This window comes from Heptranchias perlo, chromosome 8 (assembly GCF_035084215.1).
Source record: "Heptranchias perlo isolate sHepPer1 chromosome 8, sHepPer1.hap1, whole genome shotgun sequence".
Lineage (NCBI taxonomy): Eukaryota > Metazoa > Chordata > Chondrichthyes > Hexanchiformes > Hexanchidae > Heptranchias > Heptranchias perlo.
In genome coordinates, this window is record NC_090332.1 from 58560798 (window position 1) to 58704976 (window position 144179).

A 144179-nucleotide genomic window follows, 5' to 3' on the forward strand; every position below is an offset into this window, starting at 1 on the left:
CTGACCATTGACCCCCTGCAAGTGCATGGGCATCTGTGGGGATTATTGCTTCTGATTGTAGGTGTAACAACATTGTAAAGAAAGTGGATAGCAGCCAGTTGGGTATGATACAGGAGGATGGTCATGGAGCAGTGATCCCAGAAAATGGCAGCACTTTCAGGAGCAGGGGCGCACAGCAGAAAACAATCTGCCCTTATTACTCCCAGGTCCTTTTCTCTAAGTCTCCCTGTGTGAATTCTATTGTTCATTACATTTACACCATAGGGTGAGTCGTGATACAGGTGTGAGGTGGGAACAAGTGGCATTGGTTGCTAAAGGCCAGGCAGCTGTGGGCCAGGGGTCTAGCATAGTTCCTGCCTCTGATGCAGTGTCCAGGGATTCAGACCTCACAAGGCCTGCTGGCAAATGCAGATTGCTGTCTCAGAAGGATCATCTATTTCTGTCTGTGCAAAATGCACTGCAAGTTCTAGGAAGTATGGAGGAGTCTGGGCAGTCATCGATGAGTGGTTGTTTCTATTTCTGTCTGCCATGGAGTTTGCAGCAATTCCAGTGGTGCAGATCACAGGCACTGTAGGTACATCTCTGACAAATACTCTTAAGACTGCTACAGATGCTTTGGGCTCCAATCTTAAAGTGGACACCACATCAGGGGCATGAAGAACATCTGCGCAAGTGACAGTAGAAATGCCAGAAAGCTGGCCAAGCCAGAGAGCCATGAGAGCCTCAGACATGGCTGCCTCAATGCAGGGCACACTACAAGGAGGTCTAGGGCCACAAGATTCCAAGCTGGCTGGCAGTGAAGTCCTGTAGGGACTCATTTAGTCATTTGAGTGTTACACACCATCCACAACCCCCAAGCAAACAGGGTCATTGCAAAATACACTGATAACAGTCACATACCACACAGTCAATTGAATAAATCCACTGCATGTGGCTTCACCACTGCGCTGTGTTATTCAACTGAAAAAACTTTGGAATACAGGAAAACATGGCACTCGAGGAACTGTCCAATAAACTTTGTGGGAGCCAGTGGTCTGGGAAAGATAAGTTTGCAGATGTGGATTGTCTTTGTAAAAATTGGGGTAATTATGGCACTCATTGAATGAGAGCCTGGGGGTGCTGCCTGATTTATTGAGACATCTAAAGTGCTATGTTCGGGTTCCTCCTGGTTGTGGCATAAGCTGCTCCTGTCTATGGTTGGCATTGCTGCTGAGGATAACCTTGTTCTCCCATGAGCCAGGTTCAACTCTTCCTTTCCCTTCAAATAAAGCCGTGACAGACGATTGACTTCGAATGAGTTCCTGGGAAGAAGGTATTCACCACCATTTCTCTCTGCTGGTGGTCACATACCAGCTGGACATTGAGAGATTAAAACCTTTACGGTTCAGCCCGCACCACCAAATAAACGTCTCCTCCAACTACTGACAGTCAGCATTTGCAACTGAAGTGCCTTGTTTATTTAGAGGCAATTTTCCACAGCCTGGCAGGAAGGCTCACCAAGTAAGACCCATTGCAGCATGTGTTGTGCATGATTTTCTGACCATTACTTTAAACAGTCAGAAAATCGGGTGCAGCTAGATCTTCCGATAATTGCTTTCAGGGGCGATGCCCCTACCGAGAGCACAAAGTTAGAAAAGTGCCCCTTTTAAATTACCCTTTGCAATGTCTGTAGAATCAATTTGAATATAGAAGATTCAGGGGTGGCCTAATTGAGGTGTTTAAGATGATTAAAGGATTTGATAGGGTAGATAGAGAGAAACTATTTCCTCTGGTGGGAGAGTCCAAACAAGGGGGCATAACCTTAAAATTAGAGCTAGGCCGTTGAGGGTGAAGTCAAGAAGCACTTCTTCACACAAAGGATAATGTAAATCTGGAACTCTCTCCCCCAAAAAGCTGTTGAGGCTAGATTAATTGAAAATTTCAAAACTGAGATTGATACATTTTTGTTAGGCAAGGGTATTAAGGGTTACGGAACCAAGGCAGGTAGATGGAGTTAAGATACAGATCAGCCATGATCTAATTGAATGGCAGAACAAGCTCGAGGGGCTGAGTGGCCGACACCTCTTTCTATATTCCTATGCTTTACACCAGTCACTAAATAGCAAATACCATCTACAATGAAGACTTGAACAAGCAAGGACTATTACCCATCTTTCAGATGGGTGTAAAAGATACCATATTGAAAGAAGAGCAGGGGAGTTCTCCTGGTGTCCTGGCAATATGTATCCCACAATCATTTATCTTATTGCTGTTTGTGGGACCTTGCTTTGCACAAATTGGCTGCCATGATTCCCTACATTACAACAGTGACTACACTTTAAAAGTACTTCATTGGCTGTGAAGCGCTTTGGGACGTCCGGTGGGCATGAAAGACGCTATATAAATGCAAGTTCATTTGTTCATTTTACTATTTCTAACTATCTCAGTCTGTGAAGGTAACAGATTCGTTCCTGTCTTGAACCATTCCTGCAAGGGTTAATTCAGCAATCCTGTACACGCAGTGGAGAACCACACTGGAGTGTTGTAGCTTTATCTCTGACCTATGCTCCTCACTGAATTCATCTTGCCATTCTAATTTGAAGAGGGGGTGGGGGGGCGGGGAATCACTTTTCCAGATTTTTACATTTGCAACAAATCAGGAAATAGATTTAAACACAATCTGTTGATTTTGAATTGAAGTTTGCGTGTTAGTAGTAGTTCATGTAGTAGAATTTTTTTTCAGCCTTATTAAAATAGATGAAATAGAAACCATTTTAACCATGCTTGCATTCTGCCCTCTGCTGGCAGACTGCTGTACTTTGACATAGGGGGCGCTAAGTTGGGCAGTGTAGCGCCCGTTGTTTCGGCGCTCCACGGCCTCACCAACATCCAAGATGGCATCTTGGATGCGCACGCACGTTTCCTGCGTGAAGTGTGCCAGACACCATCTTGGTATAGGCATTAGGACACTGGAATCATGTAAAGTAGGGAGAAAATGGCTGCAATCAGTGTGCAACACTGATTTAAAGTGATACACACAATTTTCGACCTTAACGCTGAACTCAACACAGAGTCTTATCCCCAACCATCTAAACGTTTCTTACAGTGCCTGAAGGTCCCCCCACCAGCGCTATTTAAAGAGCCATGCAGGTGTTGCAGGTTAGTTGCTGGATTATTGCTTCTGGCTGCTGGAGGAGTAGGAAATGTTTTTTGATGCTCCCTATTCTAATTCAGAGTTGCTACACTACTTTTGAGAGTGCTTTGGCAGGTACTGACGTACAGGTCGGAAAGTTACAACCCTGGTGGAACAACATTCCTGTCAACCTTGGGCAGTCTGCTAGGGCTCCTGTTGGGCATTGAGCATGACTGGGAGCATGCAGAGAGGCCACGCCCAGCGGGTCAAGCTGCGAGGAGATGGAGGACGAGGAGGTGCAGGGCACTGAGCAATGAGTGCCTTCCGGGATCAATTCTCGTACCTCAACATGACCGAGGAGGATTGCATCCGATGCCTGAGGTTCACCAAGGAAGCCGTCACCGAGATCCATCAACTGGTGCGGCCACAACTGCAGCCTCAGAGCAGGGTGAGGACAGCATTGCCTGTGGCTGTGAACGTCACCGTGGCGCTGAATTTCTACGGCTCAGGATCATTTCAGGCCTCTGCTGGCGACATGTGCAACAACTCGCAGAATGCAGTGCACTGCTGCATAAGGGAGGCCACGGACGCACTGTATCACATGAGGAACAGGTTCATCACCTTCCCTTTCAACAGAGACAATCAGAATGAGTGAGCATAGGGGTTTGCCCGCATTGCTGGCTTCCCCATGATGCAGGGTGCCATGGACTGCACACATATTGCCCTGCACGCCCCGCACATCAACTCGGCTGTCTTCGTCAACCGAAAGGGCTTCCACTCCCTCAACATGCAGCTGGTATGCGACCACACGCATCGCATCTTGGAGGTCGATGCCCGCTACTCTGGGAGTAGTCACGACGCCTTCGTCATGCAGCGTCCAACGTGCTAGATATCTTTCATTCAACTCGGCAAGTCAAAGGCCGGCTGCTGGGCGACAAGGGCTATCCCCTCACGACGTGGCTCATGACACCGGTCAGGAATCCACGCACACGTGCACAGCAGGCCTATAATGAGAGCCATGCTGCCACACGCAACATCGTGGAGCACACCATAGGCCTCCTCAAACAACGCTTCCGGTGCCTGGTCTGGAGGAGCCCTGCAGTACTCCACTGAGCAGGTGGGCAGATTTGTGGTGGTCTGCTGCACGCTGCACAACCTCGCCATCATGAGAGACCAGCCTTTGCCACGAATGACTGCAGAAAATTCTGAGCCAGAGGTGGAGGAGGTGGAGGAAGAGGCGGAGGAGCAGGAGGAGGAAGAGGCTGAGGAGAAGCAGGAGGAGGGGTTGAGCCGGAAAAGGAAGTGGAGGAAGACGCAAGGGTGCAGCAGGAACCACACGCCTTGTCTGCAAGGGCTGTGCGTGTTCGTCTGATCCATGCCCGCTATCAATAATTGGAACTACATCCCCCAACTCACCAACAGTCCTACATTCCCCACCTTTCCCCTCCCACAAGACAATCAAATCGCCCTCCATCTGGTTACACATTGGTGTCCCCCTCAGCTCATTGCCTAAATAAAAACCACCACTAAATGCAAAATCAATAGATTAATAAATGAAATTATGCAAACATAACAGAACTATTCACCCTTGTGCATTCTCTTAGTGCCTGTTGTTCGTGTGCCTTTACCTAACCTAGTGCTCCTATGAGGTGCTTCCCCAGTGGCTGGAGCATGGGTGGTGGGAGGCTGCTGGCCTTCAATGGAGGAATGTCCAGATGGCCTTGGAGGACGATCTCGAGTAGCTCTGGGCCTGGGGGGCCCAGCTTCAGACTGCACCATCTCAGCATGGGCTGCAGCAGTCTGGCTTGGCTGGCCGAGAGTCAACAACGGGGGTACTGGAAGAGTAGCAGGGGTGGGAGCAGGAATGCTGTCGTCCTGAGAGAGGACAGCAGGTCTGACTGCCATGGAGCCACTGCCACTCTCCTGGGGCGGCGCCTCAGCAATCCTGGTGATCGGCTGAAGATCGGATTGCTGGAGTGCTGTGACGGCCTGGAAACCCCGTTCCACAGTGGTCCCCAGAGCCACAATAGCAGCAGTCTGAGCATCCAAGGAGCTGCAAATGCAGCAGTCAGACCTTGGATGGCAGATGTTTGTGCTACAATGGATGCTGTGACATCAGTCATCAGACGATAGATCATGGTCGGTTCCACAGGTGCGCTGATGGAGGTGACCACTGGTTCTATGTTGGAAAGGATGGGCTCCAAGCTCTGCGCAAAGCCCTGCATCAAGTTGGAGCTGGACACCTCCAGGCCCTTTCTCATTGTGCGCAGGCTTTCTGGCAGGCTTTCCAGTGCCCCAAGCATTTGTTGGTGTATGCCCATCAGCCGTCTTCTGTAGCCTGGCCCATGGAAGTCCTCATCTGACTCCTCTGCAGCAGAACTAGTGAGTGACCTCGCCCTCTGGTGAGCTGGCACCTGTGGTATCCTTTCCCCCCGCCCCAGCTCCTGCGCACTTGTGCCCAGTGTCTCACCACATGCAGATCCCTCCTCTAACCTGACCTCTAAAGAACGTGCAGTGTCAGTCTCTGAGCTGGTGGAAGCAAGTGTCAGATCGAGTGACGGTGTGGCTTCAGTTTCCTCCTCCTCCTCCTCGGGTGCCGTCACGTGTTCTTGGGTATCGGCAATGACAAAGGGAAACAGGTTGAGTTGTGGAGTGGGGAGAGGAGCAAGTAAGAGGTGTGTGCTGACAGCATGTGCAGCACGTGAGTCAGAAACAATTATGGGAAGAGGGAGATGTGGAAAAGGAGAAGGAGCATTAGATATGCAGAGACCCCCTTCACCGGGACCTCCAGTGTGGCACGTTGTGATGGCTGCAGCGATGGGTCGCCCAATGATCCGCAGCACCGTCTTCTCTAGGGGGGTTAGGACGTGCAGACATGCCCGTCCAACCTCAGGTCCCTCCTGCTGCCGGGCATTATACGCCACCTTCTCCTGCAAGATAGAGGACAGTGTGTCAGTGAGTGTCCTGCAAGGTGTGTGGATGATGTGCCTGTCATGGTCGAATAGCTGCCAGTTTGTGTGACTTGTGAGTGGTGGTTGTGTGGCCTGCAAGTGTGGTACTATGTGTGGGTGAGATGCAGCATTGCGTATGGATGGGCAGTGTTTGTTGGTGGGTGGGTGGGTGACGGGAGATGTCATGCATGGAGTATTGGTGCAGTTGGTAGGATGTGCCACTTGACACTTGCATTCACTCACCTTGACCACTCGTGTCAAATCATTAAACTTCTTCCAGCACTGCACCCACGTCCACAGTGCAATGCTCCTAGCATTCAACTCCTGCACCACAGCCTGCCAATGCCTATGCAGCTGTAGTCTAGAGGGCCTCCAGCCACCCTGCCGTTACATGCGTGCCTTCCTTTGGTCCATGCCTTCCACCAGGGCCTCCAGAGCATCGTCCGAGAATTGTGGAGCCCTCTCTCCTGCTGGTGCAGCTACTCACGATGCCATTCTCCCTTCTCCTACTTGGCTGTGTATCTGCCATTGGCAATGTGCCTGCACCTTTAAGTAGTGCAGGCTGCTGATGACGTGCGCTGTGCACGCCCCATTTCCAACTTCCTCATTCTCCATGCAGCCTCTCAGCAGCGAGGGCTGCGCTTGCTGCATGGAGATTTCATGTTAAGTAGCAGACAGCACGAAGTTCATGTGCTGCCTGCGTAGGGTCCGTTGGGCGTGGGGTCGCCCAGAACGGACCCTTATCTAATTCTTCCCCAGGGATATTTTGGTGAGGATCGCAATCCCAAATAATTCAAGGACTGATTTCAAGAACACTGGATTCATTGCACCACAGATTGGTGAAAGGTGGCTGTGTACATGAGATTTTCCACACAACGAGACGGCTCAATGACTGTGTATATGCAAATAAATTTCTGCACTACACTTGCCTGATATGCTCATATTTCATATTCAAAAAACACCAACAAATCATATCTAAACATGCAGGGAATATAACTATCAGCAAGAAGGAAGCACCAATGAAAACCAGTTTGTGAAGTTCAAAAAAACTATAGGGCCGATTTTAACTCCTGGCGAATTTCCAGCCCAACGAAGCAGAAAACAGTGCTGGATCTAGTTCTGGGAAATGAATGGGGCAAGTGGATCATATTTTAGTGGGAGAGCATCTGGGAAACATTGATCATAATAACATTAGGTTTAGAGTAGTTATGGAAAGGGACAAGGAACAATCAAAGGTGAAGATACTCAACTGGAAAAGGGCTAATTTCAGTGAGTTGAAAAGGGATCTGACCCAGGTGAATTGGAAACAAAGGTTGGCAGGTAAAACAATAAATGAGCAATGGGAGGCCATCAAGGAGGAGATAATTCTGGTACAGGCTCCATGAGGGAGAAAGAAAGGGTATCCAAAGGTAAAGCTCCCAAGATGACTAAAGAAATTGGAGATCAAAATAAAACAGAAAAAGGAGGATCATCATAAATGTTAGGTTCATGATACAGTAGAGAACCAAGCAGAATACAGACAGTGCAAAGGTGGGGCTGATTAGGGACCAAAAAGGAAATCTTCTTGTGGTGCTTTGCTTAGTTACTAAATGAGTTCTTTGTATCTGTCTTCACAAAAGAAGAAGATGATGCCAATGTCCCAGTAAAGGAGGAGGGGGTAGAGAAATTAGGATAAAAATAGATAAAGAGGAGGTACTTAAAAGGTTGGCATCGCTCAAAGCAGAAAAGTTATCCGGTCCGGATGAGATGCATTGTAGGTTGCTGAGAGAAGTAAGGGTGGAAATAGCAGAGGCTCTGGCCACAATCTTTCAATCCTCTGGAGTGGTGCCAGAGGACTGGAGGGTTGCAAATATTACATGCTTGTTCAAAAAAAGCTACAGACGAGTCAGCCTAATGTCGGTAGTGGGGAAACTTCTAGAGCCTAATCTGAGATAAAATTAATTTTCACTTGCAAATATATGGGCTAACGAATGACAGCCAACACAGATTTGTTAAAGGCAAATCGTACCTGACAAACTTGATTGAGCTCTTCGATGGAATAACGGAGAGGGCTGATGAAGGTAGTGCTTTTGATGTTGTGTTATATGGACTTTCAAAAGGTTTTTGATAAAGTGCCATATAATAGACTTGTCAGCAAAATTGAAGCCCATGGGATTAAAGGGGTAGTGGCAGCATGTATACAAAATTGGCTATGCCACAGAAAACAGAGAGTAGTGGTGAACGGTTATTTTTCAGACCGGAGAGAAGTAGACAGTGGTGTCCCCCAGGGGTCAGGATTAGGACCACTGCACTTTTTGATATATATTAATGACCTGGATTTGGGTAACGGGGGCATAATTTCAAAGTTTGCAGGTGACATAAAACTTGGAAATGTAGTAAACAGTGAGTAGGATAGTAGCAGACTTCAGGAGGGCATAGACAGATTGGTAAAACATCCCTAGACGCTTCGCAGGAGTATTATCAAACAAAATTTGACACCAAGCCACATAAGGAGATATTAGGACAGATGAGGTAGATTTTAAGGAGCGTCTTTCAGGAGGAGAGAGAGGTAGAGAGGCGGATAGGTTTAGGGAGAGAATTCCTGAGCTTAGAGCTTAGGTAGCTGAAGGCATGGCCGCCAATGGTGGAGTGATGAAAACCAGGGGCATAATTTCAAAGTTTTCAGATAACACAAAACTTGGAAATGTAGTAAAAGTTGAGGAGGATAGCAGCAAACTTAAGGAGGACATAGACAGACTGGCGAAATGGACAGACACATGGCAGATGAAATTTAATGCAGAGAATTGTGATTGTTGCATTTTTGGAGGAACAATTAGGAGAGGTAATATAAACCAAATGGTACTATTTTAAAGGGGGTGCAGGAACAGGGGGACCTGGGGGTTCACATTCACAAATTTTTGAAGATGGCAGGACAGGTTGATAAAGCTGTGAAAAAAACAAACGGGATCCTTGGTTTTACAAATAGAGGCATAGAGTACAAAAGGAGGTTATGCTAAACCTTTGTAAATCACTGGTTAGGCCTCAGCTGGACTATTGGGCTCAATTTTACCACACGCTATCAGGTGCGTTTCCCGCGGGGGGGCTCCGAAAATCGGAGAATCCCGGCTCGGTGGCGGAGCCCGCCCCGAACCCGCGCACTTCCGGGTTCCCCGCTGACGCGCCGGCGTGCGCGCGCAGCCCCCGCTGGTGGGAATCCCGCAGGCAATTAAAGCCAGTGGGATGCCACTTGACAATATTTATTTAGGTATTTCAGGTCATTAACTGACCTGATTAAGGGACTATGTGGGATTTTAGAACAACATGGGACTGTTTCCCACACTGGGGGAAACACTCCCAGATCGAATGGACGTGTTGCAGCCATCAGCCTGTGGCAGCTGCAAAGGTCCATTTGACAGGTGGGGGGGGGGGGGGGGGAGACCCTCACTCATTGCAGGAGGCCACTCCGTCACTTGGGACAAAGTTTGGCCCCCACCACCCTCTTCCTGACAGTCAAAGTCACCAACCTGCATGCATAACCCGGGGTCCGGAGACATGTACCTACCTTGCGGACCCCCTCAGATGTACATCTTCTGGATGGGGGCCGCCGTAGCTGCAGTCATGACCTCCTCGGAGGGCGAACAGCATCACCAGTCTCACCAGCCTCGCCATCCACGCCGTCCACCTCTGACACGTGGAGCTCCACAACAGAGTGCTGTGACACATCCACCTGTACAGCAGGAGGGAGGGCTACTGCAGAGAGAGATGTGTCGCAGAGGGCACTACCCTCGCCACAGGGTCCACAGACCGAGGCTCAGCCTCCTGGACCTCTCCGAGCAGCAGTGCACACGGAGGCTCAGAGTCACTCGACATGTAGCCGTGGACATCTGCAGCCTCTTTCATGCCGAGCTGCTCCTGGCTGGCCCGAGCACCATCTTCTTACCTGTCGCTGTCAAAGTCACCACTGCCCTCAACAACTTCTCCTCTGCATCCTTCCAGGGTGCAACCGGGGACATCGCCGATGTCTCTCAGTCGTCTGCGCAGAAGAGCCCTGCAAATACACCTACACCCACTCTGCAGTGACACAATGGGTGGCATCCGTGGTGGGTCTTCATAGTGATACCCAGGAGCGGGCATTATTGCACAAACCAGACAGGATTCGCGGACACATGGCAGTAGTGGTGCCAATATAATGTGTGATGTGAGTTGTTCTGAAATTCAATATAAGTAACACCCATGACAAACCCTCAAACACCCTTGTGCATCCCCTTCATGCTCACGACACGTTTGCCTTACGCTGCCTACTGCACATATGTGATGCATGCCCTGTGGCTGCAACACAGGTTGTGACAGGTTGAGTGAGGCTGGCCGTGAGAGAGATGCACGAGAGGGTGAGTATGGGATAGAGCCATGAGATTGTATGAGGATTGGGTTGCGTGGTAGTGGCGGGATGAGTACTGGCGAGGTGAGTAGGTGCAGGTAAGATGAGGATGTGGTTTGAGTGGGTATGTGGGATGATGTGACAGAGTAGTGTTGGCAGTGCCGAAGGAGATGTGGGGTGGGGGCAGTGCTGTGGTAGACGGAGTGTAGGGGAAAGACTACGTGTACTCACTGTGGCTGACCTACTGAGGTCATTGGAGCGCCTCCTGCACTGTGTGCAGGTGGGCGATATGTTGGTGGCGCAGGTGACCCCCTCTGCCACCTCGAGCCAGGCCTTCCTGGTGGCAGAGGCGGGCCGCCTCCTCCCGCCCGCCGGGTGGAAGATCTCTGTCCTCCCCCTCCTCCTCACCCCATGTATTGATACCTGGAGTGAGGCATCATTAAACTGGGAGCAGCCTTCCCCCTGGGCTGCCCCTTTAAATAGAGCGCCTCCAGCTGACAGATCTTACTGCGCATGCGCAGCCCGCCCGACGCGCAGATCAGCAGCGGGGAACCCGGAGGAGCAGGTAAGTGGATCCAATTAGTGGTTTGCCTGCTACGATCGTGCGGGCAACCCACTAATTTCACCGGGCGCTTTACCCACGCGCCCGATAGCCCACCCGCAGCCCTGCTAACATCGGGCTCATTATGTCCAAATCTGGGCAACGCACTTTAGGAAGGATGTCAAGGCCTTGGAGAGAGTGAAGAGGAGATTTACTAGAATGGTATCAGGGATGAAGGACTTCAGTTATGTGGAGAGACTGGAGAAGCTGAGGTTGCTCCCTTAAAGCATAGAAGGTTGAGGAGAGATTTAATAGAGGTGTTTAAAATTATGAGGGGTGTTGATAGAGTAAATAAGGAGAAACTGTTTCCACTGGCAGGAGGGTTGGTAACCAGAGGACACAGATTTAAGATAATTGGCAAAAGAACCAGAGGGAAAATGATTAATTTTTTTTTGCAGCGAGTTGTTATGATCAGGAATGCACTGCCTGATAGGGTGGTGGATGCAGATTCAATAGTAACTTTCAAAAGGGAATTGGATATATACTTGAAAAGGAGAAATTTGTAGGGCTATGGGGAAATAATCGGAGAATGGGACTAATTCGATAGCTCTTTCAAAGAACCGGCACCGACACAATGGGATGAATGGCCTCCTCCTGTGCTGAATGATTCTATGGTGAAGCAAACCTCTAGAAAATGTGGGTCAAGGACATGAATCACGGAGGTCTAAAGGGGTTGGCGCATATAAGGTGCAGCATGTGCCTCCTGCTCACCCAAAATGTACCTGATCGGGAAGAACTGGGCGATGGCCCTATTGGCACATTGCGGGGCTCAGTCTCTACCCCCCTGATTCGCTGCACTGCCCCCTAAACTCCTGTCAGTTATGTGCAAACTCCCTCAGGCAGCCTGCTGTGTAGGCAGGAGCTCACCTTGAAAATAAAGGTCCTGAAATACCACAGAGGATCTCCCAGTCTCCTGCTCTAACTAAAGTGGCGGAATCCCCCAAAAAATGGTGGAAACCCAGCATAACCAGCAAAAGGGGATGAGGTCCTAAAAGCAGAATATAGGGAGTTAGGAGGTAAATTAAAAAATAGGACCTCAAAGGTAGTAATCTCAGGATTGCTGCCAGTGCCACGTGCTAGTCAGAGTAGAAATAGGAGGATATTTCAAATGAATACGTGGCTAGAGGAATGGTGCAAGGGGGAGGGATTCAAATTCCTGGGACACTGGAAACGGTTCTGGGGGAGGTGGGACCAGTACAAACCGGATGGTCTGCACCTGGACAGGGCCGGGACCGCTGTCCTAGGAGGAGTGTTTGCTAGTGCTGTTGGGGAGGGTTTAAACTAAAGTGGCAGGGGGTTGGGAACCTGAGCAGGGAGAGAGAGGAAAGCGTAACAGGAAGGGACAGAAGGTATGGAGTAATAGGTAAAGTGTTAAAAAAGGAAAAAGCAGGAACTAAGCGTCACAAAACAGATTTGAAAGTTCTTTATCTGAATGCACGTAGCATTCGTAATAAAATGGACGAGTTAACGGCACAAATAACTACGTATGGGTATGATCTTGTGGCCATTACAGAAACATGGCTGCAGGGTGACAACGACTGGGAATTAAATATGCCAGGGTATTTAACAATCAGGAAGGACAGGCAGGAAGGAAGGGGAGGTGGGGTGGCTATGTTAATAAAGGAAGGAATCACTGTAATACAGAGAAATGATATTAGGACAAAGCATCAAGATAATGAAACAGTTTGGGTGGAGATAAGGAATAATAAGGGAAAAAAAACATTAGTGGGCGTAGTATATAGGCCTCCTAATAGTTGCAACTCTGCTGGAAGAAGTATTAATCAGGAGATAGTCGGGGCATGTAATAAGGGAACAGCCATAATTATGGGGGATTTTAATTATCATATTAACTGGACAAATCAAATTGGGCAGAGCAGCCTTGAGGACGAGTTCATTGAGTGCATCAGGGATGGATTTCTTGAGCAGTATGTAACTGATCCTACAAGGGGGCAGGCAACCTTGGACCTGGTCCTGTGTAATGAGTCAGGATTAATTAATAATGTCCTAGTTAAGGATCCCCTTGGAACGAGCGACCACAACATGGTTGAATTCCATATCCAATTAGAGGGTGAGAAGGTTGATTCTCAAACAAGCGTACTGAGCTTGAATAAAGGAGACTATGATGGTATGAGAGCGGAATTGATTAAAGTGGACTGGGAAAATAGATTAAAGGGTAAGACGGTACATGAGCAGTGGTGTTCATTTAGGGAGTTATTTTACAACTTTCAAAATAAATATATTCCACTGAGGAAAAAAGGGTGTAAAAGAAATGACAGCCACCCGTGGCTAAGTAAAGAAATCAAGGATAGTATCCGACTAAAAACAAGGACATATAAGGTAGCCAAACTTAGTGGGAGGATAGAAGATTGGGAATTCTTCAAAAGACAGCAAAAAGTAACTAAAGGATTGATTAAGAAAGGGAAGTTAGATTATGAAAAGAAATTAGCAAAAAATATAAAAACAGATAGCAAGAGTTTCTATAGTTATAAAAAAAAAAGAAAAAGGGTGGCTAAGGCAAACATAGGTCCCTTAGAGGATGAGACCGGGAAATTAATGGTGGGAAACATGGAGATGGCAAAAATGCTGAACAAATATTTTGTTTCAGTCTTTACAGTAGAGGACACTAAGAATATCCCAACACTGGACAAACAGGGGACTCTCGGGGGGGAGGAGCTAAATACGATTAAAATCACTCAAGAGATGGTACTCAGTAAAATAATGGGACTCAAGGCGGATAAATCCCCTGGACCTGATGGCTTCCATCCTAGGGTCTTGAGGGAAGTGGCAGTAGGGATTGTGGATGCTTTGGTGATAGTTTTCCAAAATTCCCTGGACTCAGGAGAGGTCCCGGCAGATTGGAAAACTGCTAATGTAACACCGTTATTTAAAAAGGGTAGTAGGCAGAAGGCTGGAAATTATAGGCCAGTTAGCTTAACATCTGTGGTGGGTAAAATTTTGGAGTCTATTATTAAGGAGACGGTAACGGAACATTTAGATAAGCATAATTTAATAGGACAAAGTCAGCATGGCTTTATGAAGGGGAAGTCATGTCTGACAAATTTGCTTGAGTTCTTCGAGGATATAACGTACAGGGTGGATAAAGGGGAACCAGGGACGTAGTGTATTTAGACTTCCAGAAGGCATTCGACAAGGTGCCACATAAAAGATTATTACTTAAGATAAAAAATCACGGGATTGGGGGTAATATTCTGGCATGGGTGGAGGATTGGTTATCAAACAGGAAGCAGAGAGTTGGGATAAATGGTTCATTTTCGGACTGGCAACCAGTAACCAGTGGTGTTCCACAGGGGTCGGTGCTGGGTCCCCAACTCTTTACAATCTATATTAACGATTTGGAGGAGGGGACCGAGTGCAACATATCAAAATTTGCAGATGATACAAAGATGGGAGGGAAAGTAGAGAGTGAGGAGGACATAAAAAACCTGCAAGGGGATATAGACAGGCTGGGTGAGTGGGCGGAGATTTGGCAGATGCAATATAATATTGGAAAATGTGAGGTTATGCACTTTGGCAGGAAAAATCAGAGAGCAAGTTATTTTCTTAATGGCGAGAGACTGGAAAGTACTGCAGTACAAAGGGATCTGGGGGTCCTAGTGCAAGAAAATCAAAAAGTTGGTATGCAGGTGCAGCAGGTGATCAAGAAAGCCAACGGAATGTTGGCTTTTATTGCTAGGGGGATAGAATATAAAAACAAGGAGGTATTGCTGCAGTTATATAAGGTATTGGTGAGACCGCACCTGGAATACTGCATACAGTTTTGGTCTCCATACTTAAGAAAAGACATACTTGCTCTCGAGGCAGTACAAAGAAGGTTCACTCGGTTAATCCCGGGGATGAGGGGGCGGACATATGAGGAGAGGTTGAGTAGATTGGGACTCTACTCATTGGAGTTCAGAAGAATGAGAGGCGATCTTATTGAAACATATAAGATTGTGAAGGGTCTTGATCGGGTGGATGCAGTAAGGATGTTCCCAAAGATGGGTGAAACTAGAACTAGGGGGCATAATCTTAGAATAAGGGGCTGCTCTTTCAAAACTGAGATGAGGAGAAACTTCTTCACTCAGAGGGTGGTAGGTCTGTGGAATTTGCTGCCCCAGGAAGCTGTGGAAGCTACATCATTAGATAAATTTAAAACAGAAATAGACAGTTTCCTAGAAGTAAAGGGAATTAGGGGTTATGGGGAGCGGGCAGGAAATTGGACATGAAGCTGAGTTCGGATCGGTCAATGCCCTGTGGGTGGCGGAGAGGGCCCAGGGGCTATGTGGCCGGGTCCTGCTCCGACTTCTTGTGTTCTTTAGATTTGTGGTTGGGATCAGATCAGCCATGATCTTATTGAATGGCGGAGCAGGCTCGACGGGCCGATTGGCCTACTCCTGCTCAAATTTCTTATGTTCTTATGTCGGAGTTACGACGGAAAACTGGGAGAACCCCCTCAGAATTTAAGGGCCAAAATTTATTTCAATGGAGAATTCCAGGCAGGAATGGCAATGCACGAAATTCAGCGGGATCTCCTGCATCATACCGACCCTGCCAGAACCAGGAAATTCTACCCTATTGATTAAGAAGGTGGAGCTGACACCTATTGCACACTTAAGGTAGTGCAATGAATCTTTCAAACCAAGAAATTACCACGAGCAATGCTATTACACTTCATTGGAACTTCCTGACTAGGCAGAAAGGAAGAAAGAAAGAGAGAAAGAAAGAAAGAGAAAGAAAGAGAGAAAGAAAAAAAGAAAGACAGACAGACTTGCATTTATATAGTGACTTTCATGATCTCAGGATGTCCCAAAGTGTTTTACATGCAGAACTTTCCAGCCCCTTCCTCCATTTTAACAGGGTGAAATTAGCAGACTTATTACAGCAGCTGTCCGATGCTACCTTGGAAACTTCCCTCAAATGCTAAACCTCACCTAATTCACTCAATCTTGGTGCAGGGGAAGCATTCCCTATGTGGTGCAAACCATGGAACTGCTTGAAATACATTGTGCTTTAGCCACGGGAAATGGCGTGATTAGTGGGACAATGCAGACAGCAGGTTGAAAGGTGCACACCTCCACAGTCACCATACTTGTGAGGCAACACACAACTACAAGTAACACCCTTCTCTGATTCTTTTAACCCAAAAGGATTATGTTCACCCATTCTTAGTTCGTACCCTCCGTTCCATCGCAACAAAGGGACAGAGGATGATGAGGAGGAAGAGCAGGAGGGAAGAAAATTCTTCCTCGTGGAGTATGATGATGATGTGGAGAAAGACGATTTTTGGACACTAAGGGAATCAAGGGATATGGGCATAGGGCGGAAAAGTGGAGTTGAGGTAGAAGATCAGCCATGATTTTATTCAATGGTAGAGCAGGCTCAAGGGGCCGTATGGCCTACTCCTGCTCCTATTTCTTGTGTTCTTATGTTCAGGACAAGGTTGCTTAGGAGTCCTAGGAGCAAGGTCCTGCCCCAGGTTCTCACCACCTGCAACACTTGCTTTCTCATTCCCGCACAGCAGCTCAGTTACTTTCACCTGGGGGAAATTAGATAGTGTCAGTGAAGATGTGACGCTGGGTGAGTGCAAGGGAGGAGCTGGAGGAGTGGGTAGAGGGTGAGATCGTGCCCTCTTCACAGTGGAGGCAAAGGAGAAGGTTACCCATGGCTTCAGAGTCATCGAACCCAGAATTTATGGGTACTCGCCCGAAAAGAAAGATGTTCTAGGAACATTGCACCTACATCCAGGCTCTAAGGTCAGTCTCTGAGGATGTCTTGCTACTGACATCTGTGACAATGGAGTCTACAGCCATTATTCGTGGCAAAGCTTTTTCTTTGTTGTAGGAATCAATGCAGTGTCTAGCATTTCACTGGAGTCTGTAGCAGACCGCACCTCAGCAGAGACCAGTTGATGCTTCCACCGCCAGGGAAGTACAGACTGCTGCCCTGCTAGCAGTAAGAGAGAGTATAGACAGTATCCTTCGACCAGCTTCCAGATCCTGGGGGCTGGATGCATGGCACTGTCTCTCAAGACTTTCAGGATCTGATAGTTGCCATTAGACTAACCAGGCCGCTGATTAGTGGAGACACAGATCCAGGGCCCATTGGAACTGTGCAAGTGTTTATGCCTTCAGGTGTTGGGGGGTGGGGGAATGGGATTTTGGGAAAAAAATTAATTTCCTTAAAAAACGTAGCCTGGGAATCAAACCAACCAGGGCTATTACAATCCTACAGAAATGATGTGGAGATACCGGTGATGGACTGGGGTTGACAAATGTAAGGAATCTTACAACACCAGGTTATAGTCCAACAGTTTTATTTGAAAATCACAAGCTTTCGGAGGCTTTCTCCTTCGTCAGGTGAAGTGTGGGATTCCTTGAATGTTACCGCATTTATAGTCAGAGAACAATACCTGGTGATTACAGATAATCTTTCCAACTGCCCGTTGTCAAGGCAATCAAAGTGTTCAGACAGAGAGATGTTACATACAGGACCACCGAATATACAAACGGCCAGAACAAAAGACAGAGAGAGAGAGAGAGAGAAACATCCGAAAGGAAGAGAAAGACAGAGAATGACCCGTTGTATTAAAAACAGATAACTTTTTTTCGCTGGTGGCGTTACGTGTAGCGTGACATGAACCCAAGATCCCGGTTGAGGCCGTCCTCATGGGTGCGGAACTTGGCTATCAATTTCTGCTCGACGATTTTGCGTTGTCGTGTGTCTCGAAGGCTGCCTTGGAAAACGCTTACCCGAAGATCGGTGGCTGAATGTCCTTGACTGCTGAAGTGTTCCCCGACTGGGAGGGAACCCTCCTGTTTGGCGATTGTTGCGCGGTGTCCGTTCATCCGTTGTCGCAGTGTCTGCATGGTCTCGCCAATGTACCATGCTCCAGGGCATCCTTTCCTGCAACGTATGAGGTAGACAACGTTGGCCGAGTCACAGGAGTATGAACCATGTACCTGGTGGGTGGTGTCCTCTCGTGTGATGGTGGTATCTGTGTCGATGATCTGGCATGTTTTGCAGAGGTTGCCGTGGCAGGGTTGTGTGATGTCGTGGACGCTGTTCTCCTGGAAGCTGGGTAATTTGCTGCGAACAATGGTCTGTTTGAGGTTGGGTGGCTGTTTGAAGGCGAGTAGTGGAGGTGTCGGGATGGCCTTAGTGAGGTGTTCGTCGTCATCGATGACATGTTGAAGGCTGCGGAGAACATGGTGTAATTTCTCCGCTCCAGGGAAGTACTGAACGACGAAGGGTACTCTGTTGGTTGTGTCCCGTGTTAGTCTTCTGAGGAGGTCTATGCGATTTTTCGCTGTGGCCCGTCGGAACTGTCGATCGACGAGTCGAGCATCATATCCCGTTCTTACGAGGGCGTCTTTCAGCGTCTGTAGGTGTCCATCGCGTTCCTCCTCGTCTGAGCAGATCCTGTGTCTTCTCAGGGCCTGTCCATAGGGGATGGCCTCTTTGACATGGTTAGGGTGGAAGCTGGAAAAGTGGAGCATCGTGAGGTTGTCCGTGGGCTTGCGGTAGAGTGAGGTGCTGAGGGGCCCGTCTTTGATGGAGATTCGTGTGTCCAAGAAAGAAACCGATTCTGAGGAGTAGTCCATGGTGAGCTTGATGGTGGGATGAAACTTGTTGATGTTATCGTGTAGTCTCTTCAGTGATTCTTCACCGTGGGTCCATAGGAAGAAAATGTCGTCGATGTATCTGGTGTATAGCGTTGGTTGGAGGTCCTGTGCAGTGAAGAAGTCCTGCTCGAACTTGTGCATGAAAATGTTGGCGTATTGGGGTGCGAATTTGGTCCCCATGGCTGTTCCGTGTGTTTTGGGGTAAAGAACTGGTTATCGAAGATGAAGACATTGTGATCCAGGATGAAGCGGATGAGTTGTAGGATGGCATCTGGAGATTGGCTGTTGTTGGTGTTGAGTATTGATGCTGTCGCAGCGATGCCGTCATCGTGGGGGATACTGGTGTAGAGTGCCGAGACGTCCATCGTGGTGAGAAGTGTTCCTGGTTCAACTGGTCCGTGGGTGCTGAGTTTTTGTAGGAAGTCTGTAGTGTCGCGACAGAAGCTGGGGGTTCCCTGTACGATGGGTTTCAGGATGCCCTCGACGTATCCAGAGAGGTTCTCACACAGGGTTCCGTTGCCTGATATGATAGGACGTCCGGGTGTGTTGGCTTTGTGTATTTTTGGGAGGCAGTAGAAGTCTCCCACGCGGGGAGTAATTGGGATGAGATTGCGTAGGATGCTTTGACGGTCTGGATCGAAGGTCTTGATCAGTTTGTTGAGCTGGTGGGTGTGTTCTTTGGTCGGATCTGCGGGTAACCGTCTGTAGTGTTCCTGATTGTCCAGTTGTCGGTATGCTTCTTTGCAATAGTCCGTTCTGTTCTGTATGACGATGGCTCCTCCTTTGTCCGCTGGTTTGATGATGATGTTGCGGTTGGTCTTGAGAGCGTCGATGGAATTGCGTTGTGCTCAGGTGACATTCTGGACTGTCTTTTGAGTGCGGCTGATGAATCTGGCATTGACGCATTTCCTGACAGCTTCAGCATACATGTCAAGCTTAGGGCAGCGACCCTCTGAAGGAGTCCAGTTTGACTCTTTCTTCTTCGGTTGCTGTACCGCGGATCGGGGAACACTTCAGCAGTCAAGGACATTCAGCCACCGATCTCCAAGGCGGCCTTCGAGACACACGACAACACAAAATCGTCGAGCAGAAATTGATAGCCAAGTTCCGCACCCATGAGGACGGCCTCAACCGGGATCTTGGGTTCATGTCACGCTACACGTAACCCCACCAGCGAAAAAAAGTTATCTGTTTTTAATACAACGGGTCATTCTCTGTCTTTCTCTTCCTTTCGGATGTTTCTCTCTCTCTCTCTCTCTCTCTGTCTTTTGTTCTGGCCGTTTGTATATTCAGTGGTCCTGTATGTAACATCTCTCTGTCTGAACACTTTGATTGCCTTGACAACGGGCAGTTGGAAAGATTATCTGTAATCACCAGGTATTGTTCTCTGACTATCAATGCGGTAACATTCAAGGAATCCCACACTTCACCTGACGAAGGAGAAAGCCTCCGAAAGCTTGTGATTTTCAAATAAAACTGTTGGACTATAACCTGGTGTTGTAAAAATCCTACAGACAACAAACTAGCCACTGGTCATTATAATCCTTTAGCGCACAAACCAGTCAGTGGCCATCACAATCCCAGACATAAGCTGCAAAGGGCTGAAGAAAGGTAGAGTATTAAAAATCAGTTAAATTTTTTAAGGTAAAATTATTATGGAGGATCAGGAAAGAATAGTTATGTCAAATGGATTCTTTACATCAGACTTCACACATAAACCCACGGATAAATATCAGGGCCAGTTAATCTGACTCAGGAATGAATTGATAACACATATAGGGGTGAAATTCAGTTGTGCATTAGAGCTAGCACACGTGATAAGTGTGTTAGCATCCAAAACTCTGCTGCCCATATCCTAACTCGCACCAAGTCCCCTTCACCCCTCACCCATGTCCCTCGATTTTAAAGTTCTCATCCTTGTCTTCAAACCTCTCCATGGTCTCACCCCTCCTTATCTCCAGCCCTACAACCCTTTGAGGTCTCTGCACTCCTCCAGTTCTGGCCTTTTACATATCCCCGATTTTAATCAGTCCACTATTGGTGGCCATGCATTCAACTGCCCAGGCCCTAAGCTCTGGAATTCCCTCCCTAAACCTCTCTACCTCACTCTCCTCCTTTGAGACGCTTCTTAAAACCTACCTCTTTGACCAAGCTGATCACCTTTCCTAATATCGGCTTATATGGCTCGGTCTCAAAGTTTGCTCGATAACACTCCTGTGAAGCGCCTTGAGTCGTTTTACTACATTAAAGGTGCTATGTTGTTAATTGTTAAGAAGCAGTAATTTTGTATGTTAATAAATAAAACATTCATAACTGTTTGGCTACACTCTTCATATTGTTTCTGTGAATAAACCGATTTAATGTGTATTAACATACAGACTCAGCATTAATCATGTCTTTTTTTTTGGTTTTTAAGGTCCTGTGAAGCAGTAATTAATGGGAAAAAATTACTCATGCTTATTTTCCATCACGTCCAAGGTTAATGGTTGAGGCAGAAGCTATGTCAATGTTTAAGATTCAATTGGATGGGTGGATGAAGGAAAAAGGGGTGAAGAGATTTGGAAACAGAGGGGTAAATGTGATTAGAACTATTTGCTCATGTGAAAGGTAAACGTTGGTATGGACTGGCTGGGCTGAATGGCCTGTTTCTGTGTTGCAACTTCTATGTATTTTTATGCTGATCACTACACTAAATTCAACACTGGTATGCAGCAATAGGAGAGGCTGACAAGGTTATATAAAAGATATGGTATTCCCTGGGTACAGGATGCCATTGACTGCCTCCATATGGCAATTACGGTACTTGTGCAATGTAAGATTTTGATCTCTGCCTTAACTTATTAATTAATAGGTTTGAGAGTCTAGTTTACTGTTTCTAGTGTACTGCTCCTATGAGTTGTACTATCACTGTTCAAGAGATACATCAAAATGGCTTACAGAATTATTTGTAAAGAGAGAATAAAAGGACAAATGAGCAAAACACATCAAAAGATAACAGGGGATTAAAAAGTTAAAACTGATTTTCAACTGGACGTCACCTCCTGCATAGTGGAGGAAGGTCATCAGCTAAACATTAATGCAGCCAAGTTATTTATTGCCACTTAATATGAATTGCATGAGAAACTGGAAAAAAAAGCTGTGGAAATTCAACCTAGAGACAATGACCTCTTCCCATCTGGCCCGTATCCCTCAATTTGCTTCTTCCTCATGCATAGAGGGAGAAAGAAATAGAGCGATACGGGAGCAGGTTGAGAAGTGGTAGTTAGAGTGGGAAGAGGCTCATGTGGAGAACAAACACTGGAATAGATCACTTGAGCCAAATGACCTATTTCTGTGTTGTAGATTCTATGTAATTTGAAGGAATTTGGACTTTTAAAGAAAACAAAAAGAATAGGCCAGAAACCCTGGATTGCTCAAAGAGCAGAATTTGGTTAAAAGTATTAACAACAAAGGATAGAACTCAGAACTGTTAATGCTTAGAAGGGATGCTGGGAAGGTTGACCAATTCAAAAGGTTATTATTGCTTCAGACTGTTTTGAAGGCTAACTGAGACGATGTACTTTCGCGGAGATAAGGACGACGTTAAAGATAAGACAGCTGCCTAGCTAGGCCTTGAAAGTCCGTAAGAATCTGTCGTAAATATCAGGTCCTATTTCTGTAGGATCGGCCTGTTTGAACCATGGGAACGAGAGAAAGAGCACAGCTCGTTTTTGCATCAGCAAGAAGGGTATAAAGACAGCCATTTTAGTAAGATCGATGAGACAGAACCAGAGCAGTCCATGAGACAGACAGAAGACATTTCACGAGACAGACCAGAAGAACACCAAGAAAGATGTCAGTTGACAATTAACCCCTCAGCCTCCCAAAGCAGAAGACTTCAACCATTCTGAGTTTCGAGTTGTATTTCTACCTAAGGTTGTAAGCATCTTTGTCTGTAAAACTGTTGTGTTTTAATGTTCATAAAACCAATTGTTAAAAAATGTTGATAGCCTTGATTGATCTTACCTCTGATTACCCTGAAGAAAGAAGAAAGAACTTGCATTTATATAGCACCTTTCATGACCTCAGGACATTCCAAAGTGCTTTACAGCCAATAAAGTACTTTTGAAGTGTAGTCACTGTTGGTAATGTAGGAAACTAAAGAGTAAAGAGAGAGTGAAAAAACCTACATATTCTATACAATTTAGGTGTTAATTACAATGTTGAAATTATCATTGGCCTGTGGATGGAATTGACTATACAATAGTTTAGGGCTTACGTCAACATGTTAACATGGGGTCCATCTTGAGCTATGTTAATAAATATTTCCATCATTCTATCTTTTTCGTTAAACTGTAGCTAGGCCAGGGCAATGGGATTCTTAACACAGAAACCATGGCTGCTGTTTCTGATCAATTTTCTTTTCTTCTTTTAGCTTTAGAGCTTATAGGCAGAGCGAATATACAATGACGTCTGGAGGCACAACATTTAAAGGCACAAAAATTCACTGCGGTCTGTGTGACATGTAATGGCATGCTGATCATAACATTTCCTAAAGGGGGGATATTTGATCTGCCCAGATGCAAAATTCAAGTGGGCTTTGACAGAATAAACAACTCATTAGACACCAGATGAGTTGTTTTTTACTTCCTATTCACCCAGTGTTACATTGAGTTACATCAAGTCTACAGCACAGGAACAGTCTGTTCAGCCCAACTGGTCTATGGCAGCTTTTCAGCTCTACACGAGCCTCCTCCATCCCTATTTCATCTAACACTATCAGCATATCCTTCTATTCCTTATCTAACTTCCCTTTAAATGCATCTGTGCTATTTGCCTCAACAACTGTGGTAGCGTGTTCCACATTTTTACCACTCTTTGGGAAAAGAAGTTTCTCCAGAATTCCCGATTGGATTTATTAGTGACTATCTTATATTTATGACCTCTAGTTTTGGACTCCCCCACAAGTGGAAATATTTTCTCTACGTCTACCCCATCAAACCCTTTCATTATTTTTAAAGACCTCTATCAGGTCACCCCTCGACCTTCTCTTTTCAAGAGAAAAGAGCCCCAGCCTGTTCAGCCTTTCCTGATAAATATATCCGCTCAGTTCTGGTATCATTTTTATGAATCTTTTTTGCACGTTCTCTAATGCCTCTGTATCTTTTTTCTGATATGGACACTAGAACTGTGCACAGTACTCCAAGTGTGGTCTAACCAACGTTCTATACAAGTTTAACATAACTTCTCTGCTTTTCAATTCTATCCCTCTAGAAATCCCTCCAGTGTTTGGTTTGCCTTCTTTATGGCCTTATTAACCTGTGTCACTACTTTTAGCGATTTGTGTATCTGTACCCCTAGATCACTTTGCTTCTCTACCCCCTTTAGACTCTTATTATCCAAGGAGTATGTGGCCTGTAAGAATTCTGGGAATTCCACCTTTCCCTGAGCATGTAAAACTTTGGCCATTGACCAAAATCGTAAGATGGAAGGATAGGTGAGAGGTGACCAGACAAATTCAACAACACACACAGTGGAATGTGGGAGAATTACTGCTTCAGACATGTCTCTATTTTAATGCAAAACCTACAGCAGGTGGTCAATGATCAGCACTAATTCGAGAGGCACTAGGCCATTGAGAGAGGCAACTGCTCCAGACATGGCGGAGCCATGCCTCGGTTCTGATGCAAAACCAATCGACACCTAGGACGTGGGATGAAAAGGGAGCCTTATGTGACAAGTGTTCGACGATCGGAATGAATTCGTAGAACAATGGCCCATCGAGAGAAGCAATTGCATCATGATGAGAGACCATCAAAAGCCATCAAGGACTCTTAAGGACTTTGTAAGAACTGTTTGAACAGGCATGGAAGTGACGAAAACTATTGTAAGAGAGGGGTATACAAGTGGAAGCTCGAAACCCCTCTTTCTCTTGTTTTGCTCTCTTGCTCTTGTTTGCTGTCTCTGGTTCTTGCTCTCTTGCTTCTTAGCTCTTATCTCTTTTCCAGCTCTCTCTCTCCCTCTTAGTTCCTGCTCATTTTTTTTCACCCGAGCTCTCAAGGGAGGAGAGCAGCTTCGAGCGAAACCAACGAACCCTACATGAGAGAACCGGTCAGCCAGACCTGCAAGTGCAAAGGATTGGTGAGCCTCGACCATACGTGTGTGTGTGTGTGAGATAGGTGTCTCCAGGGTCCCCACCAAACTCTTAGTTTAGCGGGATAAAGTACTGTAGTGTGTGTGTAACTCAATGTACTGTGTAGGACCGTTTTTATCGTTACTTTCTTCGTGTTGACGGTATAATAAAACCAACATTCCAATTCAATTCAAACACCGAGTTTGTGCTTCTCTGTGCTATTCAGCTACGTTATCCATCACTGGGTGCGTTAGCATAAGTCCCATTTTCCTGAATCCCCGATCCGTGATGTATAAGTGTTCCTTGGCTAGACCGGGGACCAGATATCAGCACCGATCAGTAGGGTCAGAACAACCCCGAAACACCCTACAGAAAATGGCGAGTCAGGCAGGAGAAGCAGGCAGTGTGCCCATTGGATCACTGAGTCATAGCACAGTAGAATTGGAAGGGATTGGAAGGGATGGAAAGGCGGATTAACAGCTATGCCTACACGAAGATTAATGTGGCTAAGCAGTGGGTTCTGGACTTGGTACACTCCAGCTGCCCGCAACAGAGTGCGGCAGTGTGGACGGGGTCCAAAGACCATAAAAGGTCCAAAGAAAAGGCAATTTGGCTCCTGTGTCTGCAGAAACAGATCCAGCTGCTCAGGGAGCAGGTTGGAAAGCCGCAGGCTGAGCTCAAGGAGTCAGAAGAAAAGTCAGACGAAAGGGGGATAGTGTGTAACAGGTTGGTAGAGGAATTGCATGAGGAAAGGCAGGAAAGACGTGCGCAAGAAGAAACCTCCCGTAACACCAGGGAGTACCTGCAGCGCCAGGTCACCGAGGCCAATTTCAATGAGCAGGCTGTAAGGAAAGAAAATGCACATTTAACGGGTGAAGTTGACGGGTTAGAAGTTCAGCTGAATGACATCAAAATAGCCTAGAGGGGGCCAGAAGCAGGGGTTATGAGGATCTAAACCACAGACCCTGCGAGGAAAAGATCCACAGTTTAAAACAGGCCCTGTCCAAAGCCAGAGGGATGGTTAGCTTGGTTACCCCTAGGGAAGCTCAGGTGGATTGGGAAAATGAGGGACTGGAGACTGAGGATTGGGTCCGGGATGGGGGGCCCGACCGGTGTCGGAAGCACCACCAGGACTGATGTGTCCTCTGCGGCAGCAAAAGTAGGGTCCACCCACACCAGACGGTGCGCAGGGCCCACTGCAGAGCGATTACGTGGTCCCATTCACCACCCCACAACTGCAGGCTATGATAGCGAGCAGCCCAAGCTCAAGAAGGAAGGGGACCCCTCCGTTCACTTCATGGAAGTAGAGCAAGTCGGGGGGCTCAATGGGTGTAATGAGGGAGAGGTTCACAAGCTGTTACTATTTTCCCTGGACGGAAAGTTGTACCAGGTCCTATCCGTAGCCACGAGGCTGGGACAGGGAACCACGGAAGGTTTAAGGGAAGAAATCCTGAGAGCCATGGGGCATACCCAGGGTAGTCTGTTCTCGCGAGTGAAGAGAACGCTGCAGCTGGTGGGAAAAGCACTACAGGCATTCGCAGACAGGCTATGGCCTGTATACGAAAAGGCCACGGGTAGGGTGCTGGACAGTCTACAGCTGCAAGGGGAGCCCAGGAATCACTGGCTCAGGACTCTCGAGGCAAACAGTTTGCCAAAAATAAGGGCTAAGGCAGAAGCCTGGTTTGACTCCGAGGACCTCGCGAATACTGAGGCCGGCATGCTCCGTAAGATGAACCTGGCCTTTAAAGCCAGTTCAGAGGAGGAGGTCAAACCAAAGGGGAGGGACCATGAAATGAAAGCCAGTGAGAGTAATAGGAAGGGATTAGTATTGACAAGTCCAGGACATGTTTCGGGTGTGAGAAGACGGGACACTGGAGGCGAGAGTGCCCGACCCAGAAGAAAGGGCCAGGCCGAGGGGAACCTCCAATGCAGAGGCCACAAGCCGTCGAAGCAAAGGGGGCGACCAGGGAACCGTTTGACGCTCTGGTAGCCGCCCTTCGCACAGTTTTCGTGCAGGAAAAAGGGAGGGTAGATGGGAGCTTCAAGCACGGTGATCCATGCAAGCGACCCAATCAGTTCACCATGGTCTAGCAAGGCCCCATTCAGTCTCGTGGGGTTCACGGGGAACAAGCAGGCTGGGGCAATCTCAAAACCCCTGGCCATAGAGTTAGAATCCCTCCACACCAGGTGGAAATGCGTCCTAATAAAATGGGAACAGCCAGGGTCAGGAGTCCTGGGGCTGACTTCATGTTAGCCCACCGGATAATGGTGGATCTCCGGAACCACTGCTTGTGGGGAGCATGGGGTTCCGAGAAGGTGGAGGAAGTGTTAGTTATCCCAGGGGCTAGGGATAGTGAGGGGAGCTGCTGCACCTTGCGGCAGAAGGGGAGCTACGACCTAGGGGATCTGGTCGCAAGCACCCCGGCCCCGTTCCAAGGGATTGTGCAGGCGAACTCGGCAGCGTTCGCCTTGCACAAGCATGATTGTGGCTGAATGACAGGAATGGAGGTCCGGGTTGAGGGGGACCCGATGTCACGGCCACAGAAGCAGTACGGCTTCCCGAAGGAAGCCGAGGCGGACCTGGAGACAGCACTGGGATCCCTTGTAGGGCAGGGGGTGTTGAGAACGACAGCAACCCACGTGAACTCACCATAGTGGCTGGTTAAGAAACCGGACGGGTCGTGGCAAGCCACGGTGGGCAATCGCGTCCTCAACAAAAATATCCCAGCGTGCGCGCCCACGGTCGCAGCCGTAGCCGTAGCCGAGTTGATAGGGGGAATTCCAGCCACCGCTACAGTGTTTACGGTGCTGGACATTTCCAACGGGTTCTGGTCCATACCCCTGAAAAGGGAGGACCAGTACAAGTTCACGTTCACATTCAAGGGACAGCAGTAGACGTGGACGTGCCTACCCCAGGGGTTTCACGATAGCCCCTCCATTTTCCACCAGAACATGGCTGAAACCCTGAAGGCGTTCAGCCAACCCCACCAGTTGGTACAGCATGTAGATAACCTCTTGCTCTTCTCAGAAGGGGAGGAGGAGCATGGGGCCCAATAGATGAGTTACTTGGGTTGCTCAGGGAGGCGGGGTTGAAGGTTAACCCCAAAAAGGCCCAGATTGGTCAGGGGGAGGTCAAGTTCCTGGATCTGACCATACGGGCAGGAGAGAGAGCGATAGATGAGGCAAGGAGGGAGGCGGTACGGGAGTTGCCGGAGCCAAGGGACATTACGGGGGTAAGGTCTTTTCTGAGACTCACCGGGTGCTGCTGAGACTTTATTGAGGGCTACGCCGCCACAGCAGCCCCTCTACTTCGGCTCCTCCACAAGGGAGTCAAATGGGAGTGGGATTCCAACTGCAAGGCAGCGTTTGAGTGCCTCAAAGGGGATCTCCTGACAGCGCCAGCACTATGGGCTGTGAATGGGCGGGAGGACTTCTCACTGGAGATGGCTGCGGGCAACGACAGCTTGGGGGCCGTGCTGCTGCAGGAGCGGCATGGCAAGCTGAGGCCCGTAGCGTACGCCTCCCGAGTCCTCACGGATGTAGAGTGGGGGTACTCTAACTGCGAGCGGCACCACTTCCAGCTCTTCACGGAGTTATCCCAGATAACTCTTTTAACCCATCACACCCCCACTCAGATGCTGCTGGACGGCAGGATCAAGGACGGTACAGTGAGCAGTGCTCGCATTGCGCGCTGGACCTTACTTCTGTCTCAGCTAAATCTGAAAGTGCAGGGACTCACGGAGCCCCGCGTTATGCTGAACCTCCTTTATACGGGAGAGCCCCATAGGTGCTCGATCGAGGGGGTTTGGGACCAGGACATAGGTTTCAAGGCTGGTATTTGTCCCACCGGCCGGGATATCTATGTTGATGGGTCCAGTTCGGTGGTGAAGGGCAAGAGGCTCACAGGTTGCAGGATTTATGACCCTGAGAACCAGGTGGAAAGGGCGATTAAACTCCCAGCAAAGTTCAGCGCCCAACAAGCCGAACTCGCGGCGGTAGCGTACGTGGTCACGCACCCATAGGAACATAGGAACAGGAGTAGGCCATTCAGCCTCTTGTGCCTGCTCCGCCATTTGATAAGATCATGGCTGACCTGTGATCGAACTCCATATACCTGCCTTTGGCCCATATCCCTTAATACCTTTGGTTGCCAAAAAGCTATCTATCTCAGATTTAAATTTAGCAATTGAGCTAGTATCAATTGCCGTTTGCGGAAGAGAGTTCCAAACTTCTACCACCCTTTGTGTGCAGAAATGTTTTCTAATCTCGCTCCTGAAAGGTCTGGCTCTAATTTTTAGACTGTGCCCCCTACTCCTAAAATCCCCAACCAGCGGAAATAGTTTCTCTCTATCCACCCTATCTATTCCCCTTAATATCTTATAAACTTCGATCAGATCACCCCTTAACCTTCGAAACTCCAGAGAATACAACCCCAATTTGTGTAATCTCTCCTCGTAACTTAACCCTTGAAGTCCGGGTATCATTCTAGTAAACCTACACTGCACTCCCTCCAAGGCCAATATGTCCTTCCGAAGGTGCGGTGCCCAGAACTGCTCACAGTACTCCAGGTGCGGTCTAACCAGGGTTTTGTATAGCTGCAGAATAACTTCTGCCCCCTTGTACTCTAGTCCTCTAGATATAAAGGCCAACATTCCATTTGCCTTCTTGTTTATTTTCTGCACCTGTTCATGACACTTCAATGATCTATGTACCTGAACCCCTAAGTCCCTTTGGACATCCACTGTTTTTAACTTTTTACCATTTAGAAAGTACCCTGTTCTATCCTTTTTTGATCCAAAGTGGATGACCTCACATTTGTCTATATTGAATTCCATTTGCCACAGTTTTGTCCATTCACCTAATCTATCAATATCACTTTGTAATTTTATGTTTTCATCTACACTGCTTACAATGCCACCAATCTTTGTGTCATCGGCAAACTTAGATATGAGTCTTTCTATGCCTTCATCTAAGTCGTTAATAAATATTGTGAACAATTGAGGCCCCAAGACAGATCCCTGCAGGACTCCACTAGTCATATCCTGCCAATGTGAGTACCTACCCATTATCCCGACTCTCTGTCGCCTTTCACTCAGCCAACTTCCTAACCAAGTCCGTACTTTTCCCTCGATTCCATGGGCTTCTATCTTAGCTAACAGTCTCTTATGTGGGACCTTATCAAATGCCTTCTGGAAGTCCATATAAATAACATCCATTGACATTCCCCTGTCCACTGCTATAGTCACCTCTTCAAAAAATTCAATCAGGTTTGTCAGGCATGACCTACCTTTCCCAAATTCATGCTGGCTCTCTCTGATTAACTGAAAATTCTCGAGGTGTTCAGTCACCCTATCCTTAATTATAGACTCCAGCATTTTCCCCACAACAGATGTTAGGCTAACTGGTCTATAATTCCTCGGTTTCCCTCTCTCTCCTTTCTGAAATGTGCAATTTTCCAATCTAGAGGGACTGTTCCTGAATCCAGAGAACTTTGAAAGATTATAGTTAGGGCATTCGCAATGTGCTCACCTACTTCCTTTAAAACCCTGGGATGGAAACCATCTGGTCCTGGGGATTTGTCACTCTTTAGTGCTATTATTTTCTTCATTACTGTTGCTTTACTTATGTTAATTTTATCGACTCCCTATCCCCGATTCAATATAAGTTTTCTTGGGATTTCCGGCATGCTATCCTCTTTTGCGACTGTAAATACTGACGCAAAGTAATTGTTCAACATGTCCGCCATTTCCCCATTGTCAATGACAATATCCCCACTTTCAGTTTTTAAGGGGTCAACACTGCTCCTGACCACCCTCTTTTTCCTAATATAACTATAAAAGTTCTTTGTATTGGTTTTGAAATCCCTTGCGAGTTTCTTTTCATACTCTCTTTTTGTCGCCCTTACTATCTGTTTTGTGACCCTTTGTTGATCTTTGTATCTTTCCCATTCGCCAGGATCTGTGCCATTTTTTGCCTTTTTGCATGCCCTTTCCTATGTCTTATACTGTCCCTTACCTCTTCAGTTGTCCATGGCTGTTTTTTTTGGCAAGTAGAGTTCTTGCCCCTCAGGGGTATAAACCGATTCTGTATCATGTTAAATGTTTCTTTAAACATTTCCCACTGATCATCAGTCGTTATACCCATTAACAGATTTGCCCAGTTGACTGTGGACAGTCTCTGTCTCATCCCATTGAAGTCGGCCTTGCCAAAGTCTAGAATCTTAGCAGCTGATTCACTTTTTTCCCTTTCAAACACTACATTGAACTCGATCATGTTATGATCACTATTGGATAGATGTTCACGCACAGTTAAGCCGTTAACTAAATCTGGTTCATTGCTCATTACTAAATCTAGTATGGCTTGCCCCCTTGTTGCCTCTACGACATACTGCTGTAGAAAACTATCCCGGACACACTCAAGAAATTCACTACCTTTCTGACAGTAGCCATGATGTGGAGATGCCGGTGATGGACTGGGGTGTACAAATGTAAGGAATCTTACAACACCAGGTTATAGTCCAACAGTTTTATTTGAAAATCACAAGCTTTCGGAGGCTTTCTCCTTTGTCTCACCTGACGAAGGAGGAAGCCGCCGAAAGCTTGTGACAGTTGCTAGTCTGCTTTTCCCAATCTATGTGAAGGTTAAAGTCCCCCATTAAGACCACTATGCCTTTCTTACACGCTTATCTAATCTCTGCATTTATACAATCTAGCACTTCAGAGCTGCTGCCAGGGCTCCTATATACAACTCCCACCATAGTCTTAGATCCTTTCCTATTTCTCAATTCAACCCATAAGGTCTCTGTTGGCTGCTTACCTCTCGTTATATCCCCCTTTATCATTGAAGTGATTTCATCTCGAATCATTAAGGCTACTCCCCACCTCTTCCATTTTCCCTATCTTTCCTGTAGACCTTATAACCCGGTATAATTAGTTCCCAATCCTGACCATCCTGCAGCCAAGTCTCAGTAATAGCTATCATGTCATACCCTCCAATTTGAATTTGAACATGTAGTTCATTTAATTTATTCCTTATACTCCGTGCATTTGTATATAGAACTCTTAGTTGGGCCACACACCCTAGCCTGACCTTCAGCTTTGATGCTGGGTTAATCGCCTTACGCCTTCTAGTTTTTATTTTATCTGTCGTGCCTAAAGTACACTTTCTTTCCGCTGCTCTACGCTTTTCCCTTTCACTTGTTCTTGAACAACTGTATTGTAGATTTCCCCTGCGTCTTCCCCTCTCTTGCTGCTCTCAACTTTTTTCCCTTCTGACTCCCCGCTCAGGTTCCCATCCCCCTGCCACTCCAGTTTAAACCTTCCCCAACAGCACTAGCAAACACCCCCACGAGGACATTGGTCCCGGTCCTGCTCGGGTGTAACCCGTCCCGCTTGTACAGGTCCCACCTTCCCCAGAACCGGTCCCAATGTCCCAGGAATCTAAATCCCTCTCTCCTACACCATCCCTGCAGCCACGCATTCATCCTGTCTATTCTCCTGTTCCTATACTCACTAGCACGTGGCACTGGTAGTAATCCTGAGATCACTACCTTTGAAGTCCTGCTTTTTAATTTATCTCCTAACTCCTTAAATTCACCTTGCAGGACCTCATCCCTTTTTTTACCTATGTCGTTGGTACCAATATGGACCACGACTACTGGCTGTTCACTCTCCCCCTCCAGAATGCCCTGCAGCCGCTCCATGACATCCTTGACCCTAGCACCAGGGAGGCAACATACCATCCTGGAGTCACGTTTACGGCCGCAGAAACGCCTATCTGTTCCTGTTACAATTGAATCCTCTATCACTATTGCCCTGTCATTCTTCTTCCTCCCCTCCTGTGCAGCAGAGCCACCCATGGTGCCCCGAACTTGGCTCTTGCTACTTTCCCCTGATAAGCCATCTCCCCCAACAGTATCCAAAGCAGAATATCTGTTTGAGAGGGAGATGGCCCCAGGGGACTCCTGCTCTACCTGCCTAGTCCTTTTACTCTGCCTGGCGGTCACTCATTTCCTTTCTGCCTGTGTAATCTTTACCTGTGGTGTGACCACCTCACTGAACGTGCTATCCACGATAGTCTCAGCATCGCAGATGCTCCACAGTGAGTCCACCCGCAGCTCCAGCTCCGAAATACGGTTAGCCAGTAGCTGCAGCTGGACACACTTCCTGCACACATGGTCACCAGGCACATAGTGCAGGAGGAGCATATCACGGGTGCGAGCTGTGCTGCCATGACTTGCCTTAGACTCTCAGACTCTCTTCCCGCTCTAGGTCTCTCCTTTTATACTGTGCTCACCTCTCGGACTCTCCTGCCTCACTTGTGACGTCACACAGTAGGTCTGCAGGTTGTTGCAGGTCTGCTGCTGCTTTTATTCCCCAATCTCAGTCTTCTACGCGCAGGTCCACTGCTGCTCTGGGCAAAGCAGCACCTCCTTCCCCCACTTCACCGAACTCCCACACATACCAAACTCTCAGCAGTTCACACTGTGTTGTCCGCACACCGTGCTGTGGTACTGACAGGCCCTTGTATTTCTACAGTTTGTGACTCAGATGAGTCAGGCCTGCCCCACCTTCAGGTACCAGTTTAATCTCGATAACCAATTAACTTACTACAGCAGCTCTCTCTGCTGAAGCCTGACAGAAACTTAAAAATTTAAACTTTAAAATTGAACTTAAACAGTTGAAAGCAATATGCACTAGATTTTAAAGAGATTAACCCTTAAACTCCCACACGTACCAAACTCTCAGCAGTTCACACTGTGTTGTCCGCACACCACGCTGTTTCCCCCTCCTTACACCATTTGCTCAGACTCGATGTTCACATGTAACTCGTGTACTGAGTATCTGGCGATCTAGAGCTGCCGTGGTTTCAAAGCGGCAGATGAGAAGCCCCTAGTAACAGCACCATTATTAAGGAGAATCCTGAGCGCCGTTGAGGGGAAGGAAGGGTTTTATATCCATAAGGTTAAGGCCCACTCAAAGAATGAGCCCCGATGGAAGGGGAATTCTAGGGCAGATGAGCTGGCCAAGAAGGGAGCCAGAGGGAGAAGTATGGGACCCTTATCCGATAGGCCAGTAGGGGCGATTTGAGACAAAGGAGGGACACAGGGGGTAGTGTTAGCCCCAGACCTGCACTGGGTGCAGGAGCAGAACCCCAAGATCAAGGCGGTCATAGGGGCGTTGAAAGAAGGAAAGAATGTACAAGGGCCTTATGGAGTGGCCGATGTAACGTTGAAGCAAAGAATGCTGTTTGAGGAGGACAAATGGGTGGCACACGGGGGACCAGGAGCAGGGCACCCCGGGCCAGAGACAACGTGGAAGCGGGTAAAAGAGGCCGGATGGTGGCCTCAACTTAGAGGGGACGTACGGGAGTTCTGCACGCACTGTTTTGTGTGCGCAGTGAACAACCCCGATCCCCAGTGAAGGAAGGCAATTTTGGACCACGTTAGAAGGATAGAGGGGCCATGGCAGTCCCTGCAAATCGATTACATCGGGCCGCTGCCAGCCACGAGGTCGGGGCACAGGCATTGTCTAGTGGTGGTAGATGTGTTTTCGAAGTGGGTGGAAGCATTCCCCTGCAGGTCGGCCACAGCATTAGCAAACCCCAAGGTTGCTGGTGAGGGAAGTGTTCTCCCGGTGGGGACTGCCACATGTGGTGGAGTCCGACCAGGGGAGCCACTTTACCGGAAGGGTTATGCAGGCCACGCTTCAGCTTTTGGGGATACAGGGGAAGTGGCATGTGTACCACAATCCCCAGTCGTCGGGAATTGTGGAATGCATGAACCGGACCCTGAAGGAAAGATTAAGGAAGGAGATTGGCGCTTTTCCCAAGCTGTGGGATGAGGCCCTTCCTACGATCCTCATGGGGGTACGGGCCAGCCCGTCCCGGAGCACCGGGTATTCCCCACACCAGTTAATGAGGGGGAGAGAGATGAGGACCCCCACGCATTTGTTAGCGCCAGGCTTGAATGAGACACAGCTCAGGGAAGTGAAGTGAGACCGGTTTGTCAATAACCTTCACGAGACGCTGCAGGTGATTTACCTGCAAGCTGCAGGTAATATAGGGAGGCAGCACAGGCAGAATCAGTTACTGCTGGAGCCACAGCGCTGCCAGGAATGGAAGGTCGGGGACCAGGTGATGGTCCGTAACAACGCCCGCGTAAGGGCGTTCAAGCCACTGTACATGGGGCCATTTAACATCGTAGATAAGGCTAGCCAATTGGAGCCACTTAACGTGGCTTCTGGGTTTGCCGTCCGAAAGCTGCGCAGCGGGCGGACTGCTCACCCGCATCACAGGCTGTAAGCTGGAGGAGCTCTATTTAAAGGGGCAGTCCTCCAATGGCTGCTCCTGGAGAAAACACCCACACAGCACAGGGGAAAGGCTGCTCGTAGATTTAGCAATGCCTCACTCCAGGTGCTACTGGATGGGGTGAGGAGGAGGAGGGATGTCTTCTGGCGGACGGGAGGAAGTGGTCTGCCTCTGCCACCAAGAAGGCCCGGCCTGAGGTGGCAGAGGAGGTCACAAGCAGCAGCAACATCTCTCACACTTGGATCCAATGCAGGAAGCACTTCAATGACTTAACTAGGTCAGCCAAAGTGAGTACACTTACTGATTCTCCTACATTCCGTCTTCCACATCACCGCCCCCACCTCCAACTCATTCTGCACTGCCAACACTTCTCTATCACATCACTCCCCACACCCACTTAAGGCTCATCCTCAACTTACCTGCACTTCCTCACCTCCCCATTACTCACCCCACCACTACCACTCAACCCAATCCTCATACAACGTCATGGCTCTGTCTCAAACTCACCCTCTGATGCATCTCTTTCACGGTCAGCCGCACCCAAACCAATGCATTCGTCGGTTGGCCACGTCACCATCACTCACTCATGCGTCTGTATTTTCTGCCCTTATAGGAGAAGAGAGCCCAGAATGCACGGGAGAGGGCGAGGACCGGAGGGGGGCCGCAACAGATCGTCATCCTCACAGACGCCGAGCAGGAGGCGCTAGAGCTGAGCTGCAACCTCGAGTGCCTGTCCGTCGGGGACGCCGAGACTGGCACCCGACAAACTGGCTTCGCCATCTTCAGCACCTCAGTATGCTCATTGCAACATGACACATCTGTGATCATGTTGCAATATTGCCTTCTGTTCTCTTACAGGGCCTTCAGCAATCCCTGTGAAGGCCGAGGGCGATTCTTCAGAGGACCTTCCAGCCTCTGAGGGTGCACTGTCACATCTGAGTGAGCCATCCACCAGCGCAGATACACCTCGGTGGGTTCCAGTTCGCAGTTAGTTGGGGTCGCACATGGTGAGTTACCACACACGTGAACACGAGCAGATACTGGTGGCAGGGGTAGGTGTGGAGTGTCCGCGTCGGTGGGAGCACTCCTCTCCAGGCTCTGCTCAGCTGGACGCAGATGCTGAACCCTGGGCCCATCCTTTAAAAGGAGAATGATCGAGGGACAGCAGCACATTTGCGAGGTGGTGAAACAAGTGCCAAGCGCAGAGCGCAGAGGATGGAGGAGTCCAACTCCTGCATGAGTGGAATGGTGGCACAGGTACCAGGGAGAGAATCTCTGAGATATTGTCACAGGGACATGAGAGCATCTCTGAGATAGTGTCACGGGTATGTGCGGGAACGTCTGCGATGGAGGGAAGACTAGCCTCCATGGAGCTTGAAGCACGGCTCACAAATGAGTCCATTCAGGCCCTGACAGCGGCCATTCGAACTCAGGGTGAACAACATTCTGCCGCCTTAAACAGGCAGACAGATGCACTAGCACTGGCCTTATAAGGTTTCACACGTGTCCTCCAAACTGTCGTCCAGCAGAGTGGTAGGAGTGGCGTGGGCCTGGCCCAGGGGAGGGATGATGGTGAAAGGGGACATGGAAGTGGGGACACCATTCAAAGTGCCCCCACGTCTCACCCGTTGCCCCCCTCTCAACCAGTACCCGCAATGTTGCCTCCACTCCAGGTGACCGAGTCTGCCCCTGCACAGGTGCAGGTGGAGCAGTCCTTGGAGGGGCCCTCACGGACACCAAAACTCAGAGGGCGTAGGCCCAAAGCAACTAATCGGACAGGGCATGAACAAGAGCAACCTGCCACTACCTCTGCTGCAGCCACAGGGGATGCACCACGTAGAAGTAGTCGGAAGTGAAGGGCGAAGGTTTCGTAAGCACGAAGGGGATCCACAGGGGCAGTTCACAGTTGGTCATGTTTTTTATTTATATTTGCCTTTTGTTAAACTCACATTAAATATTATTATTGTCACCACTACTGCCACGTCTTGGCCATTCTTGACTGGCTTCAAGGCCCTTTCATGAGGTTCACCATGAACGCCGACACTTGATGCCACCCATTGAGTCACTTTACAGTGGGTGTATGTGTAACTGCAGGATTTTTTAAATTCATTCACGGCATGTGGGCGTCGCTGGCGAGTCCAGCATTTATTGCCCATCCCTAATTGCCCTTGAGAAGGTGGTGGTGAGCCGCTTTCTTGAACCGCTGCAGTCGCGTGGTGAAGGTTCTCCCACAGTGCTATTAGGAAGGGAGTTCCAGGATTTTGACCCAGCAACGATGAAGGAACAGCGATATATTTCCAAGTCGGGATGGTGTCTGACTTGGAGGGGAACGTGCAGGTGGTATTGTTCCCATGTGCCTGCTGCTCTTGTCCTTCTAGGTGGTAGAGGTTTGGGGGGTGCTGTCGAAGAAGCCTTGGCGAGTTGCTGCAGTGCATCCTGTGGATGGTACACACTGCAGCCACAGTGCGCCGGTGGTGAAGGGAGTGAATGTTTAGGGTGGTGGATGGAGTGCCAATCAAGCGGGCTGCTTTGTCCTGGATGGTGTCGAGCTTCTTGAGTGTTGTTGGAGCTGCACTCATCCAGGCAAGTGGAGAGTATTCCATCACACTCCTGACTTGTGCCTTGTAAATGGTGGAAAGGCTTTGGGGAGTCAGGAGGTGAGTCACTCGCTGCAGAATACCCAGCCTCTGACCTGCTCTTGCAGCCACAGTATTTATATGGCTGGTCCAGTTAAGTTTCTGGTCAATAGTGACCCCCAGAATGTTTATGGTAGGGGATTCGGCGATGGTAATGCCGTTGAATGTCAAGGGGAGGTGGTTAGACCCTCTCTTGTTGGAGATGGTCATTGCCTGGTACTTGTCTGGCGCGAATGTTACTTGCCACTTATCAGCCCAAGCCTGGATGTTGTCCAGGTCTTGCTGCATGCGGGCTCGGACTGCTTCATTATTTGAGGGGTTGCGAATGGAACTGAACACTATGCAATCATCAGCGAACATCCCCATTACTGATCTTATGATGGAGGGAAGGTCATTGATGAAGCAGCTGAAGATGGTTGGGCCTAGGACACTGCCCTGAGGAACTCCTGCAGCAATGTCCTGGGGCTGAGATGATTGGCCTCCAACAACCACTACCATCTTCCTTTGTGCTAGGTATGACTCCAGCCTCTGGAGAATTTTCCCCCGATTCCCATTGACTTCAATTTTACTCAGGCTCCTTGGTGCCACACTCGGTCAAATGTTGCCTTGATGTCAAGGGCAGTCACTCTCACCTCACCTCTGGAATTCAGCTCTTTTGTCCATGTTTGGACCAAGGCTGTAATGAGGTCTGGAGCCGAGTGGTTCTGGCTGAACCCAAACTGAGCATCGGTAAGCAGGTTATTGGTGAGTAAGTGCCGCTTGATAGCACTGTCGACGACACCTTCCATCACTTTGCTGATGATTGAGAGTAGACTGATGGGACGGTAATTGGCCAGATTGGATTTGTCCTGCTTTTTGTGGACAGGACATACCTGGGCAATTTTCCACATTGTCGGGTAGATGCCAGTGTTGTAGCTGTACTGAAACAGCTTGGCTAGAGGCGCAGCTAGTTCTGGAACACAAGTCTTCAGCACTACAGCCGGGATGTTGTCAGGGCCCATAGCCTTTGCTGTATCCAGTGCACTCAGCCATTTCTTGTTATCACGTGGAGTGAATCGAATTGGCTGAAGACTGGCTTCTGTGATGGTGGGGATATCGGGGGGAGGCCGAAATGGATCATCTACTCGGCAATTCTGGCTGAAGATGGTTGCAAACGCTTCAGTCTTGTCTTTTGCACTCACGTGCTGGACTCCGCCATCATTGAGGATGGGGATGTTGCAGGATTGTTTTGTGCGGGGGGCGGGGGGTGCTGGTGTGGCCGCTGCACTGTCCACGTGGTGAGAACTGGATTCTTCGCACTGTCTGATGTTAGGAGAACCGTTCGCATATCAGTGACTCCCTGGCCTCATGAGCAGCCAGGTGAGCCACTGTTCTGCCCATGGGTTGCACCTGCTCCTCCACCGCTTCCTCCTCCTACTCCATGTGGGTGGCAGGTGTGGATGCGGCTTTCTCAAGCGGCACCCGTCTCTGTTGTCCAGGGCACAACACACGACCATAATGCGTCCCACTCTGTCTGGTGTGTATTGAAGTGCTCCTCCAGAACGATCAAGGCACCTGAAGCGCTTCTTGAGCAGCCCTATAGCATGCTCAATTGTAGACCTGGTAGAGATGTGGCTGTCGTTATATTGATGCTGTTGCTCGGTGATGGGATGCCTCAGAGGTGTCATGAGCCATGTGTGCAGGGGGTATCCCTTGTCCCCGAGGAGCCAGACCTTACGGGTGTTCAGTGTGTGGAAGAGGGGCGGGATGTTGGATTCCCGGAGGATGAAGGAATCGTGGCAGCTGCCAGGGTATCTGGTGCACACGTGAAGGAATCTGTTGCCGTGGTCACAAACGAGCTGAGTGATAGTCCTTCCTGTTAATGAACAGTCCTGGCTTGTGTGGAGGTGCTCGTATTGCTATATGGGTGCAATCGATTACACCCTGCACCCATGGGAAGCCAGCCGCAGTGTGGGATCCCACTGCCCTCTCCGTCTGGCTGAGGTCGTCCATGGGGAAGTTGACTTGGTGCAACGCCCTGCGAAACCTGCCTTATGCACTTGTGTGCAGACGACTGAGAGGCCCCAGCGATGTCCCCGGTGCCACCCTGGAATGATCCGGAGGCGAAGAAGTTGAGGTGACTTTGACAGCGACAGGTAAGGAGATGCTGCTCGGCCCAGCCGGAAGCAGCTCGGCATGGAGGAGGCTGCAGATGTCTGTGTCTACCTAGCGATTGACTCTGAGCCTCTGTATGCGCTGCTCCTCAGAGGGGTCCAGGAAGCTGAGCCTCGGTCTGTGGACCCTGTTGCGAGGGTACTGCCTCCTGCAACATCGCTCTCTGTTGTTGCCCTCCGTGCTCTTGTAGAGGTGCCTGTGGCCCAGCACTGTGTTTTGGAGCTCCACATGGCTGAGATGGACGCCGTGCCTGGCGAGGCTGGTGATGTTGCTTGTCCTCAAATGTAGTGATGAATGCAGCCATGGCCCCCCATCCTGACGGTATGAGTTTGAGGGGGTCTGCAAAGTAGTTAAATATGTTTGAACAGCAGAGTTTAGGGTGGAAAGTGAGAATTTTAAGTGAAAACACAAAGGTCTTGCAGCCAAAACCTTGTCTGAAGTAACAGAGTGCCCTGCTGCAATAAATGACGTTTTCTCCCCACCTATCGAATAAGCATTTGCATCTCCCACTGGCTGCTGGCTGAAACACGTTTTTTGCAATAGGGAGTGTTTCCCACAGCACGGGAAACACACTGAGGATGCTTCAAAATCGCACCCCTGCCAAAATATCGAGTCAATCAAGTAGTTCAAGTACCTCAATTATCTGACAAACTATGCAAATTATCATCCCACCGGCTGTAATTGCCGGTGGGACTTCTGCATTCTGGAGGCGCGCGTGCCACTGGGGAACCCGGAAGCTGGCAGGTTGGAGCCGGGCTCTGAACCCACTCAGCATTTCAGCGATTTTTGGAGCCCCTCCCCCACCCCCAACGCACCTACTCCTTCATATTGGCCCCGTGGTCTAACTAGGACTTTGTATTGCTGTGGCAAAACTTCCCCTTTATATTCTAGCCCTCTAGTTATAAAGGCTAACATTCCATTAGCCATTTTGATTATTTTGTGTACCTACTACATTTTAGTGATCTGTGTACATGGACCCCTAAATCTCTTTGGACCTCCACTGTTCCTGGCTTTTCACTATTTAAAAAATACTTGGATCTATCACTTTTTGGTCCAAAATGGATGTCCTTACACTTACCTGCATTGAAATCCATCTGCCACAGTTTTGCCCATATGATTAGTTTATCAATGTCTCTTTGTAATTTTATGCTCCCATCTATGCCACCAGTCTTTGTGTCATCAGCAAACTTGGATATATGCCTGTCTAATGTGCTATCTAAGTCACTAATAAATATAATGAATAGTTGAGGACCCATCGCAGATGCTTATGGGACCTGTCACTGCCTTCTAATTCGAGTACATACCCAATATTCTTTTTGTCTTCTACTGCCTAACCAATCTCCTAACCAGGTTAATAATTTGCCTTCAATTCCATGAGCTTTCATTTTTGCTAATAGTCTCTTATGTGGAACCTTATTGAATGCCTTCGGAAGTCCATATAAGCTATAGACCACAGACATTCCCCTGTCTACTACTTTAGTTGTAGAATCATAGAATCATAGAAGTTTACAACATGGAAACATGTCCATGTCGCCCAGTTTATACCACTAAGCTAGTCCCAATTGCCTGCACTTGGCCCATATCCCTCTATACCCATCTTACCCATGTAACTGTCCAAATGCTTTTTAAAAGACAAAATTGTACCCACCTCTACTACTGCCTCTGGCAGTTCGTTCCAGACACTCACCACCCTTTGAGTGAAAAAATTGCCCCTCTGGACCCTTTTGTATCTCTCCCCTCTCACCTTAAATCTATGCCCCCTCGTTATAGACTCCCCTACCTTTGGGAAAAGATTTTGACTATCTACCTTATCTATGCCCCTCATTATTTTATAGACTTCTATAAGACCACCCCTTAACCTCCTACTCTCCAGGGAAAAAAGTCTCAGTCTATCCAACCTCTCCCTATAAGTCAAAAAACTCAATTAGGTTCGTTAGACATAATGTACCCTTTACAAATCCATGTTGGCTCTCTCTAATCAGCTCAAATTTCTCTAAGCGCTCAGTCGAACTGTCCTTAATTATAGATTCAAATAACTTCCCCGCAACAGATGTTAGACTAATAGGTCTATAATTTCCTGTTTTCTCTCTCTCACACCTTTCTTAAATAATGGAGTTACAATTACAATTTTCCAATCTAAAGTTTCAATTCCTGAATCGAGAGCGCTTTGGACGATTATGGCTAAAGCATCTGCAATTTCCTCACCTATTTCCTTTAAAACCCTATGGGTGGAATCAGATCTTAGGGATCTGTCAGTCTTTAGTGCCATTATTTTTCCTAAAACTGTAAATTTACAGTTCACTATAAATATGATTATTGTTTAGCCTGAAATAAATTATTTGTCCTTTATTTGCTGCTATTTAGCAGCTTAATTGAAGATACCATCTGCAAGACTGGCAGAATATTGAATTTTATCTTTCTTTTAGTCTTTTAATTCCCCTTTTCAATAATTCTGTAACCAGTGTTGTACAGCCCATTTTAGATGTCTCTGGAATTGTACTTAACAGTTTTCTTCTGCCTACCCTCTCTTACCATCCATTTTAGAGGTAGGAATAACCTTAACATTTGAGTGGCAAAAAGCCAACTGCAAAGAATGATTTTTCAGCCAAATAACAAGGATGTAAAGATCATGTCAATCTTTGATACGTAAGAGAGAAATTCCTAGAGCTGAACTTGTATTCATTGGAGCAAAACAGATTTAGGGAGATACTAATTTAAATCTTCAATTTGCTGTAAGGAATGGATAGGTAAGTTATCTAACTTGGACCATGAGTGCAGGATGAGATGGCATTGATACCAAATTAATGACCCATCAAGCAAAAGTAGAAATTGGATGAATATTTAGTTTGAAGTAAGACTGAATAACTGATAGATAAGTGTAGACAGAAATTGCTAAATATTCATGAAACATGATTCATGTGCTGCAGGGGACCACAGAAATATGGAAAGTGCCTGGCCAGGTTAAATAGTAGAGGCATCAGGGAGACATTTTATGGAACTTTCCCCCACAGAATTGAACAGATGGGCTCGAGCTGAAATGGGTATGGTCAGTGGAAGAATAAGTCAAATGGCCTTTTCCCATTTCATGCTTTTGAAATTTGCACGGCAAAGATTTGGCACTAAAATATTGTCATGCAAGGTATCACTGCTTTCTGTGTAAATTTGTCTATTGGTTGGAGTAACAGTCAGGTAGGTGGAACAAAATGGACACAATCGGCACATACACACACTGTGACATAAAATGGGACATTAGCTAGCAGTTAATGAAGAATGAAATGTTATGGAGAAACACTTCATTTCTCATTAACCACTCGCTAATGGTCTAATTATGCATAACGCAATTAACAACTGATTTCAGGGGTCAGTGGAAACATTAAGCTAACCAGTCATAATCAATCACAGAAAAAAAGGGGCTGCCAACTTTGGTGCTTTATTTCATGTGAAAATTTCACCTTGTTATTTGAAAAACAACAATTCTGACCTTCCCAATGAGATCATTCCACCCTGTCAAATTTTAATCAAGGAAAAAAAAATTAAAACGAATGAAGGCTGGCTACAAGCCAGTGCAGCAAGAATGAAAATGTCCTACAGCCTGTGAGGGGACGAGGGACAGCCAAGATCAGAATAAACAGAGCAACCATTCAACTGCATAAAGGATTGGTGCTTATTAACAATCTTAATGAATGTGTTTTCAATGTCACAAATAATTTACATGGAGAAAATGAGTCTGGCCTATTAAAAGTTAGGAATCAATGGAAGGCAAAAACAACCATTGCCTGTATTGGTGCTGCAAACGGTCATGAATTGAATTGGTGCTGCAAACGGCCACAAACTGTGTTGGTGCTGCAAACGGCCATGAATTGAATTCATGCTACAAATGGCCATTAATTGAATTGGTGCTACAAACGACCATTAATTGAATTGGTGCTTCAAAGTGCCATTAATTGTGTTGGTGCTGCTATTGGCTATTGATTGAATTGGTGCTCAGCCTGCCTTCGGAGAGAGATTCAAAAGGGAACTGGATAAGTACTTGAAAGGAAAAAATTTGCAGGGCTACGGGGATAGAGTGGGGGAGTGGAACTTGCTGGATTGCTCTTGCATAGAGCTGGCACGGGCTCAATGGGCCGAATGGACTCCTTCTGTGCTGTAACCTTTCTATGATTCTATGAAGAATCACAAGACGTGAATATCCAGATCAGATCACAAGGGATTACTACTGTTACACACCTGGATTACATTGTCGTATAGTTAGATACTGGGTAGTACGGGCACCCCCTAAATGTAGGACAGTCAGACCACTTGAGAGGGAATAGCACCACCGTACCTGAGGTAATATCTATGACAACACACTAAACTTGTAAAACCTATGCTTTCCTCTTATAGATGTTGACAGACCTACTGTGAACCTTCAGCATTTCCAAGTTTTATTGCAGTTATACACAGTTATAGAGAGAAATAGAGATACCCGCAAACACAAAAAGGTACATTTTAAAATGTTGGCAAAAAAACTGACACTCTAACATGCTACAAGCGATCCACGCATAGGGGTTGACCTCACAGGATTTCCCGAGGTTGACGTCATTATATTTGGACAACGAACACCTATCTGTGGGAGCTCACTGTTGGTGGGAGAAGGAAATAGCACAAAGCTGCAGCTACTACTTAAAAGGCAGATTTGTTACTGGGCAGATGTGGGGAAATGATTGCAGGAAGGAGCAAATTAGCTCCATTCTCAGATCCATGTTTTCCCTTAGAGGTGCAACAAAAGAGCATTGTCCTCCGTGACATCACAGGGAACCCTCAGGAGAAGTTGGCAGAAGGGGTGTCTGTCAAGGTATATGCAATCTTGAACATTCAGCGGCAGAGGAGGAAAAAGATTAATAGCTTTAGAAAGTCTGCTACAGTAAAGCTATTTTATTTTAAATTCACAAGCTTTCGGAGGCTACCTCCTTCCTCAGGTGAACGATTCACAAGCTTTCGGAGGCTACCTCCTTCCTCAGGTGAACATTTCCACATCGTTCACCTGAGGAAGGAGGTAGCCTCCGAAAGTTTGTGAATTTAAAATAAAATTGCTGGACTATAACTTGGTGTTGTAAAATTGTTTACAATTGTCAACCCCAGTCCATCACCGGCATCTCCACATCACATCACAGTAAAGCTAAGCTTGTGAATTTAAAATAAAATTGCTGGACTATAACTTGGTGTTGTAAAATTGTTTACAATTGTCAACCCCAGTCCATCACCGGCATCTCCACATCACATCACAGTAAAGCTAAGTTATAGTCCAGCAATTTTATTTTAAATTCACAAGCTTTCGGAGGCTTCCTCCTTCCTCAGGTGAATGTTGTGGAAATGAAATCCTCGAAATGAAATCGCATTTATAAATCACAGAACAATGCTTGGTGATTACGGACAGTCTTTTCAACTGCCCGTTGCCAAGGCAATTAGTGTGCAGATAGACAGGTGTTACCTACAAGGTCTCCGAATATACAAATCACCAAAAAAAAACAGAAATAGAGAGGTAGAAACATAGAAAAGACAGCAACTGACCCGTTATATTAAAAACAGATAATATTTGTTCGCTGGTGGGGTAACGTGCAGCGTGACATGAACCCAAGATCCCGGTTGAGGCCATCCTCATGGGTGCGGAACTTGGCTATCAATTTCTGCTCGACGATTTTGCGTTGTCGTGTGTCTCGAAGGCCGCCTTGGAGTACGCTTACCCGAAGGTCGGTGGCTGAATGTCCTTGACTGCTGAAGTGTTCCCCGACTGGGAGGGAACCCTCCTGTTTGGTGATTGTTGCGCGGTGTCCGTTCATCCGTTGTCGCAGCGTCTGCATGGTCTCGCCAATGTACCATGCTCTGGGGCATCCTTTCCTGCAACGTATGAGGTAGACAACGTTGGCCAAGTCACAGGAGTATGAACCATGCACCTGGTGGGTGGTGTCCTCTCATGTGATGGTGGTATCTGTGTCGATGATCTGGCATGTCTTGCAGAAGTTACCATAGCAGGGTTGTGTGGTGTCGTGGACGCTGTTCTCCTGAAAGCTGGGTAACTTGCTGCGAACAATGGTCTGTTTGAGGTTGGGTGGCTGTTTAAAGGCGAGTAGTGGAGGTGTGGGGATGGCCATAGCGAGGTGTTCGTCGTCATTGATGACATGTTGAAGGCTGCGGAGAACATGGCGTAGTTTCTCCGCTCCGGGGAAGTACTGGACGATGAAGGGTATTCTGTTGGTTGCGTCCCGTGTTAGTCTTCTGAGGAGGTCTATGCGATTTTTCGCTGTGGCCCGTCGGAACTGTCGATCGATGAGTCGAGCGTCATATCCCGTTCTTACTAGGGCGTCTTTCAGCGTCTGTAGGTGTCCATCGCGTTCCTCCTCGTCTGAGCAGACCCTGTGTATTCGCAGGGCCTGTCCATAGGGGATGGCCTCTTTGACGTGGTTAGGGTGGAAGCTGGAAAAGTGGAGCATCGTGAGGTTGTCCGTGGGCTTGCAGTAGATTGAGGTGCTGAGGTGCCCGTCTTTGATGGAGATTCGTGTGTCCAAGAAAGAAACTGATTCTGAGGAGTAGTCCATGGTGAGCTTGATGGTGGGATGGAACTTGTTGATGTTATCGTGTAGTCTCTTTAGTGATTCCTCGCCGTGGGTCCATAGAAAGAAAATGTCGTTGATGTATCTGGTGTATAGTTTTGGTTGGAGGTCCTGTGCAGTGAAGAAATCCTGCTCGAACTTGTGCATGAAAATGTTGGCGTATTGGGGTGCGAATTTGGTCCCCATGGCTGTTCCGTGTGTTTGGGTAAAGAACTGGTTATCGAAGGTGAAGACATTGTGATCCAGGATGAAGCGGATGAGTTGTAGGATGGCGTCTGGAGATTGGCTGTTGTTGGTGTTGAGTATTGATGCTGTCGCAGCGATGCCGTCATCGTGGGGGATACTGGTGTATAGTGCCGAGACGTCCATCGTGGTGAGAAGTGTTCCTGGTTCAACTGGTCCGTGGGTACTGAGTTTTTGTAGGAAGTCTGTAGTGTCGCGACAGAAGCTGGGGGTTCCCTGTACGATGGGTTTCAGGATGCCCTCGATGTATCCAGAGAGGTTCTCACACAGGGTTCCGTTGCCTGATACGATAGGACGTCCGGGTGTGTTGGCTTTGTGTATCTTTGGGAGGCAGTAGAAGTCTCCCACGCGAGGAGTACGTGGGATGAGATTGCGTAGGATGCTTTGAAGGTCTGGATCGAAGGTCTTGATCAGTTTGTTGAGCTGGTGGGTGTGTTCTTTGGTCGGATCTGCGGGTAACCGTCTGTAGTGTTCCTGGTTGTCCAGTTGTCGGTATGCTTCTTTGCAATAGTCCGTTCTGTTCTGTATGACGATGGCTCCTCCTTTGTCCGCTGGTTTGATGACGATGTTGCGGTTGGTCTTGAGAGCGTTGATGGCGTTGCGTTGTGCTCGGGTGACATTCTGGACTGTCTTCTGAATGCGGCTGATGAATCTGGCATTGGCACATTTCCTGACAGCTTGAGCATACATGTCCAGCTGAGGGCAGCGACATTCTGGAGGAGTCCAGTGTGACTCTTTCCTCTTCGGTTGCTGTACCACGGATCCCTCTGTCTGCTGTTCCAGATCGTTGATTGTCTCATTGGGTTCGCTACTGAAATCTTTGGGTCTGTGGTAGAATTCCCGGAGCCTCATTCTCCTGATGAATTCCTCTGTGTCCGCCGCCTACATGAAAACCAAGAGCAGGAAGCTTGAGAAACTCGGCATCACCACCAGCATCGACTAAGCTTCCCCTGGTACCACGGTTGCAACCACAGTGAAATCTATTGTCAATTTGTCCGACCACACCCTTCAACCAGACAAAATCGAAGTTCTCAGCCGAGGGCTCAATTTCTGCCCCACTACCAAAATGGACCCCACTAGTCTCACGGCGGACACAGAGACTACACGATAACATCAACAAGTTCCATCCCACCATCAAGCTCACCATGGACTACTCCTCAGAATCAGATTCTTTCTTGGACACACGAATCTCCATCAAAGACGGGCACCTCAGCACCTCACTCTACCGCAAGCCCACGGACAACCTCACGATGCTCCACTTTTCCAGCTTCCACCCTAACCACGTCAAAGAGGCCATCCCCTATGGACAGGCCCTGCGAATACACAGGGTCTGCTCAGACGAGGAGGAACGCGATGGACACCTACAGACGCTGAAAGACGCCCTAGTAAGAACGGGATATGACGCTCGACTCATCGATCGACAGTTCCGATGGGCCACAGCGAAAAATCGCATAGACCTCCTCAGGAGACTAACACGGGACGCAACCAACAGAGTACCCTTTGTCGTCCAGTACTTCCCCGGAGCGGAGAAACTACGCCATGTTCTCCGCAGCCTTCAACATGTCATCAATGACGACGAACACCTCGCTGTGGCCATCCCCACACCTCCACTACTCGCCTTTAAACAGCCACCCAACCTCAAACAGACCATCGTTCGCAGCAAATTACCTAGCTTTCAGGAGAACAGCGTCCACGACACCACACAACCCTGCCACGGTAACCTCTGCAAGACATGCCAGATCATCGACACAGTTACCACCATCACACGAGAGGACACCACCCACCAGGTGCATGGTTCATACTCCTGTGACTCGGCCAACGTTGTCTACCTCATACGTTGCAGGAAAGGGTGCCCCAGAGCATGGACATTGGCGAGACCATGCAGACGCTGCGACAACGGATGAATGGACACCGCGCAACAATCACCAAACAGGAGGGTTCCGTCCCAGTCGGGGAACACTTCAGCAGTCAAGGACATTCAGCCACCGACCTTCGGGTAAGCGTTCTCCAAGTCGGCCTTCGAGACATACGACAACGCAAAATCGTCGAGCAGAAATTGATAGCCAAGTTCCGCACCCATGAGGATGGCCTCAACCGGGATCTTGGGTTCATGTCACGCTACACGTTACCCCACCAGCGAACAAATGTTATCTGTTTTTAATATAACGGGTCAGTTGCTGTCTTTTCTATGTTTCTACCTCTCTATCTGTGTTTTTGTTTGGTGATTTGTATATTCGGAGACCTTGTAGGTAACACCTGTCTGTCTGCACACTGATTGCCTTGGCAACGGGCAGTTGAAAAGACTGTCTGTAATCACCAAGCATTGTTCTGTGATTTATAAATGCGATTTCATTTCGAGGATTTCATTTCCACAACATTCACCTGAGGAAGGAGGAAGCCTCCGAAAGCTTGTGAATTTAAAATAAAATTGTTGGACTATAACCTGGTGTTGTAAGATTCTTTACATTTGTCCACCCCAGTCCATCACCGGCATCTCCACATCATGGAAAATAAAAGCCTCTCAGCATCTACCCTGATAAGCCCTCTAAGTATCTTATATGTTTCAATGAGATCACCTCTCATTCTTCTAAACTCTAGAGAATATAGGCCCATTTTACTCAATCTCATCTCATAGGACAACCCACTCATCCCAGGAATCAATCTGGTGAACCTTTGTTGCACCCCCTCTAAGGAAAGTACCATTGCTATAGAGGGGGAGCCAGAGGCAGAGACTGGCGAAGTTCTGGAAGTGGAAGCAGGCGGTCTTGGTGGGTGGTTGTGGGGGTTCACTTATTGAAACCATGGAAAACAGCTGCTCAATGGTAAGAAATAAAGGGCCGGGGCAGGGCTCTGAGGGAGAACATCCTGAAGATGGGTCACGACCAACACAACGGTTGCTAGGGGCAACTAACACTTTACACCTCGAATGAATACATCTATGAGTCGGATACTTGAGTAGAACGAACAAGGAAAACCTCGCCAGCTACAACACAAATGCACCGGGTACCAAGACCGACGGAGGGTGAAAGCGAGGGCGGCAGCGAGGGCAGCAGAGCTCGGGTCACTCTTACTTCTTTTCGTTCGCGGAAGAATGGGAAGCCATGTCGCGGCTCACTGGCGGAAGTGACGCACTGGTTTGCAGTGGCAACCGTTGCCAGGGCGCCGTGCGAGTGGTGGTTACGAGGGTCCGCGTGTGCGCGCGGCTGCTCCTCTCGTTCAGATTCATTTTATTCTCGGCTGCAGTAAGTCGCCGGTCTGCAACATGACGACTGTGTTACCGCAGCAGGACAACAGCGACACCTACACCTTCTCCAGCCGTCCGAGAGCCCTGCAGGAGAGGAAGAAATACCGGCAGCAGCAGCAGTGAGTAGGGAGAGGAGGCGAAGGAAGGGCGGGCGGGCAGGCAGGCAGGCAGAGGGGAGGCAGGAGCATTGAAGTGGAGCGAGTAGGGCGGGAGAGAGGCAAAGGGAAGGGAGGAGGCAGGAGCGATGAGGAGGGGAGGGGGCAGTAAGTTGGGGATGGGGTTACGGTGGGGTGGGGAAGGAGTAGTGGGGAGTTGTAAGGGCAGAAAGGGAGGGGATGAGGGCAGTAAGACAGGAAAGGTGTGGGTGGAGGTGAGGACAAGGGCAGAGAGCAACCAGGAGTGAGGGGTTAATACCAATGAGTGGGAGAAGGAGAACAGCAGTGATTAGGGGAGGGGAGCGAAGGGGCAGCAGTGAATAGGTGAAGGGAGCAGAGTGAGCAGCAACAACAACATATTGCATTTAAAAAGTGCCTTTAATGTAGTAAAATGAAAATGTTCCAAGGTGCTTCATAGAATAGTAATCTGACAAAAATTGACACCAAGCCAAAGAAGAACAGGTGACCGAAAGCTTATTCAAAGAGGTAGGTTTTAAGTAGCGTCGTAAAGGAGGAGAGAGAGGTGAAGAGGTTTAGGGAAGGAATTCCAGAGCGTAGGGCCTAGATGGCTTAAGGCAGGACAGCAAGTTGTGATGGGAAGGAAGTGGGGGAAGCACAAGAGACCAGAGTTGCAGAAATGCTGCAGAGTTCTCAGAGGGTTGGAGGGCTGAGGTCATGAGCACAAGGATGAGAATTTGAAAATGGAGTCATTGGTGGACTGGGAGCCAGTGCAAACTCAAGATAATGGATGAGTGAGACTTGGTGTGAGTTAAGATACTGGCAGTGGAGTTTTGGATGAGCTTAAGTTTACCTAGGGTTGAAGATGGGAGGCTGGCCAGTAGAGCATTGGAATACCTGAGTCTGGAGGTAACAAAAGTATAGATGAGGATTTCAGCAGCAGATAAGTTTATTACAGAGGTGGAACTAGGCAGTCTTGCTGTTGGAGAGGAAATTAGGTTAGAAGCTCAGCACAGAATCAAAAATGACGCCGAGGTTGCGAGCCTGAGACAGTGGCTAGGGAGGGGGATGGAATCAGTGGCTAGGGAATGGTGGGTGCCGAAGACAATGGCTTTGGTCTTCCCAATGTTTAATTGGGGTGAATTTTGGCTCATCCAGGATTGGATGTCGGACAAACAGTCTAACAAACCAGAAGCAGTGGAGCGGTTGAGAGAGGTGGTGGTGAGGTAGAGCTGGGTGTGGTCAGCGCACAAGTGGAACCTGACACTGTGTTTTCGGTTGATGCCGCTGAGGGGCAGCGTGTAGATGTGAAATAGGACGAGGCAAGGATAGATCCTTGGGGGACTCCAGAGATAATGGGAGGATGCGGGGGTGGAAAGAGAAGCCATTGTAGGAGATTCTCTGGCTATGACTGGATAGGTAAGCGTGGAACCAGGCAAGGGCAGTAACACTTGGCTGTCAACGGAGGAGAGGCATTGGTGGAGGATGGTGTGGTAATAAGGGGAGAAAAGGCTGCAGACAGGTCGAGAAGGATGAGGAGGGCTAGTGCACCATGGTCACATAGGATGTCATTTGTAACTTTGATTGGGGCCGTTTCAATGATGTGGCTGGGGCAGAAGTGTGATTCAAAAGGTTCCAATGTGGAGTTGTGGGAAAGATGGGCACAGATTTGGGAGGCGACAACCCGTTCAAGGACTTTGGGGAGGAAAAGGAGGTTGGAGATAGGGTGATAGTTGTAAGGACAGTGGGGCCGAGGGTTAATTTTTTGAGGAGGAAATTGATAACGCCAAATTTGAAAGGAAGGGGGACAGGACCTGAAGAGAGGGAATCATTTACAATATTGAGCTAGTGTGGGGGCCAGGAAGGGAAATTGGGTGGTCCTCAGTTTAGTGGGAATAGGACCAAAAGCAGGAACTGGACCTCATGAACAAGAGGAGCTCGGAGTGGGTATAAGAGGAGAAAAGAGAAACTAGAGAAAGGTGCGAGTTCAGGGCACGGTTAAGGGGGAGCCTTGGGGGAAGTTTGATTCAGCAGGTTTGGGAAAGGGAAGGTTGTGGCAGAGGCAGCTGAACGGTTGGTCTCAATCTTAGTGCCAAAGAAGTCTTTGAGCCCTTTGCACTTGTTGTTGAAGGTAAGGGTGGAGGGGAAAGGGGTTTAAGGAGATGGTTGGTAGCGAAGAAAAGAAGCCGGGGCTTATCTTTGCATTCTAGGATGATCCTGGAGTAGTGAGTAGCTTTGGCAGAGGAGAGCAGGGCCCGATAATGCTTGATGTAGTCCAGCCAGATTTGGCGAGAAATAGTTAATCCAATTGTGTGCTATTAACATTCAAATTTGTGCCCCTTGGACATAAGGGAGCGAAGATGGGGACCATGTCAAGGGCGATGACCAGGATGGGAGAGAGGAACGGTTTTACTGGGGACAAGGGCATCAAGTGTGGAGGAAGCTGCAGGAATAGTGAAGGGTTGGGGGGGGCAAAGTACCAGAGAGGGGAGCAATGAAAGGAGGCATGACTAGGTAACAGGAAGGCGAGGTGACAGGATAGGAGCTCCCTAGAGGGGTAAAGAGATTAGAAAGAAAGAGGGAGATAGAAGCAATGGGCTTGGGTCCGGAGCGGTAGCTAAAATGAGCAAACAAATGGACATGGGGAACTCGAGTTACATAGGCATGGGAAAGATTGGGATAGCTATGTCCTGGTTGTAAATGGAAAGTAGGGAGTAGACAGACAGACACAGAGAGAGAGAGAGAGAGAATTGGGGAAGGGGGCAGCAGCAAGCTAAGTGTTCTTGCTTGTGTTGGAGAGGGTTTAGAAATGTTGTACAAATGATTTGCACTTGTAGAAATACATACAAGTTACAACACAGAGGCCTTTCAGTACAACTAGTCTGTATCAGCGTTTATCCTCCACATTTAAAAAAAATAGTTCTAATCACATTTACCCACCCTGTTTCCATATTGCTTCAACACCTTTTCCTTAATCTGTTTATCCAATTTAATTTTGAATGTTGACAGTTTCTGTTTCAACCACTAACTGTGGAAATGAATTCCACAACTCTCAGTATAAAGTTACTCCTCTGTTCTAAATCTCTTACATTTAATTTTTTTCTTGTGGTCCCTCATTCTAAGCCCCTTGTTCTTAACCCTGCAAACTACTGGAAACAAGATGATTTTGTCTACCCTGTCCCATCCTTTGATTTTAAACACTTCCCTCATATCTTCCCCATAATCTGCATTGTTCTAATGGAAAAAAAGACCTAATTTTTCAAGTCTTTCTTCGCAATTGTATTTCCTTATAGCAGTTTTAAATATATTCTCGAATTAGACATAGGCATAAGGAATGCAAACTCTAGTACAAACTCAGAGTACTAAAGGAAGTGGCCATGGAAATAGTGGATGCATTGGTGATCATCTTCCAAAATTCTATAGACCCGAACAGTTCCTACAGATTGGAGGGTGGCAAATGTAACCCCACTATATTTTTTTTTAAAAAGGAGGGAGAGAAAAAACAGGGAATTACAGACCAGTTAGCCTAACATCAGTAATGGGGAAAATGCTAGAGTCTATTATAAAAGATGTGATAACAGAACACTTGGAGGGCATTAACGGGATTGGACAAAATCAGCATGGGTTATGAAAGGGAAATCATGCTGAACAAATCTATTGGAGTTTTTTGAGGATGTAACTAGTAGAATAGATAGAGGAGAACCGGTGGATGTGGTGTACTTGGATTTTCAGGAGGCTTTTGATAAGGTCCCACCCAAGAGGTCAGTGTGCAAAATTAAAGCACATGGGATTGGGGGGAATATACTGGCATGGATTGAGAATTGGTTGACTGACAGGAAATAGAGATGATGTGGAGATGCCGGTGATGGACTGGGGTGGACAAATGTAAGGAATCTTACAACACCAGGTTATAGTCCAACAATTTTATTTTAAAACCACAAGCTTTCGGAGATTATCCCCTTCGTCAGGTGAATGAGTGGAAGGTTCTCAAATCGCATATCTTATATTAGGCTGGGACAGCGTCACACTAATCAAAAGGTGTCGTTGTTGTTCAAACAGGCCAGTCACGGAGAACAGCATGTCCCAGTACACTGGATATACATTGTGTCAATTACACAGACAGAAAGAAAGAGACCCAAATGGCAGAGAGAGAGAGAATATTAAAACACATAACTTTTGTTTTCCCTTTTTGCTGGTGGGGTTACGTGTAGCGTGACATGAACCCAAGATCCCGGTTGAGGCCGTCCTCATGGGTGCGGAACTTGGCTATCAACTTCTGCTCGACGATTTTGCGTTGTCATGTGTCTCGAAGGAGGGAACCCTCCTGTCTGGCGATTGTTGCGCGGTGTCCGTTCATCCGTTGTCGCAGTGTCTGCATGGTCTCGCCAATGTACCATGCTCCGGGGCATCCTTTCCTTTTTATAGGAAATAGAGAGAGTAGGAATAAACTGGTCTTTTTCCTGGTGGCAGGCAGTGACTAATGGGCTACTGCAGGGATCAGTGCTTGGGCCCCAGCTATTCACAGTATATATCAATGATTTGGATGAGGGAACTAAATGTAACATTTCCAAGTTTGCAGATGACACAAAGCTGGGGTGGAATGTGAGCTGTGAGGAGGATGCAAAGAGGCTCCAATGTGATTTAGACAAGTTGGGTTAGTGGGCAAGAACATGGCAGATGCAGTATAACGTGGATAAATGTGAGGTTATCCACTTTGGTTGTAAAAACAGAAAGAGAGATTATTATCTGAATGATGATAGATTGGGAAAAGGGGAGGCGCAACAAGACCTGGGTGTCCTTGTACACCAGTCGCTGAAAGCGAGCATTCAGGTGCAGCAAGCAGTTAGGAAGGCGAATGGTATGTTGACCTTCATTGCAAGAGGATTTGAGTACAGGAGCAGGGATGTCTTACTGCAGTTATACAGGGCCTTGGTGAGACCACATCTGGAGTATTGTGTGCAGTTTTGATCTCCTTATCTGAGGAAGGATGTCATTGCCATGGAGGGAGTGCAATGAAGGTTTACCAGACTGATTCCTGGGATGGCAGGACTGACATATGAGGAGAGTGTGGGTCGACTGGGTCTATATTCACTAGAGTTTAGAAGAATGAGAGGTGATCTCATCGAAACATATAAAATTCTAACAGGACTAGACAGACTAGATGTAGGGAGGATGTTCCCGATGGCTGGGGAGTCCAGTACCAGGGGTCACAGTCTCAGGATCCGGGTATGCCATTTAGAACCGAGATGAGGAGAAATTTCTTCACTGAGAGGGTGGTGAACCTGTGGAATTGTCTACCACAGAAGGCAGTGGAGGCCAAGTCATTAGATGTATTCAAGAAGGAGATAGATATATTTCTTAATGCTAAAGGGATCAAGGGATATGTGGAAAAAGCGGGAACAGGGTACTGAGTTAGATGAATGGCGGAGCAGGCCCAAAGGGTCGAATGGCCTACTCTTGCTCCTATTTTCTATGCTTCTATGTTTGCTGAAAACACAAAAGTAGGAGGTTTGGCGAAAGGCGAAGAGGACTAAAGATTTCATGAAGATATAGACAGGTGCAATTTAATGTGGATAAGTATGAGATAATACAATGTGGGAGCAAAAAAATAAGGAATACATGTAACACCCTTGCCTAACAAAAAATTATCAATCTCAGTTTTGAAATTTTCAATTAACCTACCCTCAACTGCATTTAAGGGGAAGAGTGTTTCAGGTATGTTTTTAAAAAACCATAAGGGATCTTTGCCTTTATAAACAGAGGCATGGAGGACAAAAGCAAGGATGTTATGCTAAACCTTTATAAATCACTCATTATTGTGTCCATTTCTGGGCGCCACACTTTAGGAAGGATGTCAAAACTCCTTTGATCACAAACACCTCAATTAGATCACCCCTTAATCTTCTATATTCAAGGGAATACAAGCCTAGTCAATGCAACCTGCCTTCATAATTTAACCCTTTTAGCCCCGGTGTGTCATTCTGGTGAATCTGCACTACACCCCCTCCATTGCCAATATAACCTTCCTGGGGTGCGGTGTCCAGAACTCATAGTATATTACAGCACAGAAGGAAGCCATTCAGCCCATCATGCCCGTGCCGGCTCTTTGAAACGTATCCAATTAGTCCCACTCCCCTGCTCTTTCCCCATAGCCCAGTAAATTTTTTCCCTTCAGGTATTTATCCAATTTCCTTTTTTGGAAGTTGTTATTGAATCTATTTCCACCACTCATTCCAGATCATAACAACTCTGCACAAAAGATGTTTCCTCATGTCTCCTCTGGTTCTTTTGCCAATCACCTTCAACCTGTGTCCTCTGGTTACCGACCCTTCTGCCACTGGGAACAGTTTTTCCTTATTTACTGTGTCAAAACCTTTCATGATTTTGAACACCTCTATCAAATCTCCTCTTAACCTTCTCTGCTCTAAGGAGAGCAACCCTAATTTCTCCACATAACTGAAGTCCATCATCCCTGGTACTATTCTAGTGAATCTCTTCTGCACCCTCTCCAAGGCCTTGACATCTTTCCTAAAGTGTGATGACCAGAATTGAAAATACTCCAGCTGAGGCCTAACCAGTGTTTTTTTAAAGGTTCAGCATAACTTCCTTTCTCTTGTACTCTATTGGCATAATTTTAACATGGTGGCTGGAAGTCAGCGGGTGAGTGAATAATCGCATGGGAAACTAGGAAAAATTTTCTGCGCGTTGGCTCCCGCAATTGCGACTAAATTGGAGTCCCTTAATGTTACTTCTGGGTTTGCTGTGAATTGAAGTATTTAATGGGTCATTGCAACCATGGATTTTGAAGGAGAAAGGAGGAATGGGCAGAGGTGCAGCATCACAGGTTTAAGACAGCACCACGTTTCAGGGACTTCTCTCTTGCGTTGCTACTGGCTGGTGTCAGGAGCAGGAGGGAGATACTATACTGGCTGATCAGAGGAAGCGCCCTGCTTCTGCCACCAAGAAGGTGTGGCTGGAGGTGGCAGAGTTGCTGAGCACGGTGGCAAGGTCGTGGGTACAATGCAGGAAGCGCTTTAATGACCTTACCAGATCAGGAAAAGTGAGTAAAGTTACTGTTTCACCTACATCCTGTGGTGTACATTTACTTAACTGTCCACCTTAACTGTCTTGCCAAGTGTACTCCTCAAACCCACTTAAGTTTCATCAACAAGCCTTTACTTTCTGTGCACTTCCTCACCTCCCCATTTGTGAACCCACCACTCCACTCTCCCAATCCTGATGCAATGTGATGAATCCATCTGATACTTGCCCTCTGATACATTTTTTTCATTGACAGCATCGCCCAAAGCAATGCATCCATCGGATGACCACATCACCTTCTCTCACTCGCACGTCTGTTCTTTCTCCCCTTTGTAGGAGAAGAGAGCGCAGTGCACGGGAGAGGAGTAGGACTGAAGGGGGTCCATCACAAATTGTGCCCCTGACAGATGCGGAGGAGGAGGTGTTGGATCTAAGCCGCACTGTTGAATGCCTGTCAAAGACAGCGACCCGCAAATGGCTGGTGACAGAAATTTAACATCCTTCACACGCGTCATGAATTGATGTGCACCTGAGTATGCTCATTGCAAACTACCTTCTGCGATTTTTTAATATTGCTTTATGTTCTCTTCCAGGGCCTTCCAGGATTGATGAGGCACGCACCATGAAAGATGATGATTCCTCAAAGTAGCTCAATTCCTCTGAGGGTGCACCGTCACATCACATCCAGACATGCACCAGCGCAGATACTCGCACTTCGGTGGGTCCTGTTAGACAGGTAGTTGGGTTGTCACCTGGTGGTTCAACACTCACGAGCAGACACTGATGGCAGGGCCAGCTGTGGAGAATCTGGTCAGGGGTCCCACTCGTTTCCAAGCTTTGCTCTGCTAGACCCAGATGATGAACCGCAGGGGACATCATTGAGAGCGAGCATGATCGAGGTACAGCTCCACCTTTTGCGAGGTAATGGAAAAGGTGTCATGCACACTCTCCACAATAGCAGATAGGATGGAGGAGTCCAACTCCATTGCTAGTGAATTGGTGGTGCAGATAAGTGCAGGAATGTCTTCGATGGATAGAATGGCAGCCTCCGTTGAGCTTCAAGCATGGCTCTCAAATGAGTTCGTGCAAGCCATGACGATGGCCATGTGGCCTTTGAATGCCAACATGTCTGCCATCTTAAACAGGCAGACAGAAACTTCATCTGTGGCCTTAGAAAGCGCCACTTCTCCTCACCAACCAGCTGTCCAGCAGAGTGGTAGGAATGATATTACGCTAGTCCGGGAGCGAGACAATGGTGAAAGGGGACGTGGAAGTGGGGACTCCACTCAGTGTCCAGTGTCACCCGTTGCGCCACCCCCCCCACAAATACCCGCAATGTTGCCTCCTCTCCCAATGGCCAAATCTGCCCCTGTGCAGGTGGGGCAGTCTTTGGCAGTGCCCTCACGGGCTCCAAAACCCAGAGGTCGTAGACTGAGAGCATCTAAGTAGACAGGGCATGAACCTGAGCAACCTGCCACTACCTCTGCTGAAGCCACAGGGGATGCACCACATAAAAGCGGTAGGAAGAGGAAGGCTAAGGTTTTGTAATCACCAGGATCATGCGCAAGGGTGTCTGACAGAATGTCATATCTTTCATTTATATTTGTTTTTTGTTAAATGCACATTAAATGTTATAATCCTCACCACCGCTGCCACATCTTGCAAGATGTGAAATTGCCCTATCGTGTGCTTCATCGTTAACGCCAAGGCATGATGCGACCCATTGGAGAATTTTAGCTATGGGGAAAGGTTGGATAGGCTGTGGGTTGTTTTCTTTGGAACAAAGAAGGCTGAGGAGAGATTTAATTGAGGTGTATAAAATTATGAGGGGCCTAGATAGAGTAGATAGGGAGGACCTATTTCCCTTAGCAGAAAGGTCACTAACTAGAAGTAGTGCTTCCAGTGACCTCGGTCCCTCTTTTGGTCCCCTCTCTGCTCTTCTCCAAGTCCTTCTGGTGCACCTCTGTCTTGTGCACATGCAACTCCCAGAACTGCACGCTGTCCTGCCGTGGATGGTGATGTGTCTCCTCCTCCGATTGTCGAAAACTTAAACTTAATGCATTGTATAGAATAAGTAATATTAACACCCAAACACTTAATTCAAACATGTGAGAATTTATTAAGAAACTTGTACAAGTGGAAGAGTGCCTCAAACAATGGTTGAGGCTACGTCTTCGCTGAGTTCAAGAAACAGCTCACGTTTATACAGTTCAGTAACAACGCCCACCTGTCATAGAATATGGGCGTACACGTACATTCTTTATTGGCTCAGGTAGTTAGTCAATCAAAATAGGGAACCCACCCTCTGGTTCCCATGGCAATCTCGATATTTTGGACACAGGCCCTAAGAAACTGTCTTTATTATCAGTAAGTCTGTAGCTAGGCTCAAGGCTATATGGTCATCCATTTCTGTTAGTCAGACAGTTATCAGCACGTGAAAGCTCAAAGTAATTACACAATTGTGCTTCTATGTGTTTTTCGTGAGAAACTATTATGTGAGCTTTAAATTGAATTAGCTGGTCAGTTAATATGGTCAAATATCCATCATGCATTTCTACATTCGTGAGTTAGGTGTATTAGAGAGAGTTAATATGGTCAGGGATCTCTTTATGCATTTCCACAAGATGTACTGTTGAATAGATCCGTTTCACGCCCCACCCCCCACTCATGATGTTGTCAGTTTGAGGGGGTCCAAAATGTAGATAAATATTTCTGAGCATAAGAATTCTCAGTGTGAACAAAGAAATCTCAGTCTAAACACAGAACACCCAGCCAAAGTTTTGTCTGAGAGAATTGAGTGCCCTGCTGCAAAAACTCACCTTTTAGTCATGTGTCAATCATTGGTTTAAAGGTCCAAATGAAGGTCAGCAGCAACTCCCCTCTGTTTCCATGCCACGTTTCAGAGGCCACGGGAGACATGTTCAGGGAAAGTTTAAAATCGTTCATGTAACTCAATATATAAATTAATCCCCTTAAGTGGTTTAAATGCTAAAATTGGCCCTTTAAATATTGGCCTGCTGGCTTTACGAGCCGGCGGGACTTCCAGGTATCAGAAACACGCACGTAACCAAACACGTCTGGATCAAACCCGAAAGTGGGCGCATTGGAGCCTGGATGCGGTCCCACTCCAATTTTTGCAGAATTGCAAAATACTGCCAACCCACTTATTCTTGGGGGTTAAAATCTACCCCATGTCTCTTAAGAAAGCCAAGGATCCTATATGCTTTTTTCAACAGCCTTCGCAATTTGTCCTGCCATCTTCAAAGATTTCTGTACGTACACTGCCAAGTCCCTCTGTTCCTGAACCCACTTTAGAATTGGACCATATAGTGCATATTGCCTCTCCTCATTCTTCTACCAAAATGTATCACTTCACACTTTTCAGCATTAAATAAGTTCATTTTTTTTATAGTCGTTCATGGGATGTGGGCATCGCTGGCATTTATTGCCCATCCCTAATTGTCCTTGAGGAGGTGGTGGTGAGCCGCCACCTTGAACCACTGCAGTCCGTGTGGTGAAGGTTCTCCCACAGTGCTGTTAGGAAGGGAGTTCCAGGATTTTGACCCAGCGACGACGAAGGAACGGCGATATATTTCCAAGTCGGGATGGTGTGTGACTTGGAGGGGAACGTGCAGGTGGTGTTGTTCCCATGTGCCTGCTGCTCTTGTCCTTCAAGGTGGTAGAGGTCGTGGGTTTGGGAGGTGCTGTCGAAGAAGCCTTGGCGAGTTGCTGCAGTGCATCCTGTGGATGGTACACACTGCAGCCACTGTGCGCCGGTGGTGAAGGGAGTGAATGTTTAGGGTGGTGGATGGGGTGCCAATCAAGCGGGCTGCTTTATCTTGGATGGTGTCGAGCTTCTTGAGTGTTGTTGGAGCTGCGCTCATCCAAACAAGTGGAGAGTATTCCATCACACTCCTGACTTGTGCCTTGTAGATGGTGGAAAGGCTTTGGGGAGTCAGGAGGTGAGTCACTCGCCGTAGAATACCCAGCCTCTGACCTGCTCTCATAAGAACATAAGAAATAGGAGCAGGAGTAGGCCAATCGGCCCCTCGAGCCTTCTCCGCCATTCAATAAGATCATGGCTGATCTGATCCTAACCTCAAATCTAAATTCATGTCCAATTTCCTGCCCGTTCCCCGTAACCCCTAATTCCCTTTACTTCTAGGAATCTGTCTATTTCTGTTTTAAATTTATTTAATGATGTAGCTTCCACAGCTTCCTGGGGCAGCAAATTCCACAGACCTACTACCCGCCGAGTGAAGAAGTTTCTCCTCATCTCAGTTTTGAAAGAGCAGCCCCTTATTCTAAGATTATGCCCCCTAGTTCTAGTTTCACCCATCCTTGGGAACATCCTTACCGCATCCACCCGATCAAGCCCCTTCACAATCTTATATGTTTCAATAAGATCGCCTCTCATTTTTCTGAACTCCAATGAGTAGAGTCCCAATCTACTCAACCTCTCATCCCCGGGATTAACCGAGTGAACCTTCTTTGTACTGCCTCGAGAGCAAGTATGTCTTTTCTTGAGTATGGAGACCAAAACTGCACGCAGTATTCCAGGTGCGGTCTCATCAATACCTTATATAACTGCAGCAATACCTCCCTGTTTTTATATTCTGTCCCCCGAGCAATAAAAGCCAACATTCCGTTGGCCTTCTTGATCACCTGCAAACTAACTTTTTGATTTTCTTGCACTAGGACCCCCAGATCCCTTTGTACTGCAGTACTTTCCAGTTGCTCGCCATTAAGATAATAACTTGCTCTCCGATTTTTCCTGCCATAGTGCATAACCTCACATTTTCCAATATTGTATTGCATCTGCCAAATCTCCGCCCATTCACCCAGCCTGTCTCTATCCCCTTGTAGGTTTTTTATGTCCTCCTCACTCTCTACTTTCCCTCCCATCTTTGTATCATCTGCAAACTTTGATATGTTACACTCGGTCCCCTCCTCCAAATCGTTAATATAGATTGTAAAGAGTTGGGGACCCAGCACCGACCCCTGCGGAACACCACTGGCTACAGGTTGCCAGTCCGAGAATGTACCATTTATCCCAACTCTCTGCTTCCTGTTAGACAACCAATCCTCCACCCGTGCCAGAATATTACCCCCAATCCAGTGATTCTTTATCTTGAGCAATAATCTTTCATGTGGTACCTTGTCGAATGCCTTCTGGAAGTCCAAATACACAACGTCCACTGGTTCCCCTTTATTCACCCTGTACGTTATATCCTCAAAGAACTCAAGCAAATTTGTCAGACATGACTTCCCCTTCGTAAAGCCATGCTGACTTTGTCCTATTAAATTATGTTTATCCAAATGTTCTGCTACTGTCTCCTTAATAATAGACTCCCAAATTTTACCCACCACAGATGTTAAGCTAACTGGTCTATAATTTCCAGCCTTCTGCCTACTACCCTTTTTAAATAAAGGTGTTACATTGGCAGTTTTCCAATCTGCCGGGACCTTTGCCGAGTCCAGAGAATTTTGGAAAATTATTACCAAAGCATCCACAATCCCTACTGCCACTTCCCTCAAGACCCTAGGATGTAAGCCATCAGGTCCAGGGGATTTATCCGCCTTGAGTCCCATTAATTTACTGAGTACCAATTCCTTAGTGATTTTAATCGTATTTAGCTCCTCCCCCCCTCGAGCCCCCTGTTTGTCCAGTGTTGGGATATTCTTAGTGTCCTCTACCGTAAAGACTGAAACAAAATATTTGTTCAGCATTTTTGCCATCTCCATGATTCCCACCATTAATTTCCCGGTCTCATCCTCTAAAGGACCTACGTTTGCCTTAGCCACCCTTTTTCTTTTTATATAACTGTAGAAACTCTTGCTATCTGTTTTTATATTTTTTGCTAATTTATTTTCATAATCTATCTTCCCTTTCTTAATCAATCCTTTCGTTACTTTTTGCTGTCTTTTGAAGACTTCCCAATCTTCTATCCTCCCACTAAGTTTGGCTACCTTATATGTCCTTGTTTTTAGTCTGATACTATCCTTAATTTCTTAGCCACGGATGGCTGTCATTTCTTTTACACCCTTTTTTCCTCAGTGGAATATATATTTTTTGAAAGTTGTAAAATAACTCCTTGAATGAACACAACTGCTCATGTACCGTCTTACCCTTTAATCTATTTTCCCAGTCCACTTTAATCAATTCCGCTCTCATACCATCATAGTCTCCTTTATTCAAGCTCAGTACGCTTGTTTGAGAACCAACCTTCTCACCCTCTAATTGGATATGGAATGTAACCATGTTATGGTCACTTATTCCAAGGGGATCCTTAACTAGGACATTATTAATTAACCCTGGCTCATTACACAGGACCAGGTCCAAGGTTGCTTGCCCCCTTGTTGGTTCAGTTACATACTGCTCAAGAAATCCATCCCTAATACACTCAATAAACTCTTCCTCAAGGCTACCCTGCCCAATTTGATTTGTCCAGTTAATATGATAGTTAAAATCCCCCAGAATTATAGCTGTTCCCTTATTACATGCCCTGACTATTTCCTGATTAATACTTCTTCCAGCAGAGTTGCAACTATTAGGAGGCCTATATACAACGCCCACAAGTGTTTTTTGCCCCTTATTATTCCTTATCTCTACCCAAACTGTTTCATTATCCTGATCCTTTGTCCCAATATCTTTTCTCTGTAATACAGTGATTCCTTCCTTTATTAACATAGCCACCCCACCTCCCCTTCCTTCCTGCCTGTCCTTCCTGATTGTTAAATACCCTGGCATATTTAATTCCCAGTCGTTGTCACCCTGCAGCCATGTTTCTGTAATGGCCACAAGATCATACCCATACGTCGTTATTTGTGCCATTAACTCATCCATTTTGTTACGAATGCTACGTGCATTCAGATAAAGAACTTTCAAATATGTTTTGTGACACTTAGTTCCTGCTTTTTCCTTTTTTAACACTTTACCTTTTACTCCATACCTTCTGTCCCTTCCTGATATGCTTTCCTCTGTCTCCCTGCTCAGGTTCCCTACCCCCTGGCACAGCTTTGATGCTGGGTTAATCGCCTTACGCCTTCTAGTTTTCATTTTATCTCCCGTGCCTAAAGTACACTTTCTTTCCGCTGCTCTATGCTTTTCCCTTTCACTTGTTCTTGAACAACTGTTTGTACTATTTGTATTGTAGATTTCCCCTGGGTCTTCCCCTCTCTTGCTGCTCTCAACTTTATTCCCTTCTGACTCCCCGCTCAGGTTCCCATCCCCCTGCCACTCTAGTTTAAACCTTCCCCAACAGCACTAGCAAACACCCCCGCGAGGACATTTGTCCCGGTCCTGCTCGGGTGTAACCCGTCCCGCTTGTACAGGTCCCACCTTCCCCAGAACCGGTCCCAATGTCCCAGGAATCTAAATCCCTCCCTCCTACACCATCCCTGCAGCCACGCATTCATCCTGTCTATTCTCCTGTTCCTATACTCACTAGCACGTGGCACCGGTAGTAATCCTGAGATCACTACCTTTGAAGTCCTGCTTTTTAATTTATCTCCTAACTCCTTAAATTCACCTTGCAGGACCTCATCCCTTTTTTTACCGTGTCGTTGGTACCAATATGGACCACGACTACTGGCTGTTCACCCTCCCCCTCCAGAATGCCCTGCAGCCGCTCCATGACATCCTTGACCCTAGCACCAGGGAGGCAACATACCATCCTGGAGTTACGTTTACGGCCGCAGAAACGCCTATCTGTTCCCCTTACAATGGAATCCCCTATCACTATAGCCCTGCCACTCTTCTTCCTCCCCTCCTGTGCAGCAGAGCCACCCGTGGTGCCCCGAACCTGGCTCTTGCTGCTTTCCCCTGATAAGCCATCTCCCCCAACAGTATCCAAAGCAGAATATCTGTTTGAGAGGGAGATGGCCCCAGGGGACTCCTGCTCTACCTGCATAGTCCTTTTACTCTGCCTGGCGGTCACCCATTTCCTTTCTGCCTGCGTAATCTTTACCTGCGGTGTGACCACCTCACTGAACGTGCTATCCACGATAGTCTCAGCATCGCAGATGCTCCACAGTGAGTCCACCCGCAGCTCCAGCTCCGAAATACGGTTAGCCAGTAGCTGCAGCTGGACACACTTCCTGCACACATGGTCGCCAGGGACACTGGTAGTGTCCATGACTTCCCACAGAGTGCAGGAGGAGCATATCACGGGTGCGAGCTGTGCTGCCATGACTTGCCTTAGACTCTCAGACTCTCCTCCCGCTCTCGGTCTCTCCTTTTATACTGTGCTCACCTCTCGGACTCTCCTGCCTCACCTGTGATGTCGCACAGTAGTTTTCTCTTGTTGCAGGTCTGCTGCTGCTTTTATTCCACAATCTCAGTCTTCTACTCTCAGGTCCACTACCGCTCTGCAGGAAAAGTTTGGAAAAGCAAGGCAAAGCAGCACCTCCTTCCCCGAACTCCCACACTTACCGAACTCTCAGCACACTGTGTATATCCGCACACCGTGCAGTCTGCACTGACAGGTCCCTGTATTTCTACAGTTGAGACTCAGATGAGTCAGGCCTGCCCCACCTTCAAGTACCAGTTGAATCTAGCTAACCAATTAACTTGCTACAGCAGCTCTCTGCTGAAGCCTGACAGAAACTTAAACTTTTAAATTGACCTTAAACAGTTGAAGCAATATGCACTAGATTTAAAGAGATTAACCCTTAAACTCCCACACTTACCGAACTCTCAGCACACTCTCGTAGCCACAGTATTTATATGGCTGGTCCAGTTAAGTTTCTGGTCAATGGTGACCCCCAGGATGTTGATGGTGGGGGATTCGGCGATGGAAATGCCATTGAATGTCAAGGGGAGGTGGTTAGACTCTCTCTTGTTGGAGATGGTCATTGCCTGGCACTTAAGTGGCAAGTAACATTTGCGCCAGATATGAGCCCAAGCCTGGATGTTGTCCAGGTCTTGCTGCATGCAGGCTCAGACTGCTTCGTTATTTGAGGGGTTGCGAATGGAACTGAACACTGTGCATTCATCAGCGAACATTCCCATTTCTGACCTTATGATGGAGGGAAGGCCATTGATGAAGCAGCTGAAGATGGTTGGGCCTAGGACACTTCCCTGAGGAACTTCTGCAGCAATGTCCTGGGGCTGAGATGATTGGCCTCCAACAACCACTACCATCTTCCTTTGTGCTAGGTATGACTCCAGCCACTGGAGAGTTTTCCCCCTGATTCCCATTGACTTACTTTTCCTACCTAGCATTGTATCGTCACAAACTTGGATACATTACACTCGGTCCCTTCAACTAAGCATTAATATAGATTGTGTTAATTGTATGAGGCCCAAGTACCGATCCTTGAGGCATCCCACTAGTTACAGCCTGCCAACCTGAGAGTGACCCATTTATCCCTGCTCTGTTTTCTGTCCTTTAACCAATCCTCTATCCATGCTAATATATTACCCCCAACCCCATGAGCCCTTACCTTGTGTAACAACCTGTTATGTGGCACCTTATCGAATGCCTTTCGAAAATCCAAATATATTACATCCACTGGTTTCCCTTTATACCTACCCTGCTAGTTACATGTCATTACAGTGCCACAGTAACAACTCATTCCTTTGTATTTCAGATGCGCAACAGGATACCATGGAAACATCATGTATGACAGAAGAGTAGTACGAGGAAATACATACGCACAGCATACCCTCCCCGTGGTAAGTGTGAATGCTGAACTCTGCATCTTTGCGAGGTACTGGAAAACATGTCAAGCACACTCTCCACAATAGCAGAGAGGATGGAGGAGTTCAACTCCATCGCATGTGGATTGGTGGCACAGGTAAGTGCGGAATGTCTTTGATGGAGAGAATGCTATCCTCCATTGAGCTTCAAGCATTGCTATCTAATGAGTCCATGTAGGCCATGACACTGGCCGTGTGGACTCTGGATGCCATCATGTCTGCCACCTTAAACGGGCAGACAGATATTTTAGCCACGGCCTTCGAACGTGGTACATCTGTTCACTAGCCTGCTGGCCAGCAGAATGGTAGGAGTGATGTGGCCCTGGCTCAGGAATGGGATAATGGCGAAAGGCGACACGGAAATGAGGATTCCACTCAAAGCGCTCCCACCTCTCTCCCATTGCTGTCCCCCCACCCCCCAACTCATTCAGTACCTGCAATGCTGCCTCCTCTCCAGATGGCGGAGTCTGCCACTGCACATGTGCAGATGGAGCAGTCTTTGGCAGGGCCCTCATGGGCTCCAAAACCCAGAGGTCATAGGCAGAGAGCATCTCAGCAGTCAGGGCAGGGCCCTGTGAATTCTGTCACTACCTCTGCTGAAGCCACAGAGGATGCACCATGTAGAAGTGGTAGGAAGATGGCGAAGGCATTGTACGCACAAGGGGGTTTGACGAAATGTCATGTTTTTAACTTTTTTTGTTTATGCCACATTAAATGTTCTAATTCTCACCACCACTGCCACGTCTTGCCTATTCTTGAATCCCTTTTGTAAACTCACCCTTCCTTCCATGTGTTTCATCATGAATGACAAGACATTTTATACTGCTTCTTAGAGCCTACATATTGACCAAGCCTGCCTAATATCTCCTTAAGTGGTTCGGTGTCAAAAAATGCATGTTGTTGGTACTCCGTTAATGGTAGGGCGTTGGGGAGAGTTATAGAACAAAGAGATCTAGGAGTACAGGTTCATAGCTCCTTGAAAGTGGAGTCACAGGTGGATAGGGTGGTGAAGAAGGCATTCAGCATGCTTGGTTTCATTGGTCAGAACATTGAATACAGGAGTTGGGATGTCTTGTTGAAGTTGTACAAGACATTAGTAAGGCCACACTTGGAATACTGTGTACAGTTCTGGTCACCCTATTATAGAAAGGATATTATTAAACTAGAAAGAGTGCAGAAAAGATTTACTAGGATGCTACCGGGACTTGATGGTTTGACTTATAGGGAGAGGTTGGATAGACTGAGACTTTTTTCCCTGGAGAGTAGGAGGTTTAGGGGTGATCTTATAGAAGTCTATAAAATAATGAGGGGCATAGATAAGGTAGATAGTCAAAATCTTTTCCCAAAGGTAGGGGAGCCTATAACGAGGGGGCATAGATTTAAGGTGAGAGGGGAGAGATACAAAAGGGTCCAGAGGGGCAATTTTTTCACTCAAAGGGTGGTGAGTGTCTGGAACGAGCTGCCAGAGGCAGTAGTAGAGGCGGGTACAATTTTGTCTTTTAAAAAGCATTTGGACAGTTACATGGGTAAGATGGGTATAGAGGGATATGGGCCAAGTGCAGGCAATTGGGACTAGCTTAGTGGTATAAACTGGGCGACATGGACGTGTTGGGCCGAAGGGCCTGTTTCCATGTTGTAAACTTCTATGATTCTATGATGCCACCCATTGGGTGCATGTGCAATGGGTGTATGTATGGTTGAAGGACTGGTTTGTGCAAACGGATGGGGTGGGTGGGGTTGCTGCTGGTGGTGGTGGTTGATCCAGGTGGCCTGAGTAGTTCAAAGTCTTCAATTTGCAGCTCGTATTATGAGAACCTGTTAGATGAGGGAATCCCTGGCATCACAAGCAGCCATGTGCACGACAGCTCTGACAATGGGTTCCCCATCTTCATTTTCCTCGTCGTTGTCCTCTTCTTCAATGTTGCCGGCAGATGAGGATGCTTCATGAACGCTTCGATCTCCTCCACCTGTAACCCTCTTTGCGCTATGTTGTGAAGCACACAACACACGACGATTATTCCACACACCCTCACCGGTGAGTACTGAAGGGCTCCCCCAGATCTATCCAGGCACCTGAAGCGCATCTTCAACATTCCTATGGCTTGTTCAATGGCAGATCTGGTGGTGATGTGACTGTCGTTGTACCGCTGCTGTGCTTTGTTGGTGGGCTTTCTCACAGGTGTCATGAGCCACGTCTGCAGGGGATATCCCTTGTCTCCAAGGAGCCAGCCCTTAAGTCTGTCTTCTGTGTGGAAGAGGTCCGGGATGTTGGAGTCGCTCAATATGAAGGACTCTTGGCAGCTGCAGGGGAAGTTCCTCCGGTGGTTGCAAACCAGCTGTGCATTTATGGAGTGAGATCCCTTTCGGTTTATAAACGATCCTGGGTCATGTGGAGGTCCTCTGATTGCTATGTGCGTACAACCAATTGTGCCCTGCACCCTTGGAAAGCCAGCCAGAATGTTGAAACCCACTGCTCTCTCAATCTGGCTGATGTCGTCTTGGGGGAAGTTGACGTAGTCGGAGGCCCTGGCAAACAAGCCATCCGTGACCTGTTGTATGCAATTATGTGCAGATGGCTGAGGCATCCTGGAGGTGTCACCGGTGGTGCCATAGAAGGATCTGGAGGTGAAGAAATTGAGGGCAGTGGTGACTTTAACTGCGACGGCAATGCGTGGCCACCAGGCCCAGCTGGGAGCAGCTCTTCATGAGGGAGTGTGCAGATGTCTGCAACCACCTGCCGACTCAATCTGGGCCTGCATAAGCACCGCTCCTCAGAGGTCCAGGAAGCTCAGCCTCTGTCTTTAGACCTTCTCACGTGGGTAGTGCCTCCTGTGACCTCGGCCCCTCCATTGGTCCTCTCTCTGCTCTTCTCCAGGTTCATGTTCCGCACCTCTGCCTTGTGCACCTGCAACTTCCAGAACTGCATGACATGCCTGCCGCGGGTGGTGATGTGCCTCCTCCTCGGATGTACTGTGGAATACATCCATTGTGCCCCTTCCCGTCCTGTTGTCAGTTTGATGGGCTCCAAAATATCGGTAAATTTGTGTGAACACAAGAATTCTCAATTTCAACAAAGAAATCTCAGTCTACCTCACCTTTTATTGCGATGCATCAATCACTGGTTTAAAGGGCCAAATGAGCTTTGGTTGCAACTCGTTTTCATTTCTATTGTGTATTTCAGAAGCCATGGGAGACACTTTCAGGAGAAGTTAAATTTGATTCTGTTGCAGAATCCACAAAAAGTTAATTACCATAAGTCTTTCAAGTACCTAAAATTAGCCCTTCAAATATCGGCCCGCCAGTTTCAAATGCCAGCGGGACTTCCGGGTGTCTGTTGCGCGGGCGCATCCTAACGCAACTGGGTGAAACCTGGAAGTAGGAACGTTGGAGCTGCGATGCGATCCTGCTCCAAAAAGCTGCTACTTTAACCTCTTACCCGCCCCCACCCCACCCATTATTGAGAGTTAAAATTACTCCTATGGTGTCGAATTTTGCAGATGATACCGAACTGGGAGGTAAAGCTAATAATATGGAGGCCTGCACCAAAATACAGGAAGAGATAAACAGGCTTGCAGAGTGGGTGGATAAATGGCAAATGAAATTCAATATAATGAAGTGTAAGGTAGTTCATTTTGGCAGGAGGAATAAGGATGCCACTTATTCCATGGAAGGTAAGAAATTAAATGGGGAAGAGGAGCATAAATATCTGGGAATAGCACCAGAAGTAGCAACACAAGATGATAAGGCCATAAAGTGTGCAAACAAAGTTCTGGGGTTCATTTCCACAGGAACAGAATACAAAAGCAGGGAGGTAATAATTTTTTATAGAACCTTGGTTAGACCACACTTGGAGTAAAGTGTGCAGTTCTGGTCTGAATGCTACAAAAAGGATATTAAAGTACTGCAGAAAAGATTTACAGGGATTGAGAGGATGCAACCATCAAAAAAGATTGAGCAGAACTTTATGAAGGAGTTCGATAGGGTGGATGTGGATTAACTGTTTCCACTTGTGAGTCCAGAACAAGGGGACATAAATATGAGATGGTCACTAACAGATTAAATAAAGAATTTGAGGAATTTCTTTAGAATGCTGAGAGTGTGCAGCAGGCAGCATTGATGCATTTAAAGGGAGACTTGATACATACGTGGAGGAGAAAGAAATAGAGGGATATGGGGGAAGGGTGGGAAGCGGTAATTAGAGTGGGAAGAGGCTTGTGTGGCGTATAAATACCAGCATAGAGCAATTGGACCGAATGGTCTGTTTCTGTGCTGTAGGTTCTATGTAATTCTATGTATGTATGTTTTGACTTTTTTTATTCGTTCATGGGATGTGTGGGCGTCGCTGGCGAAGCCAGCATTTATTGCCCATCCCTAATTGCCCTGGAGAAGGTGGTGGTGAGCCATGTGGTGAAGGTTCTCCCACAGTGCTGTTAGGAAAGAAGTTCCAGGATTTTGACCCAGCAACGATGAAGGAACGGCGATATATTTCCAAGTCGGGATGGTGTGTGACTTGGAGGGGAACGTGCAGGTGGTATTGTTCCCATGTGCCTGCTGCCCTTGTCCTTTTAGGTGTAGAGGTCGTGGGTTTGGGAGGTGCTGTCGAAGAAATCTTGGCGAGTTGCTGCAGTGCAACTGAGTGAGTTGAGACCATTATAAGGATGAGGATATAAAATCAATGGAAAAGGTGCAGCATAGATTCACCAGAATGTTACATGGGATCATGGGTTACATTTATGAAGGGAGACTAGAGAAGGTGATATGATAGGGGTCATTAAGGTAAATAGTGATAGTTTCCACTGGTCAACAAGACAATAAAAGGCATAAATTTAAGATAATCAGAATTAAAGAACAGGTTAGAAAATAAAATGACACAGATGGTGGTTAGAATGCACAATTCTCTGTGACATACTCCAACTAAGGTCTCATACAAGTTCAGCATCACCTCCTTGTGCTTGTTTTCAATGCTTTTTTAGGTAGAATATTTTTAAAAATGAAATGCACAGCTTTAAAGATGTATTTTTCACATCTTACGAAACCCATAGACAGCCCAGCCTGACCCTATTGAGATCCAGCGACAGCAAGAAGTTCAGAGGAGGGCAGTTGCCAGGAGACGAGCCAAGGCACAGCTGCGAACCGGAACCCCGCACCCTGTAGAGGGCAGGATACATACCGAGGTACAAACAGGTATGATTAGTAGGGAGCAGTGTTCAAAATGGCATGTTTCAAGCCTCGCTATCAAGCCCACTGCTTTTAGTTTCAAAGCTACCATAACTCTAAAATGCTAGATTTGACACTGAGGTGTAGATTATAGTATCTTAGTTAAGTAAAGTTTGTTACGTATGGCAGTCGAGATCTTCTGTTCTTTAATGTTGCGGAAAACTTTTGTGTGGAATGCTGGTGATCCAAGCAGAATATATTAGCACTTGTTTCTGAATGTTTCAATCTTGTAGCACACAGAAAAATATTGCACAATGTAAATCTCTTTTAAAAGCACTAGCAGGCCTCCCAAGATCACTAAGTCAGAAGTTTTATAAGGACAGTTGGGACAGCATTGAGGACGATCCTGACATCTGGGAAGATTGGAAAGGGGATGGCGTCTCAAGTGTTTTATGGGGTCCTAGAAGCACTGGGGTGGAGATTCGGGGAACACTGAAGACTTAAAACATTGGGGTGAATCTTGGGATTTGAGAACATTGGAATAGGAAAGAAAAGAAAAACTTGCATTTATATAGCACTTTTCAGGACGTCCCAAAGCACTCTACAGCCAATGAAATATTTTTGAAATGTAGTCACTGTTGTAATGTAGGATATGGGGCAGCCAACTTGTGCACAGCAAGTTCCTACAAACAGCAATTTGATAATGACCAGATAATCTGTTTGTGATGTTGGTTGATGGATAAACATTGGCCAAGACACTGTTGATAACTCCCCTGCTCTTCTTCGAAATAGTGCCATGGGATCTTTTACATCCACCTGAGAGGGCAGAAAGGCCTCGGTTTAACATCTCATCCGAAAGACGGCACCTCCAACAATGCAGCATTCCCCTCAGTACTGCAATGGGCATGTCACCCTAGATTTTGTGCTCAAGTTTCTGGAGTGGGACCTGAGATCATGTGGGGAAAGAGATTTCAGAGTCTGGGAGCATTGAGGATTTTCCTAGGATCAGGGAACACTGGGAATGTTGTCAAGGGGTTTGAAGGCACCAAGGGGGAGTCCTGGAATCTGAGAGTTGGGGGTGGGGGAGTCTATGAAGGGAGGTCCTGAGGAGGTTTCAGAGCATGGGGGAGGGGAAGAGTCTGACAGTATTGGAGGAGTTGCTGGGATCTGGCAGTAGTGGCAAAACTTAATATATTAGATATATTTATTGTGGTGAGCCTGAGGCAGAGACTTACTTAGCAGAGGTAGAGTGGGTGGGCGGGCAATTGTGGAGGTGGTACAACACCCTCTTGTATCTTAAGACCCGCAATTACAGCGTGATAGACAGTCGTTGACGGGTGTTTCCATTGTATGTGTTGACACATGAAGTACGGGTAACATGTACAGGAAATGTGCATCATTGTTCTTCGAGCAGAGAAGGGTTCAAAATCATGAAGGGTTTAGATAAAGTAAATAAAGAGAAACTATTCCCATTGGCGGAAGGGTCGAGAACCAGAGGACACAGATTTAAGGTGATTGGCAAAAGAACCAAAGGTGACATGAGGAAAACCTTTTTTACGCAGTGAGTAGTTATGATCTGGAATACGCTGCCTGAAAGAGTGGTGGATGCAGATTCAATCATGGCTTTCAAAAAGGAATTGGATAAATATTTGAAGAGAAAAAATTTGCAGGGCTACGGGGAAAGAGCAGGGGAACGGGACTAACTGGATTGTTCTTACAAAGAGTCGGCACAGGCTCGATGGGCCGAATGGCCGTCTTCTGTGCTGTAATGATTCTATGATGCTATTTATTTGTTGTTTTAAAAACTCCATTCCAACCCATCAACGTCTGAAATACTGTTTGGAGACTGTATCATTTACTCACATTGATAAAACTTTTGTAATAAGTATGAAGCACTGTTTTCAGAGCTAGAACAATGTTATTAAAAAGGGATTGTAGTCTTAATGGTTTCCTCTCGCTGGTTCTTCCGCACCCCAACACCGCCGCCCCCCAGCCCCCATTTTTTTTCCCCTCCAAGATGCTGACTCATTCTGTGATACAATACCACCTTCTGGTAGCTTGTCCAAGTGGGCAATCTTTATATGCAAGCCAAGTGAATGAGTTCCAGTAGACTATTCCATCATGGGGGCATCACAGCAAGCTTAGTGATGTCTTTGACCAATATCTACGCAGTTGTTGGCCAGCAGGAGTTACTGAATAGCAATTGGGAGTTGGATTTCTTTATTTTCCCCCTCACTTGGCCCCTGCATTCCTGGGCTAGGGTAGCATACCTAAAAACAGCCCAGTTAACCTATTATTGAAAACCCTAAACGTTTTTAGAAATGTGCAAATTTTCTATCTCTCAGCTTCCTCAAACAATACATAATTCTGTTTTGATCTGGAAGTAAAAGCTCTGTGAGTTTATACAATGAGTATAAGACCGGGAAGGTCCGAGTTTCAATCCCCTGTCTGTGGTGATTTAGCTGATCTGAGTCAGGGTTGCAACATGCAACATGGACCCTACAATGACCTCAGTACCCTGGATTAGAAAGGGGGAAATTGGTCGGGGATTTTGCACCTGGTTGCTATACAGCAGCCCCTGCTGGATGTGCATGTTTGATGTCGGGTGAGGACAGGGACTGGCTCAGCTGTCAAAGCTCTCAAATTAATAATTGGGTGACTTCCACCTGAGGAGATGAGAGAATTGGTATGAGGAGACAGATACAAAATAGGTCTCTTAGTACAAATGCTAAGTTTGCATCAATATTGACATTAAGAAAAAGGTTCCAAGTTATTAATTTTCATATCTCTATTGGTCAGAATTGTATTTGGAAGAACTCAGCGATCGAATAGAGGAAGTTGATGTTGATACTCAAACAGATGCATTTTTGGATAAACCACAAACACCCCTCTTTATCCCTGGAAAAACGGGCAAGGATGTGGCTACACAGATTGAAGAAGGAGAGGTACATTATACTTAGTGTGTGTGTCTACCCCCATTGTTTCATGTTGGGAGGAAGCTTTTTTTTTAAAAAAAGTAAATTATTATGTAAGGGAAAAGAAGGTAGAGACCTTGAATGGGTAAAATTGTTTGACAAGCGAGACTCCTGCTTGCAGGATGTTGGGATATAAGTGGTCCTATTTAAAAAGATGTTTCCAGTAGGCATTATGTCAATGTTATGGTTCGATAAGCAAGATCTGCCATATGAACACGAATTTCAGTGACTGCAGCATTGCATCTTGCCTCCAAAAATAAGGTACAAAAATAGTTTGGAGAATTTGCTGGATCACACTCTTTGCAACATATATGGTACTACTGACACTTTTTATATAATATGTTGCCATGAAATCTAAGCAGAACTTGTTGATTTCTTTAACTATTCATGGGCTCCAGAAAATAAATTAATGTGACCTAAAGACTTCTCGCAGCTGATGGGTCCATTGTGAGTTGCTACTTGCTAATTTCTCAGTCATGTATAGTTTAACACCTTGGATGTTACTTCATCAGAGCGAAGACTGAGCCTCTAGTTTATCGCACTTTGTGTTAAGTGCTCCGCTGTGGAAACTCTTCCTCTTGTTTGCTGTGATAGTTTTTGCAGCTATCAAAAACAACAAAAGGACAGCAAAATGTGCCAGCAAGTACTAACTGGTGTTCAACTTTCAACCCGAGGACCACAGTTGGCTTTGCAAGCCCAGACTGCCCAATCCTATTTGCACTTTTCTGGTTTGCCCTATTTAAATTTTGTAGGCCTGAAGGTTTGGAAAGGGCAGTTCTTAGTGTTATTTTTTTTTCAAATTCGTTCATGGGATGTGGGTGTCGTTGGCAAGGCCAGCATTTATTGCCCATCCCTAATTGCCCTTGAGAAGCTGGTGGCGAGCCGCTTTCTTGTGGTGAAGGTTCTCCCACAGTGCTGTTAGGAAGGGAGTTCCAGGATTTTGACCCAGCAACGATGAAGGAATGAAGATATATTTCCAAGTTGGGATGGTGTGTGACTTGGAGGGGAACATGCAGGTGGTGGTGTTCCCATGTGCCTGCTGCCCTTGTCCTTTTAGGTGGTAGAGGTCGTGGGTTTGGGAGGTGCTGTCGAAGAAGCCTTGGTGAGTTGCTGCAGTGCATCCTGTGGATGGTACACACTGCAGCCACAGTGCGCCAGTGGTGAAGGGAGTGAATGTTTAGGGTGGTGGATGGGGTGCCAATTAAGTGGGCTACTTTGTCCTGGATGGTGTCGAGTTTCTTGTGTTGTTGGAGCTGCACTCATCCAGGCAAGTGGAGAGTATTTCATCACACTCCTGACTTGTGCCTTGTAGATGGTGGAAAGGCTTTGGGGAGTCAGGAGATGAGTCACTCGCTGCAGAATACCCAGCCTCTGACCTGCTTTTGTAGCCACAGTATTTATATGGCTGGTCCAGTTAAGTTTCTGTTCAATGGTGACCCCCAGGTGGTTGTTGGTGCGGGATTCGACGATGGTAATGCCTTTGAATGTCAAGGGGAGGTGGTTAGACTCTCTCTTGTTGGAGATGGTCATTGCCTGGCACTTGTCTGGCGCGAATGTTACTTGCCACTTATCAGCCCAAGCCTGGATGTTGTCCAGGTCTTGCTGCATGCAGGCTCGGACTGCTTCATTATTTGAGGGGTTGCAAATGGAACTGAACACTCTGCAATCATCAGCGAATGTCCCCGTTTCTGACCTTATGATGGAGGGAAGGTCATTGATGAAGCAGCTGAAGATAGTTGGGCCTAGGACACTGCCCTGAGGAACTCCTGCAGCAATGTCCTGGGGCTGAGATGATTGGCCTCCAACAACCACTACCATCTTCCTTTGTGCCAGGTATGACTCCAGCCACTGGAGAGTTTTCCCCCTGATTCCCATTGACTTCAATTTTACTAGGGCTCCTTGGTGCCACACTCGGTCAAATGCTGCCTTGATGTCAAGGGCAGTCACTCTCGCCTCACCTCTGGAATTCAGTTCTTTTGTCCATGTTTGGACCAAGGCTGTAATGAGGTCTGGAGCCGAGTGGTTCTGGCGGACCCCAAACTGAGCATCGGTGAGCAGGTTATTGGTGAGTAAGTGCCGCTTGATAGCACTGTCGACGACACCTTCCATCACTTTGCTGATTATTGAGAGTAGACTGATGGGACGGTAACTGGCCGGATTGGATTTGTCCTGCTTTTTATGGACAGGACATACCTGGGCAATTTTCCACATTGTCGGGTAGATACCAGTGTTGTAGCTGTACTGGAACAGTTTGGCTAGTGGCACGGTTAGTTCTGAAGCTAGTTCTCCAAGAAAAAATCTTAATTCAGAACACCAAGATCTGTTAGTATTAGCAATTTGAGATATATGCAAAGGGAAGCATAGATTTTAAACTTGATATGTGGCCCTCAAAGCTCCAAACCTATACCTGTTTGGCCCACAAACACACAAAGCTTGAACACTCCAAGTTTAGAATCATTATGAAAGCTGAACATTGTTGTTCATTAGAAAAGTCCATTGGACTTATCAAGCCCATTTTTTTTCCATAGGTCTACTTTACAAATCTTTTCAATATATCTCTGAATATCTTGCTTTTCTAGCAATGCATCTAATTATCTCGTTCATTTATACTGTCTGCTTCAATGGGCTTCCCTGGTAATTTATTCCACAGTTCTGTTGCTCTCTGAATAAAACTGTTCCATCTGACTTCCCTTCCTAACTTCCTAATTTTTAACTCTAGATTCTAGCTCCTGGGCCTCATCTGCATTCTTGCTGTCAGTCTCCTGCCCAAGCCCAGTGGGAAGAGCTTGTTAGCTGGCTGGTGGGCAGGAGTGGGTTTTCGGGTGTCAAGAGGCTACCACCCAGGACCCAAAGGAACGATCCCTAGCAGTAAAGTTGGGAGGGGGTCAGATGGGCATCATGATCGGGGAAGGGGGAAGCAAGCCCAGGGCAGGGTAAACCCAAGGTTTCTTTATGGAGCTGCTAATCCTGGCCCACAAGGAAACTTAAAGTTATAATAAACTTAACTTTCTGGGCCTCTTCTGGCCCTGGCTCCCCTTCCCAATAGATTTGGTTTGGCGGGGAAGCCAATACAACTTCCCTGTGCAGGCCTTGGGTTAAGGTTATACTTGATGTCATCAGAGCCTGATCTGCATGTGGAAAGAAGGATCCTGCTGACTTTTGGCATAATACTTGCTCACTTGCTAAAAAGAGCAGGTTAATACCAGGACCCGTGGGAAGGTAGCAGGATTGGAGAGCATGTCGCACGGGGCATTTTATCTACCCACTCGCCTGGTTTCCACTAGGCGGGGAGTTAAAATTCCCCACTGTGAATACAGAAGCGCCCACCCCAATGGCTTAGCAGTGGTAACTAATCAGATGCCATTATTTAAGAACATAAGAAATAGGAGCAGGAGTAGGCCAATCGGCCCCTCGAGCCTGCTACGCCATTCAATAAGATCATGGCTGATCTGATCCTAACCTCAAATCTAAATTCATGTCCAATTTTATGCCCGCTCCCCGTAACCCCTATAAGAGTGTTTGTCATGACACATAGTTTGTGTTTTGTTTTTAACTTTTCTCCATTGAGAAGTTAACCAGAGGCTGGCACAGTTGTCAAACATTGGAGAACTTGTTGCAGTTATCAAACCCAACAATCCAGCGGGGTGTACAATGAATATCTTATTGCCCGAGTACAACTTGCCAATGAGAAATTTTAAGGGCCAGTTTTAACCCCTCCACATATCCGGCGGGAACGAGCAGGCAGGGGATTAAAATTGGGTCTCTGGACACCCCACATCCTTCCCGTCTCTCACCCACCATTCTAACGGACCTGTTTGTGGCTGCTTGTCAGGCAAACCGGGTCATAATTAAAAGGTCAAAATTGTACTCCGCTGACATCATACCCACCCCCACTCTTGGACATGTCAGCAAAACCTAGCAGGATTGGTGTCTGAGAGCTCCTCAAGGATAAAAGGTGGCTCTCAACTGCAGCCCACTGGATCACAGGATCGTTTGCTGTATGGATTGCCAAGATCAGCATGAAGACCAATTTCAGTGACTACGGCATTGCATCTTGCCTCACTGAAGGTCCAAAAATAATCTATAAAATTGGAGTGTTTCCAGCTTCCAGATCATGACTTCTACACTTGTTACCTTTACAACCCTTTAGTCAGGTGTCTCTTATAATGGGAGCCATTCTTGCTTCTTTCTTCTGGATGGAGGAAGACCTTGAGGAGGAGGAGCAGCAGCAGCAGCAACCTCAGCAGCCACCACCAGCATCTAAGTGTCGCAGAATACATCAGATGAGGGGGCTGCACGCAGCAGGCCATACCCAGCACACTGGGTCTACAGGTGAAGACCCATCTTGGACATAACTGCTGAGCAGTGCAGGAGGAAGCTACATTTTTCCAGGGAGGCTGTCACAGACCTCTGCAACCTCCTGCAACATGACCTGCTGCCTGCTGGACCAGGGGACCACGCCTTACCAGTGACCCTCAAAGTCACCACAGCCCTGGATTTTTACACCATTGGATGCTTTCAGTCTGCAAAGGGGAAATCGGCCGCATCACCCAGACTGCAGTTCACAGCTGCGTTAAGCAGATGACCGATACCCTGTTTGCCAGCGCCAAGCAGTACATCTCCTTCCCACTGACCACAGCAGTCAACAGGACAGAGCTCATGGCTTTGCAGCAGTGGCTGGCTTCCCACACGTGCAGGGCGTGATTGGCTACACACACGTGGCCATCAGGGAACTGGAACATGAGCGAACAACATTGGTCAACTGAAAAGGGTATCACCCTATCAATGTGGCCAATCAAAGGAACAATATCGTGCAGGTCTATGCAAGGTACACAAGGAGCTGCCACGATGCTTTTATTCTCAAACATTTCACCATCCCCCCCGCTATTTAAACCTGAGAGGAGCATGACAGGATGGCTGCTGGGGGATAAGGGATCACCTGCAGACTTGGCTGATGACACCCCTGCACAACCCCACCCCACTACGCCCAAGCAGCACAGATACATTTGAAGCCAGGATCTTTAGAGCAACCAGTAGGACTGCTCGAGCAGCGGTTCAGATGTCAGGACAACTTGGGAGGCTCCCAATAATATTTCCCAGATATTGTGCATCGTTGTGGTTTATTGAATATTGCACAACACTGCATTGCAGAGCGGCCTGCATTTGGAGGAGGAAGAGCAGCAGCAGTTGTCATCAGATGAGGAAGACATGGGGGAAGCAGGAAGCAGCAAGCAGCAAAGGAAGATGGGGCACGTCAGCGCCTTGCAGCAAGAGATGTGAGGGATCAGCTCATAGCTCAGTGATTCCGCTGAGCTTCTCTCGCCCTTCGCTGAGAATTTACAAAGAGCCCTTCTGCATAACAGACCTTGCCTTTGTTACCTCTAGACTCGACTATTCCAATCCTCTCCTGGCCGGCCTACCTTGCACACTCCGTAAACTTGAGCGCATCCAAAACTCTGCTGCCATTATACTAACTCGCACCAAGTCCCGTTCACTCATCACCTCTGCGCTCCTGGTCCAGCAACGTCTCAATTTTAAAACACTTAACCTTGTTTTCAAATCCTTCCATGGCCTTGCCTCTCCCTATCTCTGTAACCTCCTCCAGCCCTACAACTCTCCGAGATCGCTGCATTCCTCCAATTCTGGCCTCTTGTGCATCCCCAATTTTCTTTGCTGCACATTGGCCATGCCTTCAGCTGCCTAAGCCCTAAGCTCTGGAATTCCCTCTCTTCCTTCCGCCTCTCTACTCCTCTCTCCTTTAAGAGGCTTTTTTAAAAATCTACCTCTTTAACTAAGTTTTTGGTCACCTGCCCTAATATCTCCTTATGTGGCTCAGACTCAAAAAATTTTGTCTGATCGTGCTCCTGTGAAGCGCCTTGGGACATTTTACTACATTAAAGACTATATAAAAGGAAGTTGTTGTTGCATTCTTCCCCACTCCCTTCATCCTGTATTGAAGAACATTCAGACAACTTCTATATCAATTACATTCTGACCATGCAGACTCAGAAGCTGCTATTAAACCACTCTGCAGACCGAAGTCCCAAAGGCAATCAATTTAATGCCAAACATAATAAAAGCCTTCCATTCAGTTCTCACCCAGGTAATCAATCCATAGTGCTTTTCTTTATAGGTTTCCTAACTCCTACAAGGTGCTCCCCTAGTGGGCTGAGCAGAGCTAGATGAAGGCTGTAGTTCCTCACGTGCGGACCCTCTAAGTTCAAGGCCGGTAACTTCTGGGTGCTCGAGCCTGTGAGGGTTCTGCTGCCGGAGCAATCTGGCCCAGCTGATCTGCTAGCACCATGGTGAGTACTGATTGGAGGGGAGGGGCGAATGTTCAGACATGCTGACATCCTGAGAGGCCAGCAGATATTGCTCCCTTCACACCACTGCCACTCCTTTGGGGTTGGGACTCGTCTCTTCCAATAAGCTGCGGGAGCACAGATTATAGTAGATGACCAACCCCTCCAATGCCCCTATCCATTTGATTCACCATTCTCTCCATTGTGGAGCCCAAAGTCTGCATGGCAGCTATTTGAGCTTTCACCAAAGCTGAAAATTGTGCTAGCACGGATTCCCTGACGTGAGGGCTCTGCTGCAGCATCCCTGGAGATGGCCTCACTATCCAAGGTAGACTGCAGAGCGGTGATGCCTTGCGGACTCTTCCACACTCTCAACCATAGTGGTCAAACTCCTTGGCTGCCGTCCAAACCTCGTACAGTTGTCTGTGTGGGGCCAACAATTTTCTTCTCGTGGCTGGTCTCTGGAAGTCCTCATCTCTGTCGTCCTCAGCGCTGGAAGCAGGCCTCACCCTCTGGCGTAGTTACTTCTGTACTGACTCTGCCACTGGTTACTGCTATAGCCCACTGGTACTGAGTGTTTCACCATGTGCAGATCCCTAGCCTACGTGGGGTGCCAATGTCTAAGATGGTAGTTGGAAGGAGTGGAGTGTCTGACTGCACTCTCGGAAGGATTGTCCTCCAAGGTCTGTTCTTTTGCACTTGTTATTGAGAAGGCCCTAGAGGGAAGGGATGAGTTAGGATGTCAGAAAAGCTGCACATGATCAGGTGACAGTCTGGAGAATGCACGTTGATGTTGCTAAGCTTGATGCATCTGTGCTAAGTTGAATGAAGGAATAAAGTAATATTGAGACACCCTGCTTGAGTCTTGTCTTCTAGAAAGAGAGGGTGAGAAAGAGTGAATGGAGATGTGTATAGCTTGTGCATATAGTGGACATGTTGAGAGGTGGAGAAGAAGGAAAATGGAATGAAGATGGGGAGGTGTTTGAATGTAAAGGGAAGTGTGTACGATAAGGAGTAATTGGTGGTTGTGCAAGTGGTTATATGAGACTGGAATGGTGCTGGTTTTTGGTGTGAAGAGAGGAGGAGAGGTGTGTTTATTTGGAATGAGCAAGAGCGATGTCTTAGCGGGCCTTTGTGATTGTATGTTGAAGGATGTGGTGGGGGAAAGGGGTTGGAGGTATTTTGTCAGGTAGTGTTGAGAGATGAAGAGGTGTATAAGAAATAGGAGCAGGAGTAGGCCATACGGCCCCTCGAGTCTGTTCAGCCATTCAATAAGATCATGGCTGATCATCTACCTCAACTCCACTTACCCACCCGAGCCACATATCCCTTGATTCCCTTAGTGTCCAAAGTGTAGTCAACCTTACTGCTCTTGTGTGGTCAGTGAACCTCTTTCTGCATTGAACCCAGGTCCTGGGGATGATGCTGGTGGCACTGATGCTCTCAGCCACCTCCGTCCAAGCCTGCTTAACAGTGGCCTTTGGGATGCTCCTGCGGGTGCTGGGGAACAATACTTCCCTCCTGGCCCTCGCTTCCTCCACTGGGACCACTAAGGAAGCATCAGGAAAGTGGGGTGCAGCTCTTTGACTTATCTTACGAAGGGAGAAAATAGAACATGAAAGTAAACTAGCAAGAAATATAAAAACGGATTCTAAAAGCTTCTACAAGTATGTAAAAAGGAAGAGAGTTGCAAAAGTAAACATTGGTCCCTTAGAGGCTGAGACAAGAGAAATTATAATGGGGAATCAGGAAATGGCAGAAACGTTAAACAAATATTTTGTATCTGTCTTCACAGTAGAAGACGCAAAAAGCATACCAGAAATTGTGGGGAACCAAGGGGCTTATGAGAGTGAGGAACTTAAAGTAATTAATATCAGTAGAGAAAAAGTACTTGAGAAACTAATGGGACTAAAAGCCGATTAATCCCCTGGACCTGATGGCCTACATCCTAGGGTTCTAAAAGAGGTGTCCGCAGAGATAGTGGATGCATTGGTTGTGATCTTCCAAAATTCGCTAGATTCTAGAACAGTCCCAGCAGATTGGAGGGTAGCAAATGTAACCCTGCTATTCAATAAAAGAGGGAGAGAGAAAACAGGAAACTACAGGCCAGTTAGCCTGACATCATTCGTTGGGCAAAATGCTGGAATCCATTATTAAGGAAGTGGTAACAGGACAATTAGAAAAACATTATATGATTAGGCAGAGTCAACATGGTTTTATGAAAGGGAAATCATGTTTGACAAATTTATTAGAGTTCTTTGAGGATGTAACTAGCAGGGTAGATAAAGGGGAACCAGTGGATGTATATTTGGATTTTCAAAAGACATGGATAAAGTGCCACATAAAAGGTTGTTACGCAAGATAAGGGCTCATGGGGTTGGTGGTAACATATTAGCATGGATAGAGGACAGAAAAGAGAGAGTAGGGATAAACGGGTCATTTCCTGGTTAGCAGGCTGTAACTAGTGGGGTGCTGCAAGGATCGGTGCTTGGGCCTCAGCTATTTACAATCTATATTAATGACTTAGGTGAAGGGACTGAGTGTAATGTATCCAAGTTTGCTGATGATACAAAGCTAGGTGGGAAAATAAGCTGTGAAGAGGACACAGAGTCTGCAAAGGGATATAGACAGGTTAAGTGATTGGGCAAGAAGGTAGCAGATGGAGTATAATGTGAGGTTATTCACTTTGGTAGGAAGAATAGAAAAACAGAATATTTTTTAAATGCTGAGAAACTATTAAATGTTGGTGTTCAGAGAGACTTGGGTGTCCTCGTACAAAAAGTTAGCATGCAGGTACAGCAAGCAATTAGGAAGGCAAACGGCATGTTGGTCTTTATTGCAATGGGGTTGGAGTACAAGAGTAAGGAAGTCTTACTACAATTGTGCAGGGCTTTGGTGAGACCACACCTAGAGTACTGTGTACAGTTTTGGCCGCCTTATCTAAGGAAGGATATACTTGCCTTAGAGGCAGTGCAGTGAAGGTTCACTAGATTAATTCCTGGGATGAGAGGGTTGTTCTAATGAGGAAAGATTGAGTAGAATGGGCCAATACTTTCTGGAGTTCAGAAGAATGAGAGGTGATCTCATTGAAACATATGTGATTTTGAGGGGGCTTGACAGGATAGATGCTGAGAGGTTGTTTCCTCTGGCTGGAGAGTCTAAAACTAGGGGGCATAGTTGTAGGATAAGGGGTCGGCCATTTTAGATTGAGATGAGGAATTTCTTCACACACACAGTTGTGAATCTTTGGAATTCTCTACCCCAGAGGGCTGTGGATACTAAGTCATTGAATATGTTCAAGGCTGAGATAGATAGATTCTTGTACTCTAGGGGTATCAAGGGATATAGGGATTGGGCAGGAAAATGGAGTTGAGGTCGAAGATCAGCCATGATTTTGTTGGGAATTGGAGCAGGCTCAAGGGGCCGTATGGCCTACTCCTGCTCCTATTTCTTACATTCTTATGTTCTTTACAGCCAACAAGTGTTCAACAGTTCAATTAAAAATGCAAGCAGAGGATGCACCCTGTAAGTAGAGTCAGGGAAGGCACCTGAAATTGGGCAGGTCACGTGATGGGAAGGCAGCCCATTCTACAAATGTTAATGAGTCCTGGAAGTTAAAATGGACTGCGTATCGTGGGAGTTTGCCACCTGCATACACGATATCGACCTGAGTAAAAATCGTCCCTTTAATGAGAGTTAGTTCTTTATATATAGAAAGTACCATAGTCAATATTGAGGCTTCATGCTATCACAGTTGCTACTCAAATGATTCAGATCCCTTTACTTGTCTTTTTCCAGCTCTTTGACTTTGACATTGAAGTGAAACCAATGTTGGAGGTGCTGGTGGGGAAAACTATTGAACAAGCTCTACTAGAGGTTATGGAGGAGGAGGAGCTGGCTAACTTGCGTGCTCTACAACGTGACTTTGAGGAGATTCGCAATGCAGAGCTTGCAGAAGTACAGCGCATGGAAGAGAAGGAGAGACGGCACAGAGAGGAAAAGGTATCGTTCATAGGTACAGCACAGGAGGAGGCCATTTGGCCGATCATGCCTGTGCCGGCTCTTTGAAAGAGCTATCCAATTAGTCTCATTCCCCTGCTCTTTCTCTGTAAATATTTTCCCTTCAAGTATTTTATCTAATTCCCTTTTGAAAGTTACTATTGAATCTGCATCCACCATCCTTTCAAGCAGTGCATTCCAGATCATTACAACTCGCTGCATTAAAAAAAAAGTCTCCTCATATCGCCTCTGGTGTTTTTGCCGATCACCATTTTAAAGCTGTGTCCTCCGGTTACCGACCCTGCCGCCATTGGAAACAGTTTCTCCTTATTTACTCTGTCAAAAACGTACATGATCTTAAACTCCTCTATCAAATCTCCCCTTAACCTTCTCTGTTCTAAGGAGAACAACCACAGTTTCTCCAGTGTCTCCACATAATTACAGTCCCACATCCCTGGTACCATTCTAATAAATCTCTTCTGCACCCTCTCTAAGGCCTTGACATCCTTCCTGAAGTGTGGTGCCCAGAATTGAACACAATACTCTAGTTGTGACCAAACCAGTGTTTTATGAATGTTTAGCATAATTTCCTTGCTTTTGTACTCTATGCCGATATGTATAAAATCAAGGATCCTGTATGCCTTTTTAACAGCCTTCTCAACTTGTCCTGCCACCTTCAAACACTTGTGTACATACATTTCCAGGTCTCTCTATTCCTGCACCCCCTTTAAAATTGTACCATTTAGATAATATTGCTTCTCCTCATTCTTCCTAACAAAATGCAACACTTCACACTTCTGTGTTAAATTTCATCTTGCCATGTCTCTGCCTCAATCAAGTTAGTCAAACACAATTTTTCTTTAACAAATTTGTGTTGACTTTCATTTAATAGCCCATACTTTTCCAAGTGCCAATTAATTTTGTCCCGGATTATTGTGTCTCAAAGTTTGCCCACCACCAACGTTAGGCTGACTGGCCTGTAATTATTGGGTTTATCCTTCACCCCTTTTTCAAACAGGAATGTGACATTTGCAATCCCCCAGTCCTACGACACGTATTTAAGGAGGATTGGAAGACTGTGGCCAGGGCCTCTGCAATTTCCACCCTTACTTCTTCAGTAACCTAGGATGCATCCCATCTGGACCGGGTGACTTTTCTACTTTGAATGCTGCCAATCTCTAAGTACCTCCTCTTTATCTATTTTTATCCTATCCAATATCGCTACTACCTCCTCCTTTACTTAGACAATGGCAGCATCCTTTTCTCTAGTGAAGATGGATACATAGTATTCATTTAGTGCCTCAGCCATCCCCTCTGCCTCCACAAGAAGATCTCCTTTTTTTTTTCCTAATCAGTCCCACCATTTACCCTTTTACTATTCATATGTTTAATGAAGGCTTTTAGGTTCCCTTTTGTGTTAGCCGCTAATCTATTCTCATCCTCTCTCTTTGCCCCTCTTATTCCCTTTTTTAGATCTCCTCTGTGCTTTCTGTATTCAGCCTGGTTCTCTACCGTATTATGAACTTTACATTCGTCATAAACCTTTTTCTGTTTCATTTTAATCTCTATATCTTTAGTCATCTATTGTAAACAATTTTACAACACCAAGTTATAGTCCAACAATTTTATTTGAAATTTACAAGCTTTCGGGTAAGCGTACTCCAAGGCGGCCTTCGAGACACATGACAACGAAAAATCGTCGAGCAGAAATTGATAGCCAAGTTCCGCACCCATGAGGACGGCCTCAACCGGGATCTTGGGTTCATGTCACGCTACACGTAACCCCACCAGCGAACAAAAGCTATCTGTTTTTAATATAACGGGTCATTTGCTGGCTTTCTCTGCCTTCCGGATGTTTCTGCCTCTCTTTTTTTTCTGTTTGTTTTTTTTTTGTTGACTGTATATTCGGGGGCTCTGTAGGTAACACCTCTCTGTCTGAACACTGTGATTGCCTTGGCAACGGGCAGTTGCAAAGACTAGCTGTAATCACCATGTATTGTTCTGTGATTTATAAATGCGTAGGCTTCGAGGAGTTCCTGACATTTACCTGAGGAAGGAGGAAGCCTCCGAAAGCTTGTAAATTTCAAATAAAATCGTTGGACTATAACTTGGTGTTGTAAAATTGTTTACAATTGTCAACCCCAGTCCATCACCGGCATCTCCACATCACATTTAGTCATCTAGGGAGCTCTAGCTTTGGATGCCCTTCCTTTCCCCCTCATAGGGATATGTCTACTCTGGGAGGCCTTCAAGGAGGAGTTGGTTCAGGTACATTGTTCAGTTACTGTTTTGCCTACCAATTTTTGATTCCAATCCACCTGGGCATGATCCCTTTTTAACTCACTGAAATTTGCCCTCCGCCAGTTAAGCATTTTCAAGTTTGATTGTTCCTGGTCCTTTTCCATATTCTAAACCTCATGATATTATGATCACTGTTCCCCAAATAACCCCCCCCCCACTGAGCCATGCTCCACCTGCCCCACTTCATTCCCCAGAACTCGATCCAGCACTGTTTCCTTCCTGGTTGGGCTGGGAACACATCAGGAATTCCTTCCACCTCTTTGCCATTTACACTGTTAGTATCCCAGTCTATATTGGGATAATTGAAGCCCTTCCATTATCACTACTGTATAGTTATTGCAACTTTCTATAATTTGCCTGCAAATAGGAAGATATGGCAGGTTAATGTGTGGCTAGAGACATGGTGCAAGATGGGGAGCTTCAGATTCTTGGGCCATTCGGACCAGTTCTGGGGCAGGAGGGACCCGTAGAAGACACAGGTTGCTCCTCAACAGAGCTGGGACCAATATTCTCGTAGGGAGGTTCACTATTGCTGTGGGGGAGAGTTTAAACTAATTTGGCAGTGGGGGTGGGGTGGGCACCAGGATATAGCATTGGAAAGGAGAAACAAGGTGCATAAAGGATTGAGAGAGACAGATAGCACTAGAGTAAGAAATAGTACAGTATTAGGTGGGATCAGACTGAGAGAATATGAGAAGGTCTAAGGTTTAGAGTGCATGTGTGTAAACGCACAAAGTGTGGTAAATAAGATTGGTGAGCTGCAGGCCCAAATAGCCACATGGGAATATGATGTGGCGATAATGGAGACCTGGCTCAAAAAAGAGCAGGATTGGGTACTAAATATTCTTGGCTACAAAGTGCTCAGGAAAGATAGTATAGGAGAAAAAAAAGGAGGGGGGTTGGCAGTATTGATTGATGAGAATATTGCAGTGCTGTAGAGAGAGGATGTCCTTAAGGGGTCAAGGACAAGAATCTATTTGGTTAGAGTTAAGAAACAATAGAGGTGCCATTACACTACTGGGTGTATTCTATAGGCCACCAACTAGTGGGAAGTTTATAGAGGAGCAAATTTGCAGGGAAATTAGAGAATCATAGATTGGTTACAGCATGGAAGGAGTCCATTTGGCCCATCGAGTCCATGCCGGCTCTCCGCAAGAGCAATCCATCTGGTTCCACTCGCCCGCCCTATCCCCGTGGCCCTGAATTTTTTTATCCCCTTCAAGCACTTATCTAATTCCCTTTTGAAAGCCACGAATGAATCTTCTCCACCACCCACTCTGGCAGTGCATTCCAGATCATAACCACTCGCTGTGCTTTTTTAAAAAAAAATGTTTTTCCTCATGCCACCTTTTGGTGCCAATCACCTTAAATCTATGTCCTCTAGTTCTTGACCCTTCTGCCAATGGGAACAGTTTCTCTCTATCTACTCTGTCTAGGCCCTTCATCATTTTGAGTGTATCTATCAAATCTCCTCTCAACCTTCTCTGCTCTAAGAACAATCCCAGCTTCTCCAGTCTATCCACGCGACTGAAGTCCCTCATCCCTGGAATCTTTCTAGTAAATCTCCTCTGCACCCTCTCTAAGGCCTTCTCATCCCTCGTAAAGTGTGGTGTCCAAAACTGGACACAATACTCCAGTTGTGGCCGAACCAGTGTTTTATAAAGGTTCATCATAACCTCTGTGCTTTTGTACTCTATGCCTCTTTATAAAGCCCAGGATCCCGTATGCTTTTTTAACCACTTTCTCAACTTGCCCTGCCACCTTCAACGATTTGTGCACATAACCCCCCAGATCTCTCTGTTCCTGTACCCCTTTTAGAGTTGTGCCCTCTAGTTTATATTGCCCCTCTTCATTCTTCCTACCGAAATGTATCACTTCGCATTTTTCTGTGTTAAATTTCATCTGCCACGTGTCCACCCATGCCACCAGTCTGTCTATATCCTCTTGAAGTCTATCACTATCCTCCTCACTGTTCACTACCCTTCCAAGATTTGTGTCATCTGCAAATTTTGAAATTGTGCCCTGTACACCCAAGTCCAAGTCATTAATATATATCAAGAAAAACAATGGTCCTAGTACCGACCCCTGGGGAACACCTCTGTATACCTCCCTCCAGTCTGAAAAAACAATCGTTCACCACTACTCTGTTTCCTGTTACTTGGCCAATTTCGTATCCATGCTGCCACTACCCCTTTTATTCCGTGGGCTTCAACTTTGATGACAAGCCTATTATGCGGCACTTTATCAAATGCTTTCTAGAAGTCCATATACACCATATCAACCGCATTGCCCTCATCAACCCTCTCTGTTACCACATCCAAAAACTCAATCAAGTTAGTTACATGATTTGCCTTGAACAAATCCATGCTGGCTTTCCTTAATTAACCACACTTGTCCAAGTGACTGTTAATTTTGTCCCGGATTATCGTTTTTAAAAGTTTCCCCACTACAGAGGTTAAACTGACTGGCCTGTAGTTGCTGGGTTTATCCTTGCACCCTTTTTTGAACAAGGGTGTAACATTTGCAATTCTCCAGTCCTCTGGCACCACCACTGTATGATTGGAAGATTATGGCCAGGACCTCTGCTAATTGCACCCTTACTTCCCTTAGCAGCCTAGGATGCGTCCTATCTGGACCTGGTGACTTATCTACTTTAAATATAGTCAGCCTTTCTAGTACCTCCTCTATCAATTTTTAGCCCATCCAGTATCTCAACTACCACCTCTTACTGTGACTTTGGCAGCATCTTCCTTGGTTAAGAGAGATGCAAAGTACTCATTTAGTACCTCAACCATGCCCTTTGCCTCCATGCTTTGGTCTCCTTTTTGGTCCCATATCGGCTCCACCCCTCCTCTTACTACCCGTTTACTGTTTACATGCCTACAGAAGACTTTTGGATTCCCTTTTATGTTAGTTGCCAGTCTATTCTCATACTCTCTCTTTGCTCCTCTTATTTCCTTTTTCATTTCTCTGTACTTTCTATATTCAGCCTGATTCTCACTTGTATTACCAACCTGACATCTGTCATATGCCCCCTTTTTCTGCTTCATCTTACTCACTATCTCTTTTGTCATCCAGGGAGCTCTGGCTTTGGTTTCCCTACCTTTCCTCCTCGTGGGAATGTACCTGAACCATCTCCTCTTTAAAGGCCATTGCTCAATTACAGTTTTGCCTGCCAATCTTTGATCCCAATTTACCCGGCTAGATCTGTTCTCAACTCACTGAAATTGGCCCTCCTCCAATTAAGTATTTTTACTCTAGATTGCTTCTTGTCCTTTTCTGTAGCTAATATAAACCTTATCATACAATGATCACTGATCCCTAAGTATTCCCCCACTGACACTTGCTCCACTTGACCCACCTCACTCCTCAACCAGATCCAGTAATGCTTCCTTCCTCATTGGGCTGGAAACACGCTGATCAAGAAAGTTCTCCTGAACACACTTCAGAAATTCCTCCCCCTCTTTGCCCTTTACACTGTTACTATCCCAGTCTACATTAGGATAATTGAAGTCCCCCATCGTCACTACTCTATGGCTCTTGCACCTCTCTGTAATTTCCCTGCAAATTTGCTCCTCCATATCCTTCCCACTAGATGGCCAATAGAATACACCCAGTAGTGTAATGGCCTATTGTTTCTTAACTCTAACCAAATAAATTATGTCCTTGACCCCTCCAGGACATCCTCTCTCTCCAGCACTGCAATATTCTCATTAATCAATGCTGCCACCCCCTCCCCTTTCTTTCCCTATCTTTCCTGAGCACTTTGTATCCAGGAATATTTTGTGCACAATCCTGCCCTATTTTGAGCCAGGTTTCTGTTATCACCACATCATCATATTTCCATGTGGCTATTTGTGCCTGTAGCTCACCAACCTCATTTACCATGCTTTGTGTGTTTACAAAAATGCACTGTAAACCTATCTTAGACCTTCTTGCATTCTCTCTTCATCTGATCCCACCTAATACCATACAATTTCTTACTCTAGTGCTCTCTGTCTCTCCTAATCCTTTGTGCACCTTGTTTCTCCTTTCCAATGCTACATCCTAGTGCCCACCCCCCCTGCCAAATTAGTTTAAACCCTCCCCAACAGCACTAGTGAACCTCCCCACGAGGACATTGGTCCAAGATCTGTTGAGGTGCAACCCTCCCCCAGAACTGGTCCCAATGCCCCAGGAATCTAAAGCCCTCTCTCCTGCACCATTTCTCCATTCACACATCCATCTGCTCTATCCTCCTATTTCTATACTCATTAGCACATGGCACTGGGAGTAATCCAAAGATTACTACCTTTTTGAGGTCCTGCTTATTAATCTCTTTCCTCGCTTCCTAAAATCTGCCTGCAGGATTTCATCCCTCTTTCTACCTATATCATTTGGTACCGATATGGACCATGACTTCTGGCTGTTCATCCCCTTCAGAACGTTCTGTAACCACTGAGTGACGTCCTTGACCCTGGCACCAGCGAGGCAACATTCCATCCTGGAATCACGTCTGCGGCCGCAGAAACGCCTGTCTGTTCCTCTAACTATTGAGTCCCCTATCGCCATTCCTTTTCCGATCTTCCTCCTTCTCATTTCCCCCATCCCCACCCAACCCCCCCACCCCCCAAATACAGCTGAGCCACCCATGGTGCCATGACCTTGATTCTGGCTGTACTCCCCAGAGGAACAATCACCCTCACCAGTGAATGCAGTTAGAGAGCGAGATGCGCTCGGGGGAATCCTGCACTACCTGCCTGGTCCTCCTGGTCTGTCTGGCAATTACCCAGTCCCTCTCCGCCTCCACACTCTTAAGCTGCGGGGTGACCATCTCCTGAAACGTGCTATCCATGTAGCTCTGAGCCTCGCGGATGCACCGCAATGATGCCAGCTGCTTCTTAAGCTCCAAAACCCAGAGCTCGAGCTCCACCAGCTGATGACACTTCTTGCACATGTGGTTGTCCAGGACACGACAGGCGTCCTGGACTTCCCACGTGGCACAAGATGAGCATTCGACAGGACTGAGGTGCCCTGCCATGCTTCTAGTTATAATTATTAACTCAACTTACCAGAAATAAAGTTAAGACTTAAAAAAAAAACACTCACCAGCTACTCACCAATCAGCTCCTGCTGTTCTGCCCCTGAACTCCAGCCAATCACCTACCTGTTGTCCTGTGACATCACTCCTTGTTTTTTTTCGATTGCACGAATGCTCTAGGACCGCTCCCATTCCCACTTCCGCCGCCTCTGCTGCTCCAGGTGAGTTTTGGCCTTCGAACCTCAACCTTTATTTGCTTCCCTCTGCCGCTCCGGTTCTTCTCTAGGACCACTCCTGCTGCTCCAGCTGTACAAGACAGGTGCAAATACTGAACTGTAAGAGAATCAATAGCAAGATTTTGTTTTGAAGTGTTTGAGAATTTTAAAATAACTTTGCAGTTTAAAAGATAATTAAGAGGTAGGGTCTTAAGTCAATGTAGCTTATTATGAATTACCATTCAATTCTAATTAATTTCTGGCAAGTCTGAGCTGAACACCGTGTTGTGGCTTTGACGATACCTTGAGTGTGAATAGTTCTTGAATGTGTTGTCGCTTTCCAAATCCGTGCCAATCTTTCCTGCAATTCCACATTTGAATCCTTCCAATCAGGTTTCCGCCCTTGCCACTGAAGTGACCCTAATCAAAGTCAAAAAATGACATCCTCTGTGACTGTGGTGCACTGTCCCTCCTCATCCTTCTCAACTCCTCTGCAACCTTTGACACAGTTGAACACACCATCCTCCTCCAATGACTCTCCTCTGTTGTCCAACTCAGTAAGACTGCCCTTGCTTGGTTCCACTCTTAACCATTCAATCGTAGCCAGAGCATCTCCAGCAATGGCATCTCTTCCCACCCGCACACTATTACATCTGGAGTCCTCCAAGGATCTGTCTTGGCCCCCTCCTCTTCCTCACCTACATGCTGCCCTAGAAGACATGGGGTCAGATTCCATATGTACACTGATGACACCCAGCTCTACCTTTCCGCCACCTCTCTCAAACCCTCCACTGCCTCTGTTATCAGACTACTTGTCCAACATCCAGTCCTGGATGAGCTGCAATATTCTCCAGTTAAACATAGGGAAGACCGAAGCCATTGTCTTCAGCCCTGCCACAAACTCGTACCCTCACCACCATATCCATCCCACTCCTGGCCACAGTCTTGGGTTGAACCAGACTATTCGCAACCTCGGCGTCCTATTTGACCCTGAGCTGAGCTTCCAACCCCATATCCTCTTCTTCACTAAGATCACCTACTTCCACCTCCATAATATTGCCTGCCTCCACACCTACCTCAGCACCTCCATGCGTTTGTCACCTCCAGACTCAACTATTCCAATGCTTTCTTGGCTGTCCTCCCATCCTCTACCCACCATATACTTCAGCTCGTACAAAGCCCTGCTGCTCATATCCTATCCGGTATCAAATCCCACTCACCCATCACCCCTGTGCTTGCTGACCTACATTGGCTTCCAACCCCACAACACCTCAGATTTAAAATTCTCATCCTCATGTTTAAATCCCTTAATGGTCTCATTCCTCCCTATCTCTAACCTTCTCCAGCACTACGTCCATCCAAGAACTCTGCTTTCCTCCAAATGTATCCTCTTGTGCATCTCCCACTCCCTCTGGCAACCATGGTTTTAGCCATCTAGGCCCCACACTCTGGAATTCCTTCCATAAACCCCTCTGCCTCTCCACCACCCTGTCTTCCTTTAAGAACCTCTTTGACCAAACTTTGTCACCCCTCCTAATATCTCCTTCTTTGGCTTGGCATTAATTTTTGTCTGATTACACTTTTGTGAAGTGCCTGAGGATGCTTTTCTACTTCAAAATTACCGTATAAATGCAACTTGTTATTGTTGTCACTAGCCATGCAGTAATATGGTAAAGGACAGTAGTCACTGAAATTGATATTTGCTGCACTAGAGCAACTTTGTTACTTACCATACCTTAATTTATGTAAATATAGTCCTTACAAGAGAATATATAAACTTTGGTGAGGTCCACTAAGCCAAGGGAGAAAATCTGAAGGCTGTAACCAGTCTGTGTTTGAATAACATCATGGCTGTTTCATAGTATCATAGTATGGCACAGCATAGGAGGAGGCCATTGCACCCCTTCTAAGGCCTTGACATTCTTCCCAAAGTGTGCTTCCCAGAACTGAACACAATACCTCAGCTGAGGCCTAACCTGTGTTTTATAAAAAAAATTAGCAATTCTTCTTTGCTTTTGTATTCTGTGCCTCTATTAATAAAGCCCAGGATCTCATGTGCTTTTTTAACAGCCTTCTCAACTTGTCCTGCCGCCTTCAAAGATTTATGTATGTGCACCCCCAGGTCTCTGTTCCTGCATTCCCTTCAAATTTGTACCATTTAGCTTATATTACCTCTCCTCATTCTTCCTACCAAAGTGCAACACTTCACACTTCCCTGCGTTAGATTTCATCTGCCGTGTGGCTGCCCATTTCACCAGTCTATCCATATCCTCCTGAAGTCATCCGCAGACTTTGAAATTATACTCTCTATACCCATGATGTGGAGATGCCGGTGATGGACTGGGGTTGACAAATGTAAAGAATCTTACAACACCAGGTTATAGTCCAACAGTTTTATTTGAAAATCACAAGCTTTTGGAGATTATCTCCTTCGTCAGGTGAGTGAGTGGGATTCCTTGAACGTTTCGCATTTATAGTCAGAGAACAATACCTGGTGATTAGAGATAATCTTTCCAACTGCCCGTTGTCAAGGCAATCAAAGTGTTCAGACAGAGAGATGTTACCTACAGGACCACCGAATATACAAACAGCCAGAACAAAAGACAGACAGAGAGAGAGAGAGACCATGCAGACACTGCGACAACGGATGAACGGACACCGCGCAACAATCGCCAGACAGGAGGGTTCCCTCCCAGTCGGGGAACACTTCAGCAGTCAAGGACATTCAGCCACCGATCTTCGGGTAAGCGTTCTCCAAGGCGGCCTTCGAGACACACGACAACGAAAAATCGTCGAGCAGAAATTGATAGCCAAGTTCCGCACCCATGAGGACGGCCTTAATCGGGATCTTGGGTTCATGTCACGCTACACGTAACCCCACCAGCGAATAAAAGTTATCTGTTTTTAATACAACGCGTCATTCTCTGTCTTTCTCTTCCTTTCGGATGTTTCTCCCTCTCTCTCTCTCTGTCTTTTGGTCATGAACAGTTGACTTCGCCCTGAGACATGCCCAGGAAGGGGGATGGAATTAGTGACGAGGGTACAGAGTTTGTGGCAGGAGCCGAAGACAATGGTTTCGGTCTTCCCAATGTTTAACTGGAGGAAATTGTGGCTCATCAAGGACTAAATGTTGGACGGGCAGTCAGTTAGCCAACAGAGTGGCAATGGAGGGATTGAGAGAGGCGGTGGAGAAGTAGAGCTGAGTACAGTTAGCGTACATGTGGAACATGTGGAGGGGACCAAGGAAAGATTCCTGGGGGTCTCCAGAGGTAACGATGTAGGGGTGGGAAGAGAAGCCATTGCTGGAGATACTCTGGCTACGATTCAATAGGTAAGAATGGAACCAAGCGAGGGCAGTCCCACGCAGCTGGACAGCGAAGGAGAGGCATTGGAGGAGGATGGTGTAGTTAACTATGTCAAAGGCTGCAGAAGGACGAGCGGGGGTAATGCACCTTGGTCACAGTCACAGAGGATGTTACTTGTAACTTTGATTAGGGCCATTTCAGTGCTGTGGCAGGGGCAAAAACCTGATACATGTGCTTTATCGTCGTAGCTGCAGCTCTCCCCTTCTATGCAGCATATTCCATCTAAGGGAGTGGGTGAGGTAAGTATTCTGCTGCCAGCCTTGAACTAACAAGGCTCTAACTTGATGCTGAGAATTATGTGAAAGTGATCCTACTCTACTGGTTTTGCTTTTCTCCCTTTCAGTAAGTGAATGTTGCTCTGCGTTTCTCCAAATGGTGTGGCCAAGATCAAGGAATTATGATCTGAATCTATGCCCTCCCCTTCTGTGAGCTGCACCTTGCTACCAATGTTACTCCACTAAAGTTCTTGAAAAGGTTGTGAAACTTCAGATAAAGTACTAACATTTCTGTCACAGTTATCAGCAAGTATAGCAGTTTCACCATGTAATATTGGACCCCTATGTGGTATTTTACAGAAACGTCGCATGGCACAGCAGCAGGAAGTGCTAAAGAAGGAAAAGGACACTTCAGATAAGATTGCAGCCCGTGCATTTGCCCAAAATTATTTAGCTGATCTAATTCCCGCAGTATTCAGTACGCTTCAGGATAATGGCTACTTCTACGACCCTGTGGAGAGAGGTTTGCCTTTAATATATTTTACAGCTGCACAAATCTTTGCAATAAAATATTACTGAAATTTGTTTCTTTAATGGATGGATTTGGTTTGTGCATTAGTTTATTCCTTTGCCCATTTACTTCTATTTAAATCTGACAAACGTACAATACTAACATGAATGATACATCTCACTAGTTTGCTTTTTGGTCACTGTTTCCCAACTATTATACTATCTTACTTTCCTACCTGTGTCACCGATAAGCAGAGCAAATTCAACCATTTTGTTTGTTGAATTTTCACCTGAAAGTGGCAATTCACACTAAGGTACACAGTTCCTTAGCCAACCATCAGGTACCCCAACCAAATGGCCATTGTTCATCTATGCACTTAGAGATTGGGTTATTTGCTGAGCCCTCACCTATGTGCAGTTCCCACAAGGAATTATTATACTTTTCCTCTTTTTTTTCCTAGCCCAAGGTTGCAGGTTAATTGTAGTGCCCCCAGTGAAATCAGCTAATGCTCCATGAACCAGGGATCGAAATGGTCGTGGCTCAGTGTCACACCACTTAGTGTATTTACCCACAGCAATCGAGGAAGGCAAGAGGAAATGGGACTAAGTTCCATGGTTACTATCACTGGGTTTACTTTCTTTTCATTTGTATTTGAAAGTTGAATTACTACCAAATAATGAATAAGATTGTTGATTCATCCAACCCCTTCTCCTTGTTATGTAGATACAAAGAATGTTTTGGTCTTTTATATTCATGAGGCTGAGCCCATTTGTGAGACTAGACAGTTGTTTGTGTGCTATCGAACACAATCCTGGGGCACTGATTGACCAGATGACTGCAGTTATTGTTATATTGCAAATGAAGAGGAAATCAGCAGGGTGATAAGAAAATTAAGAGATCTGCACTTTTTTCATGGCTGGTCATTTTCCCCCATTAGATGTGGAGAAAGTATTCCTGCCTTGGCTGATGGGAGAGGTAAAGAAATCCATAGAGAAGAGAATTTTGGGAAGGACTATGTTGGACAGTAAGTAACTGACCTATCCAAACAATTCTGTTTCATTTCTGTGCATACACTCAATTATTTCACATGCGCAGGCTAAGACAAAAGTTCTATTTTCCTCTCCAGACTTTGCCTTTCCTCACCTATAGACACTGGCGGGGGGGATTATATCTCCTTCAGCTCGACAGAAACCGAGCAAAAGGCAGATAGTTGAGCATCCACCTGAGCAGGATAGACGCCTCATTTAATATAAGCCAATCAAGGTACTATTCCTCAGATAGGACCCTGTAGCAATTTTAACAGCCTACTGGCTGGAGCTGGAGATCTCCTCCTGGGTCCCACCAGGAAAATCTGAGCCTCTGCTACCCTGGGCACCCGCTTCCCACCTGAGAGTCCCTGCCAATCTCCCTCACTTCCCTACCCACCCCCTGGCTGCCCAATCTTCACCAGCCAACCAGGTACCTCTTTATGCCCATTTCAGGCAGGCAACTGGCCAGTGGGATGATAATGAGGCCTGCTTGTTAAAGTCTGACAAGCCTGCTATGGAGATTCCCAGGCTACTTTATTTTCCACCCATGAGTTAAATCTATGCTTGACTCTTTCTGGCTATGGCTTCCTGTCACAATTTTGGTACCTTAATGGCCATTTTCATCTGACAGCCCAGAAAATTAGTGTCAGCAACCTATTTGATTGGAGGGTATTGCAGCTGAGCCCCGTCCTATCCTTGCCTGATATCCACTGGGTAGTGACCGGGAGTGGAAGCTCCTGGCTGACTTTGTTCCCCAGCTGGTGCAGAGCACTAACGCTAATTGTAACACGCTTTGACTGAGATCAACTAACTTAGCACAGATTGGGAATCCCTTCTGGGATCAACTGATCTGTGTGGCCTGATGCTACACCACGCAGTGCCTTTGCCCACTTGGTTATTGGTGAACTCAGCAAAACATTTTCATACAAATCTTTTTCAACTCTTAATCTCCGTTTAATTATCAAGTATTCCTTGCATTTATAAAATAGATCCTGAGTATGATACGTTTCTACCGTAGAGTCTCTGCAATCAGATGATATATTTGTGATGCATTAATTTTGTCTGTATGCAATGTGTAACTTCATACCTGCATGCATCTGACATGACGTTTTGTAATCTGCACCATTAATTTTAGATATAAAACAGGACACTGACACAAACTTCATCCAATAGTGAAATAATTTGGTCAAATTATACCTAGGATGAGGAATTTTAAAATATCTAAAGGAAAACTTGCTCAAAAGTAATCTACATTTTATACATATATTCTGAAATAATTATGTACATTAATGATTAAAGGTCTGATCTGCTATTTCAGAACATTTATATTGTATCTATATTTTTCACAGTATATTGTATTTCTTTACTTTCCAGTATAAAAAAATCTTATCTTCAGTATCTTTAAGAAAAATCAAAAAGTACTAATTTTTTTTTGCCTATTTCTACTTTTTGGATTTTATTTTTGAATCTTATTTTTACCCAGTGAGTGCTGATAACCCCACCGAGGGAAATTGTTTGAGAGGAGGGAATGATAATGTTGCCCAGCAATGGGAGGAGTTAATACAAATAGTTGAAGCTCCCTGAGTTAGTGGCCGGATCTACTGAAGTTAATTTAGTCACCTACACTTGCTGCTCCAACCAGCATTGGCTATCGTCGTGAAGGAATCATTGGGCACTGGTGGAATTCTTATGTGCAACAAAACCTGCAAATTATGGACACCTTAGCGACTGGCATCAGCTGTCATTTTTTTCTGCAGGTGTCCTTATTTTCAAAATGGTCATTGTATCTATTGTAAAAATTTTCAGTTGAATAGGGAGTTCTTCACCTAGAATCCGTAGCAGCAGAGAAACTGCTCTATCCCTGGGATAGAACTGTGCAAGCATTAAACCCCAGTGATAGAGCGGTTTCTCTGCCACTATGCACAAAAGAGCTCCCCATTCCACAAAAGACGTTTCTTTCACAAAACCCGCCGTTGCCTCGCGCTGACCGGCATACACTGACCTCATGAGAATTTGGTGGTACAAAGGAAACAATCTGCAAGGGGAAGCGCCAGTGATCATGACTCGTGAAAGTTCCAGATACAGCAGCTTTTTAACAGGCTATGTCTCGTGTTTTAAGTTGTAAAAGGGCTTGGTGCATTGAAGGCTGTCCGTTTTGTTCGTAATTTGAGTGTGGTTTGAGTGCCGCTTATATATTTTTCCATGTAAATTATTTGGGTCTCTAAGTGTCCGTTTTTTGGGAGAATCTGTTTGTACAGTTTTACTGAAAAACAAACAAACATAATATCTATATTTAAAATGGGCGACATATTTGACCTAAGTAGCTACAGGCCCTAGCCTAACATCAGTTACAGATAAAATAATAGAATCTACTCGAAGAGCAAGCTGGACGAGTACCTCTATGGCAATAGCATGGATTTTGAGGGGAAGGATCTTGCCTTATGAGCCTCCTTAACCTCTTTGAAAATGTTACCGATAAAATGGATAATGGAACTCCCTATGATATTGTTTATTTGGACATTAAAGTTTTTTTTTACAAAAGTCCAAATGGAGTACTTAGAGTTAAAGTAGAAGCCTTAGGAATTTAGGATAGAACATAGAATTGTACAGCTCAGAAGGAGGCCATTAGGCTCATTGTGCCTGTGCCGGCTCTTTGAAAGAGCTATCCAAGTCCCCTGCTCTTTCCCCATAGCTCTGCAATTTTTTTCTTTTCAAGTATATATCTAATTCCCTTTTGAAAGCTACTATTGAATCTGCTTCCACCACCCTTTCAGGCAGTGCATTCCAGATCATTAATGATTCGCTGTGTAAAAAAAATTCTCCTCATCTCCCCTCTGGTTCTTTTGCCAGTTAACTTATCTGTGTGTCCTCTGGTTGCTGACCCAACTGCCAGTGGAAACAGTTCCTCCTTATTTACTCTATCAAAACCTTTCATAATTTTAAACATCTCTATTAAATCTCCCCTTAACCGTCTCTGCTCTAAGGAGAACAACCCCAGTTTCTCCAGTCTCTCCACATAACTGAGGTCCCTCATCCCTGGTACCATTCTAATAAATCTCTTTTGCACCCTTTCCAAGGCCTTGACATCCTTCCTAAAGTGTGGTGCCCAGAATTGAACACAATACTCCAGCTGAGGCCTAACCAGTGATTTATAAAGGTTTAGCATAACTACCATACTTTATGCCTCTATTTATAAAGCCCAGGATCCCATATGCTTTACTAACAGCTTTATCAACTTGTCCTGCCACCTTCAAAGATTTGTGTATGTGAACCCCCCAGGTCTCTGTTCCTGCACCCCACTTTAAAATTGTAACTTTTAGTTTATAAACATGGGACTGTATAAGAAGTTGGTTAATAAACCTGAATAAAAGGTATAATGTAAAACTGTGGGTGGTGTTGAGAGAGATCAAGGAGGTTTTTCAGGCAAGATCTTCCCCATTTAATTCACATTGACTGTTTGTTACTTATTAAGCTATTGCTATAGAGGTACTCCTCCAGCCTGCTCCTTCGGGTAGATTCCATTAGTTTATCTGTTACTGGTCAATGCGTGGACCCCTATTGTTTCTAATCTACATTAATGATCTGGCTATCAAAACCCAAAGCTTGTCAAAGTTATCCATGACACAAAATAGAGAGAGCACTATAAACAGAGGATTATAGCAAAAGGACTTCAGATCAACTATGCAATTGGCCAGACAAAAGGCAAATAAAATCTAACACTAATTAATGTAAAGTATTTTACACTGGTTGAAAAAATGCACTTCATATGTATAAAATGAGTAGGTGTAGATGTGACTTTTCAGAAGGAGTCTTAGAAAAGGACTTGGGAATAGTAATAAACTTCTCCAACTCATGTGGCAGAGCAATTTTTTTTAAAAAAGCTAATAGTGTTGGGATGTAAGGGTAAATATTCCAATTGCACACTTCCAGTACGGAGCTCCAACTAGTGGGAGCATACATCAGGAAACTGCGCGCACGAAGTCTGTGATTATCCATGCATTTTGTGCTGGGACCATGCAATCGGAAAATGTATCCAAAGTAGCCAGAAGAGTACAGTACAAATCTGTAAAAGTTATGCTTCAGCTAAGCTCAGCAATGTATTAGCTGGGTGCACTTGGGGTATTGTTAAATTCGAGTCATTATGCCACAAAAGACAGATATGGTAGAGAAAGGCAACAAGACTGATCCCATGTGTAAAACGGATGAGCTGTGAGGTAAGGTTAAAGGAGCACAAATTCTACAGTTTAGACAGAAGGGAGTTAAAGGGGAACCTCATTGAGGGATATAAAATATTAAATGGTATAGTTAAGGTAAACCCAGAATATTACTTCAAAACAGGAGCAGAGAACATGAATTCAAGTGAGTTAGAAGTAATTTAAAACCAATATTAGGAAAATTTATTTATGCAGAGAATCATGTGCTAGACAAGCAACAAAAAAAAGTTAGGCATTCAAATGCAGAATTTATTTATTTGATTAGTTCATGGGATGTGGGCGTTGCTGGCAAGGCCGGCATTTATTGCCCATCCCTAATTGCCCTTGAGAAGGTGGTGGTGAGCCGCCGCCTTGAACCGCTGCAGTCCGTGTGGTGAAGGTTCTCCCACAGTGCTGTTAGGAAGGGAGTTCCAGGATTTTGACCCAGCGACGATGAAGGAACGGCGATATATTTCCATGTCGGGATGGTGTGTGACTTGGAGGGGAACGTGCAGGTGGTGTTGTTCCCATGTGCCTGCTGCTCTTGTCCTTCTAGGTGGCGAGTTGCTGCAGTGCATCCTGTGGATGGTACACACTGCAGCCACTGTGCGCCGGTGGTGAAGGGAGTGAATGTTTAGGGTGGTGGATGGGGTGCCAATCAAGTGGGCTGATTTGTCCTGGATGGTGTCTAGCTTTGTGAGTGTTGATGGAGCTGCACTCATCCAGGCAAGTGGAGAGTATTCCATCACACTCCTGACTCCTGACTTGTAGATGATGGAAAGGCTTTGGGGAGTCAGGAGGTGAGTCACTCACCGCAGAATACCCAGCCTCTGACCTGCTCTTGTAGCCACAGTATTTATATGGCTGGTCCAGTTAAGTTTCTGGTCAATGGTGACCCCCAGGATGTTGATGGTGGGGGATTCGGCAATGGTAATGCCGTTGAATGTCAAGAGGAGGTGGTTAGACTCTCTCTTGTTGGAGATGGTCATTGCCTGGCACTTATCTGGCGCGAATGTTACTTGTCACTTATCAGCCAAAGCCTGGATGTTGTCCAGGTCTTGCTGCATGCGGGCTCGGACTGCTTCATTATTTGAGGGGTTGCGTATGGAACTGAACACTGTGCAATCATCAGCGAACATCCCCATTTCTGACCTTATGATGGAGGGAAGGTCATTGATGAAGTAACTGAAGATGGTTGGGCCTAGGACACTGCCCTGAGGAACTCCTGCAGCAATGCCCTGGGGCTGAGATGATTGGCCTCCAACAACCTCTACCATCTTCCTTTGTGCTAGGTATGACTCCAGCCACTGGAGAGTTTTCCCCCTGATTCCCATTGACTTCAATTTTACTAGGGCTCCTTGGTGCCACACTCAGTCAAATGCTGCTTTGATGTCAAGGGCAGTCACTCTCACCTCATCCCTGGAATTCAGCTATTTTCTCCATGTTTGGACCAAGGCTGTAATGAGGTCTGGAGCCGAGTGGTCCTGGCGGAACCCAAACTGAGCATCGGTGAGCAGGTTATTGGTGAGTAAGTGCCGCTTGATAGCACTGTCGACGACATCTTCCATCACTTTGCTGATGATTGAGAGTAGACTGATGGGGCGGTAATTGGCCGGATTGGATTTGTCCTGCTTTTTGTGGACAGGACATACCTGAGCAATTTTCCACATTGTCGGGTAGATGCCAGTGTTGTAGCTGTACTGGAACAGCTTGGCTAGAGGCGTGGCTAGTTCTGGAGCACAAGTCTTCAGCATTACAGCTGGGATGTTGTCGGGGCCCATAGCCTTTGCTGTATCCAGTGCACTCGGCCGTTTCTTGATATCACGTGGAGTGAATTGAATTGGCTGAAGACTGGCTTCTGTGATGGTGGGGATATCGGGAGGAGGCCGAGATGGATCATCCACTCGGCACTTCTGGCTGAAGATGGTTGCAAACGCTTCAACCTTGTCTTTTGCACTTACGTGCTGGACTCCGCCATCATTGAGGATGAGGATGTTTACAGAGCCTCCTCCTCCCATTAGTTGTTTAATTGTCCACCACCATTCACGACTGGATGTGGCAGGACTGCAGAGCTTTGATCTGATCCGTTGGTTGTGGAATCGCTTAGCTGTGTCTATAGCATGTTGCTTCCGCTGTTTAGCAGGCATGTCGTCCTGAGTTGTAGCTTCACCAGGTTGGCACCTCATTTTTAGGTACGCCTGGTGCTGCTCCTGGCGTGCTCTTCTACACTCCTCATTGAACCAGGATTGATCCCCTGGCTCGTTGGTAAAGGTAGAGTGAGGACTATGCCAGGCCATGAGGTTACAGATTGTGCTGGAATACAATTCTGCTGCTGCTGATGGCCCACAGCACCTCATGGATGCCCAGTTTTGAGCTGCTAGATCTGTTCTGAATCTATCCCATTTAGCACGGTGGTAGTGCCACACAACACGTTGGATGGTGTCCTCAGTGCGAAGACGTGACTTTGTCCCCACGAGGACTGTGTAGTGGTCACTCCTACCAATACTGTCATGGACAGATGCATTTGTGACAGGTAGATTGGTGAGGACAAGGTCTAGTAAGTTTTTTCCTCGTGTTGGTTCGCTCACCGCCTGCCGCAGGCCCAGTCTGGCAGCTATGTCCTTCAGGGCTCAGTCAGTAGCAGTGCTACCAAGCCACTCTCGGTGATGGACATTGAAGTCCCCCACCCAGGGTACATTCTGTGTCCTTGCTACCCTCAGTGCTTCCTCCAAGTGGTGCTCAACATGGAGGAGGACTGATTCGGTAGGTGGTAATCAGCAGGAGGTTTCCTTGCCCATGTTTGACCTGATGCTATGAGATTTCATGGGGTCCAGAGTCAATGTTGAGGACTCCCAGGGCCACTCACTTCTGACTGTATATCACTGTACCGCCTACTCTGGTGGGTCTGTCCTGCCGGTGGGACAGGACCGGTGATAGACGAGTCTGGAACGTTGGCTGACAGCTATGATTCTGTGAGTATGGCTATGTCAGGCTGTTGCTTGACTAGTCTGTGGGACAACTCTCCCAATTTTGGCGCAAGTCCCCAGATGTCAGTGAGGAGGACTTTGCAGGGTCGAGCTTTGTCGTGTCCGGTGCCTAGTGGTCTGATGCCGGGTGGTCCATCCGGTTTTATTCTTATGACTTTTTTTAAGCAAGATTTTACAACTGAGTGGCTTGCTAGGCCATTTCAGAGGGCAATTAAGAATCAACCACATTGCTGTGGGTCTGGAATCATATATAGGCCAGACCGGGTAAGGACGGCAGGTTTCCTTCCCTAAAGGACATTAGTGAACCAGATGGGTTTTTACGACAATCCGGTAGTTTCATGGCCACCATTACTGATACTAGTATTTTAATTCCAGATTTTATTAATTTAATTTTTAATTAATTGAATTTAAATTCCCCAGCTGCCGTGGCGGGATTTGAACTCATGATTCCAGATTATTAGTCCCGGCCTCTGGATTACTAGTCCACTAACATAACCACTATGCTATAGTGGGAGATTTAGGGTACTAGATGGATGTGCTTCCAGGGACTTGAGCCTTTTTGTATCCTTGATTTTTTTTTTAAAAAACGTGATATTTATGTTCTTAATCAAGTTCTACAAATAAAGTCATTGATCGATTCATATGTCTTTTTTAATTGAAGGGCGGAAACCCACCACAGGGCTTTATAACAATGCATTTTTTAAAAAGTGTATGTTAGCTGACGTAGCCTGTATCCAGTATTCAAAAAAGAAACCAGCCTGAAGCAATCATAACAAAAACAGGTCTTTCATGAAAAAACATATGTGGGTACTGTGTAACTTCTAATTACAAATGCGTGTGTTTGTTCCTTGTTTTGCAGTAATACTTCGTGATGTGGCTAATAGCAGAAACCGGGCTTTCACACAGATGGAATCTTAGACATTAACAATGGGGCGATGGGACGAGACAAATATTCGGGTAAAGAAGGAATGCCAGAAATTTGTAACCTGCTGTTCGCTAACCAGTTCTGCTTTGCTTAATAAACGATCAATCTGTGATGAAAATATCAGTGCATCACTTTAATGTTTGGTATTTGTTTCATATCCCATATTCTGCTTTCTTCTCCACTGACTGGGCAAGTATTTTAGTTTAATCCTTGAAACTTCAGACAACAAGAGCAGGTTTCTTATTTAGGAAATTGACTTTGGAGATGGAAGATTCATAGAATTGTCTTTCACTAATCAGTCCAACTTTCAAAAGTATAGTATGTTAAAATATCCTCCTAGAGACAAAGTATTAGTATCGCGATGTTTGTTTTTATGAATGTAAAACAAATGTAGCAAAAATGGATGTCTGCCAAGCGTCAGCAGATTTTTTTTGTAATGTGTAGTGCCACTAGATGTCATCCTTGTTTAATTTCTTCAGATATGTATCAGCGGATACATATTAAAAACAATGAAGGGACTAAAATCTGATAATTTGTAGTTGAAGTGAGGAAATAGTAAAGCACTTCTATGTAAATTAGAAACTGAATATTTTTCTGAGACTTGTTATGTTTATACAATCGGTGTGGGGGCTAGTCTTCGGTGTGTGTTTCTTAAACTAAAAGAACAATAATTTCATTTTAATCGTTTATGTTCAGTGAGCCTGTCTCCAAACATGATTGTTCAGCATTATCTTTAAAAGTCTAATAGAGGGCATGGCCAGTCTGCATACTTGATTCACAGGTGAGTCAGCTTCAAAACTCACTTAGAGTCATAGAATGATTATAGCATGGATGGAGGCCATTCGGCCCATCGAGTCCATGCCAGCGCTCTGCAAGAGCAATCCAGCTAGTCCCACTCCCCTGCCCTTTCCCCGTGGCCATGCAATTTTTTTTTCCTTCATATACTTGTCCAATTCCCTTTTTGAAAGCCACCAACCCCTCAGGCAGTGCATTCCAGATCTTAACCACTTGCTGTGTAAAAAAAAAGGTTTTATCTACTCTGTCTAGACCTTCATGATTGTGAATACCTCTATCAAATCTCCTCTCAACCTTCTCTGCTCTAAGGAGAACAATCCCAGTATCTCCAGTATATCCACGTATCTGAAGTCCCTCATCCCTGGAACCATTCCAGTAAATCTCTACTGCACCCTCCCTAAGGCCTTCACATCCTTCCGAAAGTGCAGTGCCCAGAAATGGACACAATACTCCAGTTGTAGCCGAACCAGTGTTTTATAAAGGTTCGTCATAATTTCCTTGCTTTTGTACTCTATGCCTCTTTGTAAAGCCCAGGATCCCGTATACTTTTTTAACCACTTTCTCAACCTAACCTGCCCTGCCACCTTCAAAGATTGGTGCACGTATACCCCCAGATCGCTCTCTTCCTGCACCCCTTTTAGAATTGTACCCTTTAGTTTATATTGCCTCTCCTAGTTAAATTTCACCAGCCTCTTGAAGTTTATCGCTATCCTCCTCACTGTTACGAACATACAAATTAAGAGTAGGAGTAGGCTACTCGGCCCCTCGAGCCTGCTCTGCCATTTTATAAGATCATAGCTGATCTGATTGTGACCTCAACCCTACTTTCCCATCTACCTACTATAACCTTCGACTGCCTTGTTAATCAGGAATCTATCGAACTCAGCCTTAAAAATATTCAATGACCCTTCCTCAACCGTTCTCTGGGGAAGGGAGTTCCACAGACTCACGACCCTCAGAGAGAAAAAATTTCTCCTCATCTCCGTCTTAAATGGGAGACCCCTTATTTTTAAACTGTGTCCCCTAGTTCTAGTCTCTCCCACAAGGGGAAACATCTCCTCAGCATCTACCCCTTCTATTCCCCTCAGGATCTTATGTTTTAGTAAGATCACCTCTCATTCTTCTAAACTCCAGTGTATACAGGCCCAACTTTTCCAACCTTACCTCCATAAGATAACCCCCTCATCCCAGGAATCAGTTGAGTGAATCTTCTCTGAACCGCCTCCAAGCAATTATGTTTATTTCCTAAATAAGGAGACCAAAACTGCACACAGTATTCTAGATGTGGTCTCACCAATGTCCTGTACAACTGCAGCAAAACATCTCTACTTTTATATTCCATTCCTCTTGCAATAAATGATAACATTCCATTTGCCTTCCTAATCACTTGCTGTACCTGCATACTAACTTTTTGTGATTCATGTACTAGGACACTTAGATCCCTCTGTACCTCAGAGTTCTGCAATCTCACTCCATTTAAATAATATACTGCTTTTCTATTCTTCCTGCCAAAGTGGACAAGTTCACATTTTCCCACATTATACTCCATCTGCCAATTTTTTGCCTATTCACTTAACCTATCTATATCCCTTTGCAAACTCCTTATGTCCTCTTCACAATTTACTTTCCTACCTACCTTTGTGTCATCAGCAAATTTAGCAACCATACATTCGGTCCCTTCATCCAAGGCAGGCAGTGACTGGTGGGGTACCACAGGGATCACTGCTTGGGCCCCAGCTATTCACAATATATATCAATGATTTGGATGAGGGAACTAAATGTAACATTTCCAAGTTTACAGATGACATAAAGCTGGGGTGGAATGTGAGCTGTGAGGAGGATGCAAAGAGGCTCCAATATGATTTAGACAAGTTGGGTTAGTGGGCAAGAACATGGCAGATGCAGTATAACGTGGATAAATGTGAGGTTATCCACTTTGGTTGTAAAAATAGAAAGGCAGATTATTATCTGAATGGTGATAGATTGGGAAAAGGGGAGATGCAACGAGTCCTGGGTGTCCTTGTACACCAGTCGCTGAAAGCAAACATTCAGGTGCAGCAAGCAGTTAGGAAGGCGAATGGTATGTTGGCTTTCATTGCAAGAGGATTTGAGTACAGGAGCAGGGATGTCTTACTGCAGTTATACAGGGCCTTGGTGAGACCACATCTGGAGTATTGTGTGCAGTTTTGATCTCCTTATCTGAGGAAGGATGTCATTGCCATGAAGGGAGTGCAACAAAGGTTTACCAGACTGATTCCTGGGATGGCAGGACTGACTTATGAGGAGAGATTGGGTCGACTAGGCCTATATTCACTAGAGTTTAGAAGAATGAGAGGTGATCTCATCCGAAACATAAAATTCTAACAGGACTAAACAGACTAGATGCAGGGAGGATGTTCCCGATGGCTGGGGAGTCCAGAACCAGGGGTCACAGTCTCAGGATACAGGGTATGCCATTTTTTTTTATTTGTTCATGGGATGTGGGCATCGCTGGCGAGGCCAGCATTTATTGCCCATCCCTAGTTGCCCTTGAGAAGGTGGTGGTGAGCCGCCTTCTTGAACCGCTGCAGTCCATGTAGTGAAGGTTCTCCCACAGTGCTGTTAGGAAGGGAGTTCCAGGATTTTGACCCAGCGACGATGAAGGAACGGCGATATATTTCCAAATCGGGATGGTGTGTGACTTGGAGGGGAACGTGCAGGTAGTGTTGTTCCCATGTGCCTGCTGCTCTTGTCCTTTAGAACCAAGATGAGGAGAAATTTCTTCACTGAGGGTGGTGAACCTGTGGAATTCTCTACCACAGAAAGCAGTGGAGGCCAAGTCATTAGATGTATTCAAGAAAGAGATAGATATATTTCTTAATGCTAAAGGGATCAAGGGATATGGGGAAAAATGTGGGAACAGGGTACTGAGTTAGACGATCAGCCATGATCATTTTGAATGGCGAAGCAGGCCCGAAGGGCCGAATGGCCTACTCTTGCTCCTATTTTCTATATTTCTACGTCATTGATATAGATTGTAAATAGTTGAGGCCCAAGCACTGATCCCTGTGACCCTCCACTCGTTATGTCTTGCCAACCTGAAAATGACCCATTTACCAATCCTTTATCCATGCTAATATATTGCCCCCTACACCATGAGCTCTTATTTTGTGTAATAGCCTTTGATGTGGCACCTTGTCAAAAGCCTTCTGGAAATCCAAGTACACCACATCCACAGGATCCCCTTTATCCACATTGCTTGTTACTTCCTCAAAGAGCTCTAATAAATTAGTCAACTAATTATAGTTTACTACACTTCCAAGTTTTGTGTCATCTGCAAATTTTGAAATTGTGCCCTGTACACCCAAGTCCAAGTCATTAATATATATCAAGAAAAGCAGTGGTCCTAGTACTGACCCCTGGGGAACACCAATGTACACCTCCCTCCAGTCTGAAAAACAACCGTTCACCACTACTCTCTGTTTTCTGTCACTTAGCCAATTTCGTATCCGTGCTGCCACTGCCCCTTTTATTCCACGGGCTTCAACTTTGATGACAAGTCTATTATGCGGCACTTCATCAAACACCTTTTGGACATCCATAGACACCACATCAACCTCGTTGCCCTCTCTGTTACCTCATCAAAGAACTCTATCAAGATTTGCCTTTAACAAATCCGTGCTGGCTTTGCTTAATTAATCTACACTTGTCTGAGTGACTATTAACTTTGTCCTGGATTATTGTTTCTAAAAGTTTCCCCACCACCCAAGTTAAACTGACTAGCCTGTAGTTGCTGGGTTTATCTGAACAAAGGACATTTGCAATTCTCCAATCCTCTGGCACCACCCCCGCACCTATGGATGATTGGAAGATTATGGCCATCACTTCTGTAATTTCCACCCTTACTTCCCTCAACAACCTAGGATGCATCCCATCTGGACTGGGTGAATTATCTACTTTAAGTGCAACTAGCCTTTCTAGTGCCACCTCTTTATCAATTTTTAGCCCATCCAGTATCTCAACTACCTCCTCTTTTACTATGACATTGGCAGCATCTCCTTCCTTGGTAAAGACAGATGCAAAGTACTTATTTAGTACCTCAGCCATGCCCTCTGCCTCCATGCGTAGATCTCCTTTTTGGTCCCTAATTGGTCCCACCCCTCCTGTTACTACCCATTTACTGTTTATATGCCTATAGAAGACTTTGGGATTCCCTTTTTATGTTCGCTGCCAGTCTATTTTCATAGTCTCTCCTTGCCCCTCTTATTTCCTTTTTCACTTCCCCTCTGAACTTTCTATATTCAGCCTGGTTCTCATTTGTATTATCAACCTGACATCTGTCATACGCCCCTTACTTCTGCTTCATCTTACTCTGTATCTCTTTCGTCATCCAGGGAGCTCTGGCTTTAGTTGCTCTACCTTCCCCCTTGTGGGAATGTACCTAGACTGTACCTGAAACTTTAAAGGCCACCCATTGTTCAATTACAGTTTTGCCTGTCAATCTTTGTGTCCAATTTACCTGGGCCAGATCCGTTCTCATCCTATGGAAATTGGCCCTCCTTCAATTGAGTATTTTTACTCTAGATTGCTCCTTGTCCTTTTCTACAGCTAATCTAAGCCTTATGATACTATGATCTCCCCACTGACACTTACTCCACTCGGCCCACCTCATTCCCCAGATCCAGATCCAACAATGCCTCCTTCCTCGTTGAGCCAGAAACATACTGGTCAAGAAAGTTCTCCTGAACACACTTAAAATTCCTCCCCCTCTTTGCGCTTTACACTATTACTATCCCAGTCTGTATTAGGATAGTTGAAGTGCCCCATTATCAATACTCTATGGCTCTTGCACCTCTCTAATTTCCCTGCAAATTTGCTCCTCTATATCCTTCCCACCAGTTGGTGGCCCCAGTAGTGTAATGGCACTTCTATTGTTTCTTAACTCTAACCAAATAGATTCTGTCCTTGACCCCTCCAGGGCATCCTCTCTCTCCAGCACTGCAATATTCTGCTTAATCAATACTGCCACCCCCCTCCCCTTCTTTCCTTCCCTGTCTTTCCTGAATACCTTGTATCCAAGAATATTTAGTACCCAATCCTGCCCTTTTTTGAGCCAGGTCTCCGTTATCACCATGACATCATATTCCCATGTGGCTAATTGCGCCTGCAGCTCACCAACCTTTTTACTACGCTTTGTGCGTTTACACACGTGCACGGTAAACCTATCTTAGACCTCCTTGCATTCTCTCTTAGTCTGATTCACACCTAATACTGTACTATTTCGTACTCTAGTGCTATCTGTCTCTCCCAATCCTTTGTGTACCTTGTTTCTCCTTTCCAATGCTACATCCTGGTGCTCATTCCCCTGCCAATTTAGTTTAACCACTGCCCCCCCCCCACAGCACTAGTGAACCTCCCTGTGAGGACATTGTCCCAGCTCTGTTGAGGTGCAACCTGTCTGGCCTGTACAGGTCCCACCTCCCCCAGAACTGATCCCAATGCCCCAGGAATCTAAAGCCTCCCCTCCTGCACCATCTCTCCAGTCACACATTCATCTCCTCTATCCTCCTATTTCTATACTCGCTAGCACGTGGCACCGTAAGTAATCCAGTGATTACTACCTTTTTGAGGTCCTGCCTATTAATCTCTTTCCTCGCTCCCTAAAATCTGCCTGCAGGACCTCATCCCTCTTTCTACCTATGTCGTTGGTACCAATATAGACCACGACCTCTGGCTGTTCACCCTCTTTCCCCCCCCCTCCCCCCAAGAATGTTCTGCAGCCACTCTGACATCCTTGACCCCGGCGCCAGGGAGGCAACATACCATCCTGGGAACGTGTCTGCGGCCGCAGAAACGCCTGTCTGTTCCCCTAACTATTGAATCCCCTATCGTTATTGCTCTCCTGACCTTTCTCCTCCCGCCCCGCCCTGAACAGCTGAGCCACACATGGTACTGTGGGCTTGTCTCTGACTGCCCTCCCCAGAGGAACCCTCTCCCTTACCAATATTCAGAACTGAATACTGGTTAGAGAGTGAGTGCACTCAGGGGACTCCTGCACTACCTGCCTGGTCCTCCTTGTCTTTCTGGCGGTCACCCAGTCCCTCTCTGACTGCACTCTCTTAAACTGTAGGGTCACCACCTCCTGAAATGTGCTATCCACGTAGCTCTCAGTCTCGCAGATATACCGTAGTGATGCCAGCTGCTGCTCAAGCTCTGAAACCCGGAGCTCGAGCTCCTCCAGCTGATGACACTTCCTGCACATGTGTTCATCCAGGACACGGGAAGTGTTCTGGAGATCCCACATGACACAGGATGTGCACTTCACGGGACTGCCATGCCTCGATTCATTATATTGTTAACTAAACTTAACAGAAATAAACTAAAGACTTGAAAAAAAAACACTCACCAGCTACTCACCAATCCGTTCCTTCCCTTGTGCTGACGTCAACCTGGTTTTATTTAGTTTTTAAAAGTTTTTTTTCAATCGTTTATTCATAGTTTTATTAACCTAGTTAATAAACAAGTTTGTTATTAAATTCAATAAACTAACAGCAGTTTTATGCTCCCAGCTCGTAATTTAATTTTATCCACTTCCCTAACTCAGAGGGAAAAAAGGCGGTGATACTTACCAGCTGTCCTGTGACGTCATTCCTTGTTTTTTTCGATCCCACCGACTGTCTCCAGAAGATCCTTCGCCCCTCCTCCCCACCACCCCCCCCCCCCACCCCCCACCCACCCTCGGTTCACGACCCGGCCCGCCCCCGCCACCTCCGATCCTCCTAGTAGGTTTTACCTTCGAGCCTGGGCCTTTATTTGTTTCCCTCTGCCTCCGATGCTCAGAGATCTCGACTCGAAAGATCGAAATATCCCTTAAACTACTACTGGGAAGGGGGAGGAAATTGAGCGTTGTCATCTGCTGTTCAGAAGTGAAAAAGTTGGTGCAGTACTGTTTTAGTAAAATGCCTTACTGCAACTACTTTGTGGTGGTGCTTCCAGCCATGGCAGTCAAAATGGCACAATCCCTTTGGTAATGTTATCTCTCAAATTCCACTTGCGCATCAATTTTTTTTTGGCACTCATACTCTCAACTGCCTGCTTTACATCAAACCCTTCCATCTGACACTTAACAACTAGGAAATAAACCTAATCTATTATTCCTATTTCAAGACCCTGAAAATCACAAGAACATAAATAGGAGCAGCAATAGGCCATACAGCCGCTCAAGCCTGCACCGCCATTCAATATGATCATGGCTGATCTTCAACCTCAACTCCACTTTCCTGCCCAATCCCCATGTCCCTTGATTCCCTTAGAGTCCAAAAATCTATCTATCTCAGCGTTGAATATATTCAATGACTGAGCATCCACAGCCCTCTGGGGTAGAGAATTCCAAAGATTCACAACCCTCTGAGTAAAGAAATTCCTCCTCATCTCTTAAATGGCCGACCCCTTATCCTGAGAATATGCCCCTATTTGTAGACTTTCCAGCCAGGAGAAAGAACCTCTCAGCATCTACCCTGTCAAGCACCCTCAGAATCTTATGTTTCAATGAGATCACCTCTCATTCTTCTAAACTCCAGACTGCATAGGCCCATTTTACTCAATCTCTCATCATAGGACAACCCTCTCATCCCAGGAATCAATCTAGTGAACCTTCACTGCACTGCCTCTTAGACAAGTATATCCTTCCTTAGATAAGGAGACCAAAACTGTGCACAGTACTCCAGGTGTGGTCTCCCCAAAGCCCTGTACAATTGTAGCAAGACTTCTTTCTCTTGTACTCCGACCCCCTTGCAATAAAGGCCTTCATGCCATTTGCTTTCCTAATTGCTTGCTCTATCAGTATGCTAACTTTTTGTGTTTCTTGTACAAGGACACCCAGATCTCTCTGAATACCAATATTTAATAGTTTCTCACCATTTAAAAAAATTCTGCTTTTCTATTCTTCCTACCAAAGTGAATAACCTCACATTTCCCCACATTACACTCCATCTGCCACCTTTTTGCCCACTCACTTAACCTGTCTATATCCCTTTGCAGACTCCTTGTGTCCTCCTCCCATGCTTACTTTCCTACCTAGCTTTGTATCGTCAGCAAACTTGGATACATTACACTTGGTCCCTTCAACTAAGTCATTAATATAGATTGTAAATAGCTGAGATAAAAATCTTGCTCTGTTCTAACTTTTGACCTGTTTCTAAGTGATTTCCTAACTGTTTATCTGCTGCTCCAGTTTTTATCACTCATCTTTTTATGGTTCTCCCTAAATTATCATGACACCAGCTGTTTACGTACAGGGTGGCAAATATAAAATTAAAACCCTCCTCCCTCTGCTTATTGATAAGATTGACTCCTTTCAGCATATCTTCCTACCTGAACTTCTGGCAGGTTACATCATCCGGTGCTTCAAGGAGCCAGCAGAACAATCAAAACTATAAACAATTTGACCTGCCACTCACATCAAACTGCACTATTCTGTCTCCTGATTGGCTAAAGAAACATACCTTGAAACTGGTTTTCAGCCAATTAGAGACAGGCTTTTCATAAGGTGATCCAGGCTTCAGAAATGGACAAGTAGGATGGTGGTGGCAAAGCAAAATGGATAGTAAATAGAGATAGAAACTAAAGGATAAGATAGAAAACAGATAGGTAGTAGAAGCTGAGAGAATGAGGAAGCAAAAGACCGATGCAATGATTTTAGCATGGTCTTTAGTGTTTTTTTAAAAAGTTACAGTTTTTAAAAAAAAAAACAACTCTTCACGTTTCAGTTATATTTTGTTATCCCTTGGGGCACCATGGATGTGTTTACTCCTCCCACTATGGTGTTGCTCTGGGATTTATCAATAAGCAAATGAGTTTGTCAGCAACCCTTTCCCGTTTTGGTGTGTAAAAATGCATCAGGTTGACCTGGTTGCATCTGTGATGTGACCATGTCATTCATTGTTGTTTTGGCTTTTGATCGGCTAAAATGGCTCCAAGCGCACTTTTTTGAATGATCAAATTCTTTTTTTTTAAATTGCTCCAATATCTAAAATAGACTGCAACAGCCAAGAATAGGAAAAAAGATAAGTAAAACATTTTATAGTTGAACGGTTGAAAAAAACATTGTTAGGAAGAAAAGTAAAATTAAAGTATAAATTAGGTCAGATAGAGAATAGCATAAAAGGGAGAATGCGAGGATGAAATGACAAGGCTGGTGGAATTTTAACCTACCCTGCCCACTGGGAATAGGAAAGGAGGCCTTTAAAATGGAGTGTTCAGCCTTGCCACCCCATTCCTATTGGAATCCCGCTGGCACCATTTTAACTGCTCACTGTAGTTAGGTGATTGAGGCACTTGCTGGAATTAGGCAGGTCCTTTTCAAATTTATGCAAATTGGTGTCCTATTACCGTCAATGAGATCTCAAATATATTTTAACCTGGGCCTGAGTGGGGAAACCATCGCTGCTCTCCCGCTGGCTGAAGACAGGTCGGCATCTGCTGAAAGGGTGAAGAAGCCTTCCAAGATAAGTGGAAAACTTTCCTTTGTAGGGCCAGGAGGAGCCGGAATGCTGCTTAGGGCCCCAAAGGAAATTTGCAACCTCCACTGTCCAGGACACTATACCCCTCGCTTCTCTCCCATGAGACCCTCCTGAAACTCCCTTCCCACACTTGCCTGTTTGCTAGCGAGCCTTCCATTAGTGCCGGGAGTTAAAATACCATGGACCTCAAACTTAAGCCTCTGAGTGCATTTGCACTCACCCACTCCTGTCTGACCGAAACACAATTGGAGTTAAAATCAACTCTAAAGTGTGGCATTAGAACAAGCATTAATATCTCAAAAGTGTTTCCATTCTTTGTTTTTAATTAAAATGGTGTTTTAGTTTGTTTGTTTGTTTTGTGGTTTATGGTTCTTATTACAGTAATGAAAAATCTCCTCACATTAGAGTAGCTTTGTTACTGTGATATTAATGCTTGTTATAATGCCACACTGTGTGAGCTGAATAATTACCAAATTGCCTGGCCCTGAGCTGGTGGCTTCCTTGGAATCTGCTGGCTGTCTTAAGAATTAAAGGGGGAAAAAAAGATTCAATTCCTATTTTTCAAAATTGAACAGTTTTGAAATGTACAATTGCTGAAAATGGAACTTTGGCCATTAGCTTTATGTTCTTATTAACAATCAGGACATACTTTATAACACTGATCCATTAACTTTTTTCAAGGAGTTTGCCAGCCACTTAACAGGTATGAATCCAGAAACGTTTGTTTATCCAGTTAGGATTGTGCAATTGTGTAAAATGGTGCAATGAATAGTTGAGAAAGTCCCAATTTACGCACATATCTTACATATGCTCAGACATGTAGTTACAGTGCTGACTTTCCTTCTCAATAATGGCTTGAAGTACAGTAACTTATGGTATTTGAGAACCAGCTGAACCTTTCATATAACAAAAGGGATAATTGAGAATCAAATTGTTTCAATTCTCTACTACCTTTGTGATATTTCTCCTCTACAGTTTTTGTTGCTTATAATCTAAGATTGTTAATCATAGAATCATAACTGCACAGAAGGAGGCCATTCGGCTCATCAAGCCCATGTGACTATTTGCGCCTACAGCTCACCAACCTTCTTTACCACGCTTCGTGCATTTACACACATGCGCTCCAAACCTATCTTAGACCTTCTCGTATTCTTAGTTCGATCCCACCTAATACTGTACTATTTCTTACTCTAGTGCTATCTGTCTCTCCCAATCCTTTGTGCACCTTGTTTTTCCTTTCTAATGCTACATCGTGGTGCCATCCCCCTGCCAAATAAGTTTAAACTCTTCTCCCCCACAGCAATAGTGAGGACATTGGTTCTAGTACTGTTGAGGAACAACAGGTCCCTCCTGCCTCAGAACTGTTTCCAATGCCCCAAGAATCTGAAGCCCTCCCTCTTGCACCATGTCTCTAGCCACGCATTAACCTGCCTTATCTTCCTATTCCTTTACTCACTAGCGTGTGGCCCTGGGAGTGATCCAGAGATTACTACCTTTGAGGTCCTGCTTTTTAACTTCCTCCCCAGCTCCTGAAACTCTAACCGCAGGACTTCATCCCTTTTCTTTCCTATATCATTGGTACCCACATGGACCATGACTTCTGGATGTTCCCCTTCCCCTGCAGAATGTTCTGCACCCTCTGTGATGTCCTTTACCCTGACACCAGGGAGGCAACACAGCATGCAGGACTCAAGTCAGTGGTCACAGAAACGCCTGTCTGTCCACCTGACTATTGAATCCCCTATGACTACAGCATTTCTACACTTCACTGTGCAGTCCTTTGCCCCATGATGCCATGCTGAGCACTGCACTCCTTCGAGGTGTCGTCGCCCTCACTGGTATCCATTGCTGAATTCAACCCAGAAGATTCCTGCACTGCCTGCCTCTTCCTACCCTTTTGAATGGCCACCCACTTGCTATCCTGAACTTTTTTCTTGTGGCTGCGGGGTGATCACCTCCTGGAACGTACGATCCAAGAAACCTTCAGTGATTCCAGCTGTCCATCATGCTTTATTTTTTCCCCATTTTCTTTTTAAAGCTACATTTTAAAAAATTTCAATGAATTGTTAGCATAACCAGAATATGACTAAGGCACAAATATTTTTACTTCTGACCTTTTAGATATTAGAAGCATTTGATAAAACACCAGTGTTTCGTGAATGTTGCGGGCAGGAAAATGGAGTTGAGGTCAAAGATCAACCATGATCTTATTGAATGGTGGAGCAGGTTCAAGGGGCTGCATGGCCTACTCCTGCTCCTAATTCTTATGTAATAGGAATACAGAAGAATATATTCCCTTCAGCAATCGTTCCAGGATCTTCTCAATACTAAAGCAACTCTTTAATAGAACAATTGTAAACAATTTTACAACACCAAATTATAGTCCAGCAAATTTATTTTAAATTCACAAGCTTTCGGAGGCTTCCTCCTTCCTCAGGTGAACGTTGTTGGACGTTGTCAACCCCAGTCCATCACCGGCATCTCCACATCATGGCTTTAATAGAACAGTTACAGGCTGTTAGCACCAGCAGACCCTTATGTTCAGTTCTAACACAACACAGCTGCTGACATGTGTGGATAAGTGAGCTTGGAGCCTGTACTTGCTGACCATTTTAAGAGGAAACATTTAATAGAAGTGGGAAAAAAAACTCCATCGATACTTGCTCATGATTCCCATGTGGCAGATTCCCAGCCTGGGCTATACTGCTGGGGAAAAAGTAGAGGAAGCAAAATCGCAAAGCCAATTGTTGTAGGCCAGTTTGGTGCATTAATACCAGCGACAAAATTCTTTGTTCTGTGGATTTGGAAAAGAAGGCCGGAGTAATGTGTTTTTTAAAAAATAATCTGCTCTGGTTACATTCAGCCACTTCCTCTTCTACACCTTCCATGTGTTTTGTATTTGATGTTACACTTCTGATCCAGTGCAATCATTTCAGCTGCTATAGATAGCTATTGATATAAACACTGTTCTGTTGAAAAAGTAAAATGGGAGGTTTCAGGAGCTTTTGAGGCTTTATCTTTTAAAAGGACACCATTTTAATCAGTAGGGTTACAACTGATTCCGCCGCACGAACTTTTATATACTGTTGCCATTCGTTCTGTTTGCTCAGTAACTGCAAGATCTAATTTCTACTCTGCTTGATCTTAAAGCCAATACAATATTGAAGCATGATCCTTTGACCTGTGCTCCCTTTGAGCATGGGATTGATGAGCCCCATTTCTTCATGTGCATCTAAAGAATCCCATGGCACCATTTGAAGAGGGGCAACCGGCTACGGGGAAAGAGTGGGGGAAATGGAACTAACTGGATTGCTCTTACAAAGACTCGGCATGGGCTTGATATTCTTTCTGTAATCTACTCGAGAACTCAACCCCATTTCCATGAGTTAATTCTCACTCGCCGGCTGTGTATGATAGTGGATTTTATATAATGAGGACACATTGCATATAACATGCTGCAGTTAAATGTCAAAAAAACAGGTAAAAGTTCAAGCAGACACTGAAATCAAATGGAAAATTCCATTTCCATTGGTTTTAATGTTGCATTTGTACACAAGGGCAGAAATATAAATCCTGCTGACCCATCACAAGCTCTCAATCTTGTTCTCTTGTTCATAAACTTCTTTATAAAAATGTAACTTGCCTTGGTGCAAGCTTTAGTGTATGTATTCAGCCTTAACTTTGTAAATTATTTTTTATTTCTTACTTTCTAGGAGCAACAAAAAAAAAACACAATTGGACTGAAGTATCCAGGATAGGAAGTGTTTCTATATCCATCGTATTTTGAATAATATTTTTACAAAAGCGAACTCTTCAGATTCCAGTGGCTCCTGGATCTCTAACATGATATCAATGGTACAAGACTTGAACATGCAAATTATACATCTGTAAATAAGTTAGTGGTGGTGAGGTTTCAGACAGTAAATGTGAGCTAAAGATAATGCATTATTAAACTGTGTAAACATGTAATGAGCAAACTTAAAATAAACCTGCTTTTCAACTGAAGATATAGTACAGTTTGTCCTTAGCCTCACTGTGTATTGGATTATAGGTGCTTTCATCCTTTGAATCATATTTATTATTTATGCATTTTTTTTCTCTATAATTTATCCCATTTTTGTTTTCCCTTCTGTAGTTTTGCATTACAGCTGTTCTGGCCTTTATAGCTGGAAAAGTTTCCTAAGTGGGAGCTGTGCACTTTGATATGACTTCAATTGATCCGCTGGCAGGAGGCGTTGCTACCCTGAGGGCAGATATGGCTATTGCAGGCTCCCCACCCTTGAGTGTGGCTAAGTACATGAACCCACGGAAGACTGAATAGATGCCTGAGCTGAGAATTGAAAAGCTGCTTAAATTCACATGCGTGAGCAGGAAGGTGATGTATTGCCTTTGTGAATTTTGAAGCCTACACCCTGGAGATACGATTACTGCCTTCAACTCTTATTCTGAGTACTTCGTCAAAAATATCCTACAGATAACCTGTTAAAGAGCCTGACAAACTGGTTCCTCCATGTAATTAAGCTCTGGTACAATTCATCCACTACCAACTAACCTGTCGCCTGACTTCCAGGATTTTATTGCTTAAATAATCTTGTGACTGCATAGAACTGACTAAGTATCTAACCTCTGAAAATAAGGTGAGACTGTTTGATACCTTGTTTTAAAACAAGAGCACCAAGTCATTTTGAATACATGAGTCACTTGATGATTAAACTTGTTTCGAAGGGCCGCAATCATTTATATTTAGGTTTGAAACACAATGCTAATTTGTCATTCCATGAGTATAATCAGTAGGAATTTATAGGATGCTTCATTGTAAAAAATCCTGCATTTATATAGCTCCCTATCATGACCTCACAACATCCTATAGAGCTTTGCTATCAATTAATTACTTTTATAATGTTAACATTTAGTTGTGCACAAGATCCTAAAATAAGCAAATGAGATGAATGACCATTTGTAGGTTTATTCAGTGATGATAGTTGAGAGAGAAATGTTGGCTAGGATAGCAGGAGAATCATAGAATGGTTACAGCACAGAAGGAGGCCATTCCGTCCATCAAGCCCATGCCAAGTCTTTGTAAGAGCAATCCAGTTAGTTCCATTTCCCCCGCTCTTTCCCCGTAGCCGGTTGCCCCTCTTCAAATGGTGCCATGGGATCCTTTAGATGCACATGAAGAAATGGGGCTCATCAATCCCATGCTCAAAGGGAGCACAGGTCAAAGGATCATGCTTCAATATTGTAGTCCTATCTTTCCCTTTGAGAACTCACTGCTTTTCTTTGCAGAGTGCCATAAGAACTTTTACATCCACCTGAACAGGTGGACAGGGACATAGTTTAATGTCTCGTCTGAAAGATGGCACCTCCAACAATGCAGAACTCCATCAGTACTGCACAGAAGTGTCCGCCTAGATTCTGTGTTGGAGTGGGGCTTAAACCCACAATCTTGTGACCTAGACACGAGAGTGCTACCACCGAGCCAAGCTGTCACTTGGTGTAAATCTGGTGCAGTCAAACCTGATTTTCAAAGTTCCTGGAGAGTCCTTTAGAACTGGCCTTAATTTAAATGTTGAGAGCAGTGATTCTCCTTCCCCCATTCTAGAAATATTTTAATTTTCTAACTATTGTGAAATTAAAACTAAACAATGATCCTGCTGAAATCAATAGAAGATGTTTACGATTCGATTGCATGCCATAATGGGTGAGTGTGAATGTGTATGTGTGTGTACGCATGATTCTTTTTATTACAACTCAGTGTGAATTGATGCGAGCAGCCATTATAACTGACCTCAGTAAACACAATGTGGATTTGGTGCCCAGGGCTATGATTGCATCATTGCACAAGTACAATGGTAGAAAACGATTGAATCTATGCTGACAATTAAAGGCAATCTGAGGCTGAAATATCTGAAATATAACTTGGTATAAATGCAAAATCATTTGTGTAAAAAAAAATGCAAGGTGCATTCATTTCCTTTCCCCAATTCTCTCTTCTATCCTAAAGGCATTCATTCCCTCTAGGGTTCCAGTCTCACTCTTGTGCTTACTGAAATGATCAATATTGCTGTGATTGTCAGCAGGTTTAATCAACTATAGTGGGTGAGGGGCAACTCGCAGTTGAGCCCAATCCTGCCTTCATCTGATCATGCTTTTTTCAATGGTTCAAAAAGGCAACTTGCCCATACAGGTTTGTTGAAGCATACAGTAGGAAAGATCCCATATGAATCAAGAGAAACGCAACCAATTGAAAGCCTGCAATTTCCATCAATCATATTGCCGAACTCATTTTTCTAAGTGGTCCCAGCCACCATTTTTACTTCTCCAGTTGAATATATGTAGTTGGATAAATAATATTTATAAAGATAAACAGTTAGAATTAAATAAGCCTCCATAAAATCATTAAACTTACCTACACAATTGCCTCTATGGTCTTCTATATTCCTGCACAACTGTTTCTTTCCAGAGGCCTATTTTTGTCTCAGGAGCCTGAGACTCACTTTTTCTCCTTACCTGCAGCCTTATTTCTTCCCGTGAGCTTTATTACCCGTCTTTACCTTAATCCACACATGTGCGGTCTTTGAGAGACATACAATTTTTTTTTAAATTTCCCTGTATTTGATTCGGCCCTACTTCGTTGGGTTTCTTTCATCCACCTTTTTTATATGTCTGCATTTTTTCCCCGTATCTGTTTACATTTGTCTCCATTGCATCTACTGTGACTGTGCACTCCCCTTGTAAACAAATCCAACAAACATCCAGACAAAAGGTGAGACTTCAAATTCTGAACAACCCATTTAAAAAAACATTACAAAGTGCAGGAGAGAAAGAGGCAGTGGGAGCACAATATGTATATGGTGGGGTGGGAGAAGGGGAAACAAATCAGCAACAGTAGGTCCTTACAAGAGCAGGGATAGACATGGCAACAGGCCTGACCAAACACAAAGGGAGCAGAGAATGGGAATGGGAGACTAAAACATAGTTTCAGACTTGGAGCCACAAGTAACACTGGGGGATACTGTAAGGAATGCATAACATACATACCAATGGTGTTAATTAACTGCAGTACACTTAGTGATTATGTCGCGGTGCAATTCCTTCCGTATAGGCATCACCATGCATCAACCAAAAGGAACATCCTGGCTATCAGCACCTGCCATATTACCCAAAAGCAGCAAACAAAACTGAAAAATGGAATTGAGACTGTCCCACCATCTCCATGGCATATATTATGAAATATAATGGGTACACTGAAGTGATAACATACAAATTAAGAGTAGGAGTAGGCCATTCGGCCCCTCAAGTCTGCTCTGCCATTTTATAAGATCATGGCTGATCTGATTGTGACCTCAACCCTACTTTCCCATCTACCTACTATAACCTTCGACTGCCTTGTTAATCAGGAATCTATCTAACTCCGCCTTAAAAATATTCAGTGACCCTGTCTCAACCGCTCTCTGGGGAAGGGAGTTCCACAGACTCACGACCCTCAGAGAAATAAATTCTCATCGTCTTAAATGGGTGACCCCTCATCTTTAAATTGTGTCCCCTAGTTCTAGTCTCTCCCACAAGGGGAAACATCTTCTCAGCATCTACCCCTTCTATTCCCCTCAGGATCTTATATGTTTCAATAAGATCACCACTCATTCTTCTAAACTCCAGTGTATACAGGCCCAACTTGTCCTCATAAGATAACCCCCTCATCCCAGGAATCAGGCGAGTGAACATTCTCTGAACAATTATGTCTTTTCTTAAATAAGGAGACAAAAACTGCACACAGTATTCTAGATGTGGTCTCACCAATGCCCTGTACAACTGCAGCAAAACATCTCTACTTTTATATTCCATTCCTCTTGCAATAAATGACAACATTCCATTTGCCTTCCTAATCACTTGCTGTACCTGCATACTAACTTTTTGTGATTCATGTACTAGGACACCCAGATCCCTCTGTACCTCAGAGTTCTGCAATCTCTCTCCATTTAAATAATATACTGCTTTTCTATTTCTCCTGCCAAAGTGGACAAGTTCACATTTTCCCACATTATACTCCATCTGCCAATGTTTTGCCTACTCACTTAACCTATCTATATCCCTTTGCAGACTCCTCATGTCCTCTTCACAATTTACTTTTCTACCCACCTTTGTGTCGTCAGCAAATTTAGCAACCATACATTCGGTCCCTTCATCCAAGTCATTGATATAGATAATAAGACAGTAACCTTGTGTTGAGATTTAAAATGACTGTTACGCATCAGTTAAATGTCTCTTATTGTTTATGACCTGATCCGAATCCAAACCTATGGATGAGAGTGCTGACTTGTATCGTTCTTAGGTCTATTATTCTCTCTAACGAATCAGGGCAAAACCTCTGAGGATTTAGCAGCAAAAAGCTTTTGTTAACTAAAATTATCGCACATTTACCACAACTACCGTTGGTACATAAGAATAAATATCAGTGTCAGAGCTTGGAATTTTTCAGCTATTTTGCTACTAAAAAGACTTGGACATAAGCAATTTTAATGTGTTTTGGACAGAAGGTTTACTGAAAGGGAGTAATTTCCCCAGCCAAACCTATGCAGAATTAGCCAGCCATAGGTTGACGAGAGGTGATCTAAAGGTAGGACAGGCAATTGTTTTGCAGATTCCAAACAATAGGAGGTCAGTCAGGCAGCAGCAAGCTGCAAGGGGAAAACCCCTGCCCTGGTCCAGGAGTGTTTGTGCTTTTACATTGAGCGAAGGGCCCGTCCAAGTGAGCTAGCGAACGTGTGTTCTTTACCTATTTTTGTAATAACACATGGACAGAAGTTATAATGATTTTACCAAGTGTGTCTCACCATACTCTGTATTCTGTATGCTTTACCTAATGTGGAACGAAGCAGCTTACGAATGAAACTGAATGGCATCTCACCCACTGTTAACTAAGTCTGCCTTCCGAGAGATTGAAGGAGTATAGGACACAGATCCAGTCCACATCACAAGGGAGTTTCATTGTTCCACTCTTAGACCTCGTTACCATTCAGGCAGACATAGGGCAGTGGGGTCAACTTCTGTTAAAATGAAAGCAGCCAACTAGACGGCTTAAGGGAGCACCTGACCACTGAACCCAAGTAGATACCTGCAGCAGACCCAAATTCATAAACATTGGATACTCAACAAGAACCTGGGAATGCTAGTCTGTGATTTAGGAAGACCAGATACTTCAAAGTGATGAAGTGCACAGTGACAAGTTCATTTAAGTATTGAGGCCTTCCTCTCGTCAGCTCTATTCTGGCACTTGCTTACTGATTACTCTATTTGAAGCTGTACTGAATAGTTTGTTTACTGGTAACTTGTTGCTCAAAAGATTTGCTGAATACTGTTTAACTTGTCACGTGATACTTTAAGCCTTCAGGTACACTGTCACTACCTACTTAATTAACTACCATCTATACCACACTACAACTGCCCTCAGGGAGTCAGCCCATCATTAACAGTTACAAAACGGGGATAGGGCGGGGGAGTGGGACTAGCTGGATTGCTCTTGCAGAGAGCCGGCACAGATTTGATGGGCCGAATGGCCTCATTCCGTGCAGTAACCTTCCTATGATTCTGTTTTTTAAAAAAAACAACAGAAACTAAAAGCTCCACTGATAGTGGATTTCCCATTCATGGGTTGTGATGATGTGAAAACTGTTCATTTAAGCTTCTGCCATTTTTAACATCTTCTCCCTTCTCCTGTACTGAATGAGTTGGTTCTGTTACTGAACTGCACTTCCATTGCTGGCAGTCTGGATCTCTTGACAAAAATGAGTCACCAGGGGAGAGGAGCTCACATGCAATGTTCCTTTGCCACTGACTTCTGGGCTACCTACATTTAACCCTAAGGCTATAACTCCCATCTGCTTTGCTGAGCCCATGCCTGGGACCGTAACTCCAATATAACTGCAGCCTAAGTAAATACAAATTTGGCATCAGTGTAAAGCAATTTCTGCTTCAGCACTAAACTTGCAGTGTAAATCCAGCGTCAGCACCTGATTCCAAGGTGAAGAGGGGTGAGAATCCCTGGAGGTGGTGTCTCACACCACTTCAGTTTGACACCATACAGAGTGTAAATCCAATGTGGTGTCACATCTGGTTTCTGAAGTGTTCAAGGGGTCCATTGGAACTTTTTAAACCAATCTGATCTCAATTTAAACATCTAGGCATTGCTGCTGCACATTCGTATATCCAGGTACACGCAAAGCTCTCTCCTGGGTAGGACCATTAAAGTTCCAGCCAGGCGGAAGCCAAGCGGTGTAAATAGCTTCTGCCTGGCTAACTCAGACTGGTAGCTGCAATGTAAATGAACCCTAAGTTACAAGGACGCTCTAAAACAAAGTATATTTAATTCACATAGCATGGTTTACTGACAACTATCATTTATTAAGCCTGCCATGTGTCACTCGTTGGGAGTTATATTGGTTTAAATAATATTGTGATATATATCAACTCTCCATTCATAGATTTACAATTGGTGTCTTAAATGCCATTGCTAATATCTTGTCCCTGTTGACAGCTGTTTCCAGAAGACTGTCACCGGATGTTACACCGTGTACTGCTGTTGTCTCAATTCACACAGAAACTGTAAGTGTTAACATTTACAAGGAAGATTTCATTAGCACTAATGATTAAACAGAAGGGGAGGTTTCCATGTTAATGGCTATGTCAGGCTCTGGTGACAGAATTTCTTCCATGTTATCTCAGGTGGCAGCAACAAACAGAGTGACGTCTGGATCTCTTGACAAAAGGCTGCTGACAGTTTTTCCACAGCAATCAATGGCTGTCTTCAGTATGTGGAATATATTCACTCTGGATCCTGCCTTTTGAAAGGCCCTCTTTAGTACTGGTGGTAGCGGATGTTTGGGCCGCTGGACTCTCTCAGTAGCGGCAACACCAGTGTAAACTGGCTGGTAAGAAGTGGGTTATCCCAGCCGCCGAACTTAGCAATCCAGCAGGTGTATTTGGTGCTGCTGCTGGCTGCACTTACCGAGGACACAGACACCCGACTGACATTAAAATAAAAGGGCCTTTTAATAAAAAGAAGACCAAATCTGTGATAGGTAATAGATACTGGCAAGGTTCTGAGAATTAAATAGGGATCACTGTATATGGAATACAGAGTCTTTCTTTTAATCTTAATTCGTTATTTTTAAAATAGTCCAGCACACACAAACACCAACAGACACTCAGAAGAGGTAATCATTTGAATATGTGTAGTCCTGCACAGTTAATGAAATAATTACTGTTTCTCTCCAAATCCTTCATTCAACCAGGAAGCATTTCCCTATCTGCATCTCTGATTACAGGCTCCCAGCCTTAATTAGAGTTGTGCCTAAGAACATACAAGGTGATTATAGAGTTAACCCCTCAACTTCTGCTGAAATCACAGTGCCGCCATATCACTAAAGTCAAATCACTAACTTGTTGCTGGCTTACAATTATATAAAATGTAAAACTATTAATCAATAGCATTTAAATATTACATAGATACTAAGAGGGTTGAAATTTAAAAACTTACAGACTGTGCGTGGTAACAGACTTTGCTCACATGCCTCCTAACACTTGATTTAGAGTGGGTTACCCAGTCACCCCAGATGGGCAAGAGGAAGAATACTTTTTACACTATCAGGACAGTGATAATAGGTAAGTAAGCTGGCCTGTGACAAGATGTCAGAGGTGTGACTATCTCCCTGACTAGTCACTACACTTTTCTATGATCTGCATGTTGTCAACAGTGCAGCACTCCCTCAGTATTGCTAGATTATGTGCTGGAGTGGGACTTGAACCCACAATCTCCCCTAGCTTAGAGATGAGAGTGTTGTTAACTCACTCACCTGATGAAGGAGATAATCTCCGAAAGCTTGTGATTTTCAAATAAAACTGTTGGACTATAACCTGGTGTTGTAAGAATTCCTTACATTAGTCCTCTCTTGAAGGCACCGACTCTTCGTGCGATACAGTTCCATGAGGGCTGCCACCTTTTTTCATGTGTGAGTCTGGCAGGCTAGTGAACTCTGGGTACAAACAGCTCAGCCTGATCCTGACCTCACTCGATCTCCACAATTACATTTTCCAGTGGGAGTCAGTGGATAGCGACCAGGAACCCCAGCTTTTTTTTCCTTTTCTTTGCCCAGCAGTGCTGAAACTAATCCCTACAGCAGCCTTGGCTGAGATCAGCTAACTTAACACTGACCAGTGGTGCATTTACTCGTGGTGCCATTGCTGTTGTGCTGGCACTATTATCGACTGACAAGGTCTTGTGACACATCAACTGATACTTATAATTAGTACCATACCAACACAACCTAACAACAGACAGTGGTGAGAAAGGATCTAGGCTTGGAAGATCAGGAAGTAGAATCAATATGGGTGGAAATTAGAAATAACAAGGGGAAGAAAACACTGATGGGAGTAGTTTATAGGCCCTCTAATAGTGATCATAATATGATAGAATTTCACATTTAGTTTGAAAGTAATGTACTTAAGTCAGAAACTTAAATAAAGCCAATTTCATAGGTATGGGGGGGGCGAGTTGTCAAAGATTGAGAAATTAAATGAAAAGGTTTGACAGTTGAAAAGCAATGGCAAACATTTAAAGAAATATTTCGATATTCTCAACAAATATACATTCCATTGAGAAATAAAAATTCCACAGGAAAAGTGATCCACCCGTGGCTAACTAAAGAAATTATGGAGAGTTTTAGATTGAAAGAAGAGGCCTATAATGTTGCCAAGAAGAGTAATAAGCCTGGGGATTGGGAGAGTTTTAGAATCCAACAAAGGGCAACCAAAAAATTGATAAAAAGGGAGAAAATAGAATATAAAAACGGATTGTAAGACAAGTATGTAAAAAGGAAGAGAGTAGCAAAAGGCTTAGAGGCTGAGACAGGAGAAATTATAATGGGGAATCAGGAAATGGCAGATGAGTTAAACAAATATTTTGTATCTGTAAAAGACACAAAAAAATACCAGAAATAATGGGGAACCAAGGGTCTAATGAGAGTGAGGAACTTAAAACAATTAATATCACTGGAGAAAAAGTAATGGACAAACTAATGGGACTAAAAGCCGACAAATCCCTGGGACCTGATGGCCTACATTCGAGGGTTCTAAAAGAGGTGGCTGCAGAGATAGCGGATGCATTGGTTATGATCTCCCAATATTCTCTAGGTTTTGGAACAGTCCCAGTGGAAGGTAGCAAATGTTAACCCGCTATTCAAGAAGGGAGGGAGAAAGAAAACAGGGAACTACAGGCCAGTTAGCCTGACATCCGCCGTCGGGAAAATGCTGGAATCCATCATTAAGGAAGTGGTGACACAGGGCACTTAGAAAATCATAATATGATTAGGCAGAGTCAACATGGTTTTATGAAAGGGAAATCATGTTTGACAAATTTATTAGAGTTTTTTGAAGATGTAACTAGCAGGGTAGATAAAGGGGAACCAGTGGATGTAGTATATTTGGATTTTCAAAAGGCATTCAATAAAGTGCCACATAAAAGGTTGTTACGCAAGATAAGGGCTCGTGGGGTTGGGGGTATCATATTATTGGTGCTTGGGCCTCAGCTATTTACAGTCTATGTAAATGACTTCAATGAAGGGACCGAGTGTAGTGTATTGTAGAGCTGGCACAGATAAGATGGGCTGAATAGCCTCTGTGTCTGTGCTGTAAAGATTCATGGTTCTAACCATGTCACGTCATCTTAAGTGTCCAGGCACAAACGCAGCACTATCTTATAGCATTCCAGATTTTACATGAAACATGTCCCAAGAGTAAACTATGAAAGTCTGTGAAAGTCAATGAAAGTCAGACCTACATAACTCTCTCTATTTTCGATACGGTAGAGTAGTGACTATGGTACTACTCTAGCAATTTAGAGGTTGTTAGTTCAAAACCTACCATGGCAAGTTGTGAAATTGAACTGAATGAATCTGGTTATTTGTGGGCTGGCACCAGAAAAAATGACCAGGAAAAGCTGCCCAATTGCCACAAAAACCCAGATAATGCCCCTGCAGGGAGGAGAACCTGCCATCTCTGCTCAGTCTGGCCTATGTGTCACTCTAATCCACACTATTGATTCTGAATGCCCTTGATGTGGCCTAACTAGTCCTCAGTTGTACAAACAATCATCACCATGAAGCAATTAGAAAGCCCATCACCACCTTCTCAGGGCAACTAGGGATGGCAATAAATGCGGCCATACCAGCATTGCCCACGTTCTAAGAGCTAATAAAAAGAGATATATATTATCTCTTGCCTATTTTAATGTGTATCTCAGACTTCCGTTGTGTATTCTATATAAATAATATACATATCCCATTCATATTCAATCTTTATAATTATTTAGGTGTCAGCCGTGGCTCAGTGGTAGCACTCTTGCCTCCAAGTCAGAAGGCTGTGAGTTCAAGCCCCGCTCCAGAGACCTGACTACGTAAGCTGGGCTGACGCTCCAGTGCAGTACTGAGGGAGTGCTGCAGTGTCGGAGGTTCCGTTTTTTGGATGAAATGTAAAACTGTGGCCCTCCTCTGCACCCTTTCCAAAGCCTCAATATCCTCCTCCAACATGTGAGGAAACCAAAGCAGAATACATTATTTTAACTGAGGCCAAACCAAGGTCTTGTACAAGAACAAAATGGTATGCTTTGTTTTATAGTGAATTGTCCTGTAAATACACCCTAGAACACTGTTCACTTTAGCTATAGCTTCATGGCATTGGTCATGGACCTTTAGAGATTGACCCCAGCAGGGGTCACAGGACAGTGCTCAAGAGAGAGAACCCTAGCTGAATTCCTGGGACACTATAGACCAATTGTAGTGATCCTTACTGCCACCCCAATTAACAAGGATGAAACCTAAAGCCCATTTTTTTCTGAATTTGGCTGCCAAAAGGAAACTCCTTCATTTGTCACACACATCAAAGAATGTCAGCCTGCATTTTGCATCCATAATGCAGCATCCTTACTTACTGATTCATTGGAGAAGGGTGGGGCTAATGTTTTGTTTTCTAATGCAGTGTACACATTAAGGGTTATGTAAGCAAAGTAATACACAAGCAAAAAATGAAGGCAGATTGGCAGTTATTGTGGGAGGCTTCTTAGAGGGGCATTGTTGTCTCTTGTAAGATGTTTCCAATCCTCAGGTTACACCACAGTACAGATGACAGCCTGGCTATTTTAATAAGCTTACTACTGAAACCATGGTTACTGAGATCTGTGTTTCAGCCGATAAAGCAGATCAACATTAACTTGCCCCATCTGCTGCTGAACAGCCCTGAAGTGCAGATACATCACAGCGGTACTCAATACGCTCCAGGATCACTTGTGGTCCACCACCCCTTCTCCTATGACCCTCAGCAGTCTTGATCCACTGTGCCTTTGGGCCTCCCTTCATGACCTTTAGCAGAGATGGGATTCAACACTTCTCCTTCTCCATTTATTGTTCAGAAGTGTGTGTGTGAAGGCTTTTAGGAGGTAGTAATATCCCAGGCCCATAGCGCAAGTGAAATGATACAACTAAAATTATTGGACTTTTAACTTTTATAGAACTATATTGAATCTATAGGTTTTTTTTCTCTACAGGAAGAGAGAGAAATGCCTAGTCTCCAGTTGGCAACTCTCACGGTTGGAAGATTGAGGTCTAGGAGCTCATGGTTGTGGGGAATCAAAAGCACTGATTTATATCCTGTCACTCCCTGAGACACTGCTTGGCACTGCCTTAACAACAGGTTAATTAAAAACTATTCTCAACAAAGCCTATTGTATAAGTTGTATTTATCCAATAAAGTCCAGCCCTCCCTAAGAGAGCAACACGCCTTTAAGAAAAGCAATTGCTGGATGTGCCTCGATGTAATTACAAAGTCATTAGGAGTGATTTTTTTTTAACCTGTCTTTAAACTTTTCAATGTGATTTTTTTTTAACCTGTTTATAACAAGCATCTCATTATATTATTTGGCAGTCAGATCAAGCGAGGCACAGGGTGTAAGAGCCTGACCAATATTAAGGATTTAAGACTGGTCTGGCCAAAGATATGGACAAGCTTCCAACCAGTTTTGCATTGGGAAAATGTCCCAATATGTGTTGGGTGCTTGCCATGAATGTTTGCACAGTTTTGGTGTTCCCTACACTGGACCTACCCTTCCCATTCAGGGTGCACTAAAGGAGCTTTTGCATTTGCGTTTGTTTAGTTTGGATTTTGTTTCATTGTTCTTGGGCCATGGACAAAACTGGCAAGGCCACATTTACTGTCCCTCCTTGGGTTTCTTGAGAAGATGCTGATGGGCTTTCTTCAAGTAATTATTTTATAAAACTGAGTGACCATTAACAATGTAGGTCAGAGTGTCCAAGAGTGGCAGATTTGCTTTACTGAACTAGTTGGATTTTTACAACGAAATAAATGTCTGGGTTGCTAGTCCAGGGCCATATCCATTACACTACCAAACCCATGGATGTGAAAAGTCAGTATCAGTGTGCCGCACCTCCACATTTACATTGCTAAACCCAGCTCTGTTATCTTGGCGGCAGAATTGCAGACCCTTTTATCATGTATCTCCTATCCTGTTTTGGTGATAAGGGAGCTGAGTGAAGAAATGTAAATGCAGAGAGCTGCAGCACAGACCCATGGACCACATTAAACCAGTGTAAATACACCTAAACATTCAGCCAAAGGCACATTTCTAATGGAGAAATGAGGGTTTGGCATTAAATCACCAAATAGGTTTAGAATTTGAACCATTGAGAACTACAAGCTATGTTGTTGGCTGTTGTACAGCTTTACCTACAGTCTGCCAGACCAATTTTCTGTTTTCATTGCCAGGAGCTGGTTTCTCTAAAACCACAGGGATTCACACAATCATTAGAAAGGTGGCCTGATCTTAACATCAGCCTCAGGTCTGCGCTATATCTCAAATAATCACAACACAGTGGAGATGGAGACGATACTTACCAATACTAAAACCTTTATTGCGCAAGGCTATCTACTTCAGCTACCTAAGCTACACAATCATTGCATAGGTTTAAAAGCACTAGATAAACTCAGACCTTGGCCCTTGGAGACCTGCCCTGGCTTGGGTGGCATCCTGCTCAGACCTCCAGCCCCTGTCTCCAGTAAATCAGGGAGAAATTATGCTGTTACTTGCTCAGAGACAAAGATAAAGAAATGAAGTGAGAACGAGAGGTCAGACCAAGGTCCAAAGAAACAACAATTTTTCCAAACTCAGCTAAACTACGTCCATCTATTCCCCGGAGTACTGTCCTAGAGGTTGCCAATTGAATTCTATCAGATCAGCTCTTCTTTGCACAATTAATTGTTCCAATGTCCATCACCATACTAATGGTGGGCAAGTGTCAGGATCCAGGGATAGCTCTGAGGCAGAACAGGACACAACAATAGGTAGGATATCAAATGGCTTCCCACCAACCATGCCATTAGTCATATTTGGCAGGCTGTTATTAAAAGGTTGCACTTGGTACCTTGTTCTCCAAGGTTCCTCTTCAAACCAAATCTTTAGAGTATTTACTTTCCCAAGCAGTTGCTAGTGACATCAGCAATAGTGAAGTGTCAACTGCTGCCCTTCAGATTTTGTGTGCACCCCCCCAGAAGAGGAGGCTCCCAGGGGAGGAGGGCAGTAACACCCATGATGGTAATTTAAAAAGAAACACTCTTGCCAATGGAGACTGGGGTGAACTCAGTGGTCGATATGTCCCCTCTCCAGTCATTGGGGAAGATACAGTGACCAGACACATAGCTGCAAACATTGACACAGAAAGACCAGCTGCGTCTGAGTGTGTATCTTTTATTTTCCTCTTTTTTTTCTCTCTTTTTTTTCTTCTTTCACTTCCCATAGAGACCCAGAGTCAGATTCAGGACCATTTGATACACAGAAAAATGATCTGGTCTCTCACTATGTATGAAGAGGGGACCAATGGTTGAGACTGACCAAATATCTTTTATAATCACTTAAATAACTGAGAAAAAATAAATTTTGGAAGGGAAGAATAAACAAGTAAATAAAATGCTTACAACTTAAGCAAATACTTCAATTCCAATGTGGAAGTTAGAGCAAGAAATGCATTTTGTAACTAGTTGATCTCCTGTGATGTTGCTCACCAAGTGTAATCTTCAGGCGAAATGAGATTAGAGACCATAGTATAATTGGACCAGTGTGTGCAGACATAATTTAGTACCCATGTTAAGGACATACATTCCATCCTAATTTTTATATTTCCATTATATTTTTTTATGTCCGCATTTATAACTACCCAAGTAAATTTGTCAGACTTTCATTTCACCGTCTGGCAGTGGTGGCGTTGCAACACCCTCACTGAGGTGGGAGGGTGTAATGACAGTGTGACCAGTTTACATAGGCAGTTTCCATTGTAAACAAGGATGTAGGAATTTATAATGGAAAACTTGACAGGCAGACATGAGATTTTATATATATATATTATATATAGATGTAAATTACTGGGAATAAGAGTCTTTGGGGAGGGAAGAAAAAGTTACTTGCGTCTTAAGCAAGTTTTGTAAAAAAACTTGCATTTATATAGCACCTTTCACGGCCTCAGGTTGTCCCAAAGCGCTTTACAGCCAACTAAGTACTTTTTCAAGTGTAGTCATTGTTGTAATGTAGGAAACACAGCAACCAATTTGCGTACAGCAAGGTCCCACAAACAGCAATGTGATAATGACCAAATAATCTGTTTTAGTGGTGTTGGTTGAAGGATAAATGTTGGCCATGACATCGGGGATAACTCCCTGCTCTTCTTTGAAATAATGTCACGGAATCGTTTACCGTGTACCTGAGGGCAGAAGGGGCCTCGGTTTAACGTCTCATCCAAAAGAGGGCACCTCCGACATTGCAGCACTCCCTCACTCCCAAAGTAGGTAAATAGTATAGATTTGGTATCTGGAATCCCATATCTTTCAGTATTAGTAAGGTGTGTAATAGTTTCGCTTCACGTCAGTCAGGTGATGTACTGCTTCAGTAAATTTAGTGTATTACAGTGATGGGTGAACTATTGTCACATTTAGACTTTAGTACAGAAAAGATTTACTAGAATGGTTCCAGGAGATGAGGGACTTCAGTTACGTGGATAGACTGGAGAAGCTGGGGTTCTCTTTAGAGCCGAGAAGGTTGAGAGGAGATTTGATGAATGTGTTCAAAATCATGACTGGTTTAGATAAAGTAAATAAAGAGAAACTGTTCCCATTGGTGGAAGGGTCGAGAACCAGAGGACACAGATTTAAGGTGATTGGCAAAAGAACCAAAGGTGACATGAGGAAAAACTTTTTTACGCAGCGAGTGGTTTTAATCTGGAATGCGCTGCCTGAAAGGGCGGTGGAAGCAGATTCAATCGTGGCTTTCAAAAAGGAATTGGATAAATATTTGAAGGGAACAAATTTGCAGGGCTACGGGGAAAGAGCAGGGGAATGGGACTAAATGGAATGCTCTTACAAAGAGCCAGCACAGGCTCGATGGGCCGAATGGCCTCCTTCTGTAAACATCAGAAACCATACTCCAGATACCAGATGACCAGTAAGCAACTTTTACATTATAGAAAAAATTCTGCAAGCTTCCACTCCCGGCTTGAAGCTTCGATGGGACCATGAGTTAGGCATGGGGGACAGCACGCCCTATTTTCTGGTGAATAAAATCAATCACTATAAAATCAGGAATGTTGTGGATTTGGGGCGGTGTCCTCCATGTTCCATTCTTTGATCACACTCCGGCCAAGCACGCCTCCATGCTGGGAGCTTTGCTTGCAAAATTAACCCTTTCTTCTGAAGACTATGTTATTTTATTTATTTTATTTTTTTATTTTATTTTTTTATTTTTTTATTCCAAGGTCCCACTGCCCATTTTAAACGCAATCTAAATGATCAAAATTGGTCAAATTAACTCCAAAGGCCTTTATTTTCAGTCAATCAATGTTCAAGTCATAGTACTTTCATCCAGTTGTCGGGAGAAAACACGGAGTGGGAGATGGGCACTTCCCTTGTAGGAAGGTAGTTTGACAAGCAAATCATTTAGGCCTTGGTCATCTTTGCACCACTTCCAGTCTCTAGCTACTGATTTTGCTATATCGACAACCTCAAACACCAAGTCGCATCATACTGCCTGAGATATTTTTTAATTTTTCTCCCTTCATAATCCAAACTAAGTGTTCAAAGTTTTCCTGCTGGAGTCTCTGAATTACCGAGACTGCCTTCTAATCTTTATCAATGTTTTACAGACTGTGGATCATTTTTAGCATCTAACGCTGCTATGGAAGAAAGAGGGTGAAGTTCACATCACAGTTAGTCAGGGGAGATGAGTATGGAGGAGGATCTAATCACTGACCCGAGAAGCCCAAACTTATTTTGTCAGAGACAGAACTCTATGCATGAACAGTTCTTCGAAGACATGTAAACCAGTGAATTTATATGAGGTTTTTCAGTCTACTTGGGCGGTGTTATTTGTTGACCGGGCTGGCAGGGGGCTTACCTCTATCAAGGGATGGGACAAGGGACTTAACTTCTTGGACACTTGAACAGGATCATGTATAGTCCTTGTGGCAGTTTAATTTATTCTCAGGATATGAGCGTCGCTAGCAAGGCCAGCATTTATTGCCCTTGATGATGGGCCTTCTTCTTGAACCACTGCAGTCTGTGCGGTGAAGGTGCTCCCAGAATGCTGTTAGGTAGGTAGTTCCAGGATTTTGACCCAACGATGTTGAAGGAATGGCGATATATATCCAAGTCAGGATGGTGCTTGACTTGCAGGTGATGGTGTTCCCATGCACCTGCTATCCTTGATCGTATCTGATTGGCAAATGTCCTGTGCCTACTTTGTGTCAGCCTTGGCTTAGTGGTAGCACTTTTGCCTCAGAGATAGAAGATTGTGGCTTAAAATTCCACTTCAGACATTTGAGCATATGATCTAGGCTGACACTCCAATGGAGTACTGAGGGAATGCTGCACTGTTGGAGGTGATGCCTTTCAGATGAAATGTTAAACTGAGGCCTCATCGTCCCTCTTAGATGGATGTAAAAGATCCTGTGACATTATTCAAAGAAGAGCAGGGAGATCTTGCAGTGTCCTAGGCCAAATTTATCCCTCAACCAACACCACTAAATATTAACTGGTCATTCTACTTAATGTCAATCGCACAACAGATATTAGATCAGCTCTGTCTCTGATTGGCAAAGTACATAAGATATAAGGGGCGTTTGCAGAGAAGTTATGCTGCTTGTTGGAGCATCGATATGCAGCACCACAGAATGATCCCCCACTGTACTCAGCCACACTGTAGGAAAGGGAATCATCTCCCCAGAGATTGAGGAAACACACCTTATTTTTTACCTTTTTTTTTGCCCCTTGCAGGGTCCATCAATCATGTACCTCCTCCAGCTGAAAGGTGAGACCTCGTCTGTACCAGGCCCCTCTTACCTACCTTGTAGCCTATACCTAAGAGTTGTATTGGTGGAACACTGTGAGGAGTGAGGCCTCAGTCTCTCAACTGGAGGAAGGACTTGACTGATTAGCCCTGCATTGGAAGGAAATGAGGAAAAATGAGTATGGGATTAAAGAAAGAAAGAAAGACTTGTATTTATGTAGTGCCTTTCACGACCTCAGGACGTCCCAAACCACTTTACAGCTAATTAAGTACTTTTTGAAGTGCAGTCACTGTTGTAACGTAGGAAACGTGGCAGCCAATTTGCGCACAGCAAAGTCCCACAAACAGCAATGTGATAATGACCAGATAATCTGTTTTAGTAATGTTGGTTGAAAGATAAATATTAGCCTGGACACCGGGGAGAGTTCCCACGCTCGTCTTTGAAATAGTGCCATGGGATCGTTTATATCTACCTGAGAGGGCAGATGGGGCTTGGTTTAATGTCTCATCCGAAAGACGGCACCTCCGACAGCGCAGCACTCCCTCAGTACTGCACTAGAATAGAGCTTTTCTCGCTAGTAAGTTCAGTGCACAGATAGTGCTGAGCAGCCACAGAGCAGGTATTTTCATCTGAGCTGATAGAGGTCGTCCTTCTACAGTTTAGCCAGCTATGCAAATACTGTAAGTAGATTATAACTGTGGTGCAGATAAAGTTATTAGTTTGCTTAGCAGAGCCTCCTGCTTTACCACAACAGCAGTGAACATTTAACCGCCTCCCCCCAACTCCAGTTGCTGTGACTATAGTATTAATGTTTGGGAAACTATTTAGTAAATGATTAAGAAACAACTTACGTACAGTGGTTTGGGCTTGGCTGCCCCTTTAATGTGAGGACAGAGCAGCCGACACTGTAGAGGAACCCACCCCATCCCTCCCTTTTATAGCTGCCTATTTATAATGCCCTGGCCCCATTGGCCGGGAGCAGTGATGCCAGTATTCCAACTATTTGCAGTAATCAGGGTGGGGATTGGCTCTGACTCACGGCCTGTGGCCCTACCCTGCGAGTTGCCCTCCCCCATTGATCAGTAACTCTGCAGCCACTTTACACCTAACCTGTTACCATGGTTACAATGTTTCTGGACAGACTGGGTGCATGAGACTGTGGGCTGGGTTCAGCAGGCACCTGATAGATCAGACACTGGTCTGAATTACTTTTTTCATTACAACCTATCTCCCTTTAAGCTAACGTAATTAGCTAGAAGTGTTCTTCAACTGAACAAACATATACTGCTCCTGTACCATTCCATATTCTGGTTTTGAACTGCGAGTCCAGGCCGATGGTCTTTTCCAGTACTCTACAATCCTGTTTTTCCTGTGTGCAACCACATTATTTCCTGGCAATGAACTGAAATAGTTTTCTCATCACAGAGGCATTATCTTCCTGCAGTACCTGCTTTGTTTGTTTACATGCAAGTTGAAGCAATAGCTTAAGTTATCTCAAAGCATCTGTTCTCATGAAAAAGACACACTGATCTTCTATTTCTACTCCCTCCAAAAGCAATGAAGAAAATAACTTGTGAAATGCTTATTCTGGAGAACAGCGCTGCTTTACAATTGCACCAATGTTTGGCCAACCTGGAGCATCAGTGACTCAGCTCACTGGCTTTTCCCAACTGCTGCGATGGCCGCCAATTAAAACAGAAATCAATCAGCTACAGGAGGTTTGCCGCATATATTATAAATAGTCCTCTACAGCACCCGGAGATTGAGGAGCAGCCTGAGACTGGAGAATAGGGCCTGGAGCAGCCTGAGACTGGAGAATAGGGCCTGGAGCAGCCTGAGACTGGGGAGTCGGGCCTGGAGCAGCCTGAGACTGGGGAGTAGGGCCTGGAGCAGCCTGAGACTGGGGAGTAGGGCCTGGAGCAGCCTGAGACTGGGGAGTAGGGCCTGGAGCAGCCTGAGACTGGGGAGTAGGGCCTGGAGCAGCCTGAGACTGGGGAGTAGGGCCTGGAGCAGCCTGAGACTGGGGAGTAGGGCCTGGAGCAGCCTGAGACTGGGGAGTAGGGCCTGGAGCAGCCTGAGACTGGGGAGTAGGGCCTGGAGCAGCCTGAGACTGGGGAGTAGGGCCTGGAGCAGCCTGAGACTGGGGAGTAGGGCCTGGAGCAGCCTGAGACTGGGGAGTAGGGCCTGGAGCAGCCTGAGACTGGGGAGTAGGGCCTGGAGCAGCCTGAGACTGGGGAGTAGGGCCTGGAGCAGCCTGAGACTGGGGAGTAGGGCCTGGAGCAGCCTGAGACTGGGGAGTAGGGCCTGGAGCAGCCTGAGACTGGGGAGTAGGGCCTGGAGCAGCCTGAGACTGGGGAGTAGGGCCTGGAGCAGCCTGAGACTGGGGAGTAGGGCCTGGAGCAGCCTGAGACTGGGGAGTAGGGCCTGGAGCAGCCTGAGACTGGGGAGTAGGGCCTGGAGCAGCCTGAGACTGGGGAGTAGGGCCTGGAGCAGCCTGAGACTGGGGAGTAGGGCCTGGAGCAGCCTGAGACTGGGGAGTAGGGCCTGGAGCAGCCTGAGACTGGGGAGTAGGGCCTGGAGCAGCCTGAGACTGGGGAGTAGGGCCTGGAGCAGCCTGAGACTGGGGAGTAGGGCCTGGAGCAGCCTGAGACTGGGGAGTAGAGCCTGGAGCAGCCTGAGACTGAAAATTAGAGCTTGGAGCAGCCTGAGACTGGGGATTAGGGCCTGAAACAGCTTGAGACTGGGGAGTAAGACCTGAAACAGCCTGAGACTGGGGAGTAAGGCCTGAAACAGCCTGAGACTGGGAAGTAGGCCTGAAATAGCCTGAGACAGGGGAGTAAGGCCCGAAAGAGCCTGAGACTGGGGAGTAGGGCCCAGAGCAGCCTGAGACTGGGGAATAGGGCCTAGACTGAGACTGGGGAGTAGGTCCTGAAACAGCCTGAGACCAGAAAGTATGGCCTGAAACAGCCTGAGACTGGGGAGTAGGGCCTGTTGTGGTTGGGGTTGCCAAACCACCAGGATAGCACATAGACCTCCCGACACTGCTACCCGCAGCCTGGGAGATCTTTGCACTTTAAATTCTGCCTACACAGTGCTCCCCCAATCTCCACTCCATGACATCACCGGCTGTCGCCGCAGAGAGCCGGGATCAATCACAAGGAGGGAATATAGGTCGGGGGATGGGAAAAGGGGGTCAAGGAGAGAGCATGAGGTTGGGGGGAGAGAGAGTGATTGCGGAATGGGATTTGGGGAATGGCTTCTGTAAATGTCAGGGGAATACAAGACATACCCATCAGGTCCTGTCGGTATCCAACACATTCGGGCCTACTATCCCAGGCACAGCTACCTGGGAATGGCTAAAGAACATTGCCTTAGGAGGCTGGCATTCAGCAGAGGTGTTTAAACTCTGCCATTTTTGAGGAAAATTGTATTGTAGCCCGAATCTGTTGTTGTTCCAGAATATCACATTTGTTAATCTTATGGGTCAAACAACTCTGTTAAGTCAGAAAAAGGAAGAGGTACAGCTTCCAAACTGTGGGAACAAGGTTTAACTACAAGAATTGCCGTGGAACCATTACAAGAGACACAGCTCTTAAAAATAGTTCAAATTATATCGAGTTCTATTAAAAAAAATTGGATGAAGGAAAAAACTTGCATCTATATAGTGCTTTTCACATCCTCAGGAGGTTCCAAAGTGCTTTACAGCCAATGAACTGCTTTTGAAGTGCAATCACAGTTGCCTTAGAGGCAACCACAGTAATCAATTTGTGTACAGCAAACTGCAATGAGACTAATGATCGATAAATCTGTTCTTTGGAGGTGAATTGATAAATACTGGCCACAAAACCTGGAGCATGCCCCACCTCTTCTCCAGAATAGTGCCATGGGTTCCACCTGAGCAGATAAACAGCAGATAAGGTTTTATCTGAAAGAAAGCACCGCTGACAGTGCAGCAGTCCCTCTGTATGCCAGTCAGCCTAGATTATGTGCACAAGTCCTGGAATGAAGCTTGAATCCAAGACCGTCTGAATTAGAGGTGAGAGTACTACCATTGAGCTACGTCTGACACTATCACTCTAGTCCACAGAATACAACCATGCTGGAATGGGGGTTATCTTTTCAAACTTTTTGCAACAAAAGTACGTTGTGGTTCAGCAAAATAAATGGAAACATTTGTGTTTAATTTCCAGAGACCTGCTACATTGAAGTTCTGGCAGCGGAGGGAGTGTATGCTTAAGCTGGTGGATGGGGTGCCGATCAAGCAGACTGCTCGGTTCGGGATAGTGTCCACCAGTGAGCCTGTGTTTGGAAAATTATGTTAAACTTAGAAAAGCGTAGTGTAATGCATGTCAAATGCTGTTCATACATGCACCCTACAGGGAAAATAATTAAAACCAGTGGTGAAAGAAAGAGATCTGGGTGTTTTAGTGGATCAATCTCTAAAGGTCCATGACCATTGCCATCAAGCTATAACTAAAGCGAACAGGGTTCTAGGGTGTATTCACAGGACAATTCATCACAAAACAAAGCATATCGTTTTGTCCTTTTGGTTTGACCTCAGTTAGAATATTATGTTCAGCTCTGGTCTCCTCACCTAGTGGGGATATTGAGACTTTGGAAAGGGTGTAGAGGAGAGCCACAAGATTAATACCCAGTTTAATACACCTTAATTACCCAGGTAGGCTCATTGAGCTGAGTCTGTATACTTTAGAGAAGCGTAGACAGAGGCAATTTGATCGAGGTTTATAAAATAATGAAGGGATTGGTTTGTTTCTACGTAGACCAATTATTTCAACTGAATAGGTTAGGGAGAACCAGGGGCCACCCGTATAAGTCACATAAGGGTACGACTAGGTTGGATGTTACATAGAATCATAGAATCTTAAAGCACAGAAGGAGGTCATTCCCCTCTTTGAAAGAGCTATCCAATTCATCCCACTCCCCTGCTCTTTCCCCATAGCCCTGCAATTTTCTCCCTTTCAAGTATTTATCCAATTCCCTTTGAAAGTTACAATTGAATCTGCTTCCACCACCCTTTCAGGCAGTGCATTCCAGGTCATAATAACTCGCTGTGTAAAAAAATATCTCCTCATCTCACCTCTGGCCTATTTGCCAATTATCTTAAATCTGTGTCCTCTGGTTACCGACCTTTCAGCCAGTGGAAACAGTTTCTGCTTATTTACTCTATCAAAACCTTTCATGAATCTGAGCACCTCTATCAAATCTCCCCTTAACCTTCTCTGCTCTAAGGAGATCAATCCCAGCTTCTCCAGTCTCTCCATATAACTGAAGTCCCTCATCCCTGGTACCATTCTAGTAAATCTCTTCTGCACCCTCTCCAAGGATCCATCCTTCCTAAAGTGTAGTGCTCATAATTGGATACAACATTCTAGCTGTGGCCTTACCAGTGATTTATAAAGATTTAGAATAACTTCCTTACTTTTGTACTCTATGCCTCTATTTATAAATTGTAAACAATTTTACAACACCAAGTTATAGTCCAACAAATTTATTTTAAATTCCACAAGCTTTCGGAGGCTTCCTCCTTCCTCAGGTGAACGGTGTGGAAATGAAATTTTCGAATCCTTCGCATTTGAAAATCACAGAACAATGCCTGGTGATTACTGCCCGTTGCCAAGGCAATCACAGTGAGCAGACAGAAAGGTGTCACCTAAAAGGCCACCGAATATACAAACCCCCCAAAAAAAAGAGAGAGAGAGAGAGAAGGAAGACAGTCAATGACTATTTATAAAGCCAAGGATCCCATATGCTTTTTTGTAAACAATTTTACAACACCAAGTTATAGTCCAGCAATTTTATTTTAAATTCACAAGCTTTCGGAGACTTCCTCCTTCCTCAGGTAAATGTTCAGGATCTCCTTGAAGCCTACGCATTCAGGAGATCCTGAACATTTACCTGAGGAAGGAGGAAGTCTCCGAAAGCTTGTGAATTTAAAATAAAATTGCTGGACTATAACTTGGTGTTGTAAAATTTAAAATAATTGCTGGACTATAACTTGGTGTTGTAAAATTGTTTACAATTGTCAACCCCAGTCCATCACCGGCATCTCCACATTATGCTTTTTTAACAGCCTTATCAACTTGGCCTGCCACCTTCAAAAGTTTCTGTACACAAACTCCCAGATCTCTATTCCTGCACCCCTTTTAAAATTGTACCATTTAGTGCCTCTTCTCATTCTTCTACCAAAATGCATCACTTCACACTTCTCTGCATTAAATTTCATCTCCCGTGTGTCTGCCCATTTCTCCAGTCTGTCTACATCCTCCTGAAGTCTGCTACTATTCTCCTCACTGTTTACTACTTTTCTGAGTTTCGGTGTCATCTACAAACTTTGAAATTATGCCCTGTACACCCAAGTCCAGGTCATTAATATATATCAAAAAGAGCAGAGGTCCTAATACTGACCCCTGGGGACACCACTTCCCTCCAGTCTGAAAAGCAACTGTTCACCATTACTCTCTGCTTCCTGTCCCTTAGCCAATTTTGTATCC

The 144179-nt window shown here is 45.5% G+C and overlaps 1 protein-coding gene across 2 annotated transcripts; it reads left to right on the plus strand.

Moving 5' to 3' along the window:
• Window positions 1-49834: 49834 nt before the first annotated feature.
• rsph3 (radial spoke head 3) lies at window positions 49835-120280 on the plus strand. 2 transcript variants are annotated; one of them, XM_067988348.1, is made up of 9 exons: window positions 49836-50049; window positions 66679-66763; window positions 71830-71971; window positions 74744-74889; window positions 85020-85223; window positions 96697-96859; window positions 97785-97871; window positions 105915-106012; window positions 119989-120280. In XM_067988348.1, the coding sequence occupies exons 1-8, from the start codon at window positions 49949-49951 to the stop codon at window positions 105971-105973; spliced, it is 987 nt and encodes a 328-aa protein (XP_067844449.1). In that variant the 5' UTR covers window positions 49836-49948; the 3' UTR covers window positions 105974-106012; window positions 119989-120280. The 2 variants fall into 2 exon arrangements, with proteins under 2 accessions (XP_067844450.1, XP_067844449.1); XM_067988349.1 differs by lacking the exon at window positions 119989-120280 and having other exon boundaries at window positions 49835-50049; window positions 105915-106013.
• Window positions 120281-144179: the final 23899 nt, after the last annotated feature.

Coding starts and splice junctions, on each gene's coding strand:
- rsph3 (XM_067988349.1), top strand. CDS start 49,949: ATGACGACTGTGTTACCGCAGCAGGACAACAGCGACACCTACACCTTC. Junction 50,050..66,678: donor AAATACCGGCAGCAGCAGCA/GTGAGTAGGGAG, acceptor TTTGTATTTCAG/ATGCGCAACAGGATACCATG. Junction 85,224..96,696: donor GACGGCACAGAGAGGAAAAG/GTATCGTTCATA, acceptor GGTATTTTACAG/AAACGTCGCATGGCACAGCA.